This window comes from Scleropages formosus, chromosome 17 (genome assembly GCF_900964775.1).
Source record: "Scleropages formosus chromosome 17, fSclFor1.1, whole genome shotgun sequence".
NCBI classification, from domain to species: Eukaryota; Metazoa; Chordata; class Actinopteri; order Osteoglossiformes; family Osteoglossidae; genus Scleropages; species Scleropages formosus.
Genome location: NC_041822.1, coordinates 21738759 through 21876854, shown reverse-complemented (window position 1 = coordinate 21876854; position 138096 = coordinate 21738759). Strand labels below are relative to the sequence as shown.

General features: G+C 46.8%; 2 protein-coding genes across 3 annotated transcripts; both read left to right on the top strand.

Moving 5' to 3' along the window:
* Positions 1-33084: 33084 nt before the first annotated feature.
* Positions 33085-68856, top strand: ncs1b (neuronal calcium sensor 1b). Of its 2 annotated transcripts, XM_029259505.1 has the most exons (10): positions 33085-33174; positions 37449-37646; positions 37875-38566; positions 54432-54456; positions 62858-62996; positions 65016-65283; positions 65415-65503; positions 65627-65704; positions 67186-67302; positions 68486-68856. In XM_029259505.1, exons 3-9 carry the CDS (start codon positions 38503-38505, stop codon positions 67282-67284), a joined length of 762 nt encoding a protein of 253 aa, XP_029115338.1. In that variant the 5' UTR covers positions 33085-33174; positions 37449-37646; positions 37875-38502; the 3' UTR covers positions 67285-67302; positions 68486-68856. The 2 variants fall into 2 exon arrangements, with proteins under 2 accessions (XP_029115338.1, XP_029115339.1); XM_029259506.1 differs by having other exon boundaries at positions 37449-38566; positions 65016-65094.
* A 4801-nt stretch (positions 68857-73657) lies between these two features.
* On the top strand, positions 73658-137216 carry hmcn2 (hemicentin 2). Its single transcript, XM_029259725.1, has 81 exons — positions 73658-73916; positions 77516-77586; positions 78586-78744; positions 78934-79056; positions 83176-83347; positions 83590-83696; positions 83825-83945; positions 84033-84296; positions 84409-84553; positions 84824-84945; positions 85525-85803; positions 85890-86031; positions 86481-86608; positions 87743-87856; positions 88089-88247; positions 88357-88551; positions 89279-89374; positions 89941-90068; positions 90163-90307; positions 91138-91250; positions 91865-92012; positions 92099-92258; positions 94758-94885; positions 95338-95583; positions 96013-96096; positions 100475-100672; positions 101015-101145; positions 101538-101685; positions 103270-103396; positions 103498-103655; positions 103762-104040; positions 104126-104271; positions 104477-104627; positions 104852-105073; positions 105268-105381; positions 106074-106261; positions 106371-106467; positions 108145-108306; positions 108408-108521; positions 108781-108977; positions 110264-110345; positions 110465-110596; positions 111268-111411; positions 112096-112255; positions 112347-112471; positions 113142-113325; positions 113416-113513; positions 114279-114557; positions 114759-114949; positions 115124-115205; positions 115437-115573; positions 115799-115940; positions 116172-116316; positions 116419-116546; positions 117710-117866; positions 117949-118070; positions 118218-118382; positions 119264-119371; positions 120375-120509; positions 120613-120747; positions 121370-121639; positions 121748-121938; positions 122788-123001; positions 123556-123690; positions 124107-124297; positions 124408-124489; positions 125157-125327; positions 125466-125618; positions 125701-125838; positions 127012-127133; positions 127884-128124; positions 128328-128387; positions 130607-130726; positions 130938-131072; positions 132641-132760; positions 133222-133347; positions 133571-133699; positions 133932-134228; positions 135735-135854; positions 135942-136068; positions 136170-137216. The coding sequence occupies exons 1-81, from the start codon at positions 73658-73660 to the stop codon at positions 136549-136551; spliced, it is 12615 nt and encodes a 4204-aa protein (XP_029115558.1). The 3' UTR covers positions 136552-137216.
* The last annotated feature ends 880 nt before the right edge of the window (positions 137217-138096 follow it).

Below are 138096 nucleotides of genomic sequence, written 5' to 3'. Positions count from 1 at the left end.
ACAGTCAAGAGACACAGTAAACACGAGATTTATGATGCTGCTACTGTTTTAAAGTAAACTTTTATTATAAGTAGAAAGAGTACACTGTAAAATAAAAATAAAAAGTACGATACAGTAAATACATAAACCAGTAACATACTGTAGGTGTTTACTGTCATTATCAAGTATTACGTACTGTACATAATTGTATGTGCTATACTTTTATATGACTGGCAGCGCGGTAGGTTTGTTTACAGCAGCACCACCACGAACACATGAGTAACATGTTGCACTATGACGTTACGACAGCTATGACGTCTCTAGTCAAACAGAATTTTTCAGCTCCATTATAATATTATGGGACCACCGTCATATATGCGGTCAGTCAGTAAGCGAAACGTCACTAAGCGGTGCATGACTGTATAGCCATATTAAATCAGTTTAAATCTGAATGTAGTTCAGACAATACAAATATTGTTTATGACTACAAATATTTTGTTCCATGTTTTCATATTTATGCAGAAACATCTGAGATTTTTTACATCTGAGATTATACATAAACCGAACCCAAATGTAAATGGACATGTGTAAAAATGATAGATTTAGGGGTGATTCAGGGGTATGAGTGACTTTGGAGTTGCGGACACGCTTCCGCTCCCAGTTTTGTTCCACAGGGGCTGAGAGTGTGATCTCCTGCGATCTCCTGTGCAGCTCCACTAGAGGACACCAAACCCTCAGCCTTCTGCTCTGGACACCTCTAGCTGTCATAACCAAATAAATGAATGTGCTGCGGCCTTCGCCGGAGTCACACGCTCTTCCCTCGTGTGTGTGACGTCCAGGAGATTCATTGGCTCTCGGTGGCTCTCGCCTTCTCCAAGTCCCTTTCCCACTGCTCCGCCAAGTGAGCGCTGGCTGATTCATCTTAGCGCAAAGCCCCCGGCCATTAAATTTGCATTTAGTTTAATTACATTGACCTTTCAGTCACTGTTAAGAGTGTTTTTTTCAAAGGCAGCGTGTCGGCCTGACTAATTCCGTGCAGTAAAAAACATGTTTCTGTGTGTGTGTGTGTGTGTGTGTGTGTGTGTGTGTGTGTGTGTGTGCGCGCCCGTGTGTGTGTGTGTGTGTGTGTGTGCAGTCAGTTCTTTCATCCGGTCAGCAGACTGACTCTGTGTTGATCAATTTTAAAATAATACTTGACAAATGTCAACCGGCCCCAGCAGTTATTTATCATAATTTGATAAGCGCTTATTTCAGTAATTTCTTCATAACCCTGGAGTTTCCCTTAGATCGATAAGCGCTGCGTGTCAAATCGGTGCTTCCCGATTAAAAATGGGTTATTGACCCTTAAAATCGATTTGCCTCGTCTTTTTTGTTCCTGTCAGAAATAACTTATTGAAATATCATGGAAACTTCTATTGCAGTCAGGTTATTTTCCACTGACGCACAAATATGCTGAAAGTTAACACACATTCTGTTCTTTTAAAATTTGTCATTCTTTTATTTAGTTGACACCTTTATCCAGAGAGATTTGCAGCGTAGCACAGGCAATGACAATATTCTTACTGTATCAGGGTACCGGCAGTGCCTGGATCGAGGGAACTACAGCAGGAGTCAGGATTTGAACGAGCAACATTTGGATTGCAAGGCAGCCTTAACTACTGCACCACCTACAGGTCCGAAAATGTCTTCATAACTCTTTGTCCTTCCTTTTGCATCTCATTTATCTGAAGAAGGACATACTGTTCATTTTTTATTTTGCAAAATAAACATGCATTTCAATCAGGAATAATGCAGAAGGGCTGTGCAATGAATTGGGGCAAATCATTTATTGAACTGTAACGAGGATTTTATTTGTTAATGCGCACCTTTGGAATAGTGCGATTGAAAGTAGGTGACCTGTTGCCGGCTGCTGCTGCTGGTTCTCGATCCCGGATCCCAGTGCCGCACTAGTGAGCCGCCTGCTTCTCGGACAGCAGAACGAATGTTCATTTTACAGCCTTATATGGTGCACCCTAGAGAAGCTGACATCAGCGGGTGGTCTGTCATGTGTTTCGCTTTCCTGCCACTTGATTGTGGCCGCCGCTCTGGTCAAATAAGTAAACGGCACAAATAAAATGTAAATATTTAGAGTTATGAGAAATGATGGCAGAAAGGAGACGATGTTCTCGCCCCCATGTGTTTTCTGTACAACAGACACTGTGCCCTGATGTGGCGCCCCCTGTTGGTGGTTCTGCCCCACCAACCACCTATATAAAACAAGCCATCGACACTGGATTTTAAAGTATTTCTCATGGCTTTTAAGAAAGTGGGTGGCACAGCATCGCTGCAGTGGTGCATCACAGCTCCTGAGTTGTGGGTTTGGACCTGGCTCAGTATGTGCCAGTTTCCTCCAGGTGCTCTGGTTTCCTCCCACAATCCAAAGAGAGGTGTTTTAGGTGGGCTGGTGACCCTCAATGGCCCCCTGTGTGTGAAAGCGCGTGTGCCGTTTCCCTGTGATGGAGTGGCTTCCCGCCCAGGATGTACCCTACCGCACGCCCCATGTTTCCAGGATAGGCTCTGGACCATCGTGATCCTTCATTGGACAAGTGCAATGGATGGATTAGCTCATTGCTGACTGTGCTTATCCATCACGTCACGCATTTGGTTTCACCTGTTGAATCAACAGTGATCAACACCTGTCACTTTCGGGCCCCAGGGAATCGCCGCGGCCTCGTGATGGTGGCACTAGCTTTGTTGATCATTATTTACAGTCGCTCAAGCCCATCACCATCTGGTCCGACTGCTTGAGGAATCCATTTTTTTGGGATATTACATCTGTGTTGGCCCTGCCTGTACTGCTCCGCCATCTGCCGCTCAGAGAGACGGCGTTGCCTGCCTGGCTGTCGTTTGCATCTCCAGCCTCCGTTATCAGAAAAATCGCAATCTTCCCGTCGCCTGAAACTTCCCCAGGTGCGATGGGAAATTAAGCGAAAGTTTTGGCGACGATGTCTCACAGGAAGGGAATGACGAGGTAAAAGCTGTAATTTGGCAAAGGACGCAATTTTATTTAATACAATAAGACTTCAGTAGAAGAGATGAATTACATTACAGTTCATCTGATGCAGATCTAAGAAAGTGGAAATGAAAGGGGGGGATTTTCCTTGTTCAAAGCGCCCTCGAGGCATCCCCCTCCGGCTGTAATTTTAATATGTTGCCTCCTGTTTAAATTAATTTTCATCAAGTCTACTGACGTGTACAAGCAGAAAGGCCAAACTCAGTGTGAAACCAGAGCGGAGCATGTTTATCAGTGTAATTCTGCAGCCTCAGCGCAGTTTATTAACGGCAACTAATTAAAAATCTAATTTTATCCGCGTTACTGAAACGAAAACACTACTGATTTATGGAAAATTTAAGAAGTGGCATCACTTTATTCTAGCCCTAAAATATGCAATTAATAGTTTTGGAATGAAAGTTATGTTAATACATTGATGAGATTGCTTAGTATGAAGAATTACGTTTCTAAGATTTTAAATTTTTTTTTAATATACTACATACTTTTATGTAGTATATGTTTGCATATATATGTATATATACTGTATATATACACACATTATATGCAGGTATATTGTATGTAAAAATCTAAAAGAATAAATAATAAATACACACACACACACACACACATTTTCAGAACCGCTTGTCCCATACGGGGTCACGGGGAACCGGAGCCTACCCGGTAACACAGGGCGTAAGGCCGGAGGGGGAGGGGACACACCCAGGACGGGACGCCAGTCCGTCGCAAGGCACCCCAAGCGGGACTCGAACCCCAGACCCACCGGAGAGTAGGACTGCGGCCCAACCCACTGCGCCACCGCACCCCCTACTAAATAATAAATATATAAATAAAATTAAAAAAAGTTTAATTTTACATTGTCTGGAAAATATTACATAAAAGTATATATTATTGATATGTATAAAATATATTTCTATACATACATTGTATCTACATAGTATGTATTTTTTATATAGAAAACATACAGTATATACTATATATAAATATATAAAATGCTGTTTACTTTAATATACTTAATGCATAGTTTTATGTGTTTCTTCAGTTAACTCCACTCCAAAACAATTGACTGTTCAGTTTAATGGATGTTCGTAACCCCAAAGTCACTTTTGCTACTTAGTCAAACCAGATTGTTAATGATAAGGACTCGATTCATATGGATTATGTTCTGTACGTGTGGTGACATGGTTACAGCCCGCAGTTTACAGTCGAATCCCTGCTCCTGCTGTGGTAAAACTGTAGTACCATCACTTACTCCACATTGACTGAGTAAAAATGACTCAGCTCAATAAATTGATAATTATAGGTAATCTGAAAATAGTCATAGTATTGCAAGTTGCTTTGCAAACAAGTGTAAAATGAATCATATTTTGTTATATTAAAGACTTAAGAGTAATTTAAATGAAAAATGTCTCCACTTTGGAAAAAGTATCTGCTAAATGAATAAACTCCTACTAAATGTCGATTGTTCATGGATTCATCGCATTAAAATGTATGACTTTCATCAGCTTGCCATTAATAAACAGCATTGGAAAAGCTGACAGGAGCTGTAAACACTGTGGGAGTGAGTTGGATTAATGCGGCTCCACACTTGTTTTCTGTTGTGCTGCCGTCCATCGGTTTAAAATGGGAGCACAGTTTGCCTTCTGACAGAAAATTACAGAATGACAGCTGAAAATGCTTAGTAAGTCACTTTCGTGAAACGCTTGTCTTATCAGGGTCGGGGCAATCCGGAGCCTATCCTGAAGTCCCAGGGTGCTTGGCTAGATGTGATACACCCTGGAGAGGACACTGGTCCATTGCTGGGATGGCAAACACACTCATTCACACACACTGTGTGCAATTTAGGGTCACCAATTCACCTGAAAGATATGTCTTTGTACTGTGGGAGGAAACCAGAGCACTCTAAGGAAACCCTTCCAAACACGGAGGGGGGATGTTCAAACTCCACACAGACTGAGTTGGATTCAACCCTACACCCAAACAGCCCAGGCCCTGCAAAGCGGTAGTACTATCCACTGCACCACGCCATACGATACCATGAAAAATAAACAAACACACCGTAAAACATTTACATCTATAAAAGTTCATAACTCAAATGTCCGTAAAACAAAGGGCCAGAGTACTTGACTGGTTTATACACTTGAGTGCTTTTATTGGAGCATCTCAGTCTGAGTACCTCACTCAAGAGCACTGTGGCAGGAAGAGGAGCTCGAACCAGCAACCTTCGGACAGCACCTCCTCATCACACCTACGAAACGCGGTAACCTTCTGACCTTGAGCCCTTCAGCTCACTGCATGTGGACACACTGACAGTTTCTCATTGTCTCTGCCCCCTCTTGACCCATAACACTAAAAAAAGTTTCACACCCTTAGACATCTCATTCATTACTGGTGTCATCTTGTCCTTCCTTCACTGCCGACCACCGCCAGTCTGCACCGTGTGTAGCGCCCCCCTCCCCCACCCCAGCCAGGCGCTGCCAAGAAATGCTCGCGTTCTCATCTCCGTGCTTTCGTGGTCATCCGGGGACTTGTTTCCCATTACTGGCGTCTTCCAGCCTGCAGGCTCCTATTAGCAGCTCGATGCTGTCGGGACGAGGGAGGAGTTTGGGGAGGAGGTTCGCTTAGCTCCTCTCTGGAGCCGCTGGGAATGAACCGCGGTGCTGCGGATCCACGGTGCCGGGAAAATCTGCGTTGTTCTGCACACTGGGCTCAGGAGATTATGAAAGCTGGTAAAAAAAATTACCCCCATGGAAACCCTATTTGTAGTCATGTGATGTTCGGGGAGGGTAGGATTGAGTTGACTTCCATCAGGCTAAATGCATTCTGCAGCATGTGGCTGTTGTGGGAGCGCTAGAAGGTCACCTTCACTAATCCAGCAGCTGTTCCTTGCGCCACACCTGTGTGTTCAGACAGGTGTCTCTTCCAGTGAAAAACAGCGTTAAGTGGCGGGTGCGGGGCGGGGGTTCCCCTTAAGTAGCTTACATTTCAGACTGCATCCATCTGTACTGTCACATATTTCCCAGGAACAGTCCAGCCTAACTGCATCCCTCAGCAGTACAACAGCAGGGTCCCTACTGGGGTTAGAACTTGCAGCCTCCGGTCAAATGATCAAATGAATAAATGAAAACATCGTTGATCCCCATGGAATTTCCAGAAATGCATATACAGCAGTTCAGATGATGTGCTGTGTGCTGTGCTGCTGCATATACAGCAACATGGCAACAAGTTGGGAAAACGTATTAAAAAACCAAGAGAAAAACAATGTCATAGTGGAGACAGTAACTGGTGAAGATTGGAATCATACTAGAAATACAGAAATGTGTACAGTTCATGTAGAAAGTGTCATTATTATTATTGTAATAATAATAATAATAATAATAATAAGATGCAACAGGGTGATCTTGCATAAACAGGTATATAGTTATCTTTGAAAAGACATAAAAGTGATTATGGTGAATTAAAATGTTATGCGTGTTTTGTTAGCCATGCAAATTAAAAGAATTCAAACTGTGCTGTAATCTTTGGTTTCAGCAGCAAACTGGAATCATTCTGAGGGGTGAATACTTTCTGCACCCACTGTGACTAGGGGGTGAATACTTTCTACACCGACTGCGACTAAGGGGTGAATACTTTCTACACTTATTGTGACTAGGGGCGAATACTTCTACACCCACTGTAACGTTGCACATCTAGACAAAAAGCAATAGGAGATAAATGTCCACATCTTTTATGCATCGAGGACCTTCCTCCCAGACCCCAAATGCGGAGACTGTGCAGCAATCGCTGTCCATCGCAGGACACAAGAGTGATGTTCTAGTCCGTAATTTTTTCACAGTGTTACCTTTTAATCCATTGTGGATCAGTGCGCGTGTGCTTTTTGTGTGTGTATGTGTGGGTGGGAGGAAACCTTCATATCTTTGTACTTAATCCTCAAAAGTCCCTGCAGTTCATTAAACCCTTCATACCCTTCACCACCAAATACATATATTTCCCACCACCCAGGGAAAGAGACGAGACCGGTTTGTTAAACAGCACAATCAAATTGCACACCAAGTGGGATGGTGGTGGGGGGTAAGAACAGTGTAATTGCCTTTTTCATATTTATTTGTTTGGGTGACACTTTTCTCCAAAGCGACCTACAAGGTACCTACACTGATTTAACCATTTACACGGCTCGCAAATTTATATTCATCTGAAGATTTTCTCCGAAGCAGTTGACAATGTGAAGTTTGTTACACCGACTGACCCATTTATACCACCTGGTAACTTTTACTGTATCAGTTCAAAGTGAGTACTTTGTTTAGGGATACTACTGCAGGAGCTGGGATTAAAACCTGGGCTCTTTAATTCTGAACCTCCCACCCTTGTAGCAGCACGACTCTGAGATGAATTTCAAGCTTTTCCTCTCTCTGGTTAAAAGGTTGTTGGTGACCCCCGCCCCCCCCAAGATCTAGCATTTGTCCCCATCCAGCATTAGTGTTCCGTGTGTCTGACTTCCAACGGGGTGCGTTAATAGCCCAAGATGTGGTATTCAACCTATGAGTGGGCAATATAAAAATCTGCTGCCCCTATTGAAATGAGGTGAGGGCTATTGGGACAAGAGCCACTGCCCAGCTGAGAGACTGGACTGAAAAATATTGCCCCCAAATGGCTTACCATCACACATTAGGGCCAGTAGGAAGTTTAATATTAAGGCTCTGCAGTCTGAAGGTCCCAAGGTCTGAATCCCCACTCCTGCTGTTACACCCTTGATCAAGGTACTTACCCTGAGCTTCCCCAGTATAAATATCCGGCTGGATTAATCAGTAAATCATTTTAAGTATCTTAGTGCTCAAACTGAATATTATTAGTTGCATTGACCAAAGACATCAGCTGAACAATAGTCATATCTTTAGGTATTTTTGGGTAGTTTGTCTTGCTTACCAGGGCACACTGATGGGCTTCTGAACCATGACTGCCTGGATCAATCTTCATTCCCCTCGTCTCATCTCGGATAGATGTGTTCTCTTCTTTATTGGTGGTTAAAGACAGACGTTAACGAGTATAAAACAAACTAAAACATATCTTAGTGATGTTGTCACACCCCAAACCCTAACCCATTACTCATTAACACATCAGAACTATAAACTCTGAAATAAGGAAAACAAGACAGAAATAACTGAAAATACTTATAATGCATAAATATATTTGGACAAACACTTGGGACAGGTAGAAGAGGGACGAAAATGAAGAAGGACAGGTGTCTCGTCTGTCACGAACAGATACACAGATGTGAAGTGACGTGAATTCAGGTGCAAAGTTTATTTTCAAGTTCATGGCGATGGCTGGAGACGTGGTGCTGTGGTGACTTGGTGACGTGTGACTGATGAGGAGGCTTGACAACAGGGAGACTAGAGAATAAGGAAGATGAGAGAACATGGAGACCCGGGGACGAGAGACGAATGAGGAAGACGATTCTCGAGAACTCACTGGGAACTGGAGGTAGATACACACGATTTGTAACCACTAAACAAGGCTCCTCTTTCGGATCAAGCAATGAAAAGGATTGCTTCAGTGGCACCCCCTGTGGTCACTGTGGGTATTACTCCCCAGGGCTCGTTGCGTTCTCGAGATCATATCATGAGACTATGAGAAATAATCTGCCAAAGAGTATCAGAAACACCTCTTCAGCCTTTGCCTTTAAATCCAGGCTTAAGACCTATCTTACTATATTTGTATACCTGCTGTGCAGTTGTTAAACGATGCATGTTGCAGTCTTGCTTGTCACCTACCAGTGAAGCAGACTTGTACCTTCACTTGTGTTGGTAGTAGCCACCCTCTTTTCTTTTTTATGTTTGGACAGTACCCTGTTCTGCACTGGAAGCCTCGCTGGCCTAGAATGCTTGACGTAGTACTTTACTGCCGGGAGCCGACGACTTCATAGTATGACCAAGGGGATCGAAAACCTTGGTCTGGGACAATGAATTTTAGCTTCAGTTTTAGCTTTGACTGCAGCTCGGTCTTGAAAGTTGTGAAGGTCCTTTTTCAAATATCCTTACAGGTCCACTCTCATCACATTTGAATACCCAGGAAGGGTGGGCAGCCACTGGTTCTTGGACCACAGAGGTTTATTTTTCTCCCAGTTGGGATTTTTTTTTGTTTTCCTCTCCTCAGCTGTCTGCTCATTTACTGTATTGTTAATTATAACAATTCTACACACCTTGTAGTACTGATGGCTTACAGAAACTATTGAGCACTCTGTGTCACTCTAGCGAAAGGAGAATTCTATAAGCATGAATTGAATTAGAAGACCGGGGTTTAGAATACTTATGGTCTGCCTGTTAGACAAATGGGCATGCATTTGTTCCACAGCCAGGCTCCCTGTCAAAAAGGCATATGGTCCATAAATGCCAGGCACAGCATGGTGTAAGACCTTTAATCTGACAGGCACCCTGTGTCTAGAAGATTCTGTCACTGTGCAGTGACATAGCCCTCACACACCAAGCTCCCCTTCTACAAAACAGTAAAACACGCAGGAAAAACAGGAACCAACCTGTGAACCTGAAGGACCTACACAAATCTCTGAAGATCAGCAAATGAGATGAAGTCGACCACGCAGGGTCGTCCAGGTCCACCTGGACCTTTTCTCCTGGCTGCTTCCAATTGGAGGCAGGTATGATGCTAAAAAAGACCCAGGAGGAGCGATTTCCAAACACACTGCAGCGGCAGCAGCCAGACCCTTCTTCTGGGATCAGATAGTCCCACTGAACCCCAGTGAAACCACAAAATTTCACTTCGATGTACTGATGCTGCCCATATCCGGGGCACTTAAAATGCAATACTTGACAATAATGTCATTTTCAAAAAAATTGCAACAGCTACAACACAGTAACACAGGACTAAAAACTCCCGTAATTCAAAAATGTGATCAACTACCATTGGCCAAGATAACCAATATCCAAAGGTGTCCGGCAATTCTATGAATTATCATACGGATTAAATGTTAATTTTACAAGCAAAAGAAAATTCATCCTTGGGTCATCCATATACTGCTTTTACAGAGGGAAAAATTCACTATCAATTATTGTTTACTGCAATGTATTACATATACATATACGTATATATATATATATATATATATATATATATATATATATATAAAATGTGTGTGCATATATACAATATATATTCTATATGTTGTTTTACAGGAAATTGTGCATGTAGTAGAAACATGGAAGTAGTGGAGGTGCAAAAATAAGTGAACCCCCAGATGCATTTCTTAAACCAAGAAGGTAAGATCATAATCCTTTGCTCATTTCATAAGTTTAAGATTTTGAATTTATGTTTGTTTTAATATTTTATACAGGAATAATGATCGTCCCTAGGGGGTTCACATACTTTCAAGCAGCGCTGTACGCACACACTGAATTAATAAAGCTAAATGAAATACGGACGGGGGGGCGGGGGTGGGGTCGCGCTGTGTGGTGGGTCTGGGGTTCGGTCCTGATAAGTTTTAAGTTTAATTTGTTTAGCACATTCAGCAGACACCACTGTGGAAATTCCCAAGCCGTGCACGGAGGAGAATCGGGCACGGCTCAGCCGGCAGCGTGGATTTACTGGCGGGTCACCAGCTCGGGCCCTGGGACACGCTGCCATATCTTCACGGGCCTCCGAGCGCAGGAGCGTATGGTCTAATAGCACCGGTAGTTCATAGGGCTTTTAACGGATTTCCTCTCTTCTCTGGGGGATGTAACAGCACTCTTGTTCTGTGTGTGTGTGTGTGTGTGTGTGTGTGTGTGTGTGTGTGTGTGTGTGTGTGTGTGTGCGCGCATGTGCACCATGGGGTTCTGGCCTTAAGAATATGCATGATTGAGTGGGGGGAGGGGTAACTGATCACTTGCGCAGTTTTCTTGGCGCCGAGGCGCCCTCACCTGCTGTCGTCCGACTTGCTGCCCCCGTGTCTTTGCCAGCGCCCAATCCGAATTCCAACATCCGTGCGCCACGCTGGAGCGGAACCCGGATCCGCCGGCGGTCCGAACACCTCCCCCCGCCTGTGTTCCCAGCCTGTGGCTCATACATGTGTCCACCAGGAGGCGCTACAGCGACACCGAGATGGACCGAGTTCCCCATCGCTGCTCATGCAGTCACTTATAGGGGGCGTAGTGGTTAGAGCTGTCTGCACTTCAAGGTTGCAGGTTTAAATCCCATCTCCAGCTGCGACGCCCTTGATCGAGGTACTTACCCAGAGCTGATACAGTAAAAAAAAAATGACCCAGCTGTATCAACGGGTGAATCATCATAAGTATCTTAACATTAAGGGGTCAACGAAATGTGTAAATGTCTTGCCGCACACTTCCGCCGTTGTGAGTGGTCTTCGATGAGACGTGTCCTTCTTTCGGCTGCTGCCTTGTCCAGAGGGTTTTCTCAACGCAGCCTGTGGCCTTGGAGTCGCTGACAATGACGAGGACTTGAAATGACGAAAAGTGTCATCCCGCCCCCCTCGGAGAACACATCTGGCTTGGTAGTTATGATATAACCCTTCTTACGCCATAGCAGATGATGCCGTCTCTGCAATTTTACATTTCTATGACACGGATTACATAAACGGCATTTCTGGGCCCGTTCTCTCCATGGAAACCTGAGTACGAAACGTGGAAGAGCAGGAATTCTCTCCTTCCGAGGCCCCAGATACAAGCGGACGTGACAGACGATGATGTAAAAGGAGAACGCAAACATTTCATAACAGCTGGCTTTCGCTTAGTGGTGCTGCGGCTATAATTAATACGCGGTTATTTTATTCATGGCTGGCATTAGCCCGACCGGAGCCGAGTCCCTCGGGATACGCGATGTCATGCCGGGGGCCTGCGTGTTCTCATCGATTTCACGCGCGGTCGTCGGCTCTGATCTTTCTCTGATCCCCTCTGTGCGGACAGGCGTCTCCAAGCAGGCTTTTGTAAGCGTAGTCGTGTTTGATCTGCACATAAACGCGCACCTTCATGTTTATTTTACGAGAGATGCCCCCTGGAACCGCTTCCCGAAGTGCGCGTACGGGCCGCCACTGCGCCATCCAGAGGGTCGCCGCTCCTTTGCCGCAGAAAGCATCAGAGCGGCTACAGGAACGGCTCCCGCGGCGCCTGTCTTCCATTTGGATCCGTTTTCTATCACCTCCGTAATGTCGGCGATCTTGTTTTAAGCCTCTAATAATAAACCTCAGGTTCCGCTGCAATGGGTCTTGGGGCGACCATTATTGTTCCGCAATTGGCCACATTTAAAATTATTTCCCTGGCAGATGCTCAACGAGAGGAGGGATGCCGTGTGGCAGCTATTCCGATGTCTCGTTCCTGATTACTCATTCATTAAATAAATAAAAATAAATAAACATCACCCAGCTCTACAAATCGCAGTACATAGCGCATCATCATATGTTACTTCGGAGAAAAATAAAGATCAAAAAATGCATGTAAATGTATATAAATATATGTAAATGGAAATGTGAGCACATATGCTGGTGGATTTTTGAAAGATCTATTTGTGACAGTAGGTGGCGTGGCGGTTGAGGCCACGGAAATTTAACCCGAAGATGACGAGTTCATGACCCGCTCCGTGTTACTGCTGTATTACTCAGGAGCAAGGTACAATTTAACTTTAAACTATTAGTATTAAATAATTATTAAATTGAATTATTAAATACAATTAATTGATTATTTAAATTAATGCCTCATTAAATTGCAATTAATTATTCGTTTTGCTCTCTTATTCAAAGCAGCTTAACTGCAGTTACTTACCTGTGCATACAGCAGGGTCGTTTTTACTGGTGCGACGCAATGTATGTACCTTGCTCAGAGGTCCTTTGAGTACAAGGTGGTGAGTCTAACCACTGCGCCACCTGTTGCCCTTTGCATACCATGAATCGGTCCAGTAAATTACCCAGCTGTATAACTGGGCCAAACAGTGTGGGACAAGTTGCTTTGCATAAAAGCATTAGCCAAGTATCAGATAAATAATAATTAGATCCTGGACGCAACCCCCAGAACTCAGGGAAGATGAACATGTTAAAAAGTAGGTTTGCTACCCAGGGAAATCTCAGCAGGCTCTTTCTCCACGGAACCAGGATGGGTCCAACATTCTGCCTTTTTTTGTCCACTAGTCTGGACTCACAGACGCCACTTTAACTGTGTTAAGTGCTGCAGAAGCTGCTGCTCTACCAGGTTAACAGCTTTCGGTTAGTTAGTTCTGAAACCCGGAAAGGGTGGAGGACAGCGTGGCACCGCACTTTTACACCCTTTGGCAAGACGTCACGGTAATGGCGTGTCATCATCTACAAGCACCGGCACCCGACCCGTTTGCCCGACTGGTTCTGACCGGAGAACCAGTCTGGTGATGGTCCTCACTTAAAGCACAGGGTGCAGAATTGGGATTAATGAGCCTCTCAGCTCCACTGACTTTCAGACAATGAGAGGTTTATCTCCCAGGAGTCTCAGCTCAGGGCGGCAAGATGAGCAGCGACATATAATTAGGCTGTGCACATTGGGTTTAGGGGGCCCACTTCCCAGAGATAGTGTCTCTAGAGCCTAGCAGCACCCCCACCCCACCCCACATAGGTATTAAAGTAGAGGAATCACATCCCTAGACTCTTTTTAACTAATCTCACTCTCTGGGGTTTAGGTCTGCAAGGAGATATCACCACTTGGGTAGTCTAGGCTACTTAAAGTGGAATCTGATTGGTTGCTTCGTATTGATGTCACACGTATTCTGATTGGCTAAAAGAATCTGGCAAAATCAGGAGTAAGTGACAAGGTCCCCAGGCTTCATTTTTCGGTGGAACGCTCCCAAAAAATACCCAGAACATCTTCCATAGTAGTAATAATAATAATAATAACGATAACAATAGTCTTCATCATCATTACCATCATCATTAATGTCATGACACAGCTCAGAAGTTCACAAAGGTTTTTTTTTATTCTGACCTGAACCAAAGTGCTGAAACATAAAATATTAATGATCAATTGTTTTGATGCATTGTGTTTTTTTTACTTTTGTTTAAAATACATATCTGTATTTATACAGATTACTATTTCTCCAATCTTTAGAGCTGGAGGCTTTTTACTGGATCTGTTCAGCACAAGTGCTTTGCTGAAGAGCACTGCAAACAACAGTGGGGATTCGAACCCGGACCCTTCAGCAGACTTTCACTCAAACCAGCGACTGAGGGATCACTGCAGTTTCTCTACAGCTGATGGTTCTGTGAAAGTCACCGTTGTCACCGGGACTCCGGTGCTCGGTGAGACGTATCCGAAGGCCACATTCGCTGCTGCAAGCAAAGAGAAGGTTGTTCGCAGAGCAACGCAAACCCGCAACCCCTTTGTCTTTGTTAGATCGCGAGTGCTGTAAGCGTCCCGCGTGTCACGCTCATTACGCCATGCGTTCACCTCCAACAAATGCGGGGTGTAGCGAATGCAAAGTGACGGGTGGGAGTGCCGCCATTTTCGAGTTTGGTTCATTAGTTAGTCTGATGGTGGAACACTTTTAGGACAGTGTGCAGAGCCCCTAGACAGCTAGAACCCCCCCCCCCCCCACCCGCCCCGAATCAATAACAAGAAACTCATTCTGTATTCATGTTACAGGCACTGGAAACCAAAGCGGCAGTTTTTACTCTTTCTTCTTTTCACTTTTCGTTAGAGGCCCCTTCCCGAGTTTAGCTGTTTCTTTGATGCTTCCTGGCAGGTACTGGGGGCACTGCAGACAACTGAGCGTAACAATTTTCCCAAACTTTAATTTTTTGGAGCATTTCAAATAGTAATCACACAGGCTGTCTGTCCACCTTCTCCCTGGCTGCCCCCATATCCCATCCCGTCCCTTCCCAAACTTGTCAGAAAACATCCGAAAACCTTGCATGCGTTGGGTGTTCATGGTCTATAAGACCATGAAACGGATCTCCTCTTATATACCTGCTCACTCACTATACTCCAGCCAGACTGTTACACTCCTCCATCTCTATCAGTCCAAAACAAAAAGCTTAAAGATATTCAGTTCTGCCTTCAGTGTGGTAGAATATTCTCCCTCCATCCCTCAGAGCTGCTGAATCCCTGTAATTCAAATCAGGTCTCAAAACACATCTCTTTTAGACCAACTTCTCTCCTGATCCAGTATTTACTCCATAAACTTGCAGCATATTGTTTGTTTAGAAAATGTACTTTCAATATTCAGTTACCTAAAACTCAATGGTTTTGGAATTATTGACTATATTATGATGCTCCATCTGACTGTAGTATGAGAATCCTTTCTCCATTTATATCGCTCTTTTTTCAGACGAAATAAACCCTTTTCTACTCTGAGTTGAGCGTCGCATGTCGTTTACATCTCCTGAATGACTAACTGTGAACATTCTTACTCCTCACAACCTTCTCTATGGTTGGAAGGACCTGAGAGCTTGAAACCTGCAGGTACTTTTCGAGGCTCTAGAGGCACTGCAGGTGACATTCACAATTCGCCACCCCACCACGTCACTTTTTGTCACTTTGTTGCCTCTTCTTCCACATCTAAACGACTAAGAAACTAAGGGAAGCAAACATCATGTGGCTAAAGGATTTCGCCTTAAAGTCCCAGGATGGACTTTGAAGTCCTCTTGATGTTGTACCCTTGAGTCTCACAGTGTGCTGTTTGGATGTTGTTAGGGAATGTGAGAAGGGCTCGTTATTTCCTTCCTTTCCATCTCCCACAGCTCCTAGATGAGACAGCCATACCGTGGACGTCCTTCCTGCCAAGACACGTTTTCCGCCACCGCCCGCCGCACCCCACCCCGCTCCCCCGCTCCCCTGCTCCCCCGCTTCCTGCAAACCACTGGCTGCCATGGGCCATGGAGACTTAGGACACGTGGAAATCATCCGCTCCGGGTTTTCCATCTGCCTCCGCGGTGCTTCTGGGTTGAGGAATCGCAGTGTTGGAGCCTTAGCATCCTTGGTCTCCGTGAAGACCTCAAGCTTCACGCAGATAATTAAGGCGCTAGCCCCCGTGGCAGTCGGCGACTGCCGAGCGGTGCCCGGACCTGAGCTCCGACAGCACGTCGAATCCGAGGGCAGCTTTTGGGAGGGGGACTTTTCTAGAAAAGGTTAGGGAAGCAGATTGCTGTAAAATCGAACTCAGTCAGATGAGGCCGTTTTATGTAAATGCCAGGTGCTTGGAGAGAGCTCGTGGTTTGAGTTGTGCGGAGGGCAAACATCTAAAGGGGCGGGGGGGGAGGTATAGAAGGCGGACGCTTCTCATTCTGTACAGAGCTCCTCCGTTGGCCTGACATTTAGTTCAATCGAGCAGCGCTCGTCTCACAGTGACCGCACATGTCCATCTTCCCAGTTATGGGCTCCGTGTTAAGACTGTGCAGGGGATCCTCAATTTACGACAAGGTTCGTTCCCACGACCTCGTTGTAAGTTGCAGCCCCCTTCATACTCTATTAAATAAACCATAAGGAGATATAAACAATTAATATGCATGAATGCCACATTGTATGATAGGGCTTTCTTATACTGTTTTGCTCATTTCAAACATTATTGATATTATAATATTAATAATATCAATATAGTGTAGTATCATAATGTTTTTCTTTCTTTATTCTTCTCTGCACCACCAGAACACTGATGTTTTTGCATGCCAGCTATTGCAAATAAAAAAGCTGGAATAGAATCCCAATTAGAATATGCAGTATACAAAACATTTTTGCAAATAAGACACCATCACTGATGGACATATTGACTCAGTCAATAGGAAATATGATAAACATGCCTTGCAGTGCAATGTTATGGCACAGCAGACGGAGCGGTGGCTGGTAGACGTTATGATCAAGTGCCGAGAGTCAAAATAATATAATGAAGTTGACAGAATGGCCATCGTAAGTCTAGGTCATCAAAGTCGCATCCGTTGTAACTCAGGGACTACAGTCCTCTAGTTACAACGGATGCAACTTATGATGACATGGACTTACAATGGGCATCCCATCAACTTTATAAATATATATATATAGCATTTATAATTTAATATTATCCATAAATATGTATGTATGTATATATTTCAGTTCTATTTCACACTAAACTACTTAATTATTTACCACTTTACTGTACTTAGCTGAGTTCTCAAGTCCCATACATGTAAGTCTCCAAATTAGGGTTAGGTTCTCTGACCACAGTGCATCACTTTTTGGCAGATATTTTTTTAAAAATAATGCCTCTTAACTTGTGTCTTCAATATTTCTTTCACTCCACATTTCCAGCACAAAGAGAAATATACATCAGCAAAAATAATTTCCGCACTGTGCCGTTTTGTCCTTCACCCCCGTCAACTGCATTTATATTTGTTCATTTATCAGGCACGTTTCCCCTAAATGGCATGCAGCTGTGAGTAAACAAAAGTACATCAATAACAGAAAGAGTTTTAAACTCAGAATTTTTGTCTGTCTGATGCTACCATGTTGCTGGTGTTCACATCCCTCCAGTAGCTGCCTATAGGAGTGACATTCAAATATGAAATACATAAATAATCATAGCAGGTGGCGTCGGACACATTTATGTCGCTGTCAGGAGATCAGGAGAGAAGTGGCTCAGAAAGAGATGGGTCTGAGACCCTTGTTGAATCGTGGCAGGGATTTAGCAGTTCTGAGGTGCAGAGGCAGTTTTTTTCATCATGTTGAGGCAAAGACTGAGAACCTGAGGACTTTAGGTTTTGGACCTTTGGCGAGTGGGACAAAGCAGCAGCCAGAGGTAAAGGAGCATAGAGTTCCTGAGGGGCGTTGGCACTGATCGGGTCCCGTAGGTTCTGTGGTGCTGATCCATTCACGGTGTTGTAGACCATAAGCAAAGTCGTGGGAGAGACAGACGGAAACACTCTGGCAGATCAGAAATGATGGGAGTCACAGTGCTGACACCCCCAAACTCCTGATTTTGGTTCCTCGCCTTGTCCTTCAGAACTTCTGCGCCCCAAACACCAGGCTTTCGCCATTTTTAGTCTGAACGGCCCCGGAAATATCATCGGCCGGCAGCACGATGTGTCCTTGTTTCTTTCTCCTGGGTCGAGCCTGAGCAGAAGTGTTTCTTTTTCCGTATTGTTTCATTTTTAAAATCTAATTTAACTCTATGCTGTGTTCCACATGAGTCACTTGATGCACTCTGAAGCCGCTATAAGTCACCCACTTGAATGCTGAGCAGGGGAATCTAATGAAAATTGATGGAAGCTCTGGAGAGGATCGAGGTGCGTGTGTGAACCGACTTCAGATTTACGCGGAACGCTTTTTTTTGTTTTTCCCCTTTTCAATTCGGGAACGTTAAATCGCAGAGTTTGTGTTGTGCGAAACCACCCGGACATGGACGTGTAGTAACTGACAAGAGAAGGCATTTTAATTAAGGGACCCGCCGATTCGGGAGAGCAGGAGGGGAAACGCAGACGGGAGGATGGCGGGACTGTGGGTGGGGGGTGGGGGGAGCTGTGATGGCCGAACCGCCGGGGGGTGGCCCCTGGGCTCCGGAAAACAGCTTCCTGCTCACAAGCCCCCCCCCACCCTGCTATAGCTCGAGGCCCGGCTGCCTGCTGCTTCCTTAGAACCAGCTTGTCAAGCCTCAGGGTTCGGCCCCCAGAGATGGGGGGCTGGAGGACAGGAGGACAGGAGGACAGGAGGACGGCCGCACTTCTGCGTCGCTCTGTTTTGTGCTTGCTAGGCTCGAACCGGCACCGCGGAGGGCGCATGTAAAATTGATAAGATGCCATCAATAACGGGCGGTAATTACGGGCAGGGAGTTGGAGAAGCAATAATTGGTACGGCGAGCCGCTGCACTGAGTAGCCTGTAACAGTATACACTCTTTAATACCAGCAGGGGGGCTTCCGTTGGACCGCAGAACAAATTATATAAACATTAAAGAGAGAAAAGGCAGCCAAGAAACTGTTGAGTCTGATACAGTGTCCAATGTTGTCTTACATATGACCCAGCATGCAATTCTTTGGGAAAAGGCTGTAGAGTGAAGAATCATCTTTCAGGAAGCGCAGTGTTGATTTACTGACCCCGGGGCGATATGGTGGTGCAGTGGGTTGCCCTGGTGTCTCCAATGTGCATTAGGATGCGGGTTTGGTCCCTTCATCGGTCTGGCGGAGCACGTATGACTCCCCCCGTGTTTGTGTGCGTTTCCTTCGAACGCTCTGGTTTCCTCTCACCGTCTGACAACGTGTTTCAGGCGGATCGGTGACTTTAAATTTCCCAGTGTGCGTATAAGTAGAGGTGCAGCGGGTTTAGCCGTGTCCTGCTCTGTGGTGGCTCTGGGGTTCGAGTCCTGCTTGGGGTGCCTTGCGACGGACCGGTGTCCTGTCCCCCTCCAGCCTTGCGTCCTGTGTTGTTGGGTTAGGCTCCGGTTCATTGTGACCCTGCTTGGGACAAGTGGTGTCAGCCTGTGTGTGTGTGTGTGTGTGTGTGTGTGTGTGTGTGTGTGTGTGTGTGTGTTGCACGGCCCTGATGTATAGCAAACAATTTTAAGGAATTTAACACAATGTACCTAAAAAGCACTGATTTAAAAAAGGTGACAGTAAAAAAGTGTCGTCAGAAGGATCTGGGATCAAGTCCAAGTACAGAGTGTCTTGAAAACACTGGTTATCTTTAATCACAATACGGTTTATTATTAAATAAGGCTCTGTCCTGAAGGCATATGAAAAATTACAAGAAACAAAAGAAATGACAATTCGTCGCATTAAGCACATATTTGTGGAAGACTGTATTAAAAAAAATCAGTGCAACTAAAATAACAAGGAGAAAAGGAAGCAATTAAACGAGTGAATAAGTACTTTAATAAACATGAGAGCATTAATAATGCACTTTATGGTTATGAAGTGATGATGAGGTAATTGTTTTAACGCAAAATCCAGCTACCTGGAGCTGTTTTTTAAATGCAAGTTGAAAGCTTTAAGCTGTTATAAGCTGCTCTGGAAAAAAAAAGGGTTTGGTTTGAATGCTTTTAAACATTTTTTTTACTAATTCATTAAGCCTGCAGCTCAGTTGAAAGCAGTTCTGATCCAGTTGGAAGCAAGACGAGGAGACGTGTTCTGCGAGCGGTCTGTGTTTCTGCAGGCCGCCTGGGGTGCACCCCTCCCAACTACGTGGTAACCCAGATTCCGTGGAGCCAGACGCTCAGCTAATGGCCACGAGATGCTCGGTGCAAGATGCTCACCGGGCCTTTGACGCACTGCTGTAGGATGAGTGTTAACATCTTTCCGTCCCCTCTATCAAACACACAGTGTGAAGTGTTGAGCCCACCTGTGGATGGCTACAGAGAGTATAATGAGGTAAGGACTGCTGAAATTTACCCCCTTATTAATTGGACTTGGTAATCAGAGGGAATACAGCCTGTTCAGGAAGGTGACAGTAAAAAAGTGTCACCAGAAGGATCTGGGATCAAGTGCAAGTACAGAATGTCTGGAAAACACTGGTTATCTGGGACAACTGGTAATGTAGTAGGCAGTGCTCCTTCCTTTCACCGTAAAGACTGTGGGTTCAAACCCCACCTTCCTGTGTAGTACCCTGAAAAAAGGTGTTTACCCTAAATCAGTGTAGTAAAACTGCTCAACTGTATAAATGGGAGAATAACTGGAAGTCCCTTTGGAGGCAAATGATGGTGAAGTAGAAAAAGGGGGCTCCTTGTCTTACTTCCAGGTGTACTGGAGCTTATCTCAACTGAACAGCAGGCTTTATGCATTAATAAAAAAACTTGAATCTTTTTTTTGATTCAACGTAAAAATTTTAAGTGTGTTCTTCGAGTGTATTTCTGAAACAGCCTGCTGCCTGCAGCAGGTAGTGCTGGTGCTTCGCAGCTCCAGGTGTGTGTGCTCCAACACGTGATGATCCCCACTCACTCTTATCTGGAGTTGCATGTTCACCCTGCATTTGCATGGATTTCCTCCAGGTGCTCTGGTTTCCTCCCACAACCCGGAGACATGTGTTTCACGTAAACTGGTGAGTAAATTACACTTTGCGTGTTTGTGCCCTCACACCGATGTGCTGTGAAAATGGGTGAAAAATTGTAGGATGGGTATTATAGTATGTCTACCATTGTAAGTCATCTTGGAATATTGGACATCTCAGGTTGGAAAAATTGGTTTCGGGGAGGGTCATCCCTCCAGTCAAAACTAGCGGGAGGTGACCCCAGGTGACCGTAGTGCATCTTCGCAGGTCTTCCCCACCGTGCCATTGCCAGCGGAAGGAGATGGGCTGCCAACTGGGAGGCCGCCCGAAGAAACACGCCCCACTCGGGGACAGATGGGCAGAGTGTGCGTGGCAGCTGCTCGAACCCAGCATTTGCCAACTAAACCCTCCACCCCCAGCGCCCGCCAACCGGAGCCCCAGATCTCGGCTGGGAATATTTACCGTCATCTGTCTCTCTTAGCGCCGGCGAGTCGTGCTCCCCCCTTCCGCTCCGCCCTCCCACATCCTCCCAGCAACCGCGGCTCCTTCCCTCAGGTGAACTTCGCGGTTTCGGCCCAGCGCTTGCTCTCGGCCCCGCGCTTTACCGGGTGGGCGTGCGGGTCTGCGTGTGACTCGGGGCGGAGAGGCAGCGGGAGCCTGGGGAAGCGGTGCATGCACTCCGCTCCCTTCCTGAGACACACGCAGTAATAGCAGCTGTGTAGTGATACATTGTCAGTGGCGACAGGCGACGCGTGGAATTGTTGCAGGAGTCGTATTACAGGACTCCCGCTGTGGACGCAACTCAGGGAGCTGTGGACTTTTTTTTAAATTAATTATTTGATCGTCCTCCCCCGGTGCTGCAGCTGGGGGGCGGGGGACCGCAAGGCTCTCTGCGCTGAATACTAACAGGAAGGTAGTCTGGGCCAGGCCTTGGCCGGGATGCGATAGGCGGCTCGTCGCCAGGACCCGATGGGCGATAGGCGGTGAATGCTAATGGGGCGGGGCCGACCGCACTGCAGCCATCGACCCGCACCCACCCCCATCCCACGCTGGGACCCACCCGCTGAACTTTGGCAGGCGGAAAGGTCGCCCACCGTGAAGCCATGTTGTTCCACATTTGAACAAATGGTTTAGGTAAGCACGGACCCGCGTGGTATGCAAATCAGCTTGGGTTGCGCGTGTATACAGAATACTTAATAAGGCTCCGCATCTGAGAGAGCCGGGGGGGGGGGGGGGATTAGGCGCTTTCGTGACAAGCCCTGTTTGCAGAAAGAGATCACAGGGGCAGATTTATCAAGCATGTGCACCGGCGCAACATCTGCAGAAGGAATAAAAAGCGACACGTGACGAGTCAGTCCACAGAGCTCTGATCAGGAGGATTGTTTCACGGGAAAAAATCATTTTATCACCATTTTAACTCTCCAGTAGACATCCGTATGCTGTGTAGAAAATAAATGAATAAAAATAATTAATAAGGAAACTTACAGCGAGGGGGGTGTGGTGGCGCAGTGGGTTGAACTGGGTCCTGCTCTCTGGTGGGTCTGGGGTTCGACTCCCGTTTGGGGTGCCTTGCGACGGACTTGTGTCCCGTCCTGGGTGTCTCCCCTCCTCTTCTGGCTTTACGCCCCGTGTTGCCGAATTAGGCTCCGGCTCCCCGCGACCCCGTATGGGACGAGCGGTTCAGATGATGATGTGATGAAGCTTACAGTGGGGGGTGCAGTGGTGCAGCAGGTTTGACCAGGTCCTGTTCTCCAGGGGGTCTGGGGTTCAAGTCCCACTTGGGGTGCCATGTGACAGAGTGGTGTCCTGTCCTGGGTGTGTCCCCTCCCCCTCCAGCTTTGTGCCCTGTATTACCAGATTAGGTTCTGGTTTGCCACAACCCCACTTGGGACATATGGTTTCAGACTGTGTGTGAGAGAAAGGCTTGCAGTGTCAATAGAATTACTTATTTCTTTGTACAGCTGGGTAACTTTCACTGGAACAAATCTTAGGGTAAGTACCTTGCTCAAGAGTATCATAGCTGGAGGTGGGCATTAAATCCCCAGCCTTTGGGTCCAAAGGCAGTAGTGCTGACCACTACTCTACCAGCTCCCCCCATGCAATGCACTGTGACATCAATGTAAATTTCGCCCAGCTCTACTCTTGTTGGAAAGACTGGGAACCTGCACTTGCGAGATGCCGTTCATGAAATCTCGATAAATATTCTGTTAATTCCTATACAGCACTACAACAGCATGTAGTGTCGGTGAAAAAGACCTTGAGCTGTTGAAAAATCCTGGGAGGGATGTTATACAGTTATGCCATCAGTAAGATGCAGCAGCTGGCATTTGGGATTGAATCTTACTCCTGCTGTAGTGCTCGAGATCAGGGTACTTACCCTGAATTCCATCCATCGATTTTTATTCACAACTGGTCCTGGTCAGGGTTACGGGGGTCCGGAGCTTATCCCGGAATCACTAGGCACAAGGCTGAAGGGGTTCGCCCTGGATGAGATGCCAGGGTGCATTTACCCTGAGTGTATACAGTAAATATCACCCAGTTGTGTTAATGGGTAAATCAGTGTAAGTAGCTTGAGTATAAACCTCACATTCTAAGTCTCCTTAGAGAAAGGTGTCCGCAAAATGAATGAAAGGAATAACTGTGCTCCAGATGTGGCGTTTAATTCCTGAAACAGTGTAAATTGTGCTGGTGATGATACTTTATGGGATGTTTGGTACTATAGTGGTTAGTGTTCAGGTTCCCCCATAGTGTGTGTGTGACAGAGAGTGTGTGTGTGTGTGTGTGTGTGTGTGTGTGTTCCACTGATGTATGGATGAGTGACCCATTGTAAGTAGTGTGTTTATCTAGCAGTGGAAGTCTTTGGGTGCTCTGGTTTCCTCCCACACTCCAAAGACGTGCTGTTCAGGTTTCCCATACTGTATGAGTGACAGAAAGAGTGTGTTCCACTGATGTATGGATGAGTGACCCAGCGTAAGAAGTATATCTAGCAGTGTAAGTCACCGTGGTGAATAAGGTGTGTGGGCTGATAACACTACACAGAGTTCATTGTTATCGCTTTGGAGAAAAGCGTCTGCTAAATAAATAAATTTAAATGTAAACAAATGTAGTGCTCTTTCTTTTGAACCAAAAGGTTTCAGGTTCAAAACCCATCTCCCATTATACATAGTTCCCGTGAGCAAGGTCCTTTCCCTAAAACAACTCCGGTAAACATTGTCCATGGGTATAAATGGATGAATAACTGTTACTAAACATCAGAAATTGCTTTCGATTTAAGGGTCAGCGAAATGAATAAATATGAATGTAAAAACACATTTTTCTGAATGTATGCGAGAGACGCGCTGAAGGACGTCACCTTTCGGACGTCACCTTTCAGCCAGCTCTCGTCACGCCTCACCCGGGCGTGTAAGCGTCACGAGAGCGGCGTGCCGGAAAGCCTCACTTCAGATGCCTCTTTGTGCATTACACACTCGCCGTCTTCCGGAAACTTCTGCTTTTTGTGCCGGCTGGCGTTGAATTAACATGAGAACGGGAGCACAAGTCAACAAGCGTGCGACTAATTCAGATTGTTGCTGACAACTCCGGAGGCCTGGAGGTGCCAGATGTTTGAATCGAGAGAACGGCCGTTATGTAAAAAGGGATTTGTAAGCCAGAGAAGGTTGCTATCAGTGGGAGTTGTGAAAAGGTCTTTTCACCACACACGCCACCGTATTACCATAACAGGCGAGTATGACATGAATCATATATCCACCGGGGGGGGAGAAATATGCAGTTATGAAATCTTTCACTGTGTCCGACACATTATTCTTTGAAAATTCTATTACAAGTTTTCTTTTCAATACCTTTTCCCTATTAAGAATATATACAGTATGCAATATGAATAATCTTTAGAACACCTATATATTTTAGTTTCCAGTTTTGATTTTTTTGAGATTTGTTTGTTTATCCTGTAAAATACGATGCATAATACTTGAACGAACCAAACTGGGTGGCAAGGTGGAGCAGCGGTTAGGACTGGTGCCACAGACATGGGTTTGAATTCAGCCCAGTCTGTGTGGAGTTTGTGTGTTCACATCTCTGTCCTCCCCCAGTCTAAAGACATGAACCGGTGACTCTTACTGTACATTACTTGGTTCTGCTGTGTAGATGGGTATGTAATAATTATAGGTGGCTTAGTGTAGCGTATCTAGCGTTGTCAGTAGCCTTGAGACAAGGTGTCAGGAACACATTTACATTTATTTGATACTTTCGGAGGGGGGTGCGGTGGCGCAGCGGGTTGGACTGGGTCCTGCTCTCCGGTGGGTCTCGGGTTCAAGTCCTGCTTGGGGTGCCTTGCAGCGGACTGGCATCCCGTCCTGGGTGTGTCCCCTCCCCCTCCGGCCTTACGCCCTGTGTTGTCGGGTAGGCTCCGGTTCCACGTGACCCCGTATGGGACAAGCGGCTCGGAAAGTGTGTGTGTGTGTGTGTGTGTGTGTGTGTGTGTGTGTGTGTGTGTGTGTGTGTGTGTGTGTGTGTGTGTGTGATACTTTTGGCCAAAGCATCTTACAATGACTTCCCCATTTATAGAGAGTGGGTAATTTTTTTTTTTTTAACCAGAGCAATAGAGTTAAGTACTTCACACAATGGCTCAATAGCAGGAGGTGGGATTCAAACCCATAAAAAAAAAGCATCTTAAAATCAAGCAAAACTGCACATCTTCCACTACTACACTAAATCCTTTAAGTGGCAGCCACATTAATGGACACACTCACCTCAGTGGTGAAATGCCACCCAAACTTATATAAGTTATACATATAGGGTCAGCAACAACACTTCTCAGGTGGGCTGCCTGACGCATAGAAAGTGCCGGTAAGGTAGGTTGTTCCTCTGCCACAGGGTATTGTTTGCGGGCCTCATTAACTCTCCATCACTGACTCTAGGTGGTGAATGTAGTATGACTGGTGCAGTGGGGGGTCAGTTTGACGCATATGCTCAGGGTAGATCCTGGCACATGAAATATGGTGACACATCCAAGTCTGAGAAATATTGCACTGAAACCCACAACGAGAAGTTCAAACAGCAGCCGGCAGGGTGGCATTAGGTAGCCCTTGAGATATGAAGGGGTTCTGAATTAATGACCCCATTATAAGTCATATTCATCATGAAAATCCCTGTATATTAAAAGAACCATGAACATGTGTAAACAGTTATCATGCATGAATGCTGCATTATATAATACGGCTTTGTTATATTTTTTCACTCATTTCACATAATATGCTTGTTAAAATAATACCAACAATACAATATAAATACAGTAAGGAATTATAATATTTTCATACTGCTCAATTATTTTCTCTTAAATTTCTAAGTCTGTGGCCTCCCACTTTTTCTTTTCAGCACTACCAGAACACTCATTTTTGGTTGCTACCCATTTAAAAAAAATTAATCTGATGGGAATCACAAACAAGATGTTTTGTAAGTAAACTGCAATCGCTGTTAGACACCCAAACACTGACAGGCCCAAACAATAAGAAATATGGGACCAAGCAATGTCATCGTACAACAGATTGGAGCAGTGATCATTAGATGTTACGACCAAATGTCAGGACTCAAAAATAAAATAATCAGGTTAATGGGATGGCTGTAATAAGCCGCATATGTTGTAACTCAAGGATTACCTGTGTGTGTGTATATAAATGAAGCATTATATCACATTTACATTTATTCATTTAGCGGATGCTTTTCTCCGAAGTCACATACATCTCAGAGAAAAATACAATTAGTGCATTACATCAACAGAAGGAATATATATTATAATATGTATTATGCATAGTAATACTGTATATATAAATATGTACACATGTATGTACAGCATGTATTTCAATGCAATTTTCTGACACTTTTCTCCAAAGCAGCATATCTCAGGTTTGTATATTAAGCTACTTAATTATTTACCAGTTTACTGTATACAGCTGGGTTATTTTTATTGGAGTAATTAATGGTTAGTATCTTGCTCAGGGACACCGCAGCAGCAGCATGAGTCAAAATCAGATCCTTTGATTAGGAGGCATCCAGTATACTCTATACACACTAGTGTGTTTCCAGTGGAAGGTAATATAAGAAATGCTGGAATACACAGAGTTGTTTCTCCACGGCTACAGTTTCTAGAGGTTTCGTGGCCGTTTGTTTCAGACAACTTACATTTACTTACTTAGCAGATGCTTTTTCTCCAAAGCAACTTCCAATGAACTCTATACGTAGTGTTATCAGCCCACACACCTTATTCACCAAGGTGACTTACACCGCTAGATACACTACTTGCAATGGGTCACTCATCCATACATCAGTGGAACACACTCTTTCTGTCACTCACACAGTATGGGAAACCTGAACAGCACGTCTTTGGAGTGTGGGAGGAAACCAGAGCACCCGGAAGAAACCCACGCAGACACAGGGAGGGCATACAAACTCCACACAGACTGAGCAGGGATCAAACCCACATAGCTCAACTCGCTGTGCCACTGTGCTGCCCTTTTACACACCACATACAAGCTGAGGTTGGATCCCATCTAGCAATTTTTTGCCCCGCTTTCACAATGGGGCCGTTCCCTCTCTGTAGTGACGCCACACACTAACCAAAGCAGTGAGTCCATCTGGGACCTCCAGGGTGACTCAAGTTCTTTCTTACATATTCACAATTCCTCTATGTCCCTTTCATGAGGAAACTGACCTTTTCATCTAAAATGAGTAACTGCAGCCAGTTGCCATCGAACACAAGCCATTAGCAGTTACCACTTAGCAGTTAGCACTTTGACTGCCTGTCTGCGACTGGTAGGGATTGTTATTTCTCTCCACATACCTACAGTTGTAGCCGTCTTGTTAAGCGTAATAAAGCACATCATGTGACTGACGGACACCTGGAATGTAGCAAACACCACGGTTACAAAAGCAAATGTGAAGCAGGTCCCATCAGTATGTAAATACCAAGATGAATTTAGGGACAGCTGGCAGTGCGGTGGTTACAGCTGCTGTCTTTGGACCAGAAAGTCACAGGTTCACGTTCCACATCTAATAGTAGTACCCATGAGAAAGGTACTTAACGTAATTGCTCTGGTAAAATTATCCACATATGTAAATGGGGGAATAATTGTAAGCAGCTTAAAACTGGAAGTTGCTTTCGTGAAAAGCATCAGCAAAATTAATGAATGTAAATGTTTTGCAGTTATGGCAGGTTTAGTGGACCCAGTAACACCGTGGCGTGAATCAAAACAATAAACCAGCACAGCATGATTTCCTTGTGGGGCTGCAAGAATCAATGAGTGTGTGTGTGTGTGGTTGCCTTGTGATGGAGTGGCATCCCACCTAGGATGTACCCTGCCTCCTGCCCTGTGATTCCAGGATAGGCTCCAGACCACTGTGACTCTGCTCTGAACACATGGCCTTTGGAAGAAGAATGATGGAACAACTATTGACACCATCCAGGAGTGTGAGACATTTTCTTGACCAGCAGCCTACAGCATATCCAAGTGTGTACACACACACACACACACACACACACACACACACAGTCTGAAACTGCTTGTCCCATGCAGGGTCGTGACAAGCCGGAGCCTAGCCCAGCAACACAGGGCGCAAGGCTGGAGGGGCAGGGAACAACCAGGATGGGATGCCAGTCCATCGCAAGGCACCCCAAGCAGAACCCAAACCCCAGACTTTCCAGAAAGCAGGACCCGGTCAAGCCCGCTGCGCCACCACGCTCCCCCCCCCCCCCCCCCCCCCCATTGTCAAGCATTCCATGGTTTAAAATGTGTCACATTTAAGCTGCAAATGTTTAATCAAGATTATAAAAGACAAATCACTGCTGCTTAAATCTAATAAATATGTATGACTACAGTGAAAGGGACTGCAACACACTATTTATTTTCCCAGTATTCTTCTAAAATCCGAGTTTAAAAAGCCCAATAATCCCTAAGCTCTTTAAGTTGATGTGCTCAGTTTAGCTTTTTTGAAAGTATGCTTACAAAACATGTGCCGTTTACTACAGACGGAAGACATTTTCAGTTTTTTAAAAAGAGTGTGCCGTATTAATACTAATGGGCGAGTCAATTATATAGCTGTTGTATTTGTCAAATAGGGAAATAAAAGGAAACAACTCCTCTGCTGAAGGTGAGTGAATGAGTGCATGAGTGAATAATGTTGTCATAAATTTAAAAATATTAAAGTGCTGATCTAAAACACTGGCCTTAAGATGGGGGAGAGGTTCTGTACAGCCTTAAAATCCTTGAGCTGTGACATCTCATCTTTTTGTATCGCTGGCTTACGTTGCTGCCCATCATGGATTTAGTGATGGTTATGAGGCCCATCTTGAGCTCAGGCTGTTTAACTACAACAATTCCTGTGATGGTTATCAGAGGGACCTAAAACCATAACTTTTTAGGGTCAAGTCCCAGAAGGCACCGTTTCTTAACCGTTTCTCCGTATTTATTCACTTGGGAAACATTAAGCGTAAAACATTAAAATAACACCCAGCGTAAGTCACTAAGTCACCTCAGATCTTTCCCGTGCAGATATTTCAAACGTGCGTTAAGATAAATCATTTCTCCAAGCAATAGCTGTGCTTCGACCACTTGATCTGTTGATCCCATGGAGGAGCCAGCAGCTCACAATTCCACATAAACAGTGAGACTAACGTCCCACACGCACGCCTGCCCACCCGCCCGTCCGCCCACCCGCCCTCGCTCGTTTTCTTCCAGCGCAGCTCAGGAAATTCAATACCACTCCCACACTGCAGTAATAAAATAATCCCTCACAGAGAACAGCTCATGCCAATTCGGCTGCGAAAGGAGGAGGCCTCTGCAGCAGAGGCTGTGGGACGACCCCGTCAAGGGAAGGACTTGGAGAGGGACACATTTCAGGAGTCTAGGGAGCTGGGGCTGTGGCATTTACACCCCTCGGCCCCCAGGGGCACTAGAGTCACCTTTCTGATCCTCTCACTGAAAGTGATCATGTGGAAAAGGATACCGGCGAGGGATACAGGTTCTCCGGCAAATGCAAGGGGTGCAAAAAAGACAGGTATTTTCAACTAGCAGCAGGTGGCGTAGTGGTTAGAGGTTTTCCCTGGAAGACCCAGGTTTGAACGCCACCTCCTCCCTTAAACCTCATGGTTACCCCGAATTGCTCCAGTAAAAAATTATCCGCCTGTATAAAAGGGTAAATTGCTTTGGATACAAGAAAAGGCTAAACTACACACACACACACACCAAGTGAAATTTCTTGTCCCAAGTGAGGTCAGGGCAAACTGGAGCCTAACCTGGCAATGCAGGGCATAGGGCTGGAGGGGGAGGGGACACACCCAGGACAGGACGCCAGTCTGTTGCAAGGCACCCCAAGCAAGACTTGAACTCCAGGCCCACGAGACAGCAGGACCCAGTCAAATCCTCTGCGCCACTGCACCCCCCCAAAGGCTAAACTACAGATTTTTAAAAATTGGCTCAAAGTTTATAGTTAATGCTGTACTTCAAAAAACCATTGAGTTAGTGTGAAGCGATATGAAAAAAAAAAAAAAAAAACTGGGTGTTTTGACACGTCGGACTCAAGGTGTCGTGCCACGATGACGCAAAGAATTTAATCCCTGAATGTGGCGCGGTTTCAGTTTTATTCCTAACACTTATTTCTATGACTATAATCTAAGAAAGTGACAAACGGCTTCTGTATCATCCACAGGGATCGAGCAGCCAGACTGGCAGTTTCTCATTAACATAAAGAGCTTTTAACCTCTTAATTTCTGACTGCCCTTCCTGCGGAGGCCCGATCTTCACTTTAAAGTGCCGCAGCGAGTCCAATCAGAGCCGTGTGCAGACGCCTGAGAGGGAGCAATTAGGTTTCGGGGACGTCCGCATCTCCCACATGTGCAATTTGTCCACCCAGTTACACACTTCCGCAATCCTGCTGTCTCTTCATTAATTTATAAGCCTGCAAATAAACACCAGTCTGCTCTGCGAAAATCTAAGTGCCCGTGAAAATGTTTCTTCCGGAAGCCTCCAAACATCTCTTATTATCTACAGCCTGTGGTCCTATAAAAAACTGATTTGCTGTTTATGAAGATAAAAGCCGTGAAGGTGATGATCACTACCTGTGACTTGTGGTGAATACACAAGGGCTCTGATATTCAAAACACATCAGCTCTCAGTCTTGGCCCTTATTTGGTATAATGAGCTCCCTCTCTCCCTCAGAACTGCTGAATCCCCCCCAGCACCCAAGAAGGATCTTGAAACTCATCTTTTCCCTCCCCAACCATTGACACCTTGTAACTTAGTCCTTCACAACCTTTCTGTCTGCCTATTTTCCTTTGAATTTTCAAAGAAATGGCAGTATCGAACAAACTAATGAATGAATGAATGAATGAATCTATTTTAATCCCTGGGGGGAAATTCACTATGGCTGCTGCAGCATAAATAAACAATAAGAAACACGTATAAATATAAACATATAAACATACAAACATATAAATAATAAGAAAAATAAGTCAGCAAGTGAAGCTAAGAAGCTGAGCTTCGGTAATTATATATTACACAAGCCAGCTCTCCTCTAACATGCATTTCTCTTTACTATGCATTGTACCGCAATCTGCATTATCAGCAGCAGGTGGCGTAGTGTTCAAAGGACAAGGCTCCGAGTTTGACCTCCTGCTGTCGCACCCTTGACCAGTGATCTCACCTTCACTCTCTTTGGTTAAAAACTACCCAGCTGCATTGATAAGTAAAAAAAAACGTATGTTATATCTTAAACTAATCTCTTTGAAAGCGCTAGCAAAATAAATAGGTAGAAATGCAAATGGGGGTATCAAACAGGCTGTGCTTCCATGCTGTCTGAATCTTTCCTTCTGAGGAGTCTGTCTGATTTGCATTTGTTTATTAGGGAGACCTAAAAAATAAGCAGAAACAGGTTTTGGGGACACAATGCGGCCTTCTCTTGGTAACAGTACTATCCATGTATGTACAGTGTCCGTGTCCCATTATGTGTAAGTGCAGTGGCTAAATTGGCGCCAATGGTTCCCGCCGAGGCAGAGCAGTGTAAAATACAGTAACTGCTGTTTCCGCGCGCTTCTTGTATCCCCTTCGGGCTCATCTGTCGGAGACAGAGCTGCTTCGGCTCGAGAGGCGCGGTGCGCGAAGGTCGTGCCTCTTCCCCTCGGGCGCGTCCCCGAGAGCTGCTCCCGGGCCGCGTCTCGTCTCTCCGAGTGGCGCGTGCGAAAGCCGCGCGCCCAGCAAGCGGCGCCGCGGGTCGCATTTACTGTTAGCGCCGCTCGTAACAAGTGCGCGCGGGTGGGCACTGCGCGGTTATTGTACGGGGGGGGGCTGCCCTTTACTTCCCTGCGGCGCGAAGCCCCCAGATCACTCATCACCATAATCATGTGTGTAAAAATGTGACAAAAATTTAAGCAAAACACAAGCTCCGGAGCTGTCATCCATAGCAGGGATTATTTCAGACTGCAGCCAGGAGGAGAACAAAGATTCAGGGACTGGCACGTGCCACGCCAATCCTTCGCAGCGCGTTAAAAATGTTTTTTTTTTTTCTTTTTTTCTTTGTGGTTACATTTTTTCAAGTCTTTAGCTTCATCATCCCCGAAGGCAGTTGCAGAACTTGGCAAGAATCCGGCTACGTCTATTTTCCTTTAATAATTAAACTAAACGCGTCTCAAACAATATGATGGCAGAACAAAGGAAAATTAGAAAAACATCTTTAAATTAAAACAGTCACTTTACTGTCCGTGAACTTTTATCATTAATTTTGCACATTTTGGCTACACGAACGTTGCTCGTCCCATCAATGCATTCAGACTATGTGAGTCTTTAAATCAGCGAGAGGAAACATGTTTTTAAGATAAATTCAGCATATTTCAGCGAGAGGAGAAGCCGCGTAACTGGACGGGGTTCAATGACCGGCGTCTGAGCGCCCAGAAGAAGGTGGTTTGCTTCGTGTCTAAGATGCGCGCCGTCTCGCTGCGCTCGGGGACAAAGGGTTAACGCAGCTCGCGCCGGGGAGGTGCCGCGTGGAGGGCGGCGCGCGCCGCGTCCTGCCACAGAGCACGGGGAGCGGCGGCGAGGCGGCAGCGAGGAGGGTCCGGAGGCTGCGCACCGCACAGTGGGGATCATAAAGGTCCTCCGGCAAGCGGCGGACAGGCTGGAAACGTCGGACAAAAGACGAACAAAAAACTGGATTTTATTTCCATTTCTTCCCGCCTTTCGCTACGGAACAGGAGAGAGGTGAGTGAGTGTGTCTTACAACGCGCCCCAGCAAAGGCGAAATAACTTACTTTCCTGATCCACACACCTGGTTAAAGAGCGGGGAACTCAGCCGTGAAGATGTGACCGTTGACCACACAGCAGACCCCCGGTCCCTTTTCGTCGCGCAACGAGCCGTTTCGCTATCCGGACGCGCGACCACGGCTCTAAACCTCCCTCCCTCTCCCCCCGTCCCTCCGCGACACTGTTGCTAGGCTACCGTACACTACCGCGCGAAGGCAAGCGCTACCAGCGTGGTCACCACGCTCTGCAAACGAGTTGTTGCTAGGTTACCGCGCGAGGAGACGCTTACTAGTCCGGCTGCTCCGGTTAACCACGTCCACTAAACTGGAGCTGTGCGCCGCGCGGCTCTGAGCCGGACTTAACGAGTTAGTTTCTTTAACCAGTTTCATGGAATGCATCCCAGCCTCGTGCCGTGCGTAATTTAATGCAGAGATTGAGGCGAGCTAGTAAACTAAAACGTGCACATAAAAAATTAGTATCGATCGGTACATTCCACTCGTATATTCCAGAAAATATCCTTCACTGTGTTCCTGCTCTTCTGCGAGGTGTGTGTGTGTGTGTGTGTGGGGGGGGGGCAACTAAGTAAACTGAACATTAACTTGCTAAACACAGCACTAGACTTAGTAGCTCAGCCCAACACTAACCACTTAACACTGAGCGGTAACTAGTCAAGATCACCGCTGACTAGTTAAACAGAATACTAACTCACCAAGCCCAAAGTACTGTTCCTGCCTAATTCACAAATCTGCTCTTGATTTCCAGCATCTTCTCCCTTCTCCTACATGCCAGTCTTGTCACAATAGTTAATAATTAGCATAATTTCCATCTAAATGTTGTAAACCTTGTCAGTTAGGAGGAGTGCATGTTAAAGGTGGGGGCAAAAAAAGGTATATCCATTGATTCCTATTTTCTGTCTAGAAAAAGAAATCAGATTTTTGTTTCACACTACTTATAGTTCATGTTATGTAATGGCTTGGACTGGTTTGCTGGTTTAAAATGCATGCTGAACATTTATGCTCTTTAAGGCTGAATTACTGGGTTGCTCTCTTTTAACTCTAGAGTATTCATTCTTCACCGAAACTCCTGGCCGTTGTGAATTTGCGATACATATATATAAAATATGCAATACAGAGGGACTGATCAGCTGGACAGCTGGTGGCATAGTGATCAGGACCCCAGGGTCGCATGTTTGAATCTCACATCCGACTAGTACTATTCAGCAAGGGACTTACCCTAAATTGCTCTGGTGTAAATGGACAATGGGCAGCTGTACAAATGGTTAAGTAATTGTTGGTAGGTTAACATTGTAAGTCGTTTTGGAGAAAAGCAACAGCTACATGAATAAATGTAAGAATGAAAAGTTACATTAAAGTCTTCACTTGCCTACCATATAAAGGTATAAATGTCTGAACAGCACTGGGCGTGCGGAGGGGTAGGACTGTGGAAACAAATGATGGACCAGATCCACCTCCAGAGCTTTTGCCGAGCGTTGTGTTCGAAACCCTTGTTTCAGGATGTGGGAAATACTCCGACTAATAATGACATGGATAGTGGTGTTCCAGTCTGCTTGTTTGCTGTGGAGAGTTCTGCGTGGGAGAAGTCAAGAGTCGCGTCACTGCGGAAGAAAAGCGGGGACGAGAGCTGATCGGGGACAGGGTTCAAGGGGCAGGTGTTATCACCGCAGACATGGTGTTACGAGGCCGGTGTCCTCTTCTTTGTTGTTAGGTTTGTCTCCCTGGTTGTTGAATTCCTCACACGAACGCAAATCTGACCGTGACCAGAAAAACACAAAAAACACCTGCACTTAACCCCGTGACCCGTCACCAAAAACACGATTACAGCAATTTGTCATTATTACCATAATTGCTGCCCATAATTATTTCATAACTCTTTTCAAGACCTTCGAAAGGTAATGAGTTAAATATTTGTTTTATTTAATTAGCGGAACTCTTATATATAACAGATGATGAGTTTCTTCTAAAAGCACCGACACTACAGTATTTTACACAAAATGATTTCATGAACAAACATACCAAGAATAAATCCACTCTGAGTTTAAAGATCATTCAGAAGACATATATTGTAATAAATAAGAATAGTTTGCCTGAGGCTGTAAGTAAATTCACTTGAGGCAACTGCAGACCCCCATCTATTTCAACCGCTCTTATTATAGTCACTGAAAAGCCTTTTTTTTTTTTTTCATTTTTTATGATTAGTTGCTTTTATGAAAGTTTCTCCACCCACCTCTGTCTTTCAGTGCCTATAAATTAAGATATTAATCACATAAAAATGCTACTATCTTTTTGGAATACGCAATTTCACTTGTGTACCGAAAATTGCAGTCACATTTTTCAGGGTGTGTGTGTGTGTGTGTGTGTGTGTGTGTGTCTTTGCAGGAGGGAATCAACAAATGGATCAAGGCATTAATGACAGCGGGCTTTGCTCCACACCCTTTTGCTGCCGGCACCCCTGCCTCCATCCTTCTTCTCCCTGTGTAATGGCGCAAACCTTGGCACGCGGCTCCGAGAACCGGTTAAAGCCTGCCGTGCCGCTGAAGCTAGATCCACTTACTGCATTTAGGAAATTAAAACTCCCGGGCGACGTCGGGGTGGCCTGCGCTCCACTCCTTCGGCGTGGGAGTAGGATAAGATTCCGCTGACCCCGCCGGCCACGTCACAGTTGTGACTGGCTGGGAAAAGCTTCTGTTTCCAGATTAGGAAGCAGCCACATATGTGACCCGGTCAGCGGCCTCCGTGCAGTCGGCTGCGTCGCCACTAGAGGACTCCTATTTTGGTAACACGCTGTCCTCCTGCCCTGTGGAGGCATGATGGTCGAGAGTGAAGCTTTTATTTCGAAACCACAAATAAGTGATGCCAGTGATTCTGGAATTTACATGGAGAGAAAGCTTGTTCTGTGTAGTCACAGTGGTCCAGAGCCTATTCTGGAAGTGTAGGGCATGAGGGATGGTACAGCTTTCAGGGGGTGCTAGTCCATTATAAGGCAATCACACACTTTCACTCACACACACATACACACACAAACACAATCTATGAGCAATTTGGGGTCACCAGCAAAACACATGTCTGTAGATGGTAGAAGGAAACTTGAATGAAACAAAATCTTGCGGCTGGGTCTCACTCTGTTGGTTGGGGTAGCATCCAAGGCCTGGAAGAAGTCACACTTCACATTGTGTGATAGTATCATCTCGAACCCTTCGGTGCTGGTAGCCGAGTCATACGTCATAGTTTACGGCAACTGTTTTTCTCTGCTTTGATTTTAAATGATTTATACTGTTCATATAATGCTGTGAAAAGGGAAAAAACATGGATCGGAGATTTTTTTTTTTTATTACCAGTAACAAATCACAGAGAGTATTTAAATAAGCCTGGAGAAAGCCTCAAGATATAAACCTGCATGCTTTTTAGTTTAATTTTTTTATTCTGTCTTCGGCGAAGGGAATTCTCATAGACAATCTTTGCATACATGATTTACGTCGTCTTAGGCATGGGACTCGGGGTTTGGACTGGGGAATTAAGAAGTGATTTGTGAACAAAATGAGAGAATTGCAATAATTGAGCCCAACGTTGCTGTACAGCATGGTGAAATATTTTCTTGTCCTTGAATTAAAGAATAAATGAAACTTTGGATGAAAAGCACCCAGAAACACAGCTTTTACTTGAGATAATGTGAAAATGGTATTTCTGTAGTTGCAGCCGCTGTACAGCTTTAAATATTCTAATACCCTGATTCATAAAAGAAATGCTGTCTCCACATAAGCCTTCTAACGATTGTTGTCTTTTTCCAGCAAAAGAGTAGGAATAAATCTTTTGAAAAATATCTGTTACACAGTGTGTCTGAAGAAATTAGAGCGCAGGACTTTTTTGAAGCAGATAGTATTAAACATTAATGTGCCGTAATTTTGAAAGCATTAGGCAAAAATTGGCACGCGGTTTGTGTGTCGATGTTCATTTTCATTTTTTTTTTTTTTGCAAAAAAAAAACACATACCTTAATATTAAATTAAGTGAAATGCAACAAGGGTGCGTTTGAGTTAGTCCCTGCAGGACATTAAAAAGAGGGCGTGGTCAGGACTGCGAAGGCGGAGCCAAGCAAAGCCTGCTCGTCATTAACAAGCGATAGCTATATGCACCCGGGAATCAATGATCAAGTAACCACTAGCTTTTCTAGCACACACATAACCGCCCCCCCGACTTCTCTATTTGTTTCCCACAGTGCTGTGTGTTGGAACCTGAGACAACGCGGGACGGACATGTGACCGCAGCACCAGGAACCCATCGCACCACTGCAGCAGGGATTCTAAACTTCCTGATCAGAAAGAGAGAAGTCCACAGCAGGGGTTCAAACCCGTGACTGATGGCTCTGGCCCTCGACACAACGAGAAGCCCCATTACGCCTGACCTGCTGTCTGCTGTAAGAGCCTGAAATCATTCTGTGCCCAGACTGACGGCGGGGAAGATTTATGTGGAGAGGCCGAACAGAAAATGTCTCGTAAATCCTTCACATCTTAAGCTGTGACGGCTGCCATTGGCCCTTTTGTTGTGGGGAGAAGACCATTTTAGAGATACAAATGTTTATAGTTTGCTGTTTTTCCGTTGTATTAATTACAGTTGCCTATTAGGGTGTTTTTTCCATTTCAAGATTTCTGTCAGTATTTGCAAGGGGACTCGTGTCAAGTTCATTCCAGAGGAGCACTTGATGGTGAAGATCAAGCAAAGCTCAAACAAGCCCAGCTTCTGCCTGCCTCTAAGTCCTCCCCAGTTGGTACTGTACCCTGCAACAAGGGGAAAATCTTGGTTAACAACCACCCGGAGCAGGGAACCACACTGAGACAAAGGGAAGGGTGCCAAACCTGTGTTTTGTTAGGTGGCTCAGACATAGAATAGGAAAGGAGGGACTTCTGAAACCAAGGTAAAGGAAGGAAACATACCAGCCTGGGGAGTGTGTGGCTCAGTCCGAGCAAGGAGCAGGAGCTGCACTTCAGGGTACTGACTGAGGCGTGAGGCTTTGGGAGAGCCGTGATTTTCAGGGGACCGAGTGCTGAGCCCAGAGGCACGCCTGGAAACTGGGAGCAAAGCTGAAAAGGAGGCGATCAATCAGCTCTCTGCCTCCAGCCAAAGCTGACCTGCTTTTGCCAGGGGAGACTTGAGTTATATTAGCGTGCCCCTCCCCTTCCCCTCCGCCACCCCCCCACTCCATTCAAATTAGCCGCTTGTTCAGCCCAGAGGAGTTGGCAGAGGTCACTGGCACGTGGAGGAGTGCAGTGGCCATGGGGAAGTCAAACAGCAAGCTGAAGCCCGAGGTGGTGGAGGAGCTGACCAGGAAAACCTACTGTGAGTACAGCGTAAACGTCTCTATTCTCTTTTTCGTTGCGCTCGTTTGCTCCTTCCGTCTGTTACGCATTTTTGTACACAAAAGACGAGATCAAGAGGAGTCAATGGGTGACTGAAACGGGCCACAGCGCACATCTCCTGATGTCCCCTTACGGCTCTCCTGCATAAACACTTTGTCGTGAAAGGCCTTGGCTCAAGGTTTGAATAGAATTCCACGGCATTCCATATTGATAATTTTTTTTCTGAAATCCACATTGTACTTTTTCACAGTTCATGTGTCACAATAATTTCTACGTCTCCTATCTGACTCTCAGTTCTACAGGTGGGCACTCAAGTGTCTGACCAGATCAATTATAATTGTGTGTCTGTGTCCAGAAGTCTTTGTCTGTTGCCGATATGCTTTTTTTTGGAGAAACGCATCTGCTAAATAAAAAATGAAAATGTATTATTCCATGTTACCTGTAATGCAGGGTACAGAAGAGTCTCATGACTAGTTAGACCTGACAGGAAAAGAAAGCATGATCAACCTGAGTCTTCCCAGGAAAATTAATTATTTACTCTAGCTACATTACTGTTTTACAAATTCTTCGGTTTTGCCACAAAGGAAAGGAGTATTGTGATAAATCAGTGTATACAGTAGTTTTAAAGCCTTTGTGATAAGGCTTATTTCTTGAAATAAACGTTTTAATGGCATTTTATTTATGCCCTATATTTCCTCTTTCATTCTAGCCCACAGTTCTTTGTCTTCACGTAGGGTGCGAGCTGCCAGTGTGTTGCACTTAGATTCTCGCTGAGCCCGGGGTGTTAACGGTGTGATCTGTGTCTTTCCATTGTCTCTCCGCGATTGGTGCTGGAGATCCAATCTGACAGCTCTCTCACGTCGATTAGGCGTTTGTCTCTCGCACGGCGAAGCGGGGCGCGTCGACCGTCTGCGAAGGCAGCCCTTTGCTGGGATGTCATGAGACGAAAGGGCTGAGCTCCACGTCTGGCTGAGAGTTCCGGGTTTCCTTGGCCGTGGCCCTCAATCCTCAACACATCTACGGACTGCTGGTTATTGTTCCACCTGGCCGGCGAGCTGTTTAACTCAAGATATCATTTTTGCGGGAAGGGCTGCGTTTGTTGCTCCCCGCGTAAATCATCTGCTGGCTGGAACGTGTGTTCGAAACCTGTGGGGGGGAGTCAACCCCCCCCAGGACCAGAAGTGTCCACCCCTGCAGCAAGCTCCGGTAGTTATGTAGGAAACGCCCAAATGAAATGTGCAGTTGTCAACTGGCATGTGTATTTGTGGCCCAGATGAACCGTGTTATGGAGTTGCCTACCCTGATTAGTAAGAGCGCGCGCGTGGTCCTAATCAGCATCTATAAAATCAACCCTCTGGGAGCTCCGCGCCTCATGAATATGTAGATGAGCAAGTTTCGAGATCGGCAATCAACCCGCCCCGTTGCTGAGAGACAGCCGAACCGGTGCAGCCCACGTCCTGGCATTTTTCGGGAGGAGTCCTGGAGAGTCGGACCAGGCCGTGTGCCTTGTGGGAAGTGCATCGGGGGCGTGACTGCAGCTGCCGCTCGCAGTGCTGCTTGTGTGGGCGCGTGCGCGCGTGGGTTCGCGAACTCGACTTTTCTCAAAACAGAAAATTAATCTGTGTCGGAGCTTAATTTTGTCTCGCGAGTGGAATGGAGACCGTCTTGAAGCGAAGAAATGGGAAACAAGCAGCAGAGGAGATTTTAAGATCGCGGGTCTTTAATCCCCAACGACCCCCGACTGCGAAAGAGATCCTGTGTCACCCGGGCTAATTTGCGGCTTCGGTGTTGCGACTCACACATCGGCTCTGCAGTGGAGCGGCAAGAGGGACCCTAGGAATGAACTGGAACCGCCTGACGAATGGGGTCAGAGGTCAACAAGCAACACTTTTTGTGCCCCCGTGTGTTTTTTTTATTCTTTGGTGGGTGGCTGCTGTCCAGAATGCCTCTCAGTTGTTACAGAGTACATTGCTTTATTATTTTGGAAGGTCTACAAAGCATATAAAATAAGCAGGCCTTCGTAACTACGTGTGTTATAATACCATTGTCTTTCGAATAATCAAATCAATTCACCCTATTCAGGAACACTTCACTCAATTCATTTATTCTGCTGACACATTCTCCAAAGTGACTTGTAGCCTTATGGCATCTGCACATAGTTACATATTTTTACAGCTGGGTAGTCTTACTAGAGCAATTTCAGGGTAAGTACCTTGCTCAGGGGTACCACAGCACTAGATTTACATTTTACATTTATTCATTTAGCAGACGCTTTTCTCCAAAGCAACGTACATCTCATAGAAAATACAATTTATGCGTTACCTTAGGAGAAAGAAACAAAACTCCAGGTGTGTAATTCTTAAGTATATTTACTTTGTTTCCTTCACCATATGCACCGATGTTCAGGAGATTAGATTCAAATATTTTACAGTGATTTATCCATATATACCGCTTGGTAAGTTTTACTGCAGCAACTTAGTGCAAGTGACATAACTGAAGTAGTGGTGTCAGCCCCAGGATTCAGCCCCAGGATTCAACCTCAGCACCTTCTGATTGCACAGAGATGGCTTTAATCACTACACTACTTACTGCCCCAATGAGCTGCCAAGAATGAGGTGACTAAGAGAAAGGGTTTGGGTGTGTAAGCGTGAGTGTAAACTTTGAGCTTCCTCTGGGATCTCCGCTGTGTGTTTGCGGGCAGTTGAGGCCTGGAGGTGTCCTGAGGAAAGGCCATGTTGGCCTTGAGGTGAAAGACCTGTATGGAGGAGGAAAGTATCCTGTCCCGAGAAGGTTGGCTGTGCCACTTTCCCACTCACATTCGCTCCCTCCTAAACCTCTGTTGCCGCCGCCTCCCCTATCTGTCTTCATCCCCTAATTGCCTCTCTTTGAGCCAGGAGTGGAGCGGTATAATTAGGGTCTTATCGGCTCAGCGTAGCTCGTAGGAGTGTTCTGCTTTTTTTTCCCAGCATGCCCACACACAGAGTTCTCCTGCATCCTGAGCTTTTCCCAGTCCCTCCATCCCCCTCTCCAGGTTCCCTGTTGTTTTTCCCCATCTGCTTGTTGTTGATTCCCGAACCCAAGCCTTAGTCCTTAATTCCGCCTTGTTGGCTTTTCATGGATGGAGAACCAAAGGGGTCTTGGGGCAGCCAGTAGGATAGTGGTTAGAGCTTCTGCATTTAGAAGCAAAGGTTTGAATCCCACTTGCAGTTGTCATACCCTTAAGCAAGGTACTTCCCTTGAGTTGCTCCAATAGAATTGCCCAGCTGTATAAATGGGTAACTAATTTGAGGCCTTTTGGAGAAAAGTGTTAGCTAAATGATCAATGTAAATGTAGATCTACAGCGGTGTGGCTGTTGTGTGTTAGAGTAAGGGACCTAGTCAAGGAATATAGATAGGTGTGATATTTAGGATTTTTCCAGAGAATTTTTTCAGCTGTGTAAATGGTGTTAAATGAAAAAAATGTCATTCTTAACTGAGTAAGTAGCAGCAACAATGACAATGTCACTGCTAACCACAATACAGTCAATTCTGCCATAATGTGATGGTGTCATGGTTTGACAAGGGGCCACCGGACTGGACTCAAGTGCGGGCGTTTGTTTATGGAGGGCTAGGCAAGAGAATAGTCGGGAACAGACGTGGGTTGGTCGACTTACGTTCTTTGTCCGAGGAGATGTTCCGGAGCTGGAGTCAAGAGGACAGGAGCAAGGAGTTAAGGAACCAGGGGGGTCGTGTCCAAGGGCTAAGGAGGAGGGAGCGAGAAGGAGCATGAAGGAGATCACGGAGATAGCGCACAGAGTTGGGGATAGCTCTAACGAGGTTCCATGGGCTGGGGTTGTCTGGGCGGTTCTTTTATACCTGGCCTCCGTGATTTGGTGCAGGTGCAGTGGTTGGTCATCAGGTCGGGGGCGTGATGTCACGCCCACATCCGCAAGCTCAGCGACAGTACTTTTTGCTGATTAGCACGGCACGGTATAAAGGAAGCGCCGTCACGGCAACGGGTGCGGAATCTACACCGCCCATCCGGTGGCTTGTGCATTTAGCGTTTTGTTTTCCCCATACCCTGTTCCCTGCTTAACGTTCCTGCTTCTCCTGGCTTTTTTGACCTCGGATTGTTCACCTGTTTCCTGAGTATTACTTCGCCCCTGAAACAACGTTCGTACCTCGGAAGATCCTCTCCCGTCCCCGACCTCAGTTTCTGATTGTCCCCATGTTTTGACTCCGAAACCACAGCACCCGCACTCGGGTCGAAACCCTACCTCCCGTCTCCTGTCCGTGAGCATGACGTGTGACAGATGGTTATGTTAAAATATTTATTATGCTTTTTCGCATCAAAAAAATAAGTTGCAGTGCAGGAAATCGGTTTGGGACAGAGAACATGAAATACAGTACATTGCCTACAAAAACACAGCAAACCCTAAATTTAATTTCAAGGTAATGCAAAACCTACCAGATAATCTTATTGTAAATAATTGATAATGTAAGTGGAAATGTTGAAAGAATATGCAGAAGGTGGCACGTTGTGCTTTCGTTTCTCTTGATTCTGTTCCAGTGTTACAGCCTATCTTTCATGGTCTCCAAGAGCCCTTTGACCCCCCCAGAGCACTTCTTCACACTCTCATCACTTTGGGCTCCCATGTTCATCGAAACTGTGATAAATGTAACATGTCAACATGAGACACAAAATGCAAGAAGTTTCTAGCACTAGTTTACATTTCCAGAGCAGGATCATCTTATTCTCTAACAACTCACTAAATGTGACATTATGTAAATTGCTTTCCTCTATTTATTCATTGTGTTTTATCCAAATTGCATAATTAAGAACGCATTATAGCGGAACTGACTGTGGAATGAATAGCAGTAATGAAAGTAAACGTTTTATTCATATTTTCCCATAAGTGCCACAACCAGAAGTGAAATTAGTTTTTTACTTCGCAGCCTGTTGCCCACCCCCGTTGAAGACCCCGCTAGCTCTCCTGATTCTTACCGCACAGTTTGCCAAACGGCAGCGACGGCGGCGAATGACCTCCCGAATCCATCCTCATTTGCTGATTCAAAGGCTGTGGAACGACGGGGAAAGCTGGCTGGCTGGCTGTCACAAAGCAGCTCACCAAAACTCAAACCCTCCTTCAGTTTAAGGAAATCTCAATGTTTCCAAGTTCCTGTTTATGCGCCACGTCATCGTCAATGTCCAACATTGGTGCTGTACGGTTACCGCACCACTCTGTGTGCCACTGCTAACCCTTTTTTTACATATTTAAAGCTGACTCACTCATCATTTTTCCCATTGGTTATGAAAAAGTGTAATTTAACATTTACAATTAGTAAGTACCTGGATTTTGTACTCATCGGGCGAATAAGTCAAGCGCATAGGATGGAATAGACCCAATAAGCAGAAGCCAACGTGTGTTTTTTTGTGCTGGAACATCATGGGTAGATTAATAAAACAGCAGAAAACCAGAGGATTTATTGCCACTGGGCCAGATGTGGCCCAGCAGGAGTGCTCAAAATCGCTGGTTCCGGGTGGGAGAGCAGTCTGGCCATTCGGCTCTTTCCTGAGGAGGCGTGGCGGATTGGGGACGAGATCAAAGATGATGCAGACGGGAATAGTGGGGTGGCGTACTCCCGGCCTGCACTGCGCCCTGATGGAAAGAGTGATGTTGGCTGCAAAGTTGCCTTGTCATTGCATGCCTTTGGGATGAAAGTCCAGAAGAAATCCAACAGCTGTGTGAAGGGTATTTTTACAGGGTCAAGGATTGTGTCTCCTTTTCCCTCCCTCTATATTTAATAAATTTGGAATACAAGGTAGCGTACAGGTTCAGGGCATGAGCAAAATGGGCTGAAGTCTCCTTGCCTGTGTCCCGAGGGCTGTGTAGCTGTAGTTACCTTGAACGAAACAGCAGGTCGGACTCCAGCGAAATATCCGGGTGTGCAATTGACGTTACGAGTGGTTTTGGAGGGAAAGCGTTGGTCGAGGAAGGGAACGGCTACAGTGATGATGAAAACATGCGTGTGAAACATGGCAGTCCCCTGTAGGCTAGCTTACTGTGATCTGCGGTCGGGCACTGGGCGGGTGTGTCGGTGTGGCAGTCTTGACGTTCATCGGGCCGTGACTGCCCGACTCGTCTGACGACCTCGACGGGCTGCATCTGAAGTTATACCGAGACTACGGTCTGAAGCCTTAGTTCTCATTGACTTTGGTTTGCATAACGGCTCCTTCATTAAACCCTTGGCTGCCACGTGTCTCATCGTAAGTTCCATACGATATGCTAGTCCGAGCTTTCGGGATCTTTCGATTGCTCTGCAGCGCTCGAGACTGAATACCATAAATCCTCGATTTAGCAGACCCTGGTTTAACCAATTTCGGATTTAAAAGACAACATTCTATCATTTTTATCTCAGTCCTTCCCTGTTACTTTCGGGTCAATATGTCGGTACTTTGGTACTCCTCTAACAGTCTAGTTGATATGTGGAAGAGGGGCAAATGATTTCTGTTCTGTCTAAAATACATCATGTTCAGTTTTTTCTTGTTAAAAGCAGAAGAGAATTTTTAAATTATTTTCTAATGCATTATATATATATATATACACACAGCGAAAATCGTCGTTTTCCATGCAAATATGGGTGTCATACTGTGTTGCTTGTTATTTAATGGTCTTCTGGTTTCATGTAGATGCCGTTTGGGTTGAACTGATATTCAGCAATACCAGACATCCCATCTCTCAGTTAGTCCATTAAATCAAGTATATATTGAACTGTAATCTGCCCACGGTTCCCTGGAAGGATGATATGCTGATTTTCGGCGGTGTAATGGAAACACCAGACAAAATGTGTGGAAGGTCCACTATGGGCCTTCCATGTCTGATGGACAGGTAGCATTAGTTCAGTTCACCCTTTTCATCCATAAGCCTGTCATTCAGCCACTGCAGAATTTGCATATTTTAGTGCTGGTTTTAAGGCAGGCACAGCATGGCTTTTCTCCTTCAACCATAATGGAAATTAATGGTGGGAAGAAAGCGGTCAGGATCGGTTCTTCTGGGAGCTCAGGTTTCTGTGCGTCTCTCCGTGTCTGACGTCTCTCCAAGGCCGGTCAGCCCTGGTCTGCTGTTTCAATCAAAAAATCCATTTTAAAAATATAATAGAGGTTACCTGGTGTTCAGAGTAGTTGCCTTCCACCTGAAAGACGTGGGTTCAGATCCCCCTTCCTTCTGTGAACATTTACTTCTTTTTATTTTATGTTACTTTTCTCCAAAGTAACTTACACTGCTGAAGTTCATGTAGTGATTTACTTGTTCATACAACTGTGGTAGTTCAGGGTAAATACCAACATGAGGATTTGAACCTGCATCAGTTAAGTACAAGGGGGGGGCATCCCTAACCATTACACCACTCCATCTCTGTTGAAGAAAGTTCTTACCCTGAACTGATACAGTAAAAATTACCCAGCTTTATAAAATGGTAAATCATTGTTAAGTAGCTTAGTGTACAAACCTAGCATTTTGAATTGGGTTAGAGAGAAGCACCAGGTAAATAAGATGATAAAAAAATACACTCCTCAGAAGAGAACCCGCCTTCCTAAGCGACTGCTTTCTCAAATGGTGGGGACTGTGTGCAGTGGGAGGAAAAAGTTTACTTTTTCAATTAATCTGTTAAATGGAGTATGCGATGTACCGGCGTGAGCTGAATTACTAAAATGTCAAGAAGAAATTTTAGAACTGAGGAAATACAGCAATTTCCTGGATGTTATTCCACTACCTACTAGTCTCTGCCCTGACTAAATGGCCAGATTAATCAGTTTCACAGCTGGGTCAAATACATTTCACACGAAGCATTTATTTTTGCTATATTTGATGGAGAACGATGCTTTGTAAAGCATTTTTTTTAAATGTGCATTATGCCAAATAAAAATATATATCAAACACTTTGATAAAATACTAAACCACAGCTTGTCATCACTCCCATGATCCTATATGAAATACTAAATACATTGTACTATATAGCATAGAAGATGGTGCGGTGGCGCAGCGGGTTTGACCAGGTCCTGCTCTCTGGTGGGTCTGGGATTCAAGTTCCGCTTGGGGCGCCCTGTGATGGACTGGCATCCCGTCCTGGGTGTGTCCCCTCTCCCTCCAGCCTTGCGCCGTGTGTTGCCGGGTTAGGCTCCGGTTCACCACGACCTCATTTGGGACAAGCGGTTTCAGAAAATGTGTGGGTCTGTATAAAACAGATATAAATACAAACTGTGGAAAACAGCAGTTTTTACATATGAAAAATGCTTTGACAGGTATGGTCAGCAGTTCTGCCGGGACTTTCAAAAACATCTCCTCGGCTCAAAAAATTAATATAGATTAGTTTTATGATTAGATAAGTCATTCAATTAAAAAAATGACCTCGTTCTTTTCTTTATCATTAGTTAATTGGTTTGTAATCTGAGCTTTTGATACGTTAACCCGAGTCTGTGACAAACATATGACTACCTACATTAATATGATTACAAATGCGATATATTCAATTATGCAAATGTATTAGTCATGTCCTGTGATCATGAAAGGACATTAAACCATCTATTAGAAATGACACGTAAAAGTGGCACGCAGGCTTTCCATTTGGCTAAATGAAATTAAAAGTAACAACTGTTAATATATTAAAAATACATATTAATGCAGGCACATTTGTGAATTGGTTATATCTCCTGTACATGAGGACGTTAAATGTACTGGTGTAGGTTATAGTGACTATCAGTTATTGTAGGGTGTATAGTTAAATACCAAAGGGCTGGGACACTGTGGTCTCGACACGATTTTTAAGGTTCATTTAACAAGTAGGGTTCTGGTGCTCAGTTTACTTCCCTCTCACTGATGGAGGGGAAAGCGAGGAGAGGAGGTCAGTGCCCCAGGCTGTGTGTCATCGCCCCCCCCCCCAAATGCTGAGAAGTCAGAGTGCATGCAGATGAGCGACAGTTACATAACTCGCATTTCTAAGGCGCTTTAGCCAGTCGTCACGCCGGCCGAGGTCTGACCAGGCCCGTGCGGTGGACGGAGAACCGCGAAGGCGGGGTGGCTCAGCTGAGCCGCCCCTCCCCCCCCACAGACAGCGCCCCCGAGGCACTAAGAGAAAAGAGAACAAGGATTTTCTTTTTTTGTCACCAAAATGGGCCATTCTCCTCCCAGAGGATCAAGTGAAGGATAAAAGAGGAGGACAATTCCCTACTCTTTCCTCTTTGCTTTTTTTGGTGGTAACTTCCCTGGCTGGTACTTCTCCACTGAGAGATGGTGTTGTCCTCTGCCATCTCTCTGAAAGGCAGAACAGAGAAGGGCCGGGTCACGACGCAGAGACAGAACCAGTATACAGGTGGTACTCAACTTACAACATATGTGGCTTACGATGACCCAGCGTTACGACCGTCTCGTCAACCTCATTATATTATTTTCGAGTCCAAATGTTTTGTCGTAACGTGTAATGATGAGGCTCCAGCTGTTGTAGAATAACATCGATTGGTCGCCCTGCCACAACGCACCATATTTCTTATTCACTCAGTCCTTGTGTCTATCAGCTACTGCATTTTATTTACAAAAACATTGTTTAATGTACGGAATATTTCCTCTATGCTTCCATTCAAGTTACGTTTTCTTTGCAATAGCTAGAAAGCAAAAATGCGAGTGCGCTGGCGGCGCAGAAAATACAAAAAAAAATGTAGAAATTGAAAATGAAAATAAAATTGTAATACTGCACACTATTTGCATTTTTTATTACTCTCTATTAGCGTTATTTTAACATTAATAATATGTGAACTTTTTAAAACATTAACATTACATGAACATAAAGCCCTATTATACAACGCTGCATTCGTGCATGTTAATTGTTGATATATCCTTATGGTTCATATAATCCAGTCTTAGAGGATTAACGACTTGCAACAAATTGACTTATGATCAGGTTATCAGAACAGAACCCTGTAGTTTTTCGAGGACCAAATGCTTACAATATTTAGCCGGATGCCCATGTAGCTTTAAGAAGTTCCGAAAGGGTGACTAGCTACTCCAAAATTCACGGAAATATGATCCAAATGGTTTTTTTTTCCGTGCAAATATGTTAGATTTCTGAGTCAACCATATCGCTGTGGAGGGATCTTCTCATGTGGACCATAGCAATCAAATACATTTTCTTGCCAAATGTGTACGAATAATCATTCATTAATTATTTTCTTTTTGCTTCCTCGAACATATGACGCTTTAGTCCATCCTTGAGAAGTCACACCGTTGGGAGAGTGAATCCACGGGCGCCGTTTGCGGAATCACTTGCTAATGACAGCAGGCTGCCGGATGCTGCTACTGCTCTCCATTATCACACGGTCGGCCCATCGCCAGGCTGCGAGTCGATCACTAGGACCGCGAAAGGCCTCGAGACGCGGACGCCTCTCATCCTCCCCGCTGCGTGTTAAGTGGGACCTCTGGTCGAGTGTAATTTCCTCCCAGGGTTTTATTCCAAACCGGAGGATGCTTGAGCATTTCGAGGGAAAATAAGCAAAAATTTGATTATTTCCCTCATGCTGCGTAGGAGTTTATTTCATTTATTTCATTTCTGCATGCATTACAACGAGCAGTTGACGCAGTAGTAGGTAGAGCTGTCCCTTTGGGCTCAGTGGTTGCAGGTTCGAATCGCCTCCCGCTGTAATACCAGTAAGTGAAGCACTTAGTCTGAGTTGCTCCAGTAATTCCCCTGTTGTATATAAAAGGGTAAATAATTGCGATAGTTTGACATTGCAAGTTGCTGCACAGGAAAGTGTCAGCTAAATTAATATAGAGAAACATTTACCTTTTCCCAGCACCAAGGATTCATGGCAAACTTATGGAGACTGGAGACAAGGACAGGGTTTGGGTGACCTTCTCTTAATGTAAATATCACGACATATGCTTGTGTTTCAAAACGTCGAATGTGTTCATCGACAGTAGACGGATCAGGGGGACAAAGGTCAGCCGGTGACGCTGACACCGGAAAAGTACCTATGATTTTCAGATGGCATTTTTACCCTCCGGAAACTTCTGGTTCAAGTAAGGAAATAACCCGTTCCATGACTTTTTTGGAAGGCAAAGGGCAAGCTCTCTAAGTGCATTTAATTCCATTTCCTTTGCGAATATAGGACATTTCTTGGTGACCAGCTAAATTAACTTAAGAATTGCATGGTTTTATGGAGGAATGTCACATCAGGTCCTCTGGAAGGAGATACCCACATCTTTACCATACCTCTTGATGACCTCCCTCCACCCCAGCTTGCAGTGGAAAGGACCTACATTATATTAGATTGTATTATAAATCAATGGGTGCAAACTAGCAGCATATATGTGTATTTCCACATTTGCTAGTTATACATATGCATTATATATAGTGATTAATGCTGCTGTCTTTGGACTCAGGGGATACATTAGTAGAAAAGGCTAAAATGGATATGGGTAAAATGGATGAATGTAGGTAGCTTAAAGATGTAAATTGGTTGCAGAAAACAGTCAAATAAATGATATATTTGGACTTCGCTAGACTTCAGTGAGGGCTGAAATACCTTTGTTTGGGCATCAGTTCTTGCTAGTGTTATAACCACTCAGATGCCCCTTTCTGCCTGGATGGCGGCCACAGCAACGCCACCAGGAATGCGCTAATTGAAAGCATGATGCGGATCTTCACAGGGCCACCATCCCCTTCCCTCCAGTTTATCGCCTTCTTGTCCCAGTTTTCTTACCACGCCTGGGGTCTACGGCACGTTTTAATTCATCGTTCTGCTCGGGGATCCTCTAACGTGCTCTTTGTCGGAACTCGCTAACTTGTGTTGTCAGTTGAAGTGTGTTGTGGCCAAATGTTTCTCGCTGTCAGTCAGGCCGTATGCTGCTTTAATTTGCAAATACATAATTTAAATTTTTTTCAGTGTAGGTTCCCTGGGGGCGCTCTGGTTCCCTCTCACAGTCCAGACACCTGCGTTTCAGGTGAACTGGTAGCTCTGAGTAGACTTTGTTGTGAGTGTGTGTGTGAGGGAATGAGTGAGTGTGTGTGATTGCCCCTCTGCCCAACACCCTGTGCTTCCAGGATAGATTCTAGACCACCGTGACCCTGCTCTGGAAGTGATTATTATGGATGGAATGGATGTAGCAAAAGTGTTTTTAATAGAGTTAGCGTTTGGTCGGTATGATCAAGTCTGGGGGGATGGGAAATACCCCAGTACATGAAATTACGTGTGTCTCACTGTCACTGTTGTTGTTATGTTTTTTTATCCGTTTTACTCTGTTATTCTACTGGGCTTTAGCTGCAGCAATACACCGGTTTAGTATTTAGCTCACGTTACGCACAGCATCCTGGGGTTCGTGCTGTGACCTCACAGGACACGGACAGAACAGCAGAAATCCTTCGGCAGAAACACTTCCTCCTGAAGGTCAGGCTGCCTCCAGCCTTTGTTTGCGATGACTGTTAAAATTTGCCGAAACAGATGGATGGCCAGATAAAATGAGTGATTTATTTTGCGGCGGCTCGCAGGGTAGGATTGGAGCACCTTCATTCGTTCCGCCTCTGGGCACGGGGGTCAGCGGGCTGCCGCGGGTTTCCATCCCTCTTTGTTGTGGGGAACAGACTCTGGGGGCTGTAGTGGTGAAAATTGTTTTGCTCTGGCTGGAGGGATGATGGGGGCCGTGCCGAGGACATGAGAAGGTGCTAGATTGGAGCCCTGATAATACTGCGGTTTGCTGCAGTGTAATAACAGTGCTTGCTCCCAGTGCTGGCGCTCCCCCAACCACCAGCCGCCTGTCAGCCCTTGCCCTCCCCTATGACAAGCACCCCATATACATTTACTTTCATTCATTAAGTAGACCCTTCCCTCCAAAGTAACATACAATTCATAGTCAACATGACAAGTATTGCTCGACTTAAGACGATCCGGCTTACAATAAACCTCGCTATATTATTCTTGAGTCTCGGTCATTGTTTGGGTGTCCAGCAGCTACTGTGTTTTGTTAACAAAGCTTTTCGTTTGTAATTCCCTTTAAGTTGCTTTTCCTTTGAAATGGTTGGCAAGGGAAAGATGTGAGTGTTCTGGTGACGCTGAAAAGAAGAAGCGGAAAACAATATATTTTGAAATGAACATGGCAATAATGTGGCATGAAAATAGGATTATTAGGATTTTTTAACATGAATAATGTGTGAAATTAGTGAGAAATATAATAAAGCCCTATTAGATGGCACAGCATTCATGCAGTTGTTTATATATCTTCATGGTACATATATTATAAGGGGATTCTAGACATATGGGGGGTGTGGTGGTGCAGCGGGTTTGGCCACGGCCTGCTTTCCGGTGGGTTTGGGGTTCGAGTCCTGCTGGTGGTGCCTTGTGATGGATGGTTGTCCTCTCCTGGGTGTGTCCCGTCCCCCTCCATCCTTGCGCCCTGCGGTGCTGGGTTTGGCTTCAGCTTGCTGTGACCCTGCTTGGGGCAAGCAGTTTGAGAGAGAAAGAGAGATTTTGGACATAATGACAAAGTGAATCTGTGATGTAGTTTTACTCCATCTGAATCTAAGGACCACTTGTAAAGCAACCAGCAGCATGTTAGACACAGGATTATCAAATCTCAGCTTGTCTGTCAGATACCACCATGTTGTTGGTTCACATCCCTCAAGTCAGAACCCGTAGAAGTGACAGTTAAATAGTAAATACATTGCTAATCATAGCAAATGTTGCTGGACTCATTTTTGTCACCGTCAAGAGAGAAGTGGCTCCAAAAGAAATAGGGTTGAGACCCTTCTTGAATGTTGGGAGGGATTAAGTACCTCTGAGGGACAGGGGAAGCTCATTCCATCACATCTCAGTCACAGTCTGTGAGCCACAGCTATCCTCACAAAGGGGGAAATCAGGCCTATTGCTGCAGGAACTGTATGATGAATGGAAGGATGACATGTGTGCTTCTGCAATTCAATGAGGCAGCAAGGCGCACCGACTTAGAGCAATATGAGTTTTAAGCGAGTGGCTGAGGAGGGCACGTTTGGACGGGGTTGTGAAAGGCAGTGCAGCTGAGTACTTTCAGCGGTAAAAATAGCTATCTGGGCTGTCAGTCGCGGCGTTTACTCTGTTTTCTTGAGAACAATTCACTCGCCTTCGGATTAACATGACAGGCAGTAAATCAGCCCTCACTTTCTGTGTAACTAAGCTGTAATTGGAGACTCTGATCATTGAAGGTCCTGAACTGGGAGGGATGTGATGGGAACAGATGCGACTGGGATCACACTGAACAGCATGTTTTGACCATGATGTAAGCAGTGCTGAATTCTGAATGAAAACGTCCAAAACTCATTCACTCGTTCATTATTTGCCCGCTGGAGGGTCACCATGATCAGGAGCCTCTCCGGTTTATATGGACTGTATGGCAGGGTACACTCTGGACTGGACACTGATGCCACACATATCTCTTGAAACATTACGTAACGTGTTATGATGTACGAAAATAAATCCGATTAATTAAAGGTTCAGATTCAGCTGGATGCAGCCATGCTGTCTGGTGGTTGTGCTTGCTTCTCTGTAAGTTGCAATAAATGTAAATTTACGAGAGTAAGCCAAAAAGGTATCTGCAATATTAAAAATCTGGTCAAATGCAAATTATTGCGCATGCTTTTTGACTTATCCTCATAATAAATAAGCCTGCAATGGTTGTAATATTTCTTTAAATGTAAAGACAGGATGAAAACGGCAGCAATGCTTCTGTTTTGTGTTGGGACTCTCGCTGCGTTACGTCCCTCTCGTTAGTTATTAGATTGGCTTACTCTGGCCAGGATCTACTTGGCGTACCCGTGGCACCTGCTGCAGCCTTGGCTCCGGGTCACCGGCATGCCTTGTCCCCGGGTGCGTCACAGGCGCTGTAAAAAGGGCTAATCTCCTGTAGATGTTAGCACCAGCCTAATCCTGTGGAAGCTGTAGCATGAACTGCACTGAAAGTGGGCCGCCCAGTGGGGCTGGGGCCAAAGTCCTGAGTCCGACAGAGGAATCGGAATCGTTGGCACGGGGGCGAGGTAGAGCAGAGGACAGGGCGTATAGACCACAAACAAAACTGGTCACAGAAGGGACACTTTTGCTGTACCTTTGAATGAGGTACTTTACCTTAATTGTTAGGTAAAACATCCAACTGTACAAATGGGTAAAATACAAACATATGAGCTGAGCAACGTAATTACAATAATAGCATCTGCTTCACATCTAATTTACAAGCAAATAAATGAACCCTTCAATGGACCTGGAAGGAAAAGGTGGGTTTGGGGTCTGACTGGGTGCCGGAGGGTTTCCCAGAACTGAAGGTTGAACCGCTGTGTATGTTTACCAGCGCGGGTTCGCCTGGCTCAGATTGAAGTAAGATGTGGGTGGACATCAAATTCTGAAGTGCACACAAAAGCAGGAAATCTGACATCCCTCTTTGTAATTTTAGACATCTGTGTAAACCAATTAAGAGGAAACTGTGTATTTAGCAGAAATCAATTAACTGAAATGTGGGAGCAGGGCTCTGTTACACAAATAACATTCGATCGACTAATGTATTTGAACACGGTATAAATGCACAGATGGCGCGCGAGGAATGATCTGAACACATCGCAGGCATTAATTTTTCAGGAAATGAAGACACGGAGATTGTGTTTGTCAAATTATAGCCATCTTATGGTATCATCTTTTCTGTATTTTACTGGTCAAAATTTAATTGAACAGCACGACCATTTATTGTTTAATTTCGGAGTCACCATTTGAAGGGCGTCTGTTATGGGGGGAGGGGTGGCGAATTGTCGTACAAATATTCTCCATCCAGCTCACACTCTCTCTCCTGTTTTTCTCTCAACAGTTACAGAGAAAGAGGTGCAGCAATGGTAAGTGAGTCACTCCCTTCTGGTGTTTTCCTCAGATTGCCGTCTCTCAGCTGATTCGTGGACTTTAAACCAAACCAGATGAGAACATTGTCTGTTACGGTAATGAGAAGTCCTCAACTCTTTTGCTCACAGTGACGATGTTTAAAGACATCATCTTAAACCCTTTAATGTCTTCATAAATGATTAATCATTTTACTTTAATTTCCTTAAGATTTTTAACAAGATCTTCCTACCATAATGAGAACCCATGGTGTTGGTTAGGGTTACGGTTACGGATAACCCTAAGCCTCACTCTAGCCAAAAGACCAACTTGTATTCATATTTTGTCTTAACATCTTGACGAGGGATCGTGAAAGACTGAAACTTTATGTAAATGCTGTCTGTAACTATGTCAGGGACATGAACAAATGGAATGGTAACGAGAGATGCGTGTCAGTACTCTAATTTTACTTAGTGTTTTCTTTGTTTATAGTTGATTGAGATTTTTGACACTATTAGTGTATTTTTCATGTTTTATCAGTATTGCAATCTTTGGTTGCTATAAAAAATTTCTTTTAAAAAAACTATGCTTTTGATGCATACATTAAGCTGGATGCTGCATGGTAGTGTTTTTAATATGTTTTTCAAAATATTCTTAAATACCACTAGCTTGTTTAACACTAAATAATTGAAATCAGTAGACACCATTTATGGTTCATGAGGCTGTCACTATTTTTTACCCTCCGTTCCTTCATTGAACCATGTCTGTTTCTTTTTGACTCATCCAGGCCACCGCCCTTTCCTTAGGACTCCTTTTTGTCAGTCTCCACCCCTTTCTTTAAGACTCCACCCCCTTCTGTAAGACTCCTCCCCTTTTATATACCCGCATTGCCACAAGCCTCACAGCATGCTCTCGCTGATTTTCAAACAGCCTGCAATTGTGGATTTAGGTGAGGCTACGAGTATTTCTGAAACTCCAAACTTGGCAATGACCTTTCCAGCTCTCCTATAGTCGTGCGGCGATGCGATAATACCCAGAGAGAGACCCACCCCAGAGTGAGACCAGTCCACTGCTCTGAAAGCGCAGCAGCGTAACGTCACCCTGCCCTTTGCCCATCCGCACAGGCTAGAATGTGGGCCTGTGCCAAGCCCAAGGTCAGGGAAAGACATGAAGCTGGAGCTGGCATGGATGCCGGCCTTGCGGGCGTTGCCAGAGCGGAGAGGGAGGTTTCGACTCCTCTCTGCCTGGCACTAGGCCGATTTCCTGGGACAGAGAAGCAGCCTGGCTGAGTTGATGCTTACAGTGACTTGCAGCGTTGGGTTTACACTAAGATACCTACAATGTTTTACCTATTTTCACCAATAGATCATTTTTACGGGGTAAGTACCTTCAAGGGTACGACAGCAGAAGGTGCCATTCAGACCTGGATCTTTCAATTACAAACACAAGGTTTCTGGTTCAGATCCCAGGAATGGAGCTGTTGTACCTTCGAGAGAGAGTCTTTATCTGAACACCTTCAGTAATGACAGTTTAAGCAGTTGTGTAAATGCTCTAATAATGGTAGTAATTTTACCCAGATTGCTTCACTGCACGATGAGGTCATTTTTTCCTGAGCAACTGAAGCCGTTTCATAACGCAGCAAAACAGAGAAAGTGCCATTGCACTTCTGTCACTGTCTAATGAAACAGCGGGATGTACATGTCACTTTTATTCGTTAGCTGTTCTTTGTGGTTAGGTATTTATTTACTTTGTTTGGTGTAACTGTGCACCATATTGTCAGGTTATGTGTTAAGGACAGAGTGTGTGGACATTTCCCTGCAGGGATGAGTGAAGTACCATCCTATCCAATAATAATAATAATAATAATAATAATACTTTTTTAAAAAATATTTCTAACTAGATAGGTCTCTATATGTCCAACACCAATACAGGTTCCAGTTTGGTGTATGTCTGGATGTTGTGTGTACTTGGCAGAGATGAGCTGTAGTTAAGCCTCTTGATACATTGTCTCCTGGGCTGATGTGGCATGGCTCCAAATCTGGACTCCTCCATATGTCCAGAGGTGGGCCCTGTGCAAACACACCCCCGTGGGGCAGGATTACTGACCCCCTGCCTGGTGTGGAGGGATTGGGGGGGGTCCCAGCCCTGAGGCGGCTGCGGAGGTTTGGTAGGCAGACCGGATTCGCGAAGGCAGCCAGACCTCCCGACGGTGAGCCGAGGGGAGATGAGAAACCTTCTCCTACGAGCTGGAAGGGAGGCATGTCGGGACGCGTTCCCCAGCCCGGCACCCGCCTCGGAGCACGGCGGACAGATGGTTGGCTGTTTGCGCCCCTCCTCCACCCGGTCTCACCCGCCCGTGCTAACAGCCAGCATACAGAGAGCCAGGATGTTGGATGTTGTTGAGAGGGAAGCGCAAAGCAGCAGTTGGCGGGATACTTCTCATGTCACGTCTTGCCTGACACTTCCGACGGGGGATCTCAACCGCTGCAGCGCTCCGCCTCCGAGGAACACGGCGTAGAGGAGCATGTGCGTCCACGTGTGTGTGTGTGTTTAAAGGGGAATGGTGTGCTGTTGTGGATTATATTGAAACAGTGACACATTCAAACACACACACACACACATCTGCATTTGTAGGACAGGTGCACGGTGTACCCTCACTCATGCCTCATCCATGCCCTCAGGCGGTACAACAACGGTTCTCAGCCCTCCTACTCATGACTGACAGGCTGTGTGGTCTTTCGCTGCTGCTTCCATCAACAAATTAATTGCATTCAGTAAAGCAGATAATTGTTTTGCGCAGCGTGCGCACAAGTAAAATTTCCATGTACCGCCAGTGTTGCGCAAGACCAACGGCGCTGACATTATAAAAATGTGATTTCCGCCTCTTTTCAGACATTTAAGCATTTAGCAGACACTTTTCTCCAAAGCAAAATGGTGTTTGGCTGACAGCTTTGTCCAAGGTAACTTACAGTGCTGGGTACTCTATTGTAAACTCTTTAAACTCTGTAGACTGTAAATTCACCTAACCTTAACCCTAACCTAACCCTAACACAAACTCACACCCCCCTCCACACACAGACACTATAGGCAGTCTAAGGTTACCAATTCACTTATATGTCTATGGACTGTGGGAGGAAACCAGAGCATCTAGAGGAAACCCATACAAACATGGGGAGAACACGTACAGTGCTGCTTGAAAGTCTGTGGACCCTTTAGAGATGGTCATTATTCTTGTATGAAATATTGAAATAATCCTATAAAAGCCAAATGTTAAATCTTAAACCAAAAAAAATCTGTAAGTAAGTATGATTTACATTCCTTATTTTACTTACCTTCTTGGTTTAACCAGTGCAACTTGGGCTTCACTTATTTTTGCACCTGCTCTATTTTTGTGTTTCTACTACACACACGATTTCCTCTGAAGCAACATATGGAATTGATTATTAAACACCTATTATGTTACAAGATAAACACCGATTCTCATTAAATAACTGTTTCATGGTAAAACTAATGGACATCAGGGGTTCACATACTTTCAAGCAGCCCTTTAAACTCCAAATACACTGAGCAGGGATCGAGCCCACATTGGAACCCACAGCCCAGGAGCTGTGAGGCACCAGCACTACCTGCTGCTCCACCACCAGTGGTGAAAACACTTGACTTTGTCCACCTCTGCTGCAGAGGTTCATCTCCCGATCTCCTCACGGCAGCTGCTAAGGCCTCTATGCGACGTCAAGCAGGAGAAGCGAGAACTCCGTCCGCAGCCCCTGGCTCCCCTTTGAAAGGACCAGAAAGGATCATCTGCAGGAAGTTCAGTTCATAGGCTCAGAGATGTTGCTCCTCCACTAATCGATTTACTGTGGAAGTTGGGTTCGACCTGATAGTGATGTGATTTAAGACAGAGTCCTGAAACGTGTCCAAACTGGAGGAGTATGTGGTACCCAGAGAACCGAAGGGCCATTGCTTCCAGTCGCAGGAAGGATCGTGCCATAATAAAATACAAAAAAATCGAAAAGAGTGATGACTGCTCCAGACTGACTCACACAGCCACCATGAAATGGTAGTTTGGCAGCCCGTTTATTCCTTGGTAAGAATTCTCCTGGCATTGCCCTTGGAGATTCACAAACCTTTCTTTCGAAAAAGGAGGGGAAGAGTAGCTGTGAGCTTTCTCAACATTTCCAGTGTCACCATAAAAACTGACCAGGCCAGTTTTTTCACTAGATGTGAAAAGCGGAGGAAACACTGAATCAACAGTGGTTCGATGGAGAGAGTGACAGTAAAACTGAGTAAATGCTATTCTGTGCATTTCCTGAAATATATGCAGTGGGCGGGGCTTTGGACTGCAGTGGGTGGGGCTTTTGTGTTTACTGGGCGGGGCTTCAGTTTTCAGTGATTAATGTTAATGCGATCGATTAATGTTAAAGTTGTGTTTCTTAACCTGGCCATGCTTTGAAATTAACACTAAGTGAAGGTTAAGAGTGGGGACAGCCAAATGTCACAGGTTCAAATCCCACCTCCAGCTAGAGTATGCTCGAACAAGGTACTTACCGTAAATTGCTCCAGTAAAATCACCCAGCTATATAAATGGGTAAATGATTGTAAGTAGGTAAACACTGTAAGTTGCTTGGGAGTAAGGTGTCATCTAAATGCATAAATATAAAATATCATTTTGCGATTACTCCCTGTAACATAATTCTGTGCGAAGGTGGTCAGGTTTCACTGAAATAAGATCAGTGCAATACTGTACCCACATTTATTGATGGACGTTTTTTCTAGGAGGGGTCTTCAGCTTTCAACAGACTCTGAAAGGGGATTACAGGACAGAAAACGTTAATAAACGCTGTCCTTATATGAGATTTTTGACATTTTTGAATAGTTTGTAGCTGTAAAACCTACCTGTACATTATATTTATTAATCTTCTGCATAGCAACTTAAAATGCTGGAAACATAACTGCAAACATAATATTGCAAACCTAACAGGGGCAGCAACTTTATTTCAAAGGAGGCAGCATAAGAAGCAGCTTGACTGAGCAACATTAGTTTGACACTGAATTCATCGTACTGCAATTTTTATAGCGAAATGGGTGGGTGTTCATTCATGCAGAAGTTGCATTTAGTACGAAGAGGGAAAGGGGGATCAGCCCACATTTTAAATGCATCCGTTTGCATCTTTGCCGCTTTCCGATGAGGCGTTTGGTGTACGAGACTGTCGATTATCACACCAAACAGCAATGACTCACCGACGCAAGATGAGCCCGAGGTGCGAGACGCTAAGGAGGCGGTGCTCAGAGGTGCCTGCGGAGTGGCGACGTTGGCACGGAGGTGCGCCCGTGTGAAGCGGCCCTTCGGGTTAGGCTATGAATTCAGAGCAGGGTGTCGTCGCGATCTGGAAGAGCGGAAGTGAGTCGCTGCAAAGCCGAGCCTCCGGGTGTGCGCCCTGGCCACCGGCGCTGTGCCCCCCTCCACCCCCCCAGAGATAGGCTAGCGCGAGGGGCCCCCCTGCAGGGCGGAGCAGGCTCGGCGGCACAGCCGTCCCTGTCACCGTCACGCTCGTCAAGAGCCGCAGCCACCGATGGGTCTTTATTCCCATTCAATCACCCCCATCGGAGGTGACAGTGATGATGGACCCAGAGACATTCCCTTGACTGCTATGCCTCCAGAGGCCATGGAGAACTAGGCAGGGGGTGGGGGATCTTCCCTTCGCACACGCTGCCCACAATACGGCATCTAAGCACAATTGCAACCGTCCCAGTGGACTAAGGGGACTCCCAGTGGACACAGCATCGGAGAGGGGAGGGGGCATAGTGACTTACTTACCTTGAATCGATACAGGAAATATTACCCTGCTGCAAGTGGGCAGATCAGTGTAAGCTCAGTGTACAAGCCTCATTCTCTCTCGCATTAGAGAAAAGCATCAGCTAAATGAATAAATAAAACTGTACTGTGTAATATGTGTGTACCACTGATCAGAAGACCGCATGCATGATAAATATATATATAATGCATAAAAATAAAGGCTCCACTTGGCATATATCTAAATATACACAAACACACACGCACACATATATAGATGCATAGAACATAAAGGCTTCTCTTGGTAATAATGCCATCTGCCTACTGAGAAGCCTTTATTTTTAATTTTTATGCATCCGTATATACAAAACCAAAAGAAGCCTTTATTTTGATCGTGTTTAGAGGCGTAGGGGCTTGAATGATGGAGCGGTGGGGGGCTTCACGCCTAAACAGCCGTTCCTCGCTGCACAAGCCCCCACCGGAAACCTGAGTCACACTCCTCAACATTTTACCGTTAAAACACCCAAAGCTTTCACCTCCCTCCGTACCTTTCAGAAACGCCATCCTTGTGCCACAATCACATGTTCATCCGTGGTGTTGCTCTTCAGCACAAGACACACACACACACACACGGGCCAAAACCATTTGTCCCAAGTGAGGTCACGGTGAACCAGAGCCTAACCCAGCAACACAGGGCATAAGGCTGGAAGGGGAGGAGACGCACACAGGCCAGGACACCAGTCTGCCGCATGGTACCCCGAGCAGGGCTTGAACCCCAGACCCACCAGAAAACAGGACCCAGCCAAACCCGCTGTGCCACCAGCACAAGACGCGCATATGCAACATATTATATATTTGCATTATCCTGCCAGCAGATCAATTCTTTATCGTGTATTAGACTTAGCTGTTGCCCTGTGTTGTCTGCGGATTATTATTACTATGATGTATCTGTTGGCGGCAGGGCGTGTACTTCCATAACCTCACGTTCCGGCTGACAATTTTTAGGAGCTGATATCCATCAGCTTTTAAAAGGAACGCAGAAAATGCCCTTTAATAATGCCTCTTGATTTATATGGTAAATAAATGAATGCATGAATTCCTTATGAGCAACACAGCAGGGCAAAAGGGCTTTTAAAATAAATGGTCTGCTGCCCTGTTACAGTAGAGTAACTGCAGTACGGTACTTTACTATTACCACACTTGCCTTAATGGGTTACTTGTAATACTTGTTCTCTCTTATTTATCTGTTTATTTATATTACATTTACATCTGTTTGAGGACTAATAGATAACGTTATGTTACATGAGAGGTTTCGTCCAGGTGATTGCACATCACGTCACGCTCCACATGTCGAAGTTACATGTGTTAAATGGGGGTCGTTTCAATTAGACACATGAATGAAGATCAACGCTGGTCAAGATTCTGTGAGCGGAGAGGTGTTACAATCAAGTCGTTTCACTGCCACTGAAAGTGTTCGGAAGGTGGGGATGTGGAGACGTTTCGATTTCGAAGTGTCCATTGTGAAATCAGGAGAGAGTAATTCAGGATAAGCAGGTGGGGTTCGAACCCGAGTGCATCTAACGCAAGGCAGCTGCTCTAAACGTTACGCCTCCTGCTGGAGGGAAACGAAGCCGATGACAGCGTTACTCTACATCTAAATTCTGGCACTACAACCCAGATCTATCAGGAACGTGTGTTTATTTTATAGATCCTGATCCGCGAGGGTTTAAATCCTGGAAAGATGTTCTGCGAGTGGCGGTGGGGGTTGGGGGAGGAGGGTGTTTCTTCTTAGGAGACGATTAGCATTTGAAATGAGTCACAGCACATCTACTGCTCCTGAAGCGGGTCGCCCGTGGATTAGGCTCCGCGCGTGTGTAACCTGGCCTTCGGGTGCCAGTTTGACGGAATCCCATCGCGAACAGACTGAAGCTGAAGTGTCATGGACTGAAAACACACCTGCGTGCAAACACACACACACACACACACACACACACACACAGAGCTCATGGAATTTCTGCAGACACATGCATTCTTAAAGCACCATCCTCCACTCCTGTCTGCTGTTCTTCCTCCATCTGGACCTGTTCACCTGAAGTAACATGTCTTTGGACTGTGGGAGGAAACCAGAGCATGGGCAGAACATGCAAACTGCACACAAGCTGAGACAACGTTAAACCCACAGCCCAGGTGCAGCGTGGCGTCAGTGCTACCCGCTGTGCCGCTGCCCAACCACGTCCTCGAGTTGATGTCTGCGTCAAAGGGTCCTGCGCTGCCATCCCAGAGCCGTTGTCCCGGAACCATTGTCTCCTCCCACGGCCGGGCAGCATGGATGGATCGTCCCGTAGAAGACGTGAATGATCGAAAAAGGAGACGAGTGGGAAATTGAATTTGAATTGACCCTCGCTGTCCGCCCCGCGGAATCAGGAAGGCCCATTATCGGATTCCGTGCGTAATTGCAGCGATACTCGGGTTTTACTTCAGCCGTTTTCTTTTCTAATTAATCAAACGGTTATCAGGGGAAGATTACGAGGGATTACCGTCTCGGTTCGTCTGTTTCATGTCCAGCACATCCGCCTTTGTCCATGCCGGGGGTCTTGCTGAGTCGGCGCGGCTTCTTCTCTTCCCAGGTACAAGGGCTTCATCAAAGACTGTCCCAGCGGGCAGCTGGACGCCGCCGGGTTCCAGAAGATCTACAAGCAGTTCTTCCCCTTTGGAGACCCCACCAAGTTCGCGACCTTCGTGTTCAACGTCTTTGATGAGAACAAGGTAGGGGGAGCCCTGCGCAGCGCTTGCTTCCGCCCTCTTGTGGAAGAGTGAAACCTAAATGTCAACATTTATTCATTTAGCTGATGCTTTTTTCCAAAGCTTCTCACACTGTTCATCTACTCGCAGTTATTTACCCATTTATAGAGCTGGATTTTTTTTTTTTTTAAAAAAAAATGGTAAAGCTACAGGAAGTACCTTGTTTAAGGGTACTACAGCCAGAAGTGGGATTTGAACCTGTAACCTTCAGGTCTAAATGCAGCACTTCCAACCACTACATTACCAGCTGTCGCTTTGGTGTTAAGATACAGTACTTATAACTATTTAGCCCAGCAGGGTCATTTTTACTGGAACAACACATGGTAAATACCTCGCTCAGTGGTACTACAGCAGGGAGTGGGACTTGAACAAGGGTGCCCATCTTGACAACTACCTGCCCTCTCTCAGGGCTACAAGCCCACAATTTTGACCCCCCCCCCCAAAGGCAGGTGGTGTGTTGCGCCCTTTGTTTGATGGAGGCGAGTAAAAGTACTGCGTAGGTGGGCCTGGATTCATGAAAGAGGAAACGGGGGCAGGACTGAAAATCTCCGCCCACTTCCAGACTCCACCTCTTTTTAAAACCGTCATCGTAGTTGCACCCTGCGGTTGCCTCTCCCGCTCATGGCCGAGCCAGCGGCCTGGGATTCGTGATGTGAGCATGCCGGGTTGGGTCCCCCTTGTCTATTACCGTGATGAATAATTCACTGTGTGGCCCCATTGTGTAATCCAGGGTGCCGGGGAGGCGGGGGGTCGTCGCTGAGCCGTGGGCTGTACTGCCCGGAGTCGTCCGTTCCTGGCGAAACTGCCCTCCCTCCGCAAGGGCCACTCATCCATATAAGAATATAAGATAATCTCTCTACGGTTACAGACAGCAACAGACGGACCGAGCGTCCCGTCCTGTTCTCGTTATTTTAATTGGCGTCGCTTCTCGACGTGCCCCGGGTGCGAGGCCTTGCTGGCACCGCTCACCTTCTCTTCCCCCCGCCGCCGAATGTCACCGATCCCGAACGACAGAAGTGAAAAACGTGGTCTGCAGAGGTCACGGGGTCGGCGTGTGTCTGTGCGTCATAGCCCAACTGTGACCGTGAAGAAGACCTCAGGGTGGCTCTGGTGTCGCCCGCCCGTCTCCGCTCGGCTGTCAGGAGGGAAGTGGAATCCAATTTCGGTTTTGAAGAACGCAAAGGAATGTTTCGTGAACTGAAGTCGCGGTGTTAAATGGGACTCGCCGTAGACCGGAGTTCTCGTAACCGGAAAGGTCGACCGCTGCTAAATGCGCCTCCTCATTTCCGGAAGCAAGTTGCATTCCCGTGTTCCGGGAGATCGGCGCCGCAGACGCCGAAATGACGGAAACATTACGTCAGCGATGGCTCTCGGTCTCCGCTGAGGAGCGCAAATTGATTCAGAGCTTTCTTGCGGTCGAACGTGGTTTCGGTGCTCTTGGAGAGACCATTCTGAGAGCCCTGAGATGCGGTCCATCGATCGAATACGTTGAGTCTGATCGCCGGCGTCTCAGAGCGACCGTTTCCTCTCACGGACGGTTCTGTCCGCAATGGACGTCCGGCGGTCGCTCTCAATGCCGGTTCTCAACCCCAGAAAACAGAATATCGTACTCGGGAAGCGGGGGGGGCAGGGAATCGAAAGGGCGAGACTCGGAAACCGGGTCCCTACCAGCTTGTGGGATGGAGGCGCCGACGGCGACGGGAAACCGATCGGATCGCGTTGAGCGTTTGGGAAATGTGGAGCTGCAGTGTCTGGCAGCAGAATTCATCTTTTTAATGACCTCTGGTGGGGTGCGGTTGCCCCCCGGAGGGCAGGGGGGTGGGCAGGTGCGGTGCAAAAATAGCAGCGGGGCTGTCCCAAAAAGCCTGGCCCACTTTCCGGCTCCACGCCGACTGCAGGCTCGGTCCCTGCGCCGTTCTCCGAAAGAAGGGTGTTTTTCGTTCCTTGTTTCACCCCCCCCCCCCCCCTTCCCCTCCCCTACAGGACGGACGCATCGAGTTCTCCGAGTTCATCCAGGCGCTGTCGGTGACCTCGCGAGGCACTCTGGACGAGAAGCTGCGATGTAAGAGGACGGACGTGAGCCACACGACCCCCGATGACCTTGACACCCGGCGCCGCCGCGTTGCGCCCTGCTTCTTGGCGCTTGGCGTTCAGGCAGAGGGAGGGCTGTCAGATGCATGGATGAGACACGCGACACCGCGCAGCGGAAGCATGTGCTCGCACACTCGCGCTCGCAAAACGCACGCAAAAGGCAAAGGTCACGGCCTCGTGGCTGCACTCCATTACCCCATGCGGTGTCGCTTTGTCCCCGGGAGCTCAGAGAGCTCAGTGTGTCCCGCTTTGTTTCGTGCAGAATTTAATTTCTTTGGTTTTTCTCTTCAGGGGCTTTTAAGCTGTATGATCTGGACAACGACGGATACATAACACGCGATGAGATGCTGAACATCGTGGACGCCATTTACCAGATGGTCGTAAGTGTGACCCGTGTTCCGTTGCGGACGTCTCTTTTGAGCCACGCTCACTAGGCAGGGCCCAGTGTCTTACTGTTGTGTGTGTGTGTGTGTGTGTGTGTGTGTGTGTGTGTGTGTCTCCAGGGAAACACTGTAGAATTGCCCGAGGAGGAGAACACACCAGAGAAGCGAGTGGACCGCATCTTTGCCATGATGGACAAGGTACAGTGCGCAAACTAATCAAACCATACCATATCTCTCTACCCCACCCACCAGCCTATATTTCCCATAATGCTCCTGTTATCGTCCCTCGGGCATCTCTCTGCTCGCTCAGCCTCCCCTTCGGCTCCAACATATCCTCCAACATCCTCACAGCAAAAATCTGCTTAATTTCCGTTGCACTTATAAACATATTTCTCCACATTTGTACAATAATTGAATCGTATCCTAAAATCCCTACGTGAAAAGGTAGGTTTTTATAATCTTGTATTATTATTTTTTTAATTTTTGTATTATATTATGCTGACACTTTAACGGGGAATTTTCATCTGGAGTCCCTTCTAGAAACTTCTAGGAAGTCGTTTGGGTTTTTCTACCCTTGTACTAAAGGGGAGCTGCTGGTTTGGTCTGAACTACCTACTTGTACTCAAAGGACCTGGGTTTGAATCCTACCTCCTGCTGTAGTACCCTTGATCAAGGTACTTCCCCTCAACCAGTACAGTAACAATTACCCTGCTGCACAATTGGGTAAATCACTGCAAGCACAATTTTACACCTCTGTGGATGCAAGTGTCAGGCAAACGAGGGAAAGTCAGTGTAAAAATGTCTCTACAATTGAATTAAAATAGCATTTATCTGACACTTTTCTCTAAAGTCACTTACAATGTCAGACTACTGGGTAATTTTACTTGAGCAATTTAGGGTAAGTACCTTGTTCAGGGGTACTATAACAGGAGGTGGGATTTCAACTTGTGCCCTTTGGGTTTATAACAGCAGTTCTAACCACTGCACTGCCAGCTACCCCAACTGCATCAGTAAGGTCCTGCTAACTCCAGCACTCAGAGGTGTAGCTGCTCCAGGGAGGGGCTTTTATTAGCCCTCTTCCCCTGGTGGGGAGGCCTTGGCCCAGCGGTCCCTAGTAGCCGCGTCCATCATCTTTGATTCAAACCCGACTCATAAAATGCCCTGCAGACACATGATCAGCTGCTCTATTCATACAAAATTGGTTAAGAACCGACGACACGGTTTGATCAGCGTGCTGATTTTTTGCCCCCCGAGTGTATCTGTAAGACGTGGTAATACACGGTGAAATACAGCGCCTCCGTTCCCCTCTCCGTCACTGGACATTGCAGAGTAATTACTTGTAGCCGCAGCAATCCGGCATCACTCAAAGTGCCTGCGGTCCATAAAAGTGTCGGTGAGCGAAGGCGCTTCCCCGGGAGCGGACCGCGTCTTCGCTTTCGCCGTCTTGGCGAAATGCGGGAACGAGGCCCGTCGTGCTCTTTCAAGCGCGGTGTCCGTCAGTCAGGAACCGCCTCGGGGGCTGAGTCTCGCCATCGCCCTACGTTCATTCTAAGCACATCAAAGCGGCTGGAGCAGCGAACGATCGCTACGTCGATGGGATGTAGCGTGGCGGCGGCGGCTTTGCAAAACCCTGCCATCTGCTGGCAAGGAGGAGTCGGTGACGCCCGCTTGTGTTTCAGAACGCCGACGGGAAGCTGACGCTGCAGGAGTTCCAGGAGGGATCGAAGGCGGACCCCTCCATCGTCCAGGCGCTGTCTCTGTACGACGGACTCGTATAGTGGCCGGACGGCACAAAGGTGGGTCTGCGGTGGGCAGCTGAGGCTCGGGGGCATGTGGGCGCAAACGCGGTTCCATCGTAGGCGCAAAGCCCATGGACGCCTTGGGGGGAGGGGGGCGGGGGCAATACGGCCAGGAGGGGCAGAACTGCAAATGTGATCGAAATGCTTTTCCGCTGAGGATGGCGCTCAGGAAAGATGGAGAACGGGCCGAGGATCTCCGAACCGAATCGAAGAAATGAAAGTCCATGTGCTCGTGAACTGCGTTCCGGCGACAAGCGCTTCCTGCAGCAGACGCATCATTTTCTGTTAAATACGCTTTTAAAAAAGGTACAAACAGAACACGCAGCGCATGAAATCTGAGTATGTTAACAGACTTCGTTTTTCCTTTCCAGTCTTTAATTGTTCCTTTGGTAGATGAGGGAAACCGTCTTGTTTTTTTTAATGCTTTTTTAAGCCTCTATCAAAGAAACAGACAGAACTGGTGCTGTAGCACATGAAGGAAACACTGCTTTAATTGCATTTGCTCTGTGTTAGTTAATAAAATATGTGTCGGTAATATTAATAATTGTTGACTTAGTTTTAGGTAATGAAAACATAATAAAAGTGAATAAAAGCTTTTATTATTAATACAATTATTATTAATATATAATTATTATATTATGATTATTATAGTTAATACTAAAAGACAAGCTTAAGTATAATAGTAATAGCAACAACAACAGTAATAATAATAATAATAATAATAATAATGGATTGAGTTATCTCAGTAAACAAGAGTTAGTGTTAATTCCAGTAGTAGTAATAACAACAACAATAATAATGGGTGAGATTTACTTAGGGTTAGCAGATAATAATAATAATAATAATAATAATAATAATAATAATAATAATGATGATGTGCAGAGGTCTTCCTTTCTTCAGCCCTTTCTCGGGAGGCCCTGCAGACAGAAACTGTCCTGTGTGAGAGACAGCTGAGCCCCGAAGGCACCGGCTGTGCCACAAGATCACATCCCTGGCACCTGCGGTCCCTCCTGAATACTCGTTGCTCGGGTTGCTTTCATTTACAGCTGTGCCCTCGTGCCCCCGGGGCGCTGGGTTGTTACCGAGGTGCCCCAGGCGACACTTCCTTCTGGCGCACGGGGACGGACGGCCCTGCGATGTCCCAGCGACCAACTGGAGCTTTTTCTCTTCTTCTTCGCAGGGTATCCAGAAGTGTCCCATCTAGCGCCATCACCCTTGAACTCGCAGGAAACCCACGTCTCACAAGTCAGTTCTCTGCCTCGGAGGAGCCCGGAGGGAACGGAAGCGGGAGAGGGGGGTGCCGGTGGCCGGGGGCGGGGGGGTTCCGGGTTATCAATTTGTCCCCCTCCATCGTCCCCCAGAAGCCAGCTGAAGCGCTGCCTGTGAGACTGGGCCCCGCCAACCTCTCGCTGGGGGGAGGAGGACGAATGGGACGCAAAGACTGAGGCTCGCAGCGCGGACATGGACTGAATGGACCAGGCGGGACTTCGGGGGGGTGGGTGGCAGAGGGACATCCGGTGGGCTGGCTGGGGCAGAGCTCTAACCCACGGGGGCGGGGGGGACATTCCATCGAAGATGCCAGCCACCATCAGCTGTCATTGGTGTGGGTGGGGGGGCGGGGGTGACCATGTAATGCTTTCAACATTGGAAATGCTGCATTGCCGCGGTGTTCGTGAAAGTGTCGTGCAGTTTTGTCAACCGAAACTTTTGTCGTATTAATTTATTTCTATTTTTTTTTATATATTGAGCACTACGTGGTTTCGCAGCTTTTAAAGTGAGCTTGGCTTTCTGTGGGTGGGGGGGGGCGGGTAAAATGCAATCGTGAAGGTTGCGGCGCGTCGCTTATTTCGCCTTCTGTGTGCGCGGTGTGCGGCCCTCATCTGCGCCAGGGACCAGGACACTAGTGTGCGACACCTTCACGTACCGAGCGTCATTGCGAGAAGGTAGCTGCTAGAGGGCGATTCGCACTACGGTATCGCGTGCGTCCTCTCAGTATTTCAGCATTGTATTTATCTCGGTGTTTCGATCATAAAGCGGTCGCCTGCCGCTGACGGACGAATTCCGCCGCACCTTCGCCGCATCTGCGAAGCCAGGAAACGCATCTCCAGCTGCTTGTTGCGTCTCGGCGGGGGGGGGGGGGGGTCGGTTGCGCGTCCCGCCCGCTGTGTGTTTGTGTGTTTGTGGCTTTTCATAGCAACCCACCTTTCCTGGATTAACCGGTGAAGTGTTAACTATCTCCACTGTTGAGTTCCTGGCCGGCGACAGTGCGCTATGTATTTGTTCCTGCTGTATGAGCTGTATGACTCTCTGTTTTTTTTTTTTTTAAACACACATTGAGCTGATTTGGTGAATTATCTCAATAAAAGAGATTTGGAGCAAGATCCTCTACACACACACACACACACACACAATATGGCGCTTTGATGCCCCCGGCATGTCCAATCGCAGTTGACTTCCAACGCAGCGTTCCCGCATCGTCTCCCCGGCGTCAATCCGACCGATCCCAGATCAGCGCATCTTTTCGTGTCCGACGGCTAGTTTTGCGAGAGAAGAAGGCCGAGCAGACGCAGAATCGGAAAGGGAAGGGGTGACTAGACGGGCAGCAGCGAGCAGGAACAAGGACACCTCTCTCGCTGCTCTGACCCCCCCGGATCCATTGTAGATAATTGGCCCCATTATTGCTGTGTCTACAGAGAAATTGAGATTTCGTGGCTCTAATGGCGAAATCGACTGGCGGCGCATCATTGCTTTGACGAGGAGCCCGGAGTGACCGTAGCCAGGTAATCGCTGCAGCTGACAGCCTTTTACTTCTCGGATGCGTCACAATGAGCGTTTCGGAATATTCCGGACGAGAAGCGTTCCGGCTCTTACGCCATCGGTAAAGGATTTTCTCTGCTTTTGCTCAGCGGTGTGTGTTCGCCACACCGAGTCTTTGCCTGTGTGTACGCTGCTGCCTGAAGACCCGCGCCCTTCGAACCAAGGACTCTTTCCTCACCTGAGAATGAATAAGCAACATTTGCACTTACACTTACATTTATTCGTTTAGCAGACGCTTTTCTCCAAAGCGACGTACACCTCGTAGAAACCACACATTTGTGCTTTTTTCCTCCTAAATAAAGTAGGGTAAAGCTTACCCTGCTCTGCTGTGTATTCAAATTCAGGACTTGCTGGACTTCAGATGAATGAAAGATTTAATTTTTTTTTTTTTTTTTTAAAAAAAGGTCATCTTCAGCTGGAGATGCTTCTCCTACCGGGTCTCCCCTGCGACCTGCTGTTAAAGCCGCTGGGGAGACCCAGGTCATGTGGCAGTCCTTAACAGAGCCACTGGTCAGGTTAAGTGAGGTCCAGCTGGCCCATTACCTGCTGGGTGGGATCCTCATCTGTGGGAGGCAGCTGGGAAAACGGTCACTGAAACTGCTGTGTACCACGGTATGGGAGCAGCAGGATCCTCACAGCCCTCCTACAAAATCCACTATCTGTTTTATCACCGGCTTCCCATCTGGCTGTGGGAGAAGTGTGTGTGTGTGTGTGTGTGTGTGTGTGTGTGTGTGTGGGTGTGTGTGTTCACCCGCACTGTCACAGTCACAGGCTTCGAATCCAGGACATCTTCAGCTGCCAGGACCCCAATTTGTGCCACAGCCGTTTAGCATCTCCAACACGTCCGACTGACCGTGTTTTGCCAAAAAAAAAAAAAGAAACAGAAATGCAAAATATTTGGATCTGAACATGTCTTTGTTCACCAACTGGATGGGAAAAAGCCACCGTTACAGTGGTACAGCGAAACGCTTCGGATTGTCTTCTCCTCATTTACTGTGGTGTGACCAGTGTAACCCTTTGTGCTTCTCAGCGAAAGAGGAGCCAAGACACGAGAGCTGATACTGCGGTGCTTCGAGGCGTTGGCTTCACACCAAAAGGTCACAGGTTTGAATCCCCCCTCCTGCTGCAGTACTCTGGATCAAGATCCTTAATCTGAAGAACAAAAGAGCCCACCTGAGTAAATAACCATTATTTACCCAAGGGGTTTTTTTGGGGTAATTACCCAATGGGTAAATAATTGTAAGTAACTTAACATTGGGAGTCGCTTTTGAGAGAAGCGTCGGATAAATAAATGAACAAATGAAATGCGTTGTGTAAAAAAAAGTAATGCAGTTAACAGCGTTTCTAACCATTTGCTCATAATTTAGAAACGAGTTGAATTCGGACGAATCCGTAGTTGTGGATCCAGCTGATGTCCGTCAGTCGCTGTCTCTCTAAAGCCGTTGGAGGTCTTGGGTTTGACGTGCTTCCACTTGGAGGCGACCGTTTCTTCCCGGCAGCTCAGCCCAGGTGGCCTGAAACACAGTGTGGGAAAATCCATGTGGGGAGAGTGCAGTCGACACCACCCTGCTTTTAGAGGAAAGGCCAAAAAACAGATGCCAAATGCATCCGGACAAGTTCGGGGTCGCTTCCCGGACTGCGTGGAGAACAAAGGCGTTTTGCAGCTAGATGTGAAAATTTTGCAGAAGTTTTTTTGTGGAAAAAAAAAAGGTCTGACACTTGGATTTACAGGGTCGCGGAGCAGGAGTGCCAAATGACAAGGTCCCGTCTGCAGCGTTTCCTTATTGGTCGCGTCGGCTTTAACGCAGTTGGGGGCTTAGATCAGATATCGAGGTGGGACCGTTAAATATCGCACGTACGTTCAAAAGCAGAACGGTTTCAGGAAAGGAGAGGAAAAGCGAAGGTGAGATCTCGTCCGTCTCCTCGCCCCGAGAGGAAAAGCAAGACGACGGATCTTTTATTCACGCCGGCGCTGACAAAGATTGACTTTGTGGACCGTTTGTGTTTTCCGCCAGAATAAACACGAGAAGGGTTTTGTTTGGCAGTCTTTGTGAAGCAGGAATAAAGTGGGTGTTGGAGACGGCTGTCAGGGCCGCGTGGGGTGCGGGGGGAGGGGGGGGGGTCGCTTGTGTACTTTCAGGATAAACTTTCAAATTGTTATATGTGCAGAAGTGCTGATGCCGCACTTTAACTTACGCTGTGCTTAGAAGTACGGTACGTGTACAGGAAAGTGTGCCCAGCTGGAGGACCCGGGTTCCCCACACATGTGCTGGGTTCGATATGCCTCAGTTTGATTGCATTGACTTTTTTTTTTTTTTTTCTGGACGCTCTTTCCAAAAAACAAATTTTATTGTCCCGAGTTACATCATTAAACTACTTCTCAAAGACGACGGCTTACGCTCGGGGAAAGCCGCAAGCGGAGCATCCTGTCCAGGTTGCTGAGATGTTTGCCTTGCAGAACAGCCCCTTCCCTCCTTCCTGTGCATTTGCGCTATCGGCTTTCTTCTCCCAACGTCTGATATGTCCCCTCCCAGCTCAAGTTGCATGTCACCGTTGCTTTTTTAAGGATGTATTCAGTATGTAAAGGCCTTGAGCTGAGAAACAAAAGCAAGACAAACGTGACGCAAGAGCTGTTATAAGAGATTCACGTGTGCGATTTGCATGTACTGTCAGTGATGCATTGACCGGCTCGCGCCTTTTATTTTGTCTAAATAAAGAAGCGACGGAGCGTCATTCTCCCGAATCACTTCCTTTTCATAACCATCTGGTCATTCTCTGAATGCTGTCCTCCCGCCTCCATTCTTACTCCACGGGGTGACTTATTCAAAAATAATCTGGGGTTAAAATTAGCCGGAGGCCTGCTTGCTATTAATAAGGCTCGAGTAACGTAAAGTGCGGGCACTTTCCCTCCGAACATCTCCCTTCTGTGTAAAGGAGCTCGAGTCTTTGCGAAAACGTTTGAACGTCTTCCGATAGATGATTCAGCATTGCTTGCCTGCTCTGAGAAGCTCAGTGTGGCTTTGGAGGGTTTTGAAGCCTGGAGACAGAAGGCTCAGGTTACACACAGGCCACATACTCTCCAAAAAAAAAAAAAAAAGAAAAAAAAGTTGCTGGAAGCCCCCAGGAGTGTTTTAACACCCCATCCCCGCCCCTTTGTGAAAATCCACTGCATTTTTTCCTGAGAGAAGCAGGGACACACACACACACACACACACACACACACACACACAGAGTGAATGCATACAACACACTGCGCTGCGCCTCTTGTTTTGCGCAAACTTGTCTTTACGCGCGCTCGGTTTACGCGAAGCCACCCGGACAGGACTTTTCCTCCCCGTGGACTCTCCGTACCTCCGCTGGAAACATGCTGTCGTGTTTTAACGGACCTCGCTGTCTCAAGTTGCGCTGAGGATTTTCTGCCCGTTAACACAAAGGATTTTGCACGGAAAAGCCTAGAATAACACAGAGCCGCCTTCATTTCCCGCGTCTTGGATTCATTTCACGCCTGTTGACCTCGATGCTGTAAAGTGAGAAAATGACCCTCCGCCGTTTCGAGCTGCGCCTCTTCGCGCTGCTGCTGTGCGCAAACGGGCTGCTCTCCGTGCGCCGGGCGCGGCAGGACCTCGTCCCCGCGGACAGCGCCGCCACCTTGGCCTTCGTGTTCGATGTCACGGGCTCCATGTACGACGACCTCCAGCAGGTGGTGGACGGAGCCTCGCGGATCCTGGAAAAGACTCTGAGTCGCAGAACGAGAGTGATCGAGAACTTCGTCTTGGTGCCCTTCCACGATCCAGGTGGGTTCCCTCGCTGGAGGGTGAAGTAAAGGAGATGGATAATAAAGGCGTGTACAGCACGTGTGTGTTTCTCTTACTCTTTATGTTATATTAATTGGCTGATCGAGATAGTGCACGCTGAATATTTATTGATATGAATGATCCACGCGGCACATTACACAGCAACTAAGAGGTGTCCAGGAAACCCCCAATGGAGGTGATCACTGTGACCTCACCGACAGGTGAGTAAAGGTGGTGGTGAGAAGGTGAGGATCCGTTCACACACCAGCGCTTCCAGCCCAGGGTGTGTGAAATGCACCCCTTCCCGCATTGACACTAGAGATCCGAATCACCAGGATCATGTTGGATGAACCCAGTGGTTGAATGGAAGAAGGAAACTGGAACCGTTGGCTGAGACACCCAGTAGCTTCCCGTGGTTCTTTTCGGTTCATTTCAGCTTTATTGCTGATCATCGAACAAGAGTTGAGGCGTGTTAAAATCCCTTAAATAACATTAACTGCGAGTTACGCCATGCTGTTCTAGGCTCCATCCTCATGACGGAGGGCCGGAGATCATTTGAGCGCTTGACCCGACATCAACGTCGGAACTACAAGCCCGTATTTTAAACAGCTCCATTAATTTAATTCTTCTCTCTAACCTTTTCGGTAAAGAAATACTACGATTGATTTTTAAATCTGCAGTGTTCTTTAGGCTTCATCTCATGTATGATATATAGATATTTTGAAGGCCACGCAGACTTCAACTGACTTGTTTTGTGAATGTCAATTTTTCGCACTACACATGTCCAATATATATGTCCATTTTTTTTGTTTTTTTTTGGTATTAGGTGGTTAAATAAAGCAAATGTAGAAACAGCTGCTCTAAAGCCCTCCAGTACCCTGGGAGGCAGGTAGCTCGACCTCTTCCTGGGATGCAATGTTTGTCCAGGCAGGGAGATTTTGGGGCTTTTCTGGGGAGTGGAGAATTCGGGTGGGGGTGGGTTTCCAAGTCATGAGTGGAAGCACATGCTGCCTGCCAGGGTGTAATTACCCCCCTCTCCTTCCCTCCAAACCCAACCCTATTAAGCCCCCTGCTAATGGAAGGGCTCTAGTCAGGAAGTCCTAGCGGGGGGGGGGGGGTTAACACGAATCTGCCCTCAAAAGCATCTCAGGGTTTGCTGGGATGCGCCCTTGGGGACCCTGTGGAACCACTGGGACTTTGGACAAAGTCTCCATCAGACAGATGTATCGGCAGCAGTAGAAAATGGATAGAGAACTGGAGAGGAAGCTGGTGTGCCGCCAATGACCCAGTGACCCCCTCACCGCACACCCATAGCCGCTCTCCGAGACTCAGGTCCTGCTTAACGCTCTCCTCTCCTCCAGGACACTGAGACCCCTTGATGGGCCGACTTTTGCACGGTTCCAGCTGTGCGCCTTCTCCTTGTTCCACGGTCCACTGTTGTGCACTCCCGTGAGGGTTAGGAAGGCCAACATTGACAGGAAGCAGTTCTCATCGCCAGGAGCCACTTCAGTGACCTTAGGACCTCAACCATGGTTTATGCAGAGTTCACACAAACTGACATGCACTGACCCAGTGTGCCCAAGCACACTAGTCGCTCCGAACACGATTCGACCGATTAAAGTCCATCCACTCCACTGCAGAGCGGAGGAACACAGCTGTTTCTGTGCGTGAAAAGATATCGGATCTTCCCGCTACAGCTGCCAGTGCAGGTTGGCACCAGGAAGCACATCCTGGCATGTTGGCAATGGGTCGAGTCCCTGGAGGCCAGGGAGACAGCAGTGACTGCATATGCTACTGGAACCACAGCAAGGTGGCACACTGCTGAGTGTGGACACGAGCCAAACGCCCTCACGACAATTTATACATCCTGAAGTAATATGCTTTATATGTGTTTTATGTATGGAGAAAGTTCCTAGAGTTCTGAAGGTTTACGAGATATGGAAAAGAAAAGAGGACAGCAGATAGTGTAGTGGTTAGATTTATCACGCAGTAATTTGCAGGTCCCAGGTGTGAATCCCTGCCCCTCTTTAATAGTAAGATTAGTCTGAGGTATACATGGGTAAATCATTGTAAAGCTGCTTGGACAAAAACTGGAGAACCTGGGAACATGAGGAGAAGGCAGAAAAAACCATTACTGGCTTGATGATGCTATTGTGTCTTCTATCCAGTGAGGTCACTTCTTGTTTTGCATTCACATTTATTTTTACATTCAGGCATTTGACAGCTGCTTTCCTCCAAAGTGATGTACATTTCAGAGAAAATACAATTTGTACATTACTTTAGAAGAAAGAGAGACATAGTTGCAAACATGTTATTCTTAAAGAAATCTAGTTTGTTCCGCTTTATGCGCCGATGTTCATCACACGAGTAGGTACACAAAACTCGGGATAGACTAATCCTGATCACCTTCCTACAATTTTTTTTTCTTTTTTTTTAAGGGTACACAAGCATTTGCATACAATACAGGAGTAGTGGCTGTGTAAAGGCTTATCTGGAGTATGATCATAAAGTTACGATGCATGAACATTTACACCATACATGAGCTGGAGAGATCTTGGGCAAAGTGGGTCCAGAAAAGGTGAGTTTTCAGACCCTTCTTGGATGTAGATAGAGTTTCAGCAGTTCTGAGTGAGAAGGGGAGGTCATTCCATCACAACGGAGCCAGAACAGAGAACCCCCGTGCTTTACCTTTCGTGCGCAGGACACCCAAGCGAGCAGAACTAGACAAGCCGAGAGGTCTGGTTGGGGTGTAGCGGTTGATCAAGTCTTTTAAATAGCTAGGAGCAGTTCTATTGATGCATTTGTAGGCAATAACCAGGGTCTTGTACAACAGATGAAGGGCTTCAGACACAGGCATATGATTATGATTATGAAGCACAGTTTGCTGGTGCGATAACCCTGATCTGATGATACACATCACTTGAGTGGTGTGCAAGAGATCTCAAAGATTTTGAGACCTTTCTTGAATGCCGAGATGGATCCATCATCTCTGAAGGACAGGGAGAATTCATTAGAGCAAATCCGGACCAAAACCGGGAATTGGAGGACTTTGGCTTTGGACTTCTTTTGAGTGAGACCACCAAGCAGCCCGAGGTGGAGGAGCTCAGAACTCTTGCAGGGTTTTAGGGAGTGACCAGGTCCTGGAGGTTTTGATCCTTTGACCGTCTTGTAAACTGCAATCAGTCTTGATCTTGATATTGGCAGCTACCAGAAGCCGGTGGAGTTAAACAAAGCAATGCTGCAAGCAATTAAAGTGTCTTCAACATTCTGTATCCTTAATATTATAATGACAGTTCAATTTATGCTAAGTGAAGATATGATGTATCGACCAGCTGTATAGCGACAGATAACAGGAATGGTGATACCTGCACCAGTGTTTTCTAATCTCCAAATTTTCCTCCCTATTCTCACTTTGATGAATGGTCCATTTACCTCGTGTTCTTTCTCGAGACGCTTCCCATAAAACAAGATCTCTACATGCTGTCGCCTGTAAGCTGCAGACTCTTGCGGCGATAACCCCTTGAAACCGGTACGCTGAGTGTGACAGAGTGATGGATTGTGGCCACAGCCCACTGCTAACAGCTCCCTCTGCATTGCAGACATTGGACCGGTATCCGTCACCACCGACCCGAAGCAGTTTCAGCGTGACCTTCAAGAGCTGTTTGTGCAGGTAGGCACCATCTTTGGTCTAGAGCTGAGCGTCCTGGGGGCTGCTGGTGGTGGGGAAGGAAGGGAAGGGAAGTGTTAGCATTAGGACCTAAGATTAGGTTTAGGGTAGGGTTTGGAATAGGGGTTAGAGTTAGGATCAGGAGTTACGGTTAGGAACAGAGGTTAGGGTTATGAATAAGGGTTACAGTTAGGAATGGGGGTAAGGTTAGGTTTGGGTTGGTTTTAAGGTTCCTGTAGCTGCCTGTAGCTTTGGGTTAGGGTTAGGATCAGGGGTTAAGATTAGGGTTGAGTTAGGGTTGGGGTTGGACTTTAGGATTGGTGTTGGGGTTAGGGTTAAGGTTTTAGTCTGAAGGTTCCTGTAGCTGCCTGTAGTTTTGGACAGGCATGTGTCATGTTGTCCTCCCATTTCTGGCTCTCCCTGCTCCTTCACAAGTTTCCCAGACAGTCTCCATGTTTTCCATGTTGTCAGATGAGTCACACATGCACACGTCTGTAGATATCTCGCCTGCGGAATCTGGTGGCCTGTTGTACGTCAACTTTTATGGAGGAAACGGCCTGTGTCTGAGTTTAGGGGTGAGGGGCAGTGGGTGCCGGTGAGGCACGTTTCTACTCCTCAGCGCCTGTTTTCCTGTAGATACCCTCAAATCTTCTTACACGTGTGTTTCCAGCTCTCTCTGTGACTGACAACATAAATCTTGCGGCGCACAGGGATGTTTATGGACTGCAGCGGCTGTAGCTACTTGAATTCCCAGGAGATTTTTTTTTTCTTTTTTTTGCCTTCTTTTCCAGTAAGTGTGTTCCAGAGTAATGTATTTCGCAGATCACCTACCCCCCCCCCCCCGTGTGAGTGGAACCTCTAGCAGGAACCACAGCAGACGAGCTCCCAGGATGCCCACTGATCCCAGCAATGAATGATTCCAATGAACCTTAATGTGTGAAATAGAAGGTGAATGTGTGAAAGTGGGTTTGAATGAGCACTCCCCAACCTTCCTTCCTCCAGGGCGGAGGAGACTGTCCTGAAATGAGCATTGGGGCCATCAAGAAGGCTCTGGAGGTGACCCTACCGGGCTCATTCATCTACGTCTTTACAGACGCCAGAGCCAAAGACTACCGCTTGAAACGGGATGTCCTGCAGCTGGTGCAGCTCCGGCAGTCGCAGGTTTGAGCTCTTTGTAGTGAGATTCCCAACTGCTAACACACACCTAATGCTAATATTGGTAATGAGTAGAAGATATCTAATTAAAACTCAGATAATGTGTATTTTTGGTTAGGAACTTGTTATACTGTATATGCTGTACCTTCAACAGGGAAAAATCTGAATGCGTCCACTGTTTGTCCTGTGCCCCAGGTGGTGTTTGTCCTGACAGGCGATTGCGGTGACCGTTCCCATCCTGGATACAGAGCCTATGAAGAGATTGCTGCCACCAGCTCTGGGCAGATCTTCCATCTGGACAAACAGCAGGTCAACGAGGTAAGACGTCGCAAGATCCCGATGTCGGGTTAGGGTTAGGGTTAGTGGTTAGTTGTTGGGGTTAGCATTAGGGTTAGGTCCACATTTCATAATGAGGAAGCACGATGTGTTGGATTATAAAATTTTCAATGGTCTAGCTTTTCACTTATAAAAAAGATTCCAGTTTTCCAGGAGCTAAAGCACTGAAGACAGTATAAGAAAACTAGAAGCCCTTTTCGGTGTTTTTTTTTTTTTCAAATATTGCCAAAACTGTGCAGAAAGAAGTGTTGAAGTGTTCAATGAGAAGGAACTGTTTCATTACCCTGATGAGTGAAGTTCCCAGGGCTTCGTGACTCAGACATGAAGGAGGACAGATCTTCCTCTAAGAGAGACACTGGTATCCCTCCTTGTCTACACAGGAGATGGCTGAGCTGCAGACGGCTGGGGGGAGGGTGGCTCGGGGGGGAGTGGAGGAAGGCATAGACCCCTTCGCTGTCTGAAAAGAGAGACTCCGTGGTGTGTGCGTGTGTACATTTACATCTCCCTATCTAGAGCTTTCAATCTGTTTCACAAATGCCTCCTGTCCGAGCCAATTGGAACAACCCCCCCCCCCCCATTGTCATTGTTCCATGGCTTGTAAAATAAAGACCCCTAAAATAGCATCGAGCCAGGAGAGCGCTTCCTCACCCTTAACAGGAAGCAATTTTCACATAGCACGCCTCCGCTGCCCCAGAGTGCCATCGGATCGCTCCTCGGCACCTCCGCGTTCAGCTGTGACGCAGCTGCGCCGCCGCCTTCTCAGCGTTCGCCGTAATTTGAGAGACATTGTTCCACTGACCTATATAAGTGAGTAGCACTGCTCCAAAGCCCACAGTCCACTCCTCTTCATGGCCACTTGGCCTTGTAGTGAAGCGCAGTGATTGATCCCTGCCATTTATTACCACTGGTGTAACACACTTCCCACTAGTTGGGTTATGGATATGGACTCTGGGTTCTGGTAATGCTCTTATTCAGGTTTAGCACAGCCCTTGGGATATACATGACCTGCTCGAACCTTGCTTTGTAATCTATAATTAATAAACTGCAGGCAAATAAAATATACAAAGTCCTCTGAGAAAGCAGGGAAGGAGGGATAACACAGGGCAGACGGAGTGCTTGTTTTATTGTATAAACCCCGGATATCATCAATTACACCCCCGCCCCGGCGCAGCTGCCCCTGACCTCATAGAGTTCTAGGTTCAGGGCCAGCTTTCTCACAACATTTCTCAATGTGCTTCCACTGAGGCTGCCTTGACAAGACAAAGTTGGTTCTGAACGGATTATAAACCTTCTGGAAAGTATTTATTAATGAGAACATATCCTTTGTTAGAATGGATATTTAAAAGTACATTTTTTACATTAATAAATGTCTTAAATAGTGCTGCTTGTGCCTCTTGTTCATGAAAGATTTTCCTATAAATAGTTTATTAACTTTGAGGTTTAGAACCGTTTATGGGGAATATTTTCATCTAAAATTACAGTATTTTAGAATGAGTGAGGAGCCCAGGCAATTAATGGCTCAAATATATGGCTTTAACTGTAATAATTTCTGAAATATTTTGAGCTGTTGAATTATGGGTAAGAATGCCCTGCCCAAGAAGACAAGCCATTCCGAGAGAGTTATTGTTATTTATTTGTTTGTATGACATCTTTGCATAAAGCTACTTACAGTGTTGGATTTGTACTCCAAGCTTATTAGACTGATTTGCCCATTAAGAGAGTTAAGAAAATTTACTGTACTAAATTAGGGTGTGGACTGCACCTCAGTCAAGGGCACTGCCCTGTGTATTATTGAATTTTGGACATCTATCCTTTATGGATGTTGGATAGAAGTCCAAGATTCAGTAATACACTCACACACAGGCTGAAACTTCTGGTACCAAGCAGGGCCACAGACACACCCAGGATGGGACACCAGTCCATCACAAGGTACCCCAAGCAGGACTTGAACCCAAGACCCACCAGAGGGCAGGACCTATCAAACCTGCTGTGCCACTGGGCCCAATAACACACACACACACACACACACACACACACACACACACACACACACACACACACACACACACACACATTTTCTGAACCGCTTGTCCCATACGGGGTCGCGGGGAACCAGAGCCTACCCAGCAGCACAGGGCGTAAGGCCAGAGGGGGAGAGGACACACCCAGGACGGGACACCAGTCCATCACAAGGCACCCCAAGCAGGACTCAAACCCCAGACCTACCAGAGAGCAGGACCGTGGTCCAACCCACTGCGCCACCGCACCCCTGGACCCAATAATATTGTGGTGGAATTGCAATAGTTAACGATTTAGCATTGACATTGCCCACTTGGTGCGTCGTCTGTCTCAATTTGTCTGTCCAGCTCAGGTGTTTAGACTTTGCCTTGAAGAGATTGAGAGGGACCCATGTGGTGGTGATAAAGGTTAATGACCAGGTTCCTCCAGCTATGTGCATTTTCATCCATCTGTGGACTGTGCTGGGTAGCTGCTGGTGGTGTATGCCTGAGAACATCTCCAAAGCTTCTTCTCATCCATCAGGCAGCTCTGAAAATCCCAGAGATTCTCTTTCTTACATCAAGGATCAGTTTTCCACATAGAGGCCTGCAGATTCTCAGCAGTCCCTAAGATCAGGGTCCAGCCATGTCCTGGGTGTACTTGAGGATGGTTGGAATGGTGGTCTACACAGGAGCTGCTCTGTTCCTCCCTCATCTTTTCCTTCCTCTCCTTCGGTCAGTTGAGGTCCGTGGCTGCAATCCTCTTTCTCTCTCCGAAATCGATTCTGGTCGGAGGCCGACGAGGGTCGGCAGGAAGCCGTTTCCTGCCGCACCAGGGAACGCCGCACATATGGCACCCATTACAGCTGTTTCTGGTTGTAAACCTAGAGAGGAACCAGCTGCTGTCCACGGCTGCCGGCCAGGCAAGGGGTGAGGGCAAGTCTGTCTTATTGAATTGTCAAACGGTCCGCTTGCTCCAGCTTGCATTATCATTAAAAGTGAAGTAAGACGTGTTAAACCATCCCCCGGCTCACCCCGCACTGACACAACTTTTTCCACTCGCTCTATTGACACAACAGCCCAACCGTAGGACAGTAATAAAGGGCTGCAGCAAATTCAAGAATGCAGCTACTTTCTCAACACCTGTTATTTTGCCAGACAATAAATTATTTACTTTGCCCTGTTTGCACTTGTTAACATTTATGTCGTAAAAATGAATGACTGTGTGACATTTTGCAATAAGATTTAGTACATGTTGCAGCGTTGCGATGTCATTCACGAAAGATGGCTCACATTGTTGATGATGTGTCGCCGGGGAGACGCTTGGCAACGCTTTGCGTCATTAGGAAAAAATTGTCCGAATTAATTTTGCTGTATGTGCAAATCCTGTATGTGAAATAACCAAACCGCTTGGGGTCGGTTCAGTCTACGGGTTTGGTGTTTGAGAAGAAAGCACCAGTTGTCCAAAAATCCCCCAGCAGCTGCTGCTTCATGGGGACAGTTTGCCATATGGCACAGAAAGAAAGGTTAAGCCATTCATTGCTGTAATTGACTCTGCATATTAAACAAATGAACGGCACTGAAGTCCTCCTGGGATGATTAGCAAGGGATTTTAGCCGTACTGTCTGTGCATCCGTCCAAGAGGGACAGAGACCTCCACCTTGTCATGGAGCCTGGAGCAGAGCACCGCCGATCTTGATGATGGACTGAGAGTTCTAGCCACGATGGGATTGTATACGACTGTATATATCAGGACACATGTTGCCTGCCACAGCTCAGCTGGCTCCTTTTACACTTGTTTACTGGAGGACATAGAAGATATCATAACAAAGAAGCGGTGCCAGATGATGATGCGCAGCTGGCTGCGATCAGCAGAACGTTGCTGCAAAGGTTCACGAGCAGATGAGAATATGTAATTCTCTGTTGCCCATCTCTGGGGTTAGTAGAGAGCCTGCTTTAAAAAAGCCCAAGAAGACTTTTCCATCCATCCATCCATCCATCCACCAACTGACCTATTTATCTGTCTTGCTATATATCTGCCTGCCTACCTACCTACCATTGGTCAGCATGCCACAGCTTTTCATCCCTTTTCCATCCTTGACAGGTTCTCAAGTGGGTGGAGGAAACTGTGCAAGCTATGAAGGTCCACCTGCTCTCCACAGACCATGAGAATGCAGAGGAGAATGAGTGGGACGTGCCCTTTGACCCCAATCTGAAGGAGGTCACGGTGTCACTCAGTGGGCCTGCTCCGCAGATCGAGCTGAAAGATCCCTTCGGTAAGTCATGCGATCTCCCTTTGCAACAGATAGGGGTTGTGTTTGTGTTGTTGTTACTGTTGCTTCTTTGATTACCTCAGTTGCCCATGTTGTTCTTCACTCACATACATTAAAATCTACAGTATGTTTTTACACCAGCACCTGTCTCAGGATTGCTGTCTTGCATGCATGTCCTCTGGTGTCTTTAAATGCAGAGAGCAGAACCCTGTTAACACACTGTTTGGTTTGAATCATGCATCCAGGGCGCCAAGTAGGAGAGGCCCAGGGCCTCCGAGAACTCCTTAATATTCCAAACTCTGCTCGTGTGGTGAACGTGAAGTACCCCCGACCTGGAACCTGGAAGCTTAAGGTTCTCAAAAGTCCGAATTTGAGATTTTTCGAATTACCTTGTCATGTCATTACGCCCTTTTACCACAGTGTTATACATTGATTTTGTCAAATGGGGGCTCGATAGAGAATGTCTCCTCTCTTCTCCAGGTGGGCTGCAGCGGGCGGCACACACTTAGGGTCACCGGGGTCAGCAACCTGGATTTCCGGGCGGGTTTCTCCACTGTGCCGGTGTCCGAGTTCAACAACACGCGGGAGCGCCCTGTTCAAGGTCCCTATTGGTCTCGGTTGCTATGGACATCTATGAGGAGAGCTGTATGTGTGTGACCGTGTACTCCTCCTCCACGTCCATCCACAGGTGTCCCAGCCCACGTCCTGCTGAAATGCACGGGTCTCGCCCCTCCGGGCTTCGTGAGCCAAGCGGAGTTGGTGTCTGCTGCCGGACGCTCCTTGCGGTCCTTCCCCATCCCTGTGCCTGCAGACAGGGGTAGTCGAGGGCTCTGGAACATCCCGGAGTTTCGCACCCCCGCCGAGCCGTTCTTCATCAGAGTGTCTGGCAGGGATGCTGACGGCTATAGGTTCCAGAGGCTGTCCAGCGTCTCCTACACAAACCTCATTCCAGGCAGGATCCTGTCTGCTAACAGTCCCGACTGTCCGCTCGGTAACTCGCTGCACCTCAACCACCATCTCCGCACATTGACAGCTGACACTCCTTTACCTGTCTGTCCCTCCAGGGCCCCCGCTAGTGAGCATGCCCAGTATGACCACAGGCTTCTATATGCAGCCTGCAGTGGTTGCGTGTTCTGTGGAGAGCGACATCCCCTATAGGCTGAGGATCTCGAGGAGCGAGGTCAGGCTGCTGGAGGACGAATCTGTCCAGTAGGTCTATTCATTGAGTCAGACTGATCCACATGACCTGTCCTTTCATGAACTGAAACCTTGCACCAATTTTTAATTTATAAATGTATCTTCATGGGTCCCATAATAATCATTAAGGTTATTCAATCACAAACTCTTCAGTTACAGTGCTGACTATAGGAAAACCCGGGCTGTTGCAAACGCCAAGTTCAGAATTCACCGTACCGTTAAAGGTCCATTCCTCCTATCTCCTCCTACCCTGCCAGTCGGAACTGCCTGCTTGCATTTCAGGTCTTCTGGCAAAGCATTGTGGGAAATCCCACATGCCTCCGCAGAGGACGAGGGCCTGTATGAGTGCGTGGCAGAGAGCAGCGCGGGGCAGGGACGGGCTGAGACTCGGCTGATAATAAGAGGTGACTGGCAGGCGCGATCGGCAATGTTAGTGACTGACCATTAAGCTGACCGTTAGGACACTTCACAAGAGTCACAGTCTATGGCCTCATGGACTGTATTGCTTCTTTCTCTTTGCTAATTATTCAAAATAGTGTCTGTAAAATAAAACATGTACTCAGCATTTAAAGATAAATATTTCCCCATACTTTTAATTAGTTTCTGCGATATATTTAAGGGAAAATTCACCTGTGCCTTATCAGTAATACATTTATCTGACACTTTTCTCCAAAGGAACTTAGTGTTTTTTAAAGTTACAATTATTAACTCATTTAAACAGCTGGGCAATTTTTCTTTTTACTGGAGCAATTTTAGAGTAAGTACCTTGTTCAAGAGTACTACAGCCAGAGATGGGGATCAAACCTGCAACCTTTGGAGCTAAAGGCAGGAGCTCTAGCCATTATGCCACCAGCTGTCCCTGTTAATAATGCACTGTCCCTGTTTTGTAATACAGCAATAGATCATTTTAACTCCGAGAGAAAGTTGGTATGTAAATCATTATAGAGATGCCAATTTCTTTGTATTCCAATGTCCAACTACAGAGCCTCCTCCAGTGCTTACGCCCCCTGGCAACGTGACCTCGCTGCCAGGTTCGCGGGCAGTGCTCACCTGCCTGGTGGAAGGCTTCATGCGGCACAACTTGACGTGGCGCCGGGCAGGGCGTGGCCTGGGGCAGGCAGCAAGCACAGGGAGGGTGCGGATGCTGCGGAACTCCTCCCTGGAGATCGCCGCCGTCGGGCCCCAGGACGCAGGGGAGTACCAGTGCGTGGCCACTAACACCCAAGGGGAGAGCAGAGCCACGGTGTGGCTTTTTGTCCCAGGTGAGACCTGGGCCCAGGTGTGATATTGGACCCAGATGCTTGTGAAACCTTCTCTAAGGCCCAGCTGGGCTGATTCCTTTCCCCAGAGGCCCCATCTGTGATGGTTACCCCCCAGAGCCAGAGTTTCTCCCACGGAGCAGAGGTTAGCTTCAACTGCACGGCATTGGGATCTCCCAGTCCGCAGGTGTTCTGGAGTCGTAGAAACGTGTTCCTCACGAACAGGCACAGGTGCGGAACTTTCTCATCCACTTCCTGACCCAATCCAGATCAAACAATTATTCCATTTAAAATCAAGCTGTCCTTTCTAATTTAAAACGTCTATTTGCCGACATAGAGAAGTTGTAGTGATTCAGTTTATCGAGAACCTTATGTATTGGTGAATTACTCATAGTGTCTAAGTGAATCTGTGTGTGTGTGAGATTGTCCTGCGTTGAAGTGACTTCTCATCCAGAGTTTAGCATGCTTCATGCCTTATGCTTCTGGCATAGGCTCTAGACCACAACAACCCTGCATTTGTTTTTAATAAATGAAGGCATGAATAAATGAACTAAAGTAACTTATGTTAAGAAGCTCTTACTCTTTTACGTCGTTTACTTCTATGTGTGAATAAAAATGCCATGCAGAAAAGTATAAATTTGTGCCCATGGAAATTCTGCCTTTTTTCTTGTACCATGCAGAGTGTCTGTGTCTAAACATGGAACCCTGATCATCAGAGGGGCCACCCCAGAGGATGCTGGGAACTACACCTGCCTGGCATCCAATTATGCCGGAACAGCCATGCAAACAGTCTCCCTTGGTTATGCAGGTGGGTCCGGAGCATCGCATCGCTAGGCTAGCAGGGATCCACCTGAGTTTTGCACCCCCTGGTCAGTCAGGGGGCTCCAGGGCGAGCGGTGGTCCGACCACACGTGGCAGCATCTTGGTGCTTTATTATTTTCAACGCTCTTGAACTAACATGTCTCCCAAGACCTGGTTAGAAGCCTACAGTTTCCCCCATTACACTGACCAACAAATTTAATCTTGCAGGTCAACAAAAACAGTTAATTTTTTACAAACCCTGAGTTCAAAAATAAAATCCAAACTGTATTACAATTTTTTTCAGGGATTAAAATTTTTTCTCAAGAAAATTACTGAAAATCTCATATTGTTTACATTTTAAACATTATCTAACACAGAACATGTCCTTTAATAAACTGAAGCATATCAAAAATAAATATGTCAAAAATGCTCCGTCATGTGAAATCTATTCTAAATATCTGAGTAGAGGCATGAAAATACTCAGTGTTTCCTCCATTAAGAATAGAATATTTCTAGAAGCCTTGGATTCTCCGATTTCTTTCCAGCAATAGTCTATGGGCATGTTTGTTGACCATCTATGTGTCTTTTCTTCTTGTCAGAAATGTCTCAATGGAATCTGTCTCAATGTCATCGTTCACGGCGCCCAGATTGGGCTAAAAGAGGTCCCAACAAGAATGTCAAAGTGGATCTTCAGTGACATATTGCACCCCATAGTTTTATGTGTTTCAGCCATGCAGTATATTTTGTTACCACAAGATGTACCGCTCCAACTTCATTCATTTGCATATAATATAAAATCTTTAGGTGATAATTAAGAATGGCTTTCAAAATAAGTTCTTTTGATTCCAGAACAATCGCATGTATTTGTGTTGTAGCATAATTCTGTGATGTGTGGTGTTATCTGTCACTGTTATTCATTCATGAGTTTTGTGTGGTTGGCTTCTTGGCTTGAGGCCCAATGTCACATTGGCTCTTTTACCCTTGCCCAGATCATTTGAGAACTTTCAGTCAAGCTGAAGTTCTAACATGGTCAAGTTTTACGTTATTCCAATGACTTGGTTCCACTTTTCAGACCAAAGGCCTAAAGAAGGTACATAGCAGAGGTCCTGTCTCAGTCTACAACCTTGCCGTCTTTCCCCAGAGCCCCCCAGTGTCTTGGCCGTGAGACGAACTGTCCTTGTGGCCAGCGGGGATGATGCTACCCTAGAGTGTCACACCACTGGGGTCCCACCACCTCTGGTATCTTGGTTCAAAGGTGAGGTCATTTTGGGCTCCCGTAGAGCCGCAACACATTGAATTGTTGCACTAGGTCTTGCATCTAGTGCAGTGAAGGGCCACCAGTAGGGTGATGAGGTGATTAGTGGCCCTGCCTTTGAATTTGAAGGACTCAGGTTTAAATCCCATTTTTTATACACAATATCTATGGTATTGTAGTACCATGTTGGCTGTCAAAGAAGAAAGGTCATGTTGAATGTTTGTGTGTCCAGATGACCTTCCAGTTGGGTCGCTGCCCTTGGCCAAGCAGGATGGGAATCTTGCCACCCTACGGCTGCCCAGGGTCCAGGAGGTGGATGCAGGACAGTACAGCTGTGTGGCCAGCAGTTTGGCAGGAACATCCAGCGCCGTGGTCTTTTTGGAGGTTGGAGGTTAGTGTTGTTGTACTCCCTGCCCGTGGTCAATGGCTGTGGAACTGCACTCGAGATGTAAATGAGGCAGAGCCTCCCAAATCCTCACACATTCCTATTCTCCTCACAGTTGCCCCCCAGTTCTCAGTCCACCCGCAGGATGTCACCGTAAACGTGGGGGAGAACGTGACCTTGCCTTGCTCCGCTCGTGGTTTTCCGGTCCCCAGGGTAGCATGGAGTCGTGCCGATGGCCAGTTGGTCTTCACCAGGCCTGACGGTCACACCAGTGCTGTTCAGGTGGATACGGGGTCCCTTCTGATCCATAGTGAGTTTTCATTCTTCATTAAACTGTGACCATCAACAGAGTCTTCCTGACTCCAGCGCACCTCAACAGTTTGCCACTGATTGGAGTAGGAGTCCCTCTTGTTGATGGACAAAATGACACAATGTAGGAGAAAACCTCTAACCTGCTATCAAAGCTCAGCTCAGTTGTTTGCCAAGAGAGTGAATTAATGGACAGGAGGATGGGAATGAGACAGGGTATGCTGGGTGTCCAATGGACACGCCAAGGTCCTAAAGGTGTCTGTAGAGTCTGAGTCCTCTAGTGGATCTGCCTTGTGCTACTGACAGAGTGTGTGTGAGAAAAGTGGAACATTGTAAAGAAAGTTCTGCAAAAAGCCTGAAAAACAGTATTTATTATTCAAGATGTTCTTTAGTTTAAAACTTTCTAAACCCAAATGGATATTCATTTTGTCTCCTCTGAAAGGCCGAGCCACTTGGAGTCTTGCAGCATGTATTTGGATGAGCACGACTCTGCCGTCGGCAGGATTGAGAGCTCTTTGCAGATAGTTCACCGCCTTAAACATTTATAGGCACAAACGTTTTTGCGGGAAGGCTGGCTTTTTGCGCTGGACACTGAGGCTCCGTTGCCGCTCCATCACGCAGTTTGCTGTTATCGCTAGTATTCCTGACAAATAAGAAGCCACTAGGATCAGTTGACCCCCATCCTTGCCTCCCCTAACCCAGCACTGAGTCACTGAAATTCCCTGCAGGTGCGTGGTTGGACGATGAAGGCCTGTACATCTGCAAGGCCCACAACCAGTTTGGATCCATACAGGCCGAGGCCCGGCTGTCTGTCACCGGATTGGGTCAGTACCTCTCCTTCATTGCAGACATACAGGTTATACAGATTCTACTGTCCGTAAGTAGGCATCTTTTTACAATTTTTTCAGAAGTATTTACTCCTCTCCATTTTTTGTACCTTTTTTTATTCTAGGCTTACTTCAGAACTGATTTTTTTTTTTTGCCTTCAAACAACACACAATACCTCATAACGACAAAGTGAAAACAGTGTTTTTTTTGTCATTTCTTTAAAAAAAAACTGAAATCTCCCATTTTGACAAGTATTCAGACCCGTTACTGTCACACTACAAACTGAGCTCAGAGGCATTCTCATTTTTTTAATCATCTTTGAAATGTCTCTAGGATTTTATTATAGCCCACCTGTAGCAAAAAAAAAAAATTAAAAAAATCTGTTCAGTCCACTGTGAAACAAGTCTATGACTCAACAAAGTGTAGAGGTGGTGGAGAGGTGTGAATACTTTCTGAAGGCACTGTGCATCTTGCTACACATCAGAACATTCAGATAGTTTTTCCTGTTCTCCACCTCCACTGTGGTTCATTCTCTTACACTGTCAGTATGCCTGGTCCACAGAGCCCCCTCTTTTGGCTCAAGGTGCAACATTACTCACCACTGTGATTGGTCAGTCACTGTCCATTCCTTGCATGCTTCTGGATGGTATTCCGCTACCGGAAAGGCAGTGGGAACGCAATGGAAAGCAGGTAAGGTGCTGGTGAGAATTTACTCTGAAGATGATACTGAGTTGCTGTAGCTTCTGCAGCTCTAAGACCCGTGTATGAATGCTACCCTTCGCAGGTGCAGTTTAACAACAGGATCTTCCCCCGGAGTGATGGCAGCCTGCATATCAACAAGGCCGTCCCAGGGGATGCAGGGGTCTATGTCTGTACTGCGATCAACGTGGCAGGATCAGTGAACATATCCATTACCGTCCAAGTACATGGTGAGCAGAAGTGGTCGCTCTGGGTTTTGGATGCTTTGCAGAGCTAATAATTGGCCAATGTTGGGCCTGCAGGTGGTGTAGTGGTTAGAGCTGCTACCCAAAATCAAATCACACCTGCTAGTATCTATTGGAGTTAATATTTTTTTCAGATAATTTGAGGTTCTTTGGAGTCTCAATAATGAGGCACAGTATGGCTTAAAAATGGTTATTACCTCAGATTCTGCATAATCTCACCAGATGTTATCGATCACAGCCGCTGGCATCAGAACATCTCTTTACAGTCTTTTTATACCCCCCAACTCTCTATTATCTACTTATACTGTAACAGAGGTCATCCAAGGACTCCTCAACAGAAGTGTGTTCTTTCTAGAAATTTCTGTAGCAAACCGTCACAACTACCAAAGAAAATAAAAAAACATACAAGTAAGAATGAAGTAAAACAACGAAAGACATGAATGAATATTATATGATGAACAATACAATTAATAATAATTAAAGATGAATCACAATGATTTAGTAATGGGTAAATGTACTCCAATATACCCTTGAGCAAATTTCTAACCCAAATCATTCTTGTAAAACTTGCTGTATAAATCGCTAAATAATTGTCCGCAGTTTAATATTGTAAGTCACTTTGGAGAAAAGAGTCAGATAAATGAATAAAGTGACCAAGACCTGTAGATAATGGAAACACAGTATGTGCTGGAAACTACTGTTCTTAGTTCTTAGTAATGAGTTATAAACCAATTAGCACAAACACAGCTAAAACCCAACTGTAGTAAAGTCCCATGATTTTCATAATGACCTCCGGCTCTGGCCCACATTCTCAGTTCCCCCAGAGATCAAGCCCGGCCCACTGCATTACATCGCCAACGAGGGCGAGTCCATCATCCTGTCCTGTGAGGCCAGCGGACACCCCAGCCCAGAAGTCGCCTGGTCCAAGGTAGGACGCTTCCTGTCACTCAGCAGTGTAATTTCGCTAACTGAACATTTTGGCCGATCTTGTGAAGCCCCGCAGTGACAAATTGCCTGTCAGAGACTCCAATTCTGTCTAATGGAGCCTGTTGGGGCGCGGAGGCATGGGGCAGCCGATGGGATAGTTATACATTCTGTTTCAATCCATACTCTCTGTTTCCTGATTTATTGCCCCGGGGGCGGTCAGAATTGTTCTCTAATCTAAAGTAACCCAATTGTGCCCATTTAGCCGGCGTGCAGGTCTAGCTGCCTATTCCTCTGTTACAGTGCCAGGGTTGTTTCCGAAGATGTGTATCCAGCCTACTATCCCACACGTTGCCTATCTGCCCCCGTTGGGACGGTGTAAATATCTTTCCACATGAAAGTGAGACTGGAAAAGCCATCTAGTTTTCAAACAAGGATTAGGGAACAAGCCAAGGTGGTGGGGTGAGCTATGCTGAACCTTTGACCTGATGTCTCGGTGATGAATAGCCAGAGATGCCTCCCCCCATCCGTCTACGTGCCTGAAGTACAGATATAGATCTGTGTGTATGTAAGTGAACCTTTACATACCTGGGTTGTATCTTTCTTCACCCCCCTCAGGGACGGGAGACGTTGCCGAGGTTCGGGCCGAGCGCGGACGGCGAGCTTCATATCCCCAGCCCTAGAGCGGAGGACGCTGGTGTGTACGTGTGCACGGCCTCCAGCCCGGCAGGGTTTGCTAGCCGGGAGACGCAGCTCAGCGTGAACAGTAAGACTGGGGGGGGTGTTGCCTGGGGAAACATGGGAGTCGCCAGGGTGGTGAGGGTTAAGACTAACCTTTTGTCTTATTAACAGCAAAGCCAGTAATTGTAGACAGAGGTGGACCAGACGCTACAGTCACAGTAACTGCTGACGTGGGGTCAGAGGTCATCCTTCCCTGTGAGGTCCAGGGCAGTCCTACTCCTCTGGTGACATGGATCCGAGACGGCCGCCCCATCCCTGTGGTCTCAACGTGGTAAGTTGGGTGTGATGTCACCTTTGAAAATGCACTGATTGGTCCAGCACATCCCCACCATTATTCCATCCATCTGTTATCAATAACAGCAAGTCCAATACAGGGTCACGGTGGTCTAGAGTCTATCCTGGAGGCACAGGGCATGAAGCAGGGTATAGCCTGGATGGGATGCTGGTCCATAGCAAGTCAATCTCTCACTCACTCACACATAGACACACACATACGCACACTCACAAAGGGCAGTTTAGATTCACCGGTTCACCAGGAACACAAGTCTTTGAACTGCGGGAGGAAACCAGAGCAAACACACGGAAAGCATGCAAACTTCAGACTGAACTGAGCTCGAACCCATGTCCAAACCTGCATCCCAGGAGCTGTAAGGCACCAGCTCTCCTCACTGCTCCACTGACCCGGCAGTTTCCCATATTATTAATAATAACTGTAATGAATTATTTCCAGTTATTACTGATCCAGTTATACATGTGGGTGGCCTTTGTACTCCTCAGTTACCATAAGATCACAGATGTAACTGTGTTTCATGGTTTTTAGGGGACTTTTTGAATGTTTCGCCTCTTTTGAAGAGAACTGCTAACAGTTCTAATTCAGTCATCCTGCTTTTGAAGAGTGAGCGTGGCGCTGGTTCTGGACATATGGAAGCACTCCTCTAAGGAACGCCATCTGTTACTAGATAAATCTGCCTTTCCTTGGTGGCTGTTAGGCATGGATCGGCTCGCCGAAGTGGGCCACCTACGCGGTGTCTTTGTTTAATGTCCTTGTCACGGGAAAGAGGGCGGTGCGTGGGCTGGCGTCCACCGACAGGAGAGGGGAAGGCGAGAGGCTGGTCCGTCCGGCTTCGCAGGCAGTGCCATTAATCAGAGGCGGCCGAATGAGGCAGCTTTGCATTGAGAGGAAAGAGATGGGGTGGGGTGGGGTGGGGTGGGGGGTCACCTGGAAAATGGGGCTAGCGTGGGGAGGGAGGGGTCACTCGGGAAAAGGGCAAAGCTGGAATGAAGTTTCACCTCCCTTGAGGCCCTTCACTATGAAACAGTGTTTTGACTTTTTGGCATCCATTCCTGATGAGGACAGCACACCTCAACTGGACTGGGCCCAAGGGACACTGTACCTTTCCGTCATCTGGGTTGCTGGGTTAGCTTGGGGGGTGGACACATATCCTGACGTCACCTTCTCCACGTTGACATTCGCTGCATTTCAGTTTACCGCATTGACCTCTGTCTGTTCATGTGCATGTATATTCCTGCATTTGGCAGATGCTTTCCTTCAACTCAGTGAACAAAAGTGCATTAAACAATAAGTACATAATTATAAAAATGCAGTGTGTCTGATACCACCATGTTGTTGGTTCTCATCCCTCAAATAGCTGCCTATAGGAGTGAGGTTCAAATATAAAATGATGTTTGATAATTGATGTAGTCCCCAGGAGATCAGGGGAAATTGGGTCTGAAAGAGATGGGACTGAGACGTTTCTTGAAAAACAGGAAGGATTCAGCAGCTCTGAGGGACAGAGGGAGTTAATTGCTCCACATCAAGATCAAACCCAAGAAAACAAACCATCAATTCTGGACCTCTTGCGAGTGACACCACCAAGTGGGCTGGGGGGATGGAGTGAAGCATTCTTTTTGGTGATGGGGACTATCTGGAATCATGAACGTGCATTTAGGAAGTTGGAGCTGAAGAAGCTGTGTCTACGAATCGCTCATCCAGGAGAATTCCATCCAGTCCGGAGGTGCCATTGTTCCCTGTTCCTGGCAGCGCTTAGAAAGGGAAGAGGAAGCTCTCCTTTCACACCTTCCCTGCCATGCCTGTTCACCCTGCTCTATGGTCCATAAGAGAACACCACCATGGTGGTAGAGCAGGCACCATTGGGTAGGGTGTCAGGTTGAAATATTGTGTTCTGCTTGTCCTCAAAATCCTGCTGGAAAACAACTTGTGGTGAAGCTCAACTTGAGGGTCTGAGCAGCCCTGCACCGGACACGTACAGGTGCTCCCCGATTTACGATGGTTTGACTTGCGATTTTTTTTGGCTTTACGATGGTGAGCAGGCAATAGACATTCAGTAGAAACCGTACTTCGAATTTTGAATTTTGATTTTTTTCCTGGGCAAGCGATATGCCATGAAATACTCTCTTGTGATGCTGGGCAGCGACAGCGAACCGCATCTCCCAGTCTGTCATGCACCGGTGTGTATTAGGTGTATAAAATGCATTTTTGACTCACGATATTTTTGACTTACGATGGGTTTCGCAGAACGTAACCCCATCGTAAGTCGGGGATCGCCTGTATTTGGCTCTAAAGAAAGCACAATACTGGGCAGTGAGGCTCTACTTTAACTCACGTGCTCCCCAAACTGAAACTGAAGGAAAGCTGAACTGAAGTAGAATCCACGTGTACGTGCGACACCTGTCGGACGCGAGCGTGTTTATCGCAGTCCCTCTCTGCACCCAACCTGCCGCAACCTTCACGCTTCCCCTCTTCCCACAGGTTCATGGTGCTGCCCTCCGGATCTCTCAAGATCAGCGACGTCAGGCTCATTGATAGTAAACGTTACACCTGCTCTGCGGTCAACCCGGCAGGGAATGTCTCCCTCACCTACGATTTACACGTTCAAGGTGCAGCAGAATTTATCTTGACACAAACACTCTTGTTTTGCTTCAGTAGGATTTGGGGATCTAACCGATAAGCACAGAATATTCCTTTGATACCAGTCAACACCCCCTTTCAACTAAGAAGGGGGGTAGCAGGTGGCGTAGTGGTTGGAGTGGTCCAGTTTCAAAGGACCCAGGGTTGAATCCCACCTCATGCTGTAGCACCCTGGATCAGGGTACTTCCTCAGAATGCGCACAGTAAAAATGACCATGCTGTAAAAATGCACAAATAATTGTAAATTGCTTTGGATTAAAGTGTCAGCTAGATGAACAAATGTAATGCAAAAATATCATCACTTGAACAAGAATTTTATAATGACTGAAATATCTTTGGAAGGTACCATTACAAATTAGTCTACTCCATTCCAACCACTGCTGATGGAATGTGGCGGTTAAAAAAATAGTGTTTTTCTCAGCCAAGCCCAGGATCCAAACTGGACCTTCGCTGGTCAAGGCTGTGATCGGCCAGGCGGTGACCCTCCCTTGTGGGGCGCATGGTGAACCTGTTCCAGTCATCATCTGGTACCGCAACGGTGTGCGCCTAGAAGGTGGTGGGCATTACTGGATCCAGAGCGTGAGCCATCAGGATCGGGGTACCTACCGGTGCGAGGCCGAGAACAGCGCCGGGCGGGACGCCAAGGAGATCATGCTGGAGGTCCTGGGTGGGTGATTTTCTGGTCTGTTCTTTCATCAAGCATGTTGAGCCCTGAGGAGCACTAGCTGGACCTACACAGAGTCATGTGTTCAGAATCCTACCGCCTGGAAAGCTAGCAGCTGATTTCATGCAGAGGAGCATTCTGTTTTATGGCTTTATTTCATTTTTTAGTTACCAGCTTCTCCTCTGGCATTTGAAAGGTGAAAGGTGAGAGGTTGCCAGCAAAAGGTTTTATGAGGCCCATGGCAAGGACCATAGAAGAAAGTCCAGAATTGTGATTAGATACCATGTGACACTAGCAACCTAGCAGGTTTCCTGTTTATAGAAGATGATGGGATGCGTTCGTTCCGCCATAGAAATTGCCTGTATTCCCACAGGAGTCTGAGGTCAGGTGCGGAGCAGTCGGGTTCATCATGTCACCTTGTGTTCTTTACAGAGGCCCCCTTTTTTGTCGATGCTGGAAGAGATGTCATAGAAGCAGTGGCCAACAGCAAGGTGGTGATCCCTTGCTTTGCTGAAGGTATGTAAAGGGTCAATGAACTATGATGCAATGCCAATGTTCAGTCTTTGAATTGCTATGAAATCACTTTTTTAGCTCAACACTGAGTTGGCATCCTTGGATTTTGTCTTTCGATTTTTATGTGGCTTTCAGTGCAGAGTTGCTTGTATTTGATTTTTGCTATAAACAATTACAGTTTTCTGTGATTACACAATTACACAATTCAAATGTACTGCAACTGAGTTTGGAGGACCCAAGTAAGTACCCTGGGTCCTAATATATATCTATCCTAATATGTGTATGTATGTGTATAGATACATAGATAGGTAGATAGAAGAAGGTCCAGATTTATGATTAGATACCATGGAGCACTATATGCATGTGTGTGTATATATGTTATTTTTTTACATATTTTATGTAATCATTTATTATAACAAATGTTCAACATTATCTATACACAGAACACAAATTTAAACTTTGAAACCTCAAAACAGACTGAAAACTTGAACTTATTGCCCAAGATGACACAGTAATTGCACAATGTTTCCTTACATAATGGCACAATGTTTGTAAAAGGAACAAAAAGAGAGAGGCTATTTACTGAGTACACTGACAGTTTGTTTTGTAGAAAATTTTACTTACAAAGCTGCAGCAGCTCAAAAGACGTGGGCTGCGAGGTTTTCGTCATGCATAAGGCGGCAGATCTTGGAATTTCACATAAAACTGTTTGTCTTTAAGCACTGTAAGATTCCAGTTTATTTTCTGATTTTAGCAGAAAAATTTGGTCCCCTCCCTTTGGACCCCAAGGTGATTGCTTAGGTTCACCTAATTATAAAAGCAGCCCTGCCTGCTGGAATGCATTGCCCAAAGTAAGACATGCAAATTAGGACAGATCTACATCTTTCTAGAAAACTTTCCTTATGAAAGCCATGCTGTCTGCAGGGATATTATAAGTACGATGTGCTCAGCTACACTGGCAGTATTAACAAATGAGCCTGGGTGCTGGGACTCAAACTGTCCTATGTCATTGTTTAAAATTAAAAAGGGGAGCAGTTTTCTCAGACATGGAGAGCAACAAATTTAACTCCCACAATACTTGGAAGTGATCTGACTGGATACTTCACCATGGTGACAAGTAAAACACACACACACATTGTCAGAACCGCTTGTCCCATACGGGGTCACGGGGAACCGGAGCCTACCCGGTAACACAGGGCGTAAGACCGGAGGGGGAGGGAACACACCCAGGACGGGACGCCAGTCCGTCGCAAGGCACCCCAAGCGGGACTCGAACCCCAGACCCACCGGAAAGCAGGACTGTGGGCCAACCCACTGCGCTACCGCACCCCCTACAAGTAAAACATAAATACATAAATATATACATATATACTCATATACATATGCATATATACTGTGCTGCTTCAACCCTGTAGGGATGGCCATTATTCTTGTATAAAATCATATAATAAATGTATAAAATTAATAAATGGTTATGATTTACATACCCGATTCTACTTACCTACTTGGTGAAACTAATGATGCTTGGCCTTCACTTATTTTTACACCTGCACTACTTGCATCTTCCTACTACACACATGAATTTCTCCAAAGAAACGTGGAATTGGTCGCTAGACACCTATTATGTCACATGAGAAAGATTACTTCTCCATAAATGGCCCTTTTGCGGTAAAAGCAAGGTACACAAGGGGTTCACATACTTTCAAGCAGCACTGCACATATGCACAGCGTGCAGAACGTGTGACGGGTTCTGACATCATAGTTATTGGTCCAACGCGCTACCGAAAAGAACCCAATAGTTAAATCAGGGCCGCCCAACCATTTTTGGCCATTGTGAACCGTGGGTGGCCTGTGTAAAAATCCCAGTAAGAAACATACAGAATTTCAAATGCCTAAATTGAAAAATGATGGGTTGCTTTATTGTTTTTATTTTGGTGCAGTGTTTGTTCAAGTGTGTGTGTTTAACTGCGCTATCATGTGATTCAATACAAATTATGATATTGATGGTATGTATAGTGTATATAAATTTTACTAATATCCTCATGGGCCACGTTACATCAAGCAGTGGGTCACGCGTCGGACAGCCCCGAATTAAATGGTAGCTCTATGAAAAACCGAATGAAAGCAGTGCAGCAGGAAAAGGAATTCCCGCATGCTCAGAGGTGGAGTGTGTATTTGTACGTGTGCGAGTGAGAACGTATGTTTCACTGTTAATTAATGTGCTCTGGAGAGCAGATGAGTAAACGTGTAGCTGCTGAGTTTATGTAACCACATGTATGTAGCACATTTCCCAGTGGGCCGCTGGCATACAGAGCAGAACACGCGTGTTGTAGTGAGAACTGTTAGAAAACATGGGGGGGGGGGGTGTTTATGGCACTTCTGGGGGTTGGATTTGCTATGGCAACCAGACGGGTGCCGGGAGACAACAGCTGGTACATTTAATAACCCCCCCCCCCCCCCCCCCCCCAGCGTTCATGGTCACATCTGCTTTTAGTGTGAGGGGTGCCTTCTGGGAAAAGAATCATAATTACAAGGCTGTCGCTTGCAGATAATGGGCCGTCATGTCTGGGCAGGGGGGGAGCGGCGGCCGTCCTCGCAGACTGGGGTGATGGGGGGGGTGCCTGGTTTCCAGGACAATTCTATTTGTAGGGATCCCGACAAGCTTAGCCTCCCGTCTTTGGCCTTATCGCAGGGGCCAGGGGACAGTGGACGTCCTCTGCTCCCTAGCAAAGGGACCTGTAAGGTTTTTGAACGTTTGAATTTACATTTATTCGTTCGGCAAACTCTTTTCTTCAAAGAAATGAACATCTCAGAGAAACCGAAAGTGTATTTCATCAAACGATGGAGAAATAAAGACGCAGACAAACGACTGTCAAAGTACAGTCAATCAGTCCAATACTGCCGTTTAACCAGGATACATTACGAGTAGCTGCATATGGAATTGCTAAAAGAGTACTTTTTTACATTTTTAACAGAGAATGTGCTGAAATGCAAGTTTATGGAGTAAACTGGAGCTCAAGAGCAACGTGGGATCAAATGAGATATGTTTCCTTCTTGAGTGTTGAGAGGGATTCAGCAGTTCTGCGTGACAGGGGGTGGTAATTCCTCCACATTTGATCCAGAACCTTCTAGGATTTTGATTTTGGACCCCTTGTCCCTGGAACCACCAAGTGGCCAAAGGTGGTGACAGCATGTTGCTATTGTCAGTAAACTATTGAGGTGTTCAGAGGACGAGTTAATAAGGGTCATTTCAGCACCATCTCTGAACACATGTTGGGATCTCGGTCGCTGTAGGGGTTCATGTTGTAAAGAGCTGCTGAGATGTGTATTTGCACCCCCAATGCCTGTCCTCCTGTGCTTAGGCTTGGTGGGGGGCAATAAAAAGTCTGCCTACCTGGGTATGATGCCCTGACCTCATTTTAATGAAAGAAGGAAGGAAAGTGTCCTGACTGGCTGTAAATGGGACTTAAAAGTCAAATGAAGGGTTAAAAGACACCTGTTTGAGCACAAATACTCTCTAATTCCTGGCGCTGTCTGTTGTGCCCTCTGACCCCTTTTCCCTTATGTTCCTGTACAGCAGCATGTAAAACAGTTTTTAAAGGTTAAAAGGGCCAGCTGGTAGCGTACTGATCATAGCGGTTGCCTTTGGACCAAAAGGTTGCAGGTTTGAATCCCTCTTCCACCTGTAGTACCCTTGATCCCTAAATTGCTCCAGTAAAACTACCCAGCTGTATAAATGGGTAAATAATTGTCGGTACTTAAACATTCTAAGTCACATTCGAGAGAAGTTTCAGCTAAATGAATAGGTGTAAAGATGTTGACTTTGATCTGGTTGTTGGTTTGAATGCCACTCCTATCTCTTCTGTAGTATTCTTCATCAAGGTCATACCCTCATCTGCTCCAGCAAAAAAAAAACAAAAAAAAAAAGCTTCTGGGTTTGAATCCAAGTCACTGTGAAGTTTGCACATTCTCCCTCCAGGCACTCTGGTTTAGTTAATGATAGAAACCCACCCATTTTCATCAGGGTCACGGAGGTCAGGAGTCCATGTAATAACAACGACAATAATAATAATAATACAGATTGGATAGAATTTATACAAATAAATGCATGAGCTAAATAACAATCCATCTGTGCACAGCTGCGTCATCCAATATGTTTCCTTTCATTTAGTGGCCTGATCTGAACTTCTCACATCACGCCCCCCCCCCCCCCGCCCCCATTCTGTGGAAAAATGACGATCTCGTATTTTCCATTGCAGGCAAAGTGCGGACTCATATTCTCAAGCCGGAACATCACTGACCCCACTTTTATTCCTTTCCAGCTTAATCAGTGAAGCTCAATTCTAAACCTGCTGCTTTTTCTGACCCCCCCCCCCAACAGGTTCCCCCCAGCCTAAGATCCGGTGGTTTAGGAATGGCCTGGAGATCCGTCCTGATCAGCCGGAGCTCGGCGTCTCCATGACTCAGAACGGCTCGCTCTCGATTGGCGCCGCGTCCTCGAGCCACGGCGGAGCCTTCCGATGCGTGGCCACCAACGAAGCGGGCTCCGCCGAGAAGACAACCCGGCTGAAAGTGAACGGTACGAGCCGCGGCCTCCCCATCTGGTTGGAGTTTGAGAAAGAAATCCCATCGTTGCAAAGATTCATTTCAATGCCGCGAGGTATTTCGGTGGAATGGAACCCGCAGAGTGTCAAAACTCGCATCTGCGGTCGGGAGATGAAAGGGTTCCCCAAAGAGCCGGTTCTGAGAGCTCTTATGAACGCAGGCTGCTCTGCATATTGTCTCTCAGAGCTCCCAAGCAGGGCTCCTCTGTGCGAAACGATGCTGCGCTAAAGTCATGCACTGACTTTCCAAACATTTTGCACTTTCCTCGCTCGGTCCCCACCGCGACCTCTACTTCAACTGCGGCCGCGACCACCAGTTCCCCCGGAGATCCAGGATAACGCTCTCCCTGTGAACCTCACGGTCACCCTCCACCAGCCCCTCACCCTTTCGTGCGATGCCTTTGGTATTCCCACCCCCACTATTGCCTGGGCTAAAGATGGCCAACCCGTGAGTACCAGTTTTTACTGGGTTTTCATTAATATAAATGAATAAAACTGTCAAATTGCTTGCAGGACATAAGAGAAAAAAAAAAATCCCTCCTTCGGCTTGACTTTTTTCACTGGGCTGCGTTCTTGGTGTGGCATTTAACAGGCGGCCTCCCCGCTGTGCCGTTCCAGGCTTTAATTAATCTTGTAATTACTAGAGAAATGCATCCCAAAGGAATACGGTTGGTATCTGTAGAAATGAGAGAAGAACTGTGTGCAAACCCCCACGAAGCCAGAAGTATGTGGGGTTCGCTGACGGCACAGTGACATCAAGTGGTGGCGTCCGAGTTTCACAGGCAGTCCTCACCTGATCCAAAACTCTCGAACCCCGGGCCGGGCTGTGTGGGTCCGCAGGTGATGGGCGGCCCCGGGATGTACCTGCAGAATGGGAAACGGCTGCTGAGGATACTGCGTGTGCAGACAGAGCACTCGGGCCAGTTCTCCTGCATGGCCGCAAACACTGCCGGAGAGGCCAGGAGGAACTACAACATCGTGGTTCAAGGTACGGATGAGTATTCAGACTTTGACCTCCTAAATTCAACTGTTCTGATGTGTTAATAAGCAGAGGGATATATTTATTATTCAGCCTTTATTGATAGAGACTTAATGGTCAGAGTGGTACCGGAGTTATGAACAAATTGAGTTACAAACAGTTTCAGTCCCAGTTGTTCAGAACTTGAGGACCCAGTGTTTCATTACCATTTGAATGTGGGCAACAGGTTTTGTGAATTCAGCTGCTGCCTTGCAGGGTAAAGACCTGATTTCAAATCCCACCTCCTGCTATAGGACCCTTGATCAAGGATCTTACCATGAATCGATACAGTAAAAATTCACATTAAGCTGAACGAATTGTGAAATTACAGTAAGCAGCTTAACATTTTAAGTCACCTTGGACAACAGCGTCAGCTAAATTAGTAATAATATACAATGAAATTGTTTTGAATATATAGAATTTAAAGAGTTTGACTTTTCTTGTGACTGAAGACCTTGTAGCGTAAAGGTTGTGGGTTCAGTACCTGGAAGCTGACCTGCTGTAACACTGGTGCCATTAACCTGAGTTAATGAGAATGTTCAGCCACATACTTTGCACAGGTGATGAGTTGCAATGAAAAAAAACTGTAGGCAAATACACAAATGTAATAAAGAATATTTACAGTGGAAGCTTCTATCAAACTTTTCATTGTGAATAACTGTCAAAAATGTCTCCTTGTCTCTTGTATAACTTTTGCTCTGGCCTTGTTTTGTCCTTGTTTGCGGTCTCCCCCTCTCCCGGTTCGACTCTGACCTTTCGTTTCCGCCTTTATATCTGTCTTTGTACTCATTTGCCCTTTTGTCTTGCATTTTTACTTGTCCCTCTGTCTCCTTCTTCACTTCTACATATTTTGCTCTTCCTTTTTGTTTTTCTGTTCTTTTGTCTTCCCTGGTGGCTCCACCTTTCCTCAATTTTGTTTCTCCCTTTGTCTTTTCGTCATTGCTGGCCTTTCATTCACCTTGTTTCCTTTGTTTTTTTTTTTTTTTTTTCTGTGTCCCTTCATGCATCTCTCTTTGTTTACGTCCATCTCATTTTTTGTTTCCCCTTCATTTATGTCCTTTTGCTTGTATCAGTCTCTCTCTATATTTCTCCTTTTGTTTTTGTCCGTGTGTTTTTATATCTATGTCAGTCTCCCTCTATATTTCTCCTTTCGTTTGTACCAACATTTTGTCTGTATCAGTCTATTTCTATGGATCAATGTGTTTTTATTTTTATATCTGTTTGTATTGATATCCCTTTATATTTATTCATTTAGCTGTTGCTTTTCTCCAAAGCAATTTACAATATCAAGGTTATAGTTATTACAAGCTTACAATGATTTACCCATTTACACAGCTGTTTAATTTTACTGGAGCAATTCAGGGTAAGTTCCTTACTCAGTGGTACTACAGCCAGAGGTGGTGATCAAACCCTCAACTTTTGAATATGTTTTTCCTTTTTCTTTATATTATTTTCTATTTTTGTGCCCTATTGTTTGTTACACTTCCTCTATGTCTGTCCTCTTTTCTTTTGTCTCTTACCGTGCCTCTTGTGTTCGTGCCCCATGTGGAGCAGCTCCGCCTGTGATCTCGGGTTCCTCCGGGGTGCAGGAGTTGGTGGCCACGGTTGGCCAGGAGGTGGCACTACAGTGCCGGGTCAGCGGTCACCCAGTGCCCCATGTGGAGTGGACCCGCGACGGAGAGTGAGTGGAGACTTGCGCAATCACGGCCAACATCATAAACTTAACGACACACAGATACAAACCATCTCGGCTGCTATCGGCGCGGTTGCTCTGCCCCACAGGGTTCTGTCTCGGAACGGGGACCCCCACGTGGAGTTCTCGGAGCAGGACCAGGTGATGAAGGTGAAGTCAGCCAGGCTCAGGGACCAGGGCGTGTATCAGTGCGTGGCAGCCAACAGCGCGGGCACTCGGATGCGCCAGTTCCGTCTCACCGTCCAGGGTAAACATGCCCCACCCACCTCCCAGGGGCTCCAACACCCCTACCTTCATTCCAACACCCTCAGGCTCTGACCAACTCATGCGTTCCCTCCCTCCTGCCTCTCTAGCTCCCCCTACCATCAGGGGCTCCAGCGAGTCCTCGGAGGTGTCCGTGGTGCTCGGCTTCCCTGCTGCACTGCTGTGTGAGGCTGAAGGCATCCCCACCCCCGCCCTCACCTGGCTCAAGGACAGCCGGCCGCTCGTGTCCAGCACGCGACTGGTGTACGCCAACGGTGGACGGACCCTACAGATGGGCACGGTGCGTGGAGACGATGCCGGGCTGTACACCTGCCGTGCCGCCAACCCTGCTGGAACTGCCCACAAGCATTACACCCTGACCGTGCTGGGTGAGTTACCGCACACGGTCCCTGAAACACAGCCACGTCCTGCCATCGTCCGTCCCTCTCTACAGCGCCGCTGTCTTTGTTTCAGTGCCCCCCCAGATTGAAGGATACCACGACAGAACCCTCACTTCTGGCACCAAGGAGGCGAAAGTCCGGGTCGGCGGAACCGTGGTTCTGTCCTGCCTGTCCAAAGGATTCCCCGAACCTACCGTCCAGTGGTTCAGAGACGGACAGGTGGGTGTGAGCGATCCTGTTGCCATGGCAACAACTAAATGGATATGGGAAACCCTGATGCTATTGTGTGCAATACTCCAGGAGCTGAAAAAGTAGTTTATACAAACACAACTGGACCAGTATTCTCTAGTTATGGTTTAATGTTTTTCGTCTTCAGGGACCCACTTTGCTTTGGATGGCAGGTATCTAACACTCTGTCCTCCAGCCACTAGGGGGTGCCTATCGCACAGGACTGCGGGTGGATGGACACAGCCTTCGCATCGAGAATGCCACTCTCTCCCACGAGGGACAGTACACCTGCGTTGTGTCCAATGCCGCTGGAGAGGACAAGCAGGACTTCCACATCACAGTCCAAGGTGAGAATATGATGAACACTAATAGTCACTGAGACACTTTAATGATACCCTTTGAGGACTTTAAGAAAAGAAAGAAACATTGACCGTTCTCATTAAAGAGTGTGGAATAAATCATTTTTACACACACACTGGGCTGGGTGAAGACCCTCCCTGATGGAGCCGGTTGTCGATAGATGTTCGCCGTGGCGATCAGTGTATTTTTTTTTTTTTTCCTCTCTTCACAGTGCCGCCTGTCTTCCATCGAGTGAATAACAGGCAGGCAGCCTGGGGTCTAGGAGAGGAAGATGAGGAGGATGAGGGCGAGGAGCTCACAGAGAGACATGAGGTGCTGCTGGGCCACCCGGTCAGCCTCTCGTGCGAGAGCAACGCCATCCCGCCTCCCGACGTCACCTGGTACTACCAGGACCGCAAGCTATCTACAGGGGACGGAGTGGTGCTGTTGCCCGGTGAGTTGAGCCCCCCAGGTGGAAGCATCGACATCTGTCCCAGGAACTGCGTTCCATCTGCATGTCTGAGTTGGATTTTGTGGACTGAGGTTGCTGCCGTACGGTTGAACCAACGTTACCAGTTCTCATTCATCAGTCATCAATACCAAGGACCGTGCGGTCAGCCTGAGGGGACTGCTGACTTGTGTTCTCAGGGGGACAGGCGCTGCAGATCCCACGAGTGCGTAAAGAGGATGCTGGGAAATACACCTGCCGGGCGGTGAACGAGGCCGGCGAAGACCGCATGCACTTTGAGCTGGAGGTGCTGGGTAGGTGGGGGCCACAGTACGACCGTGTTGGGAACCGTGCCTCGAAACGGCACGGTGGCCGCGAGGGAAAAAGTGAGACGTCTTCCAGAAACTTCATGACACGGTGACATCGGAGAGCAGGGCACTCTGATGCTCTTCAGGCCTGAATGGTCTCATATAGTCATGTGGTCTATAGTCCAACACATTTCTGAGGTCAACAGTACTAATATGTTGCCCTCATGGAGACGATTTAGAATTTTGCTGTGTAAATCAAATCGTTTTAAGAATTCTTTTGTGCCAACTGCAGTTAAATTGTTAAATAGGAATTCCAAAACTGAGGTTTTAGACTGGTATATAGAGGTTTTTAAACTTGAATATTGTTTATTTATTTTTTAATTTATTTTTTTTATTTTTTAATTGTATGTTAGGGCGTGTATTGCTTTACGTGAGTCCAATGTTGTGCACTGGCCGTGTCATGCTGTCCAAGACAAATTTCCCTGGAAAGGGACAATAAAGTATATTCTATTCTATTCTATTCTATTCTATTCTATTCTAATAAAGATAACCAGGCTTTGTTAGTCGTACGCCTGTCAGTTGTAATATCTATCCCCTAGTGGCTGAAGGACAGATATTTTATACATATATATTATATTTGCTAACCTTTTCTTTGCAATGAAACTCATGCTTATCCAAATCGTTCTTGTTGTGGACAGTACCCCCAGTGCTCACAGGCCAGACGGAGGACTTTGTGGAGGAGGTGAGCATTGTGGTCAATGGCACGATCTCACTGCGGTGCAACGTTTCGGGGACCCCCTCGCCAGCTGTCTCCTGGCTGCGAGACGGGCTCCCCTTTCCTGCGGGGGAGCGACATCGCCTCCTGGAGAACGGACAGGTCTTGGAGGTGAGTCCCCAAACCTGCGACCTCCCCCCTCCCCCACCACATGGCCAAGCCAGGTCCTCACTCACCCAGCCAGCCCCCCCCCACCCAACGTGAACGTGTGTGTCCACAGATCCTCAGCGTGCAGGTGTCCGACATGGCCGGCTACCAGTGTGTGGCGGAGAACAGGGCCGGAACCGTGGAGAGACTCTTCAGCCTGACGGTTCAGGGTGAGACGATCTTCAACACCACAAAGCAGTGCCGACACGTACATTTCTGCACTGGAAACCTTTATGAAATTATGAAATATGCTCTGTCAATTCATCCTGTACCCCACTCAGAAGGTCTGAATTCGTACATGCATATGTTGTTTTAACACAATTCAAAAATCACATTACGGCACTATCACCTCACATCTTATAAAGAAAATTAGGGCCAGATTTTTCTACTTTGTTTTGCTGATAAATACAAAGTCACTTTTAATACTAAATCATAATAAATATAAGGTTAATATTGAAGATGTCCCTCAGTTTATTTGTCAGTCAGGTTCCGTTAAAAGTTCTGTCCTCCAGCCACTAGGGGTGCCCATCACACAAAAGTACATATGTGTCTATATCATGTCTAATATATAGCTATACTGGCTATAGATGTGATGAATAAAAATAAGAATTTTTTGTTTTAATATTTTGTTAGAGTAGTGCTACATTAAAATTAAAACTAAGAGTTACTGAAGAAAATAGGGGGCTCGGTGGCGCAGTGGGTTTGACCGGGTCCTGCTCTCCGGTGGGTCTGGGGTTCCAGTCCCGCTTGGGGTGCCTTGCGACGGACTGGCGTCCCGTCCTGGGTGTGTCCCCTCTCCTTCCAGCCTTATGCCCTGTGTTGCCGGGTTAGGCTCCGGCTCCCTGGGACGCCGGATGTGACAAGTGGTTCAGATGATGTGTGTGTGTGTGAGAGAGTTACTGAAGAAAATATCATCTTTCTACAGGCTCATTTTCAGTTGTCAGATGTTGATCCATTCATCCCATTAACATGCTCCATATTCATCACCTTGTTATTGCTCACTGACCCTCACGAATACCGGACACCTGCAGAAAGGTCACTCCCGTGTGTTTAGATGCGCTTTGCTGCCATCTATGGGCTGGCTGTGTAAATACAGGTCAGTGGAGGCACTACAGACAGAAACAGGAGAAAATAGGCCAGTGAAGAGAATGCAATGAAAAAAAACTCTATTCAATGTCTGTTGTTGATGGATTCAACCCCAAAGCCCAAGTGCGCATTTCAGCATATTTTTACTTATCACAAAGAGTCAAGAACATCATTTACATTTACTTATTTAGCAGATGCTTTTGTCCAAAGCGATGTACATCTCAGCAAAAGTACAATTTATGCATTACATTAAGAGAAAGAGACATAGCTGCAGACATGTGACTCAAGTAAACCTAGTTTGTTACCCACCACTTGCAGCACCGAGGTTCATCGTTCAAGCAGATGCATAAAACAGAGGACAGAGAAATCCTGATACCCTCCTACCATTTTTTTTTAAATATTAAGATACACAAGCAAGAAAATACAATGCCGGAGTAGTTATAAAAGGCTTTATCTGGTGATGCTCATGAAGTTACGGTACATGAACATTTACACCGTTCATGAGCTGGAGAGATCTTGGGCGAAATGGGTCCGGAAAAGCTGAGTTTTCAGACCCTTCTTGAATTCAGATGGAGTTTCCGCAGTTCTGAGTGAGAGGGGAAGGTCGTTTCACCACAACGGAGCCAGAACCGAGAACCTCCGTGCTTTACCCTTAGTGTGCGGGACCACCAAGCGTGCAGAAGTAGACGTAGAGACCTTTTACACTTCAGAGACTGTGTCTGTACCTCTAGATAACATTGCATATAAATGTGTGGCTCCAGTTCCCCCCATGATTGTGGGTGAGAGAGAAGAGCAGACCAGTGTGATCGAGGGTCACATGGTGTCCCTGTTGTGTGATGTCCAAGCCTACCCACCCCCTGAGATCACCTGGACCAGGGACGGGCAGACCCTGCAGTTCAGTGCTGGCATCCACGTCCTGCCAGGTAAGAGCAGGATGGGACGTGGGTGCGCCGAGGCACTAAGGAGCGCACGTACCGTGCCGTAAAACCAGAATGCGTGTTTGACCTCAAAGTCCTGTCCGCAGGGGGGCAAATGCTCCAGCTGCCCAGAGCCAGAGTGCGGGATGCAGGGCAATATGTGTGCACAGCCACCAACTCCGCCGGGCAGGACCAGAAGAGCATCGAGCTCAGCGTCTACGGTGAGGCGCAGTCTCATACCCAGCTGTCAAGGATCGCAAAGCCGTACACTTCATAAACGTGTTTCTACTACACGCGTGATTTCCTCTAAAACGATGTATGGAATTGGTCATTACACACCTATTGTGTTACATGAGAATAACTGATTCTCATTAAATAACATTTTGTGGTAAAACTGAGGGACACAAGGGCTTCGCATACTTTCAAGCACCACTTGTGAGCGAATCTCTGACAGGGATCTGTCTCTCTATTCGTCCCAAGTGCCACCTTCCCTGAAGCAACGCGCCGATTCTGAGGCTGAGGTTATGACCCCTCAGGTGGGCTCTTCCATCTCGCTGCACTGTGATGCCCAAGGGGCGCCGGAGCCCGAGGTCACGTGGTACCGCAATGGACTCCAGCTGGTCCCGGGAAACGGGGTCACCATGGAGAGCGGCCTCCTCGAGATGAAGGGAGTGCAGGTGTGTTGTCTCTTTGCATCTCTCTTACTCCCATGAGTCACGTGAAGACCTGCTGCCTTCCTCCAACATGAAACTGCAAAGAAGTTCGCGGCAGAATGACACACTGGGGGGGGGGGGGGGGGTGTCACATAACCTCCAGTTTTCATTTCCGTCCCAAAAGGGACCCTGGTGTTTGTGCTGTTTCTGGCACCTGTGAGTAGGACTTTGGAATAAATCAAGAACCTCATTATAGATTTTCATCCTGCTTAAATAAATAAAAATCATTGTAGATGCAGGTGGTCCTTGACAGGGTTCCATTTTGTCGTAAGTCACAAACCCCCCTATACTATATTATATGAAGCATAAGGAAATAAAACGAATTAATGTGAATGAGCACTACGTTGTATATTAGGGCATTAGTATATATATATTTTTTTACTGATTTCACACGTTACTCACATTTAAATAATACAACTATATAGTATTAATATAAATACAGTGCATTATTATGATTATATTGTCATGGTGCAAGGTCACCATGACAGTACAATCATAATAATGCACTGTATTTATATTAATACTATATATTGGTATTTTGTAAGAACACCTTGGTCACCTGTTGCACTAATGTTTTCGCTTTCATTTCTAAATCTTTTGTCTTTCACTTGGTAGCCATTGCAGATAAAATGTAACTTGAATGGAATCATAAATAGAAAGTTTCTGTAAGAAACAAAATGTAGACACCAACAGACGGAGAGAACAAAACAACCAGAAATATGGTGACGAGTCAATGTTATCGTACAGTAGATACAACGTCATCATTGGACACAAAAGAACTCGAAAGTACTATAGTAAAGCTGATGAGATGCCCCGTCGTGAGTTTGTATCGTCATCAGTCGCATATTTCGTAACATGAGGACGACCTGTATTGACAACCACCAAATGAAATCATCTTCCAGAAAAGAGAAACCACATCACATCATATTTACATTTATTCATTTAACTGACACTTTTCTCCAAAGCAGCTTAGAATATTAATGTACTTACAGTTATTTACCCATTTATACAGCTGGGTGGGTAATTTTACTGCGGCAATTTAAGGTAAGTGCCTTGCTAAAAGGTACTTCAGCTGGAGTTGGGATTCGAACCTGCAACCTTTGGGTCCAAAAGCGGCAACTCTAACGAACAATCAAAGCTAATATAAACAAAAGGAGCAAAGGCCACTTGTGACATAAAAACTGCAGACGTATGAAACAAAGTTCCAGTTTCACGCGGCGCCAGTGGGTGATGGTGTCTCATGTCTCCAGGTGGGGGACAGTGGCATCTATACCTGCAAGGTGTCTAACATCGCTGGCCAAGTGGACCGGAGCTTCCGTCTCACTGTCCACGGTGAGGTGTCTGCCTTCCCCTCTTTGTGTGATATTTAACCCCCCCCAGTTCGCCTGATTCCAAACTATTGGTATTTAAGGTATTGTCTTTATTGACCCCCACCTTGCCGTCCCCTTCAGTGGCCCCCGTTCTGGAGGACCCGCTCCAGGAGACCCTCGTGCACAACGTCGGCTCCCACGTGGTGCTGCCGTGTGAAGCTGCCGGAGTCCCAGCGCCCACCATCACCTGGCTGAAGGACGGAGCCCCTCTGGGTGAGGAAACGGGTCCGAGGGAGGGGAGCTCGCTGGCTTCGTGGTCCTGATCGTTGTGATTAACTAAGCAGGATGTTCTTAGTAAAATGTAGGAGTTCCACTTACCTACATCCATTAATGGTGACCGTGGCTGAGAAATTTTGGTAAATCTACTCCTGAATATGAGAACCAAAACTCCCTGGATGTGGGGATGTTATTATTTAATCCCTCATTCTTTCAATACTGAAAATACTGTATGTAATTCCGCCGACAGCCAGCAGGTGGCGCAGTGATTACAGCTGGTACCTTTGTGCCCAAAGGAGAGAGGTATGAAGCTAACCGTCTGCTGTAGTACCCTTGATCAAGGTACTTTAGGATAAGTGCTCCAGTAAAAATGACCCTGCTGTGTAAATGAGCAAAGCATTGTAAACAGCTCTGGAGAGAAGTATCAGCTAAGTGAATAAAATGTAAATATCGGTGGCAACTCACAGCATTAGGTTTGCACACGTAACAAGCTGCATACAGTGATTGATACAACAGGGTAATTTTTACTGTACCAATTCAGGGGAAGTGCCTTGATCACAGGTACTGCAGCAAGAACCCAGGGCCCTTCACTTTGCAGGGCAACACCTGTAACAGGTGTGCCACATTCCGAAGGACTCTCTCATTCTCTTCTCTTACTTAATCTCCAGAGAGTCACGCGGGGTGGAAGTGGGTGTTGCGAGGAAGGCGCCTGGAGCTCGGCCCCCTGCAGCCCTCGCACGCCGGAACGTACGCCTGCGTGGCCAAGAACCAAGAGGGAGAGACGCGCAAGGAGTACAGCCTGATGGTGCAGGGTGAGAGCAGGCCTCCGCTCCGCTGCCGCTCGCAACCTTGACGTTCCGATTTGCTGAGTAACTGCTGCGCCCACTGATCCTGCATTACAGTCTAAGATTATTAATTATCATTCTCTGCCTTCTTGTGTTACGAACAGCTGAGTGGCGAATTTTCCCCTTCATCTTTTTTGTACAATTTGTGGCGGGACAAATTCAACCTGTGTTTACGCACCAAGCCAGTAGATGGCAGTAAAACACACTCAGATGGAACAGAAGTGTAGGGCAGCCTTCATTCAACTCACTTCCACAGTGTTAACAGCTCCTGTCTGGTATTCGCGATCAGAGGCAAGATGACGACCGTTAAACACGTTTATGGGATGAATGAATCAGTCAGCGATTTGTAACTAATGTGAGGACGGGAGTATTTTTGTCAGGAATTCCCTTATGTTTGTCCAAGTCAGGGTCGCAGCAGTCTGGAGCCTATCCCAAAAGCTTCATGGTTGTCCTTCCCACACACACAGCTACAAATTACAAACAGATTTCCAGTCCTAACTGTGTCTATATCCTGAGGAGCCACTGTCCAAAGTGTCAAATTTTCACAAATGATTTGTATGTGGGTTTTTTGTGCTCCGGTCACCTTGTCGCCGGGGTGGTTATCAGGTCATTACTGGTCCTCTAAAACTCATCTTCGTGCCCGTATTCCAGTATCTCCCACCATCCAGGGTTCGGGTCGTGCTTCCGACATCAGCGCCCCCCTGGGCGAGGAGGTGTCGCTGGAGTGCCGCGCAGCTGGGACCCCCCCGCCCCAGCTCACTTGGCTGAAGGACGGAGCGGCGCTGGACGTTTCCGACACGCAACGCTTACGGTGAGGCTCCGCCGATGGACTTCGGAAGAGTCGCATCGCTGGGTGGTGTATGGGGTCACATCCCTGATGCAGCCTGCTCACGTGTTTACAGCTTGTCTCCCGATGGAAGTACTCTCACGCTGCTAGCCTTGGGACCAGCCGACTCCGGGATGTACATCTGTGTGGCGGTCAGCGCCGCCGGCCAGGAGAGCAAGGTCTACACTCTCTCGGTTCTGGGTGAGTCCAGCTTCAGAAGGTTATCAAGACTTAGAGCTCCTGTTTTTATTATTATTTTAATTGTTTATTGTCTAGGGCAGCTGGTAGCATACTGATGCTGCCACCTTTGTCTCCAAAGGTCATGCGTTTGGATCCTTCCTACTTGCTGCAGTGCCCTTGACTAATTTTCTCACTTTGAATTGCTCCAGTTAAAAAAATATAATTGTCGTGCTATTCCCCCGGCACGGTCGCGTCGGACCCAAGTGCAGGGCACGGGAAGTTTGGTCAAGGGGGGGTTCAGTAGACATAGTCAGGGAACAGGCAAAGGGTCACCGATGTACAAACAGAATCCAAAGGGGCAAATCCAAGAACCGTAATCCAAGAAACAGGCGAGTGATCAGACAAACCAGTGAGTCAGAAACGAGGAGCAGGGCGAGGATGAGGAGCGAGGAGCAAGACTAGGAGCACGAGAGATCAATAAGGCTGTACAAGGTTCCGCACTCCCTTCTTATACTTGTGTTTAATGATTCGTGGCAGGTGTTCCCTGTTGCGCCGCCGAGGGGGGCGTGACAATAATGGGGTAAATCAGTGTAAATAACTGAAAGTTCAGAGAAAGGCATTTAGCTTAAGTTTAGAGGGAAGCACCGGATTAATGAATAAATGTGTTGCTTCGCTTCCTCCCACCTGGCAGTGCCTCCATCCATACAGGGTGACGCAGATTTACCGCAGGAGGTGCAGGTGGCCGTGGGTGGCATGGTGACACTGGAGTGCCGGGCAGGGGGCAACCCTCCACCCCAGATAACCTGGCTGAAAAACGGGCACCCGCTGCTGCTCTCTCCCCGTGCCCGCCTGCTGTCCACCGACACGCTCCTCAGGTGAGTCCCCCACCTGTCCCCCCCCCCTTAAAACAGAGAACCAGCTGTCAGCCAATGGGAGGATGAGCCCTTGAGTCCCTGTGTTTGTAGGATTTCTCCGGTGCAGCTGTCCGACTCGGGGACGTACACCTGCGTGGCGCACAGCCGGGTGGGTCGGGCCGAGCTCAGCTACGACCTCCAGGTCCAAGGTATCTGCCCTGCTTCTGGGCATCGCTCTTACTTTTTCAAAAGAAAAATTCTTAGTAATATGTGAGTAGCTACCAGGTAAGTAGGGCAGCTGGTAGTGTAGTGGTTCAAGCTGCTGCCTTTGGATCCTGAAGGTCATGGCCCTGGAGGTTTGAATCCCACCTCCTTCTGTAGTACCCTCAAGCAAGCTACTTACCCTGAATTACTCCAGTAAAGCTGCTCAGCTGTACAAATGGGTTAGTACCTTAACATTCTAAGTTGATTTGGCGAAAACTGTCAGCTAGATCAATAACTATAACATAGCAGTATATTTGGAGAAAAAATATTACAAGAGTCAACAGGGGGAGAGGAGCAGAAGAAAAACAACATGAGGGTGAATAACAAACAGTACTTGGGATACTGGAGTATATTAAATGTAAGTTCTCAGATATGAAGAAAACTGTGAATGAGATTCATGAAAAGTATCTAAAAGGGGATGGGGGGAAAAAAAGACAAAAATAGATACTGACAGTTTAATATCTGAAACTCCTACAACATTAACCTTCCTACCAAATGGAAAACAAAAAAAAAGCATAATGGAACAAAGGAGAAACATGGTAGTAGTGAATAATAATAATAATAATAATAATAATAATAATAATAATAATAATAATATCAGCATCTGTTCGGCATGATGCGTTTCAGAGAAGGCATGAGTGAGCAGTACGCTCGGGGAACGCTAGCGCCCCCTACTGACAGCCCTCAGCCAGTCTTTCTTCCCATGGCAGTGCCACCTGGCGAGGTGCCTTCGGAGCCCGCGGAACAGCTCACGGTGGTCCGCGGCTCTCTGGTGACGCTGACCTGCGAGGCGCGGGGCCTCCCGCCGCCCTCGCTGTCCTGGCTGAAGGACGGACAGCCGCTGTCTCTGCACCGCAACGTGCTGCTGGACGGCCAGGAGACGCGGCTCCGCCTCACCGCCGTGGCCCCCCGAGATGCTGGTCTCTACAGCTGCGTGGCCAGCAACGCGGCCGGGAGCAGCACCAAGAACTTCAACCTCACCGTCCTGGGTGCGGCAGGGCGAGCGCGTGCATGACGTGCATCACACTTCATACGCTTTGTCCGGTTGCTTAGCAACTTTCTGAATCCTCCTTAATATTGCGCTTCCATGATCCGTACTTTTCGAGGGGGGGCACCTGTTTGTGTTTGTAAGGTATTTTGGCTCTAAGAACACCTCGGTCACCTGTTGTGTCCTTTCGTGCTCCGTGAAGATCCTCCCGAGATTTCCAGCTCAGGTTCCCCCGAGGACGTATCCGTCCCCGTGAACAGCCTCCTGGAGCTCGAGTGCACGGCCCAGGGGGTTCCCCCACCGACCCTCAGCTGGCTGAAGGATGGCCGTCCCCTGGAGGGCGCCGCCGTGCTGCAGAGAGATGGGCAGCTGCTGAGGATCAGCAAGGTGCAGGTAGGTCACTGATCGGAGCCCTCCAGGTAGTGGATGCTGTGTCCGGATACCGAGGCCGTCTAATTATGGAACAGTGTGAGCTGCCGGTGGCGCATGATTAAGCCTCCCAAGCCACAGGGGGCAGCACTGCTGCATTTTTGCCACTTGTTTCTGAGCTCAACCCCCCCCCCACAGGTGGAGGATGCTGGTCTGTACACCTGCCTGGCCAGTAGTCCTGCCGGGGAGGATGGGAAGAACCACTGGGTTAGAGTTCAGGGTAAATAAAGGCACTTTGCTGCCCAGTCACCGTCACTTTCTGCAGAGGGTGATGTGCACACACCCCACTGACCCCTCCCTCTTTCACACATAAACCCCACCTTCTCATAAACCCCTCGCATTTGTGTACTCACAGACCCATCCCCTACACGCCTCCCTCTCCCCAGTCACCTAGTGCTCCTATGTTTCATTACCCACTGGCCTCAACCCACAGTGATGTTTTCCTTCTCAGTGCCTCCTACCTTGCTTGGCACCGGGGATGTCAGGACCGTGAACGTAGCAACCAATGGTCACCTGACCCTGGAGTGCCAGTCAGACAGTGACCCTGCTCCTGACATCGAGTGGTTCAAGGATGATGTCAAACTCCAGGTAGTGACTGCGGTTCAGTGCAGCAGATCCCACTACAGCAGAAAAGTCTTATTACACATGTAACCAGACAGCCAGTGTATGACCCTGTGTGTATGTATAAACTTCCATAGTCATGTTTCTAGTGCTGATTGAAAAAACGTGGTGCTTCTCCTTTCGTTTATGAAACCTGATGTCCACTTACCGGAATATGCCTGGTTCCATCCCTCGTCCCCTCTGCGGTCATAGTTGGGTGGGCGCATCCAGAGCTTAGCAGGGGGTCAATTCCTGGAGGTCCAGGACGTGAAGCCCCAGGACAGCGGCCAGTACAGCTGTGTGGTGTCCAACATGGCAGGGAGCACCAGCTTGTCCTTCAAAGTACAGGTTCTTTGTGAGTGCACCAGTCTCTCCGTGTGTATGTGTCTGTATGTTTTCAATGGGATCTATCTATCTATCTATCTATCTGAGGATGTCTAGCAAATACATGAATTAAAAATATTTTTCTGCAGATATACCTTTTGATCAGTATGATGCTTGTAACCAGTATGTTGTAGGTTCAACTCAGAGCCCCATTGCAATACCCTTGGATGCTGTTCCAAGAATACGTGTGTGTGCTTCGCAGCTCCACCAGTGATCAGATCTGGCCTGTCGATGGTCACGGCTCATGTCGATCAAGCAGCGGTCCTGCCTTGCGAGGCTGACGGGCTTCCGGTGCCGTCGATCACGTGGAAGAAGGACGGCGGTCCTCTACCACTCGATGGGGGCAGGTAACAACGCCCCCTTGGCGGGTGTGGCTCCTCAACATATGTCAAACACGGCAGGGTCAAGAGAACGGAACTTGAGTGTCTCTTCACTGGCGTGTGTCCCAGGTTCACCGTTTCACCAGAGGGCTCGTTACGAATTGGGGCGGCACAACCTCTTGATGCCGGACGGTATTATTGCGTGGCCACTAACCTGGCCGGTTCGGACCACCATGGGATGGACCTGCGTGTATTCGGTATGTAGAAGTGCCCTGCACCCATTTCTGCGTTACAACCTTTAAATTTGTTCATTGAGCTGACACTTCTCTCCAGAGCAGCTTACAGTGTTAAGCTACTCAGAATTATTTACACATTTATGAAACTGGGTAATTTTACTGGAGTAAATTAGGGTAAGTACCTTGTTCAGGGGTACTATAGCTGGAGGTGGGATTCAAACGAGGGTCCTTTGGGTCTGAAGGCAGCAGCTCTAACCGTTACGCTACCAGCTGCAGGGTATGACACTGACATTTCATAACTTTTGTTATAAAACTTGGACTCCTTTACTATAAACATTTCCGTTATGAATTTCCAGACACAAACATTGTCGACTTTATTTATTTTTAACTGTATTTTCTTTACCAGTTTATTTAGTACAATTTCTGTTTGCTGCGGAGCAAAACTGACCTGCATTTTTGCATCCAGCCACTAGTTGGCAGTGAAGAGCACCCAAACAGAACAGCCAGGTGCAGGACCACCTTGGTTCAACTCGCTTCTATTGTTTACCAGTGTTCTCTGGTCTTCCTGGATGTTGGCATTCAATAAGCAGGGGGAGAACGTAACGTGTTTATCGGACGAACTGGTCAAAGACTGGATAGAACGGGACGTTGTGAAGATGATGTCTTTTTAATGGGATTTGAATTTAATGTCGGCTGAAGCGAATGTAATTCTTACAGACTGTTTCTGATTATACTTTTATGTTAGATTTTTACGGAATGTAACCCAGGCATAAATCAAGGTACATTTGTACTACACTTACTCATTCAGCTGACCCTTTTCTCCAAAGCGACTTACAATTATTAACACAGTTATGCAGCTGGGTAATTTTCCTGGAGCGATTTAGAATAAGTACTTTGGTCAGGGGTACTACAGCTGGGGGTGGGATTCAAACCCACATCTTTTGCTTCTGAAGGCAGCTGCTCTAAGCACTACACCACCAGCTCTCTTTGATGCCTCCCATCAATTGAGACTTAGCGGTTTAAGTGGTTTTGGATTCACAAACAAATGGAGCTGCAGACAGAATTCTGGTCCCAGCGGAGATCATAAGATGAGGAGTCGGGTTCTAATTAGAGGTTTATCTCCATAGCTTATCTGATGTCCAGTAAGCCACTACATTGTCTGTCATCTGCACCTGTTTTTGCAGTGGGCCCATCCATTGACCCTGGCCCCTTCAACGTGACCGCCACAATGGGAGCGAGGGCGGTCCTCAGCTGTGAGACTGCAGGCATTCCAACTCCCACAGTGTCCTGGAGAAGGAACGGGATCCCCCTTGACCTTTCACCTCAGTCCGAGTTCTACAGGTACCTTGTTGGCCCCCTACAGGTGCCGAATGACCGGCTGTGAACGAATGTTGAGAACCAACCACTGGCTCTTCATTTCAAGGTTGCTGTCTTCTGGGTCCCTGGTCATCACTTCCACCTCCAGTCAAGACGAAGGCTATTTTGAATGCACAGCAGCCAATGAGGTTGGAGAGGAGCGCAGGGTCATCGAGGTCATCTTGCAAGGTATTATCCTGGTATTGGGCGCTAAATGTTGTAAAAGTGAAATTTCTTCACTTTCATCGTAATATTGATGTTCTTTCTGTGTAAGCAGACTGTCCTGTGGAGATCCTATCGTTGAATAATTTGTTTTCTTTTCCATTGTGCCCTTAGTTCCTCCATCTATTGAAGATGACGTCACTTCAGTCACTGCAGTGAAGATGTCCCCTGTGGTCCTGCCCTGCCATGTGCTGGGGCATCCCGAACCCAGGATCAGTTGGACCAAGGGTGGGGCGCAGCTGAGCTCCCGGGGCGGGACCTATCGAGTCCTGCCAACAGGTAAGAAAAGTTGTCCATTAACACATTGCCCCCGACCGCATCACAATCATCAGTATAGCACCCCCTCTGGTCAGTGACAGTATTTCCCCCAAAATTGTGCGAACGAACTACGAACATAAAATCACATCAGATGAAGACCCCTCACTACCACAAATGATATTTCATACAACACCCAAGTGACACACATTCTAAAAATGTTCCATACATTAAATCTGCAGATATCGTTAACAATTCCAGAATACACAAAATAAAAATTTCAAACATATCTATGCTATCGTATCCATACCGACACACCCCTCCTAAAACAAAACAAGCGGCACCTTTAAAAACAGCTGTAAGTGATACACCTATATTCAGTTACTGACACTGCATTTTCAAAAACTCAAAAAAATCCCACATAAAATTCACTATCACATATGGACTAAAAAGTCAATCAACTCACACGCCCTACAGTGTGTGAAAATAAAACACACTGAAAAGACAATCTAAAAGACTCATCAAATAACCAAAACTCAAAAACTGAACAATACACCTTATTTTACATTAATATCAACCCATCTTACCAGATATCTAAAAACACACTCGATCGACATTCACTGTACTGCAATAAAGCTGCAGTGGGTAGAGTAGTGGGTAAAGCTACTGCCTTTGGCCTCAAAGATTGTTGGGTTGATTCCCACCTTGAGCTGTAGTATCCTGGAGCTAGATAAATTGCTCTTGTAAAGCTATCCAGCTGTATAAATGGGTAAATAATTGTAAGTAGCTTTGGGGGAAAAAAGTCACCTAAATGAATACATTTAATGTAAAAACCCTATGTAATACAGTAAAGATGAACCAAAATACGACATGGACCAGTGACTGTAATTCCTTTCGTGACACAGGAGCACTGGAGATCACAGCAGCGACACCCAGCCACACGGGCAGATACACCTGTTCTGCCCGCAACCCGGCTGGTGTGGCGCATAAACACATCACCCTCAGTGTACAAGGTGGGTGGCAACCAGCGACTGATCAACCACATGTTGACTCCTTGGATTCCGACATCTGAGGTTATGAATTTTTCCGAGGTACAGACTTTTCCACGAAATGGTTCAAAGAACTACGATGCGTTATTTATTTAGGAAAGTTTCTCTGTGTAATGGAGCAAACATCCTGTGTTTCCCCATCCTGCCTTTAGATGGCAGTAAAGTGCACCAAAACACTAAAGGCATGTGAGATCGCATCCGTTCAACTGACATCCGCAGTGTTTACAAATCATGCATACATGACTGTTGCCGATTTTAATTGTGCAAGAAGTGATGAAATATTACCCTGTGTATGAATGCAGCGATAATAAAAAAACAATGCGAAAAGATGAGAGATTTCGTACAGGTGTATCGGATGAATCCATCTAAGATTGTGACTAAATAGGAGTTTTTGAGAGCATCATATTTTTATTTTCAGTTATTTGAAATTAATTTCAATTTTAATGTAGCACAAAGTTCATCAAAAATAGGAAGAAATGTTACAAGCTATTTATTTATTTATTTATTTATTGCTATGTCCACAGTTTCAACAGAATCTTATCTGTAAGTGTTTTGATGAGTGTCTATATTGTTAAGCTTTTCCTGACGGTGACTTATGGATAGAAATGTCTTGGAAAAAACACACTATGAGCAGATTTCTAGTCCTAATATGAAAATGTATGTTCATAAAACTACACACTCACACACGCCACTTGTCCCAAGTGAACCGGAGCCTAACCCGGCAACACAGGGTGCAAGGCCAGAAGGGGGGAGGGGACACACCCTGGACAGGACTCCAGTCCATTGCAAGGCACCCGAAGCAAGATTTGAATCGCAGACCCAGCCAAACCCGCTGCACTACCGCACCCCCTCAAAAAGACTAAGATTTGTCTATTGTAGGTATTTTTTGAATATATGCAGTTGTGTGTCTGTGTGTGATTTTTTTTTTTTTTTTCCCATGCACCCTGTGTTGAATGTGTAATACTAGAGCCCCCAGAAGTGCGGCCTATGGCAGAGGAAGTGAAAGTGATGTTGCATCATGGGATTGTTCTGCCCTGTGATGTTCACGGCTTCCCCAGACCTTCCATCACATGGCAGCGGGAGGGTGTACCTCTAGTTACGGGTGAGATCGCAGTGATGATTCGACTTCCTGTCTGCCATCTGGTAGAGGACCGTCGCGGTTTTCCCTGAACAGGAAAGCTCACCTGGCGTGTGTCACCCTGCAGGTCACAGGATCGTCTCCCTGCCCAGCGGAGGGCTGCAGATCTCACGGGTCACCCTGGGTGACGCGGGCACCTACCAGTGCCTGGCACGGAACGAGGCGGGTACAGCGGTGAGGAACACCCGGCTCGTCGTACAAGGTAGCGTTAACCCTGCAGTCTCTGGAGTGAAGCAGTTGCAGGTTCAAATCCCTCTCTTCTGCTATAATACCTTTGAAAAAGGTAACTAATTGCTCCGGTTAAAATTACCCAGCTATGTCAAGGTAGAGGACAGCTGGTACCGTAGTAGTTAGAGCTGCTACCTGTGGGCCTGAAGGTCGTAGGTTTGAGTCTCGCCTCTCTCTTTAGTACCCTTGAGCAAGGTACTTTGTCTAAATTGCTCCAGTAAAGTTACCAGCTGTATAAATGATAAATAATTGTAAGTTTCTTTGGAGGAAAATATCAGCTAAATGAATAAATGTAATGTAAAAGTATTTACCCTGAACTGACACAGTAAAAATGCCCCTTCTGTATATACAGTAAGTGGGTAATTGTCAGGAGCTTAGCGCAGACCCCACATTGTATATCACTTTGAAAAATGTCATAAGTAATTAATTTGTAATATGATCTCCAGCTGCTTTTTGGGGAGGGCTGGCTTCCAAAAAAATACCTAAATTGATTCTGGCCTGTAAATGGATCAGTCTTGATGTGAAGGATAATGATCTTGCTCGTTGATTTTAAAAGAACTGTACGTACCCCTGTCCCCACCCTCATCCATGAGCAGTCCCTCCCGTGCTCACCGCGCCACATTCGGAGGTTACGGCTGTGCTCGGCCAGCCGGCCAGCCTGCGGTGCGAGGCGGATGGGCAGCCTCCGCCCGAGGTGTCATGGCAACGGGACCGGCGGCCAGTAGTGGAGGGGGATCGCCTGCGGGTTTTCGCCAACGGGACACTGCGGATCGCTGCCGCGCAGCGTGCCGACGGCGCCCTCTACACCTGCTCCGCCAGGAACGCCGCAGGCCGCACCAGCGCCGACATCCGACTGGTCGTTCACGGTGGGCGCCGCCACGATCCGAGGGATATCGCTCACCATAGTGCGATTCTGCTTCCCTGCGTCTACCCCTCCGCCACTATTTACCTTTTCACCCTTTCCATCCACGTAGTTCCTCCCATGATTCCACCGGGCCAGCCGGAGCTGTCGGTCATCCAGGGATTCCAGGCCCTGTTGCCGTGTGCGGCGCAAGGTTCGCCCGAACCCAGAGTGACCTGGGAGAAGGACGGCGTGGTGTTGGTGGACCGTCTGGGAAAATTCACCATGCTGCGCTCGGGGGAGCTGATCATCGAGAGGGCGGAGGTGAGACTACAGAACGCGGTGTTTTGCAGGGCCCTCCAAAGGAAAGACCCAAAGTGGGTCAGTCAGCTTCGGTCAACAGCTTCGACCCAGCGGAGAAAAGTGTCTGATACGCTAATGAAAATCCTCAGAGTTTTTGTTCACTTTGCTGATGTTTATTGTCATCATCTTAGGCTGTTTAATGCCTTTATAAACGAATAATCGTCGTGTTTGAAGCTCCTTAGTTCGCTGATGCGAAGTATTTTTATTGGTTATAGTGGATTGAGATTTGTAACAATTTATGTGTTATTTGAGATTTCCAACAATATTGTCATTTTTGGTTGCTGTAAAAGTTATTTCAGAAACAATATGCATCTCATTATATGTAATTTAAACATAGATGCATTACAATAAAATGTTTTTATGGGGAGGGGGTGCGGTGGCGCAGTGGGTTGGACTGCAGTCCTGCTGTCCGGTGGGTCTGGGGTTCGAGTCCCGCTTGGGGTACCTTGCGACGGACTGGCGTCCCGTCCTGGGTGTGTCCCCTTCCCCCTCCGGCCTTACGCCCTGTGTTACCGGGTAGGCTCCGGTTCCCCGTGACCCCGTACGGGACAAGCGGTTCTGAAAATGTGTGTGTGTGTGTGTGTTTTTATGGAAAAAAAATTAGATGATATAATGTTTTTAAATTAATTTTTACCTCTGAAATATGAATGGTCACATTATACATATTTTGTAGACTGGTAGCTTGTTAAAGAATAAGTAGCTGAAATCAGCAGACACCGTTTGTTGTCGGATCATAAGACGGTCCCCTTTGTAAGGCTTCTTTCTCAGGCATCTTCTTTGACCTCATGCGACCTCTTCCCCACCTTTCAGCCAGGTGATGCAGGCACGTACACCTGCGTGGCGACTAACGTGGCCGGTGCGGCCCGACAAAAGACCCGCCTGTCGGTGAACCGGCGACCCGCCTTCAAAGAGCTGCCCGGTGATGCGACCCTGAACGTGGGCGAGCGGCTGAGCCTGTCCTGTCATGCCCAGGGCACACCCCCGCCCGTCATCACATGGACCGTCAACAACAGCCCTTTCCCAGGTGGGCGGCCTGAGCTTTTCGGGTGTCCGGTCGAGACTGTAACTTGGACGAGACACGAAAACCTGTCCGATCTTCCATGAGTCTGCTCCTTTCATTACGCTGCACTCACATGCACCATCCACAGCATAATTCACCGTTGCCTTTCTGTAGTATCTGTGCCTAAGGTTATCATTTATTAATATTATTTATTATTTACACTTTCTGTGAAATCAACTTACACTGATTAACCTGCTTACAGAGCTGAGTAATTTTTACCGTATCAATTTAAGTACCTTGATCAAGAGTAATGCAGCAACAGCTGGGATTTGAACCTGTCTTTTACATGTTAGGTGGCATCTCTAAACACTACGCCACCTGCTGCACACTTATTGTAGAATATTCTTGTAACTTTCTACTACGTTGCACGCGACGGCTGAAAATGTCACATCTTCATTTGTACTGATGGGTCAGTTCAACACAGACATTCAATGGTACGAAAGAAGGGTCCTTCCTGCAGATTCCGTGTTTTGCGTGAGGATGGAGCTACAGAAGGATGAGGCTTCTGTCTGTCCCAGGGTCCAGTGCGGACGAAGCTGGCCGGAGCTCCCTGGTCATCGAGAACGTGACAGTGGGAGACGCGGGGACCTACGTCTGCATGGCAGAGAACAGCGTGGGAGTCATCCGTGCCCTCTCCTTCGTCCACGTCAGAGGTGAGCCCTTGACCCGAAAGTTTTGGAAAGGAGGGAAAATGCTTTTTTATATACTGGACAAGACTTGCTAAGACTATATGCTGTAAATTATGCAAAAAAAGGCCTAAAAAATGAACAGTGCCTTTTAAGATCTGTTTCAGAAATTGCACAGTCTGGGTCCTGGCTTTATGAGTGGTTATGTTATGAATTTTTATAGATACAAATATTTTCATATTTTTTATGTCTGTTTTCTAAAATTTCCATGTGTTGCATAGCAAATGTGACCTGTGTTTCCGCATCCAGCCAGTAGGTGTCAGTAAAGTGCTGCGTAACACAACAGCAGCGTGAGCCCACCTTTGTTGTGCTTCATTTCCACTGCGCAGGTGGCACTTTAGTGACGCTAATTATGACATCACCCATCTCTGTGTTTTGCTCAGAGCCGCCGCTCCTTTTGGGGGAGGCCCGCACCACTCAGACGGTACCCCTAGGGGCCGTGGCCATTCTGGACTGCGCGGTGCGAGGAAACCCTGTCCTTACACGTCTCTGGAGCCGGGATGGGCGCCCCCTGTCGAGCACCCTGCGGATGCACACCATGCGCAATGGCTCCCTGGCTATCTATAGTGCAGCGGTAACGACTTAGCCCCGCCCACCAGGGTGGGGAATGGAACGCAACACAAGAGGTCTGCGAACCCTCCAGATTTCTCCCATGGTCTGACCGCTGACCTCACTATGTTTCAGAGTGCGGATTCAGGGGACTACCATTGCGTGGTGGAGAGTGATGCCGGGTCAGCGGAACGGACGGTCTCTCTCCGAGTCCAAGGTGAGTGCTGGACGGGCATGGAGCCCATGTCCATCTGTGGTCTTTTTCTGATTTTCGCTTCCTCTCCAATACGTGAGTTCCAAGAGGGAGCCTGCAGTTGTACATCTTCAGAGCATGTTTGTTGTTGTTCACTTTAGTGACCGCTCTCATGAGTATATTTTCATTAAAACTACTTTGACTGAACCTGTGGACATGCTTTGCTTGCAGGCGTATGATAAATAAATGTCGATATTATCGTTGATTATTTTCAAATAAAGACCTAAATACATTAGCCAGTTCTTTCATTTTTTTTTTTTTTTTTTAACCTAAAACATACAATTTAATGTTATTTCCTTCATTATAACATTCAGCATTATGACATCATGGGCTAAGATAAGAAATTATTACACATTATTCTGTAATATTGCAGGTTCTTTATTCATTTTGCAACTCTGGTGCTTGTTTTTAATGTGTGATGTCGTTCATCAAATTCATTCAAAAATAACCATATATAAGTGTCTAACTGTGATACCGGTCATATGACCTCACAGTTGCATGGTTAGTGGAAAAGTGCAAATGTCGGCGGGGTCGTCGGTCCTTAATGGCTGGGTTCTTAATGGTGATGATAACCTACCTAATGGTCATGTCTGAAGAACACCAGTGAGTGGATCTTATAGCCTCATCTCAGTTCCAGGAGGATATTCCAGCTGGGGAGAGTGGGGTCCCTGCAGCGCCTCCTGTGGACAGGGGGTCCAGGAGCGAGTGAGACTGTGCGACAACCCACCCCCAGCCAACGGGGGGCCTCCCTGTGCAGGGCGGAGCGCTGAATCGAGGAACTGCCGAGTTGCGCTCTGCCCAGGTACAGCGCACGTGCAAGTGGAGCTGAAATCTCAACCTGTAGTCCTCTTCGGAGCAAAACTGGAGACGAGAATCTAGCATTTCTCTGTGTTTCTGGAAAGTTATGGCCCACTCGTGAACCGGTGTTGACCGCTCGCAGGGGAGGTGCCCCGGAGAGCCCGCGGCAGCCTGATCGGGATGGTGAACGAGGCCGAGTTCGGGGTGGCCTTCCTGGAGGCCAACGTGACTGAGAACCCGGATCAGGGCAGCAGTAGGCTGGATGCCCATGTGGACAACGTCCCCGCCAGCGTGGGTGAGTTCCCGGCTCAGGAACGTGCTACTCGACCTACCGTTGGAGCACGTGGTCTCACCTCACCGGGGGGTTTCGCTTCCAGGTCCTTTGCTGCGGGTGCTGGTCTCCGTTTTCGCACCCATCTACTGGACCACCGTGTGGCAGAGCGCCGACACCCGCAACGGCTTCTCTCTGACCCGGGGCCAGTTCCGGCAGGAGTCCCAGCTGGAGTTCGGCTCAGGTGGCTACGGAGGGGTTCGGGTCTGAGGTCCTCTGCAAATGATGACAGACTGTGACATAATTACTTGGATGATGCTTTACACTGTTTGTGCCGTTTTGTCACAAACCCCTCATACTCTATTGTATAAACCATATAAACCATTAACATACAGAAATGCTATGTTGTATAATAGGGCTTTGTTATATTTTTTCATAAATTTCTCATATTATTAATGTTAAAATAACACTAATTTAGAATGGTAATGGGGGGCGCGGTGGCGCAGCTGGCTTGGCCGGGTCCTGTTCTCCGGCAGGTCTGGGGTTCGAGCCCCGCTTGGGGTGCCCTGTGATGGACTGGCGTCCCGTCCTGGGTGTGTCCCCTCCCCCTCCAGCCTTACTCCCTGTGTTACCAGTTTAGGCTCTGGCTTGCCCCAGGTGGGAACAAGCAGCTTCGGCAAATGTGTGTGTGTGTGTGTGTGTAGAATGGTAATAATATAAATCGGATTCAGTATAACTGTATTTTCACTGTGCGTTATTTTCCCTTTTATTTCTAAATCTTGTACATTTTCTTTTCCGCATCAGAATACTCACATTTTCACTTGCTATTTGCATGTATTTATTTAGCACTTTTCTCCAAAGCGACTTCCAGTGAACTCTATGTAGTGTTATCAGCCCCCACCTTATTCACCGCGGTGACTTACACTGCTAGATACACTACTTACACTGGGTCACTCATCCATGCATCAGTTGTATGGATGAGTGACCTCATCTATTGTAAAAAAAAATGTGGAGTCATAAACGAAATGTGCTTTAAGCAACTTTTTTTTATATATAAATAAAATGCAGTAGCTGATAGACATGCCGAGAGAGTTGAGAAGAAATTCGGTGTCTGATGATCCCATAAATCGCGCGCAGCCGTCGTCGTTAGACGTCACGACCAAACGTCGGAACTCGAAAATAATGTCGCGAAGTTGATGGGATGTCACAAGTGCGGGTGGTTAAAGGTCACACGTATTCCAACTTGAGGACCACCTGTAGCTGAGCGCTTGAAGTCGGTTCGGGGAAAGTATCATCGATGTAATGGCGATTCACCGTGTTTGTTCCCAATCAGACTCGTGACTGTACCCCACTGCACAGATGTCCACCTGAGTGCGGCACTGGCAGCGATGCTCATGCCCTTTGTTTCCACGCTCAGGGGAGGTCCTGCGAATGACCCATGTGGTCCGCGGCCTGGATGCGGAGGGCGTTCTCCTGGTGGACGTCGTCCTCAACGGGTTCGTCCCCCAGACCCTGTCCGAGGTGCCCCTCCGTCTGCAGGTGGGCACAGGCCGATGCCACTTCTCGAGCGATGGAGGACGTGCTGATCCTGCCGATCATATTTACTGTCCGGCTCCTTCGGGGCCTTCGCAGCATTTTCATCGTGCAAATTCAAAATATTTAAATGTATCGGAAATATTGAGGAGTGTGCTCAGTTGAGGCCTGAAAGTTGGTAAATGACAAGTGAATTGTCACAACGCGCTTTAAACTACTCTAAAGCTGATCCGCGTGATTGATGGAGAATGATTGATGCCTTAGGAAATGGCTGGAAAATCCGGAATTATGTTTTTGAAATAAAACGTGGCAGTTTGAATTTCTGTCTCCCAATCATGTTTTTTTTTTTTTTTTTTTTTGCTTATTTCTTATTTTTTTCTGCTTTCTAAATTTTCCCTCTTTCGCAGGCCCTAGGTTATCGTTAGTTCTGGAGGTTTTTGGTCTTCCCGCCGTGAATGTTTTATTAAATATCACATAAGAAACTCTGTTACTATTTTATTTATCCGTGACTTACAACATTAGGTTTATATACCAAACTGCGTGCTGTGATTTACCCCTTTATCAATTCATGGTTAGTGCCTCTATCAAGGGCACTGCAGTAAGGGGTGGGATTCAAACTGGGATCCTTCGACTACAAAGCAATTGCTCTGACCGCTACGCCACCTGGCGACTGGTGGTCTTTACATGAATCGTACATCAAGCCGGGTTTATGAGGATGCGCCGTGAATAGTTTTGTTGTCTTTTGGTGTCTTGTAGGATTTCGATGAGTCCTACGTGCAGACGGGCACCGGTCAGCTCTACGCCTGGTCTTCCCAGAGCCACCAGCAGGGCGGCGCTCCTCTTCTTCTGCGCTGCAACCACTCCCTTGTCTATGACGGGGGTCCCGAGCGTGAGGGGCCCGTACTGCAGATGCTGAGGGTCTCTGGCATCCGGGGGGTCTACAACCGCTTCAGCATGAGCCTGGACTTCCAGCTGACGGCCTCCTTGATCGTACCCGGTTAGTGGTTCTCCGTTCGGCCGTTGAACGTCTCCTGTGGAAGGGGCGCAGCTGTAATCGCGCGTCACATCCACCTGTTCTCCAGTCCTGCCCAGGTGATACCGTGGTGATACAGTATAAGATAGAATATATGCAGCCGATGAAGAGTGTTCATTTATTGTTTTACGTTAATGTGGGGAATAAGTTGTCCGGTTTGCATGCAGATGGCGATGGGAACAGATGTCCCAAAGGGTTCGTCCTGGACTCAGCTTCATACTGTGCAGGTAGGTTGGACTCAATCTGATGCTGCGCAGGTGAGCTGCGGGTGTCTTACAATGTTTCTTTATGACATTTCCCCAAATGACAGAAGTCAAATATGGAAGTTGTGGGTTTATTATATTTATTTTACCTTTGTTCTGTACAGATTTACTCTCTCTATGCACATTGCTATTCAGCCATGATGAGTTCATAATGCATATTCCTCACATTGAGCACTGTGTGGAGTTTGTATGTTCTCTCTGCGTGGGTTTTCTCTGGGTGCTCTGGTTTCTTCCCACAGTCCAAAGCCATGTTGTTCAGGTTCCCCCACAGTGTATGAGTGACAGAGAGTGTGTTCCACTGATGTATGGATGAGTGACCCAGTATAAGTAGTGTATCTTGTAGTGTAAATCACCTTGGTGAATAAGGTGTGTGGGCTAGTAACACTACATAGTATCCAGTGTAAGTCGCTTTGGAGAAAAGCGTCTGCTAAGTGAATAAATGTAAATGTAGGGAATTATGTTTTCCAAAAAAAATGAAAAGGCAACAGTTTATTTATTAATTTTTTTTAGACAGTTGTCTTCCATTCACAGTAGCACGTACCTCAGTAGCAGCCAAAGGGCTCTGCAAGCCGTGGTGTAATCTAGACTTATAACCTTTTGTCTTGTCATGTGCAGTGTTTAAAGCCAGTGCTCTCATGTTTTTTAAACAAATACATAAGCAAATACATACACACGTACAAATAGGGTGATGTCACTGCTCTGAGTTAAAAAAAAAAAAAAAATGCGAGAACTCTCAGGGGGCACGGTGGCGCAGTGGGTTGGACCGGGTCCTGCTCTTCAGTGGGTCTGGGGTTTGAGTCCCGCTTGGGGTGCCTTGCGACGGACTGGCGTCCCGTCCTGGGTGTGTCCCCTCCCCCTCCGGCCTTATGCCCTGTGTTGCCGGGTAGGCTCCGGTTCCCCGCGACCCCGTATGGGACAAGCGGTTCAGAAAATGTGTGCGTGTGTGCAAGTGCGAGAACTCTCTTTAAGACTGTCTGGTGTCTAATTGTTCAGCACTACGAGCAGTAGGTGGCGTTGTGGTTAGAGCTGCTGTTTTTGACTCAAAGGGTCTGAATCCCACCCCCTGCTGTTGTACCCTTGATAGAGGTGCTTCCCCTGAATTTAGCCAGCAAAATGTACCCAGCTGTATAAATGGTTAAATCATTGTTAAGATGTAAAGGGGGCGTGGTGGCACAGCGGGTTCAGCTGGGTCCTGCTCTCTGGTGGGTCTGGGGTTCTAGTCCCGCTTGGGGTGCCTTGTGACGGCCTGGCGTCCCATCCTGGGTGTGTGTGTCCCCTCCCCCTTCAGCCTTGTGCCCTGTGTTGCTGGGTTAGGCTCCGGTTCACCGCGACCCCACTCAGGACAAGTGGTTTCAGACTGTGTGTGTGTGTGTGTGTGTGTGTGTGTAATGATGTAATCAAGACATGATGATGTCTACCAACACACCAATGAGCAGGAGAGTCCACTGGTGAACAGCTCCTTGGTCCTGACCACCACTCAGCTTTGGTGCACAGATCTGTTTGGCCAGTAGGGGGCGCCAGTGTCTTCATGCCAGTTACTGCACCAAAACACATCCGTCCACCTGCTGCCCAGGGTCCTCATCCCCACTGATGTGATAAAGAAAGATCACATTTTCCTAGTATATTTCCATGGTGACATTTTTCGCTAGAACCTTCGTGTTAAACTGACTGTCAGCAGATTTTAAATCATTTGTCCCACAAATCTTGTTTTTGGACAGGAGATTGATTGATTGATTGATTGGCTTCTGCGAGATATATATATATAGTCTATCCTCTATGTATCTGGCCCACAGAAAGATAAAAAGTCTTATGTTTAAGCCTTTAAAGGTTCATGTAAGGCTAAGTTAGCAGCAGGGAACCAGGGCCAGTTTAATAACTAGGTGAACCCAGGTAATTGCTAAGGGGTGATGAAATTTGGATCTCAGATTTTGCCACTAAAATTGAAAATACGTTGGCCAAAAGCCAGAGTGTCTGTCCTTATAGCACCAGTTGAAAGACAACATTTATTTATTAATTTGTTTAAATTACTCAGCAGTATCAATGGGAAAATGACTGTATTCAGAGTAACATTATAAGTCCCTTTGGAGAAAAGCGTCACCTAAATGAACTAATAACACTGTGACGGTTCTGACCACCTCAAGGTAACTAAGTGAGAGAGGTCTGCTCAACTGTGTGTCTTCCAGATGAAGACGAGTGCACCAGCCAGACACCCTGCTCCCACTCGTGCAACAACATCATGGGCGGCTTCTCCTGCGCTTGTCCCTCTGGGTTCACGCTGTCCCCCGTGTCCAACACCTGCCAAGGTGAGACGGGAGTCACGCCGCACTGCACTCCATACGCCGTCCTTAAAACAACGCGTTTTCCCCTCTTGATTAACCGCACTAGTAAAACCAGGATTCTGGAGTTCAGATCTGGACCTCAGCAACCCTAACTTGGACAAGTCCTTATTGATGATGGATAAGTGAACCGATCCACTGTGACACATCATCACCTTCTACAACGATGTCTCTACAGACATCGACGAATGCGCCGACGGGTCTCACATGTGCCACTACAACCAGCAGTGTGTGAACACAGCGGGGAGCTACCGGTGCCAGGCTCAGTGCGGTCTGGGGTTCAAGCCAAGCGCCTTGGGAACGAGCTGTGAAGGCAAGTCCGTCCTCAACGCACCGTTACCGTATTTACACACCGATCAGAAACACGGTCAGAGCAGTGGTCGACTTATGGAGCGGATATTTAACTTTCCGTGCAGCGGATGGAGCAGTGATTAAAGCCATTGCCTTCCTTTCAGATGACATGAGTTTGAATCACTGCTCCTGCTGTAGTACTGCAGAGCAAGGTACTTACCCTGAAGAGAGACAGTAAAAATACCCAGCTCTACAAGCTTTTTTTTTTTTATTCTTCTTGGACATGTACGTAGCTTTGGGGAAAAGCATGTGCTAAATGAACAAAAGTGAATGTACAGTATTGTGCAAAAGCCTTGGGCACTTACATATTTCACAAAAATATTTGTTTTAGATGGTTATTTAATGTCTTCTGCATTTGTGTCAATAGGAAAGAGCATATTTTAGATTTATAAGAGCTCCTTTAGCAAAAAGTTACAGTATTACAGTAAGGGTTTTGTATGTCCTTAAAGAAAGAAAGAAAGTACACACATACATCATCTGAAACTGTTCGTCCCATACGGGGTCACGGGGAGCCAGAGCCTAACCCGGCAACACAGGGCGCAAGGCTGGAGGGGGAAGGGACGCAACCAAGACGGGACCCCAATGTATCGCGTGGCACCCCAAACAGGACTCGAACCCCAGACCAGCTGGAGCACGGGACCCGTCAAGCCCACTGCAACCCTGCTGGGGAGAAGCGGTTGTTGACAATGGATGGTTACTAAGCTTTTAAGAGCATTATTTTTAGAAGCATTCTTACTTTACAGCTTTTCTTCCCCAGCCAAGTGCCTAAAACTTTTGCACAGTACTGTATGTATTTGTAAGTAGATTATTATAACAAACCTCACATAAAAACCCTCCCACTGTAGTAAATTAAATAATAGTAAATAATAACGGGGGGTGCAGCGGCGCAGCTGGTTTGACCAGGTCCTGCTCTCCAGTGGGTTTGCCGTTCCAGTCCCGCTTGGGGTGCCTTGCGACGGACTGGCATCCCATCCTGGGTGTGTCCTCTCCCCCTCCAGCCTGGTGCCCTGTGTTGCCGGGTTAGGCTCCGGTTCACCACGACCCCACTTGGGACAAGCGGTTTCAGACAATGTGTGTGTGTAGTAAATAATAGCTTTGTTTTTAAAAAAACTATATAGATGACTAAAAATCTATTATTATTATTATTATTATTATTATTATTATTATTGGGTGGCATACTGGCAGAGCAGGTAATGAAAACCAGGTCAAGCGGTTAACGGAAGTATTATTTTTATTATGTATCCATGTACAGAGCAGGGTAATTTTTGCTGTATCGATATATGGTAAGTACAGTACCTTGATCAAGGGCACTACAGCAGGAAGCGGGATTTGAACCCGGGTGCTTTGAGCAGAAGCCAATGGCTCTAACCACAGTGTCACATATTAAAAAATCATTCAATCAGGTACCTGAAACACGCAACACCGGTGAAATGCTAAAATGATGCAATGCAGTCACATTACCCAGGCTGCTGACCTTCGACCCCTGACCTCCGTGCCCTCTTTCGCGGATGCCGTTGTTCGTTGTTTCAGATGCGGACGAGTGTCAGGAGTCCTCGGTGTCACCGTGCCAGCAGCAGTGTATCAACATGGCGGGCTCCTTCCGATGCGCTTGTCACCCGGGGTACCAGGCGTCGGGACTGCGCTGCTTAGGTGTGTTTTGCCGACCTTCTGCGACCCCTCTCTCACCCCCCTCCGCTTTGCACCTGCATGCTGATCACTGGGCTTTCAAAGGCAGGGATAGGCATGTCGCTTACTACTCAATAGGCACAAAAGCAATAATTATATGTAATCTGAGGGTCGTCCTCTGTTTAGAAGGTATAGCATCACGTAAACATGGTAACTGGAAAGCAACGGCATTGTACTTATGACAGGCCCCAGACAGGTAAGAATGAAATTCCAAATTTCAATGAATGCTTTGTTTTCCAGTGCCCCGCCCCCTTCTCAAGGGGCGCAGTGTTGTACATGGGTAAAACGTGGTGAGGCCTACTGCTCCGAGACCACCATCAGTTCGACAGGTGCAGCTGATAATCCAGGAAGTGGGCGTGGCTACGCCCCTGTGTGTCACAACGCCCGCTCAGATTACCGATGTTCCCATGTTCCCACGCGCTCAGATATCAACGAGTGCACCAGGAACGTGTGTCCTGCCCACCAGCAGTGCCGCAACACGGACGGGGGCTACGAGTGCTTCGAAGGCTGTCCGGCCGGTATGACCCAGACCGAGGACGGAGCCTGCGTAGGTGAGGTCTTCCCAGCACTCCGCTGTGAGCTCGTGTCCAGGGAGTCGGAATGCGCGTGCGTTTTTCTATGCTCGGTGAGGTGAGACGGGTGCGAAAGAGGAAGGCGAAACGGGGTGGCGTGTTCTTTCAATGACACAAAACTGTGGGAACGCGTACAGATGGGACACATGAGACCAAAGTGCGGGGCCCTCATTGTCCCCCTTTTGCCTTCCACCCCTCTCAGATGTGGACGAGTGCCAGGATGGGAGTCATGTGTGTCGCTACAATCAGGTGTGCCGGAACACAGTCGGGGGCTACGGCTGCACGTGTCCCAGAGGTTACAGGTCGCAAGGCGTGGGCCAGCCGTGCCTCGGTGAGAGACTCGCTCGACCGAACGGTGACATTTCTCACGTGCAATAAATGCCGCGAGGAAATGCTCTGCAGGAGCTGATCCAGAACTTTTTAAAATTCCTAGCTATGAAGCTAAAAAGTGATTTTAAAATGAAATGGAAGAAAGAAACCAGTCAAATTTTGATGCGAAAAGGTGTGGTTAATTTGTGACTATGGCCCGCGGTCCACGTTTTAAGCATCTTGTTGCCTTATAGACATCGACGAGTGCCGGCAAGTACCAAGCCCGTGTGCCCACCAGTGCCAGAACCTTCCAGGCAGCTTCCGGTGCCTTTGCCCCCCAGGCACCACCCTTCTGGGTGATGGACGTTCCTGCGCCGGGCTGGAGAGGGGTCGGGCTCCTGCCAACCGTACCCGTGTTCTGGCGCGGCTCCGCCCGCAGCTCGTTGCTGGACTGACCCGACTCTCTGTCCAACCGGAGCAGCACGGCACCCTCCTGGGCAGGGGACTGACTTGCCCCATGGGGTACAGCAACAAGGACGGCACATGCGTGGGTGGGTACATTGCTGTATCAGCAAAACCCTTCGGACCCTTTCACACACACTATAGGTGGTCCTCGATTTAAGACATACACAACTTACGACCCAAACTTATGATGCCCGTCCCATCGACCTTATTATATTTTTTTGGTGTCCTGACGCTTGGTCGTAACGTCCGGCAAAGACTGTTCGGTCTTCTGGGTATCTAGCAGCAATTACCTTAACTTTAGAAAACGTTAAGTTTGTGATTACCCTAAAGTTTTTTTTAGGTTTGATTTAAAAATTAAAATAAACTGTTACAAAGCCCACTGGGGGGCATGGTGGCACAGTGGGTTGGCCCAGGTCCTGCTCTCTGGTGGGTCTGGGGTTCGAGTCCCGCTTGGGGTGCCCTGCGACGGACTGGCGTCCTGTCCTGGGTGTGAACCCTCCCCCTCCGGCCCTACGCCCTGTGTTGCCAGGTAGACTCTGGTTCCCCGCAACCCCATGGGACAAGCGGTTCAGAAAATGTGTGTGTGTGTGTGTGTGTGTGTGTGTTACAAAGCCAGTGCTCATAGTATATTTGTTTTTTGCTGTAAACACATATTCTTTATTCAGTGTGTATTTCAAAATTTACAAATGTATTTTCTCCTTTAAAATTAGTGAGAAAATGAGTATTCGTTATTCATTAATGAATATTGTTATATTACCTGCAGCATCGATCAATAATTACTTATGCTGTATTTCATTGTATAATTGCTGTACTGTATTTATATTATTATTATTTTGTATTTGTATTATGTGGGTGGTAAAGTGATGCAGCAAGTAGCGCTGCTGCCTCAGAGTGCCTGGGTAGGGTGAGAGAACATGGGTTCAGTCCCTGCGCAGTCTGTGTGGAGTTTGTATGTTTGCCCCGTTTCCATGTGAGTTTTCTCTGGGTGCTCTGGTTTCCTCCTACAGTCCAAAGACATACAGTTTATGTAACTTGGTAACTCTAAATTGCCCTTGGTGTGCGTGAGCGCGCGTGTGTGTGTCTGTGTGGGGCTACCCTGTGATGGACTGGCCAGGGTGTACCGCCCCATAATGATTCATGTATAGGCTCCAGTTCACTGCGACCCTGCTCAGAACAAGTGATCATTGGATAGACATATTGTCAATACTTGAACATGAAGAATTTCTGAAAATTTAAAAAAATATATAACAAAGCCCTATCATGCAACCTAGCATTCATGCACGTTAACTGTTTATATACCCTTATGGTTCATATAACATAGTATCAGTATAGTATAATACTGTATAAAGTAGTCGTTGGAATGGAGCCCTATTGTAAGTGGAGGACTACGTTCACAGGATGATTACGCAAACGTGTCAGGTGATCTCTAAAGATCTACAGTGTGCATATATTATATATTTGCCACAATAAGACATCAGAATATATCACGTGCATTGAAATGTTAAAGAATGAAATGAGAATAGGTTTAGCCACACCCACTTGCCTTGGCAAACTTCATGGCCACGCCCCCTGCCAATCCCCTCTCTGTACAGATGTGGATGAATGCAGGCTGAGGAGGCCCTGCCAGCACGAGTGCCGAAACACACTTGGAAGTTTCCAGTGCCTGTGCCCCCCAGGATACCAGCTGCTCCCCAACGGCAGAACCTGCAAAGGTCAGGGGTCACCGTCAGACTTGCTTGGCCTGCGGCACAAGCGATATTCATTAACACACACCCCTCCTTCTTTTCGCTGATCTACAGACATCGACGAGTGTGCGGTGCAGCGTGTTCAGTGTGGTCCAAACCAGATGTGCTTCAACACCAGAGGGAGCTACCAGTGCCTGGACACTCCATGCCCTGCATCCTATCAGCGAGGAGGCAGTCCCGGGTAAGCCTGGCGGTCACCTCTGCCATGAACCTGTGGTCAAAGGTTGATGCTGCAGGTCTTTAAATATCGTATTTTTGGCCCTCCACCCTCCTCTCCCTCAGGACATGCTATAGGACATGTTCGCTGGACTGCGCCCCTAGCAGCGCCCCGCTCCTCCTGCAGTACAAGCTGCTGACCCTACCCCTGGGCATCCCAGCCAGTCACAGCGTGATTCGCCTCTCCGCCTTTTCCGAGGCCGGCAGGCTGCAGGAGCGCACCACCTTCACCATCCTGGAGCAGGGCGGGGCCGGAGGCGGGGTCGACGGACCGCTCTTTGGGATCCGCGATGAGGCCGGGCGGGGCATCATCTTCACGGTGCGGCCGCTGGACACACCGGGGCTGGCGCGCATACGCGTGCAGGCGACCACACTCTCCGAGCAGGGTCACATCACCTACCAGAGCATCTTCATCATCTACATCTCCATCTCCAGCTACCCGTTCTGAGGAGGCATGGAGAGGCTGGCCTGCCTTCCGAGTTTCATCCGCAGTCCCTGCACCCCATGCCAGCACCTCCTCTCACAAGTACGCAGGGTAAACCTGGCAAAAGGAAAATGTGGAGGGAGATTTTTTGAGAAGCATCCTGATCACCTGTTTCCTATGACTGCCTCTAAACTTCTAGTTATTTCCAGGCAAGAAGATGATAACTGAAAACCTTCAAACCATGTACTGTGCATCGAATCGGTCATGTTGCAACAGTGCTCTGTACATAAACACAAACAAGTCGGCATGGACATTGCTTAAATTAATGGCAAAATGTTGTTTTGCCTTTTTTTTTTTTTTTTTTTCCTGTTTTCAGAGGGACTCCCCCTATTAGTGGTTCATTGAATTCTGCTAAACTAATCAAGGGCTCAAGACTGAACTGTTGCAGTAGAATTTCTTCAACATTTGTGTTAATTCAGAAAAACAGCGGGTTTACATTTCCGCTAAGTGATGCCAACAAAGTGAGCGCAAGCTTTAATAGAATAAAAACAGAATGAGATTTTAGATTTTTTTTAAATTAGTTTTTTCTTCCTTAGGTAAAATGTGTCATGATAATACTGTAATGTAAAAATATTTTCTCCAGGATCAGATGTAAATGGATATTCAGCAAAATGTATTTTGACTGTATTATTTACTGCCCTACCTCTTGGACTGAATTAACCACTTTGCATTTTTAAATGCAGTTGATCAATAAAACAATTTTATTTTTACTACTTGGAGTTTTTTTTTTTTCTTTTTTTAATGAATAATCTTTTTTGTCACCTACAGTATTTGGTTTTCCAACTCTAACAGCACATAAGTTGACAAACTCATTGCTCTTGAGATTTTTATAACATGAAATTGTTTGTGAATTACAGTTGAATTACATTTGTACATTTATAATGGAAGTAAAAATTACCAGTGTAAGCTTACTGTATATTGTTAATCCATACTGTAAGTATGTGAAGAGTATTTTAGCTTTTTTAGTTACAAAAATTTCTCAGACACAAAATGTAATACTGTTACTGTATCTGCTAAATAAGCTTGTACCTCTGAGGTCATATTTCATTTCAGAAGTCCAAAAAACATGAAGAGCCAATAATACATCACATTCATAACTAAGAGATATTGAGCTATACTGGGAGGAGGAAATGCTTAACTTCAAAAAAACAGCAAAAAAAAAGCTTATAAAATGTATGGACTAATGGTACTTATTATTTATTCACCATGCTCTATTAAAAAGGTGCATATTGTAATATAACTAACCAGACCAGCATTTCCTACAGACTGGCTTTTCAATTTCCTGAAGATGGAATATAGTCCTTTGCTTTTGGAAACAAACCAGAGAGTCATTAGGTAAGACATCGCGAATAACTGATGCATCGAAAGCTTTGAGGGGCACTTAAAACCCCATCCTACCTCTAAGTGCTCTTTAAATGGGGTAAACGGTCATTACAAAAATACAACCAGACCCTGTTAATTTTCTCGAGTGGTGGAGAGGGGGAATTAATTTCATGATACTCTCAGTTT

What these genes read in the sequence shown, in the direction of transcription:
- ncs1b (XM_029259505.1), top strand. Translation starts at nt 38,503, where the DNA reads ATGGGGAAGTCAAACAGCAAGCTGAAGCCCGAGGTGGTGGAGGAGCTG. An exon ending in TCGCAAAACGCACGCAAAAG is followed by an intron (nt 65,284 to 65,414) that starts GCAAAGGTCACG and finishes TTTTCTCTTCAG; the next exon opens with GGGCTTTTAAGCTGTATGAT. An exon ending in TCTTTGCCATGATGGACAAG is followed by an intron (nt 65,705 to 67,185) that starts GTACAGTGCGCA and finishes CTTGTGTTTCAG; the next exon opens with AACGCCGACGGGAAGCTGAC.
- hmcn2 (XM_029259725.1), top strand. Translation starts at nt 73,658, where the DNA reads ATGACCCTCCGCCGTTTCGAGCTGCGCCTCTTCGCGCTGCTGCTGTGC. An exon ending in CTACACAAACCTCATTCCAG is followed by an intron (nt 84,297 to 84,408) that starts GCAGGATCCTGT and finishes CTGTCCCTCCAG; the next exon opens with GGCCCCCGCTAGTGAGCATG. An exon ending in TTACACCCTGACCGTGCTGG is followed by an intron (nt 104,041 to 104,125) that starts GTGAGTTACCGC and finishes TCTTTGTTTCAG; the next exon opens with TGCCCCCCCAGATTGAAGGA.